At 38.3% G+C, this 111,589-nt stretch overlaps 5 protein-coding genes across 7 annotated transcripts; 2 read left to right on the top strand and 3 right to left on the bottom strand.

Moving 5' to 3' along the window:
- The first annotated feature begins 12,885 nt into the window (after window positions 1-12,885).
- Window positions 12,886-14,942, top strand: LOC120421014 (zinc finger protein 205-like). The gene is made up of 2 exons (XM_039584136.2): window positions 12,886-13,075; window positions 13,138-14,942. The coding sequence occupies exons 1-2, from the start codon at window positions 13,058-13,060 to the stop codon at window positions 14,911-14,913; spliced, it is 1,794 nt and encodes a 597-aa protein (XP_039440070.1). The 5' UTR covers window positions 12,886-13,057; the 3' UTR covers window positions 14,914-14,942.
- LOC120421013 (uncharacterized) lies at window positions 14,943-23,740 on the bottom strand. Its single transcript, XM_039584135.2, has 3 exons — window positions 23,591-23,740; window positions 22,290-23,523; window positions 14,943-16,205 (listed from the first exon to the last, which is right to left on the bottom strand). Exons 1-3 carry the CDS (start codon window positions 23,734-23,736, stop codon window positions 14,994-14,996), a joined length of 2,592 nt encoding a protein of 863 aa, XP_039440069.1. The 5' UTR covers window positions 23,737-23,740; the 3' UTR covers window positions 14,943-14,993.
- Window positions 23,741-25,115: 1,375 nt separating this feature from the next.
- LOC120421016 (uncharacterized) lies at window positions 25,116-34,786 on the bottom strand. 3 transcript variants are annotated; one of them, XM_039584139.2, is made up of 3 exons: window positions 32,891-34,786; window positions 25,930-26,039; window positions 25,116-25,870 (listed from the first exon to the last, which is right to left on the bottom strand). In XM_039584139.2, the coding sequence occupies exons 1-3, from the start codon at window positions 32,944-32,946 to the stop codon at window positions 25,779-25,781; spliced, it is 258 nt and encodes an 85-aa protein (XP_039440073.1). In that variant the 5' UTR covers window positions 32,947-34,786; the 3' UTR covers window positions 25,116-25,778. The 3 variants fall into 3 exon arrangements, with proteins under 3 accessions (XP_039440073.1, XP_039440074.1, XP_039440072.1); XM_039584140.2 differs by having other exon boundaries at window positions 33,032-34,786; XM_039584138.2 differs by having other exon boundaries at window positions 34,516-34,786.
- Window positions 28,827-64,604, top strand: LOC120421015 (equilibrative nucleoside transporter 1). Its single transcript, XM_039584137.2, has 8 exons — window positions 28,827-28,988; window positions 34,794-35,268; window positions 58,999-59,106; window positions 61,435-61,565; window positions 61,628-61,767; window positions 61,852-61,997; window positions 63,081-63,313; window positions 63,379-64,604. Exons 2-8 carry the CDS (start codon window positions 35,205-35,207, stop codon window positions 64,021-64,023), a joined length of 1,467 nt encoding a protein of 488 aa, XP_039440071.1. The 5' UTR covers window positions 28,827-28,988; window positions 34,794-35,204; the 3' UTR covers window positions 64,024-64,604.
- Window positions 64,605-85,464: 20,860 nt separating this feature from the next.
- Window positions 85,465-97,782, bottom strand: LOC120421019 (E3 ubiquitin-protein transferase MAEA). The gene is made up of 3 exons (XM_039584141.2): window positions 97,475-97,782; window positions 90,221-91,194; window positions 85,465-86,156 (listed from the first exon to the last, which is right to left on the bottom strand). The coding sequence occupies exons 1-3, from the start codon at window positions 97,511-97,513 to the stop codon at window positions 85,985-85,987; spliced, it is 1,185 nt and encodes a 394-aa protein (XP_039440075.1). The 5' UTR covers window positions 97,514-97,782; the 3' UTR covers window positions 85,465-85,984.
- Window positions 97,783-111,589: the final 13,807 nt, after the last annotated feature.

Genomic DNA, 111,589 nt, shown 5'->3' with positions numbered 1-111,589 from the left:
GTCGCCTGACAAAAAAAAAATTTGCTAGAGAGAGATAGGAAACCTGAGGCAAACAAACGTCCAGCTGTAATGTAAACATAATTTGAATGTGTTGGTAAATTTCTGACTAGAAAGCCATATTTTTGCTCCTTCCATTTTTTTACATTTTGCAGGATTGGTTCACCAACAGTAGGGGCCAAGCTGTAAAATAGAAATATAAAGTCCAAAAACGTTACTTAATCCACCTTTAGGTGGTTGATGCCTTCCTCACATTTATAAAGTCAATACATTCAGTGAAAATAGCAGCGCAGACCTTCGATATTTCTGGCTCATCGGCAAGGTCTGATAAAAAATCTATCCAACGATAGTTCGCATGGATGATTCAGACAATATTTCTATCACAATATCTGAAAAAAAGTGTATAAATAACACTTAAGTGCTAATAACTTTTGATAGGGTTGTCAGATCCTTGATGTTTTAGGCTCATTTGAAAGGTATTTCAATGATATCACTAACGACGCGTCGCATTGGGGACCCGGACATCATTTTCATCAAAAAATCCGAGATCCGGCCTCCAAAAAGTGTATAAATAACACTTAAGTGCTAATAACTTTTGATAGGGTTGTCAGATCTTCGATGTTTTTTGGCTCATTGGAAAGGTCTTTTTAATAAAAAAAACGAAGTTGACTTTATAGCTGTCGGCCACCATTGCTAGTACCAACCACTAGTGTCTTCCTTTTTATCTACAAGGACTTCGCCGCCCTGGGCGTATGAAAGTATGGCACGGAGCGACGGCGCCGAATACCCATATTTACACAAAGAATTTTAGAGCGCCCGCCGCGGGATTCGAACCGGCGACCTCACAATCCAGAGTCCAGTGCGTGGTCCGATTGATCCACACGAGCGGGACCAAGGTCTTTTTAATACCTTTCTGAAAATGTATAACATGATACATGATTTCTTTTTTTGCAAAAACCACCCTTTTTACAATCTTCCGGACATACGCCAAAATCGTTTTTATAGCATAACTTTTGAAGTACTTCGACGGTAACATTTCAAAAGGCATCATGTACATTTTGACACTTTCTGGGTTATTGCATATTCTGAAAGTACTCCTAATAAGCTACCTCTCCACCAAAAATGAGCAAAAGTTACTTCAGTAAAGTCTGTTTAATAATGGTTTTAAATAAAGTAACATAAACAAAATCTCTGCCATCAGCAGTGCCTGTTTATATAGCCATGTCAACCTGTCAAATAAAAGACTACATGAACCTCGTGACGAAAAAAAAGCATCATGAAAAAAGCGCCATGTACATTCGGCGAAGAAAAACGAATCATAACAAAGCGTCCTCCTCAATGACAGCAGGGTGATATAGACGTTGGTGATTTCAAAAGAAGTTATGTTTGTTTTTCTCAATTAAAATTACGGAAATAATGTTTTATTGAATTTGGATGCTCAAGTATCAATAAAAGCAACGTTTTTCATCGTTTGTTATCATTAGAACCTTTTATTTTGCTTTTATATTAAAATGGGAATTGAAAATGGATGCTCAACATTCAAATGCGTTTTTCTCAAAAAGGATGGTTTGTACATGATGCTTTTTGAAATGTTGGCATCGACTTAACTAAACTTGCTGATTTTAAATAGAGACCTATGGCAACCCAAGACGGATCGAATGAGACTAATACGGTCAAAATCCGTTCATCCAGTCCGGAGATAATCGAGTGACATTTTTTTTGTCCACCCACCTACACACATCCACACAGACATTTGCTCAAAACATGATTCTGAGTCGATATTTATGTTTACGTGAAGGTGGGTCTACGAGGTCAAATTAATAAGTTCATTTTTCGAGTGATTTTATAGCCTTTCCTCAGTAAGGTGAGGAAGGCAAAACAGCTGCAAATCGGCTGTAAAAGTGCTTTTGATGTGATTTTGAAAACTGTTATGTGAGGTATATGCACTTCGGAAGAAACCGGTCAATACAAAATTCAAATGGGCAGCAGCGGTAGCGAAAGCAAGCCAGAGAGGGTGAAGAAAAGCCCCTAGAAAAGGTTCCCTCTCTTTTGTTCTGCCGTTCGTAAAGCTGTATCTGATCCTCTTTCTTTTGAAGAGCAAACATACCGGCCTTTATGAGTTGCACAAGTGCAGAATAATTTCCTGTTTTAGTGCTGTTTGGTTACTTGGGTATTCTTTATGAATTATTAATAAACTAACGTCAAAAACAAAAACAATTACTTTTATATCCCGCCGTTTGCCATGTGGGTTGGTATCATCCCGCCAAACAAATCAAAGTAAACTTGGGGTTGCGATGGAAAAACATCTTGTCAAAAGTTTTCAGTTATTAGGTCTATTCCCGTACTTGCAGAATTGCAGAATTTCTGCAGGATCTGCAGAATTCTGCAGCCAGCATAAGTCACTTTTTTGCAGCACGTTCCCGTACTTTTCAGCTCGCTCTCTTCATCTTTCTCTTTTGCAGAAGTTCTGCAAGGAAAGAGGCGGCAAAACTTTTGCCTGGGTAGCGCGTTCCAGTACTTTTTCTGCAATATTGTACACAGTTGAGTGGAATTACTCAAATTGGGTATTAAAGTTTTTTAATTATTTCAAAATATTAAAAAAAAAATGTTGCCAAAAAAGTAATTGAACCAACACGCCTCTAAGAAAGGGAAATTATTTTTTTATGCAGCACAACATTTTATTTAAAAAATCAAGGATGTATTAGAAATGAATTATGCTTAGGTAGAAATTATTTATTAGAAACCACTCAAAACTGTTACAATAGGTAAACAATTTTACAAATGAGAGTGGCAGGTACGTTTAATAAATATGATTTAGAAAAAGACAAACAAAGGTTTAATATAGAAATACATGTTTTAATAGCAGAATGTTTGAAAGATTATTCAGGATAACATAAATAAATTATGACTGGATGTCACATGAGAGAACGACGGTGTCGCAGCGAAATTGGCAAATTAAAAAAAATGAATCACAAACTCAAAAATTTTAGAACACATAAATTAAAAAATCTGGAAATAAAGAAATCCATAATTAAAAATATAAAAAAAAACTAATATATTCAAATTGAGAAACTTTTAAAAAACACAAATCAGATATTTGAGAATTTTAAAAATGTAAATAATTATATCAGAAAAATAAAAAAATAACAAACCACAAACTCAAAATTTAAAAATTCAAATAATTAAAAACTAAATATTTCAAAATGCTTAAAATTTCAAAAAAATCTCAATTTTAAAATTTCAAAACAAATATAATAAAGGTCGAAATAAAAAACAAAAGTTTGAATATTTATGAGTGCAGAACACCAAAAAATCAAAAGCTATAGAGGATTTGCAGCAAAGCTAAAAGACAAAAGACCTATGAACAAATAGCGTAAACCTATGATTTTTTGAAAAAATGTGTTTTTTTCCTTCATAATCAACATTTTTACAAATCTTATGCCGGATTCGGATGAGAAAAAATATTTCCGACAATTTGGTGTACAACTTTCCAATATTTGTTTGATTTTTCTATGAGAAAACTGTAAATTTAGAAAAAGATAGTAATTTGGACTATTTGGCAAGAAAGTCTGTCAAAAATCAATAAAAATTGTTGAATATACGTTAACACATCTGTTATCAACTATATAACTGTTTATTTCATTGATATAAACGGGGAAACACATTTTTTCGTGTTCCAAAACATGGTTTTTAAAGAAAAAGGTCACAAATCTTTGCGCGCCCAAAAAATGATGTTCATTACTTTAAAGCAAAAAAAATCTCTTCTTTTGCAACCAGTTTCATTAAGATTGATGCAGGGAATCATGAGAAATAAGCGATTTTGTTCCTCAATCCAGCAGAAAGGAATACGATTTTTGGCAAGTAACCTCATTTTGGCGCCACCTACATTTGAAACACAGGCGCAAAAGTTAAAAATAATAAGATAGAAAATTAAAGAAATTATAACTTCAAAAATAAGTAAAATTAAAAAATTCTGTCAATCAAAAATTTTAAAACAAAAATATAAATAAAATAGAAACAGTCAAAATTTCCAATCTCTAAATCGTCTAAATTGATGTTTCTAACCTAAAATATGACTCCAAAAAATGTGTATTTTTTATGATTCAAGATGGCGAAGAAATTAAGAATTTAATAATTTAGGAATTTAAGATTTTAAAAATTGAAGAATTTCAGAATTTTAATTTCGACAAAATTACATAATTTTTTGGTTCATATATACAATTTGGTAGCGCCGTTAAAGGTACAATTTATGATTTGCCAATTAAATTTACCTATAGTTTTAACACACATATTGAGTATCTTCAAAATCAATTTATGATCCAAAATAATTCTTAAACAAATATTTATTTGAAATTATTAAACTCAAAAGAGGTGTCTTTTAAAAGTTTTTTAAAAACTATTTGTTTTTAAAGTACATTTTTTGTTGGGGTACTAGCCGTGCTGTAACACTATGGCTTAAGTTTTATCAGGTAAAAATATTAACACTAAAAAAATCGCTTTATCATTTACATGAATGAACTAAGCCTGAAATCGTTAACATAAAAAAATCGTTCTCAATAAAACCAGACAAAAAAAAACAACCCCAAAATCATTTATTATTACAAATAATAATAAAATGCTTGATTTCACCCAACTTGCAAATTTTACGTAAGCGTGTACTCAACATCCATCACACCAAATTGCAGTAACTTTTCAACAAGAAAGAGAAGAGAGAGCTTGCAGAAAAGTACGGGAACGGTTTTGCTGCAACTTCTACCTCTCTCATTGCAGAAGTTCTGCCTGAGAGAAAAGTTACTTTTGTTGCAGAAAAGTACGGGAACGCTCTGCTGCCGTTTTTGTGCAGAATTGCAGAATTCTGCAGTACGGGAATAGACCTATTGTTTTGACCACACGTGTACTTGTACGGTTCTCGACCCGGCGAACAAAATTCGGATTGTCCCTGCTTTTTTTGCATCGGCAAGGCCGCTGTTAAGATGTCCGGCTCATCCCGGGTTGAGGAAGTTCTCCACGGTGGATTTGAGCAGCATAACAAATCTGGTCGGCCTAACCTAGCGGTGCCTCGAAGCAAAAGATAACCACCGACAGAACCGGAAGACAGAACTACAAGATTCCCATCGGGACGTGGGGGGAAAAAATGCAAGCTCTGTAATCTGATATGGCCACCCACTGAGAATTTTGGCTCGAGTCTCGACTCGATTCAGGCAAAACCAACAGATCGACTCGAGGCTCGAGCCAAAATTCTCAGTGGGTACGGATGCTATCAATTTAGGGTTACAATTTTATACATAATCGATTGTTGTATAACTTGTAATCCAACGAATTCCTATGAAACCCAATAAAATAAATTGTTCTTTGAACTAATAAAATATTTTGTGTTTATGGTAATTTGAACTTGATCTTGAGAGACTTCTCATGGTTGCCCCGTTGCTCAACAGAACCGTAATATCAACAGTACTGATTATGCACTTCAAAGAACTAGTGGCGTTTCGTTTATCAAGCGATAGTCCACCTGAGGGGATTGGGGGGAAGGGTCTAGGGGTGTCGGAAATGTCTGGAAAATGTGTCCACGTGGTTTGTGGATGGTCCCTAAAGACATTTATATCTGCTCGATTATGTTTAAATCAGAAAGTGGAGGATGTTTTTTATTTTCGTGATTTCACTGCCAGGGTCTTATTCATGGTGCGGGTTCTAAGGGGAAATTCTAAGATGGGACCAATTTCACAATCTCTGTGACCAGACCAGGGCCGTGTACAAGGGGGGGGTTTTAGGGGTTTAACCCCCCCCTGGCAAATTAAGTTAGTTATACCCCATGCGCCCCTCGGCCCGAAGGGCCGTTTTTTTTTTAGCTATGTTGCTAAAATGCCAAAGAGATTTTTTTTTATCAAATCGATATGAAAAATTTGACTGGAGGCGCCCCTACGTCTTAAAAAAATCATGCAAATTCTCGATATGAAAAATTGAATGGAGGCGCCCCTACGACTTAAAAAAAATCATATTAAATTTATTATAAAAATGGACTGGAGGCGCCCTTATTACTTGAAAAAACATGAAAATTCTCGATATGAAAAATTTGACTGGAGGCGCTCCTACGACTTTAAAAAAATCATATTAGATTTATTATAAAAATGGACTGGTGGCGCCCCTACGACTAAAAAAAACATACAAATTTTATAATGAAAATTTGACTGGAGTAGCTCTTATGCCTTAAAAAAATCATGCAAATTCTAGATATGAAAAATTGAATGGAGGCGCCCCTACGACTTAAAAAAAATCATGCAAATTCTCGATATGAAAAATTGAATGGAGGCGCCCCTACGACTTAAAAAAAATCATATTAGATTTATTATAAAAATGGACTGGTGGCGCCCTTATTACTTGAAAAAACATGAAAATTCTCAATATGAAAAATTTGACTGGAGGCGCCCTACGACTTAAAAAAAATCATATTAAATTTATTATAAAAATTGACTGGAGGCGCCCCTACGACTAAAAAAAACATACACATTTTATAATGAAAATTTGACTGGAGTAGCTCTTATGCCTTAAAAAAATCATGCAAATTCTAGATATGAAAAATTGAATGGAGGCGCCCCTACGACTTAAATAAAATCATATTAAATTTATTATAAAAATGGACTGGAGGCGCCCTTATTACTTGAAAAAACATGAAAATTCTCGATATGAAAAATTTTACTGGAGGCGCCCCTACGACTTTAAAAAAATCATATTAAATTTATTATAAAAATGGACTGTTGGCGCCCATATTACTTGAAAAAACATGAAAATTCTCAATATGAAAAATTTGACTGGAGGCGCCCTACGACTTAAAAAAAAATCATATTAAATTTATTATAAAAATTGACTGGAGGCGCCCCTACGACTTAAAAAAACATACAAATTTTATAATGAAAATTTGACTGGAGTAGCTCTTATGCCTTAAAAAAATCATGCAAATTCTCGATATGAAAAATTGAATGGAGGCGCCCCTACGACTTAAAAAAATCATATTAAATTTATTATAAAAATTGATTGGAGGCGCCCTTATTACTTGAAAAAACATGAAAATTCTCGATAAGAAAAATTTGACTGGAGGCGCCCCTATGACTTGAACATTTTTATGAAAATTATGAAAATTTAACTGGAGGCGCCCCTATGACTTGAACATTTTTAAGAAAATTATGAAAATTTAACTGGAGGCGCCCCTACGACTTAAAAAAATCATATTAAATTTATTATAAAAATTGACTGGAGGCGCCCTTATTACTTGAAAAAAACATGAAAATTCTCGATATGAAAAATTTGACTGGAGGCGCCCCTATGACTTGAACATTTTTATGAAAATTATGAAAATTTAACTGGAGGCGCCCCTATAACTTAAAAAACATACAAATTTTATAATGAAAATTTGACTGGAGGCGCTCTTATGCCTTAAAAAAATCATACAAATTCTTATTATGAAAATTTGACCTATGACTATAAAAAAACACATTTTTATGAAAATTCTCAATATGAAAATTTAACTGGAGGCGCCCCTACGATCTTTTTTTTTTAAACATATTCTCACATTAAAAATATGACTGGAGGCGCCCCTATGACCACCACATTTTTATGAAGACTTATTTTTTTTTCAATACGAATATGCAATATAAAAATTTGACTGGAGGCGCCCCTACGACTTAAAAAAATCATGCAAATTCTCGATATGAAAAATTGAATGGAGGCGCCCCTACGACTTTAAAAAAAATCATACAAATTTTGTTATGAAAATTTGACTGGAGGCGCCCTTATGACTTAAAAAACATCATGCAAATTCTCGATATGAAAAATTTGACTGGAGGCGCCCTAATGACTATAACATTTTTATGAAAATTATGAAAAATTACCTGGAGGCGCCTCTAAGACTTAATTTTTTTCAATACGAATATGCAATTTAAAAATTTGACTGGAGGCGGCCCTACGACTTAAAAAAAATCGATATGAAAAATTTGACTTGAGGCGCCCTAATGACTAAAACATTATTATGAAAATAATGAAAATTTAACTGGACGCGCCCCTAAGACTTAATTTTTTTCAATACGAATATGCAATATAAAAGTTTGACTGGAGGTGCCCCTACGTCTTAAACAAATCATGCAAATTCTCCATTTGAAAAATTGAATGGAGGCGCCCCTACGACTTTAAAAAAATCATATTAATTTTATTTTATAAGTCATAAGGGCGCCCTTATTACTTAAAAATCATGCAAATTCTCGATATCAAAAATTTGAATGGAGGCGCCCCTATGACTAAAACATTTTTATGAAAATTATGAAAATTTAACTGGAGGCGCCCCTAAGACTTATTTTTTTTTAAATCGAATATGCAATATAAAAATTTGACTGGAGGCGCCCCTACGACATTGAAAAAAAAAAATATTAATTATATTATAAAAATTGACTGGAGGCGCCCTTATGACTTGAAAAAAAAAAACATGAAAATTCTCGATATTAAAATTTTATTGTAGGCGCCCCTATGACTAAAACTTTTTTATGAAAATTCTTGATATGAAAATTTAATTGGAGGCGCCCCTACGACTTAAAAAAAATCATGAAAATTCTCGATATGAAAAATTTGACTGGAGGCGCCCCTATGACTAATTTTGTTTATGAAATTTATGAAAATTTAACTGGAGGTGCCCCTACGATTTTTTTTTTTCCAATACAAATTCTCAATGTAATATTTTTACTGGAGACCCCCTAACGACTTAAAAAAATCAGGCCAATTTTCAATATGAAAAACGAATGCAGGCGCTCTTATGACTTAAAAAAAATCATACAAATTCTTATTATGAAAATTTGACCTATTACTATAAATGAAACATTTTTATGAAAATTCTCAATATGAAAATTTAACTGGAGGTGCCACTTCGACCTAATTTTTTTAAAACATATTCTTAACATTAAAAATTTGACTGGAGGCGCCCCTAAGACTTAAAAAAAATCATGCAAATTCTGGATATAAAAAATTTACTGGAAGTGCCCCTATGAATTATTTTTGTAAATACATATTCTCAATGTAAAAATATGTCTGAAGACGCCCCTACGACATTAAAGGCATATTCTCGATATGGCAACTTGGATTGAGGCGCCCTTATGACTTAAAAAAATCATACAAATTCTTATTATGAAAATTTAACTGGTGGTGCCCCTAAGACTTAAATTTTTTTAAACAAATTTTCTATATTAAAAAATTGACAGGAGGCGCCCCTACGACTTAAAAAATTATGAAAATTTTCGCTATGAAAAATTTGATGGATGCGTCCCTACGACTTAAAAAAAACATACAATTTTTTATTATGAATTGACTGGAGGCGCCCCTATGACTTAAACATTTGTATGAAAATTCTCAATATGAAAATTTAATTGGAGGCGCCATTACGACTTTAAAAAATCATACAAATTTTGTTATGAAAATTTGACTGGAGGCGACTAAAAAAAATCATGCAAATTCTCGATATGAAAAATTTGACTTGAGGCGCTTAAAAAAATCATGCAAATTCTCGATATGGAAAATGGAATGGGGCGCCCCTATGACGTAAACATTTTTATGTAAATGCTCAATTTGTAAGTTTTACTGGAGGCGCCCTTATGAGTGGGGAAAAAATTGGTTAAAATATTAAAAAAAGTTGAATAATCGGTGCCCAAAGCAGCTTAAAAATGATAAAAATATTTTAAAAATAAGATTATACTGGAACCGCTATTATGACAAAATTAAAACATTCAACAAAAAAAGTTTGAATAACGACGCCCCTCTAGTAACATAAAGACTGTTTAATAAGAGCCAAACAAGTTTTGCGCCGGTTGGCAAACTTTGTTTGACTAATTTTGAACAGTCTTTATAGCTTGAGGAGCGCTGATAGTCAAATAATTTTATTTTGTTTTTATTTTAAGAAAACGCCGCTGGTAAAATCCTATTTTCAAAATATCTTTGATCTTTTTTTATGTTGTTCTACTTTTTTCATTTTTATTTGTCATGAGGGCACCTCTAGTGAAATTTTATTTTCAAAAAGGTAGTCGAATTGTTTCATTTTTCATCATAAAGCGCAAATTTTTATAATTTTTATGCTGCCTAAGCTAACTTTTTTTGATTATTTTTTTTACGTGTTGTGAAACTTTCTTTGAAATCTTATTTTCAAAATATTTTCATCATTTCTATGGTGCTTCAGGCGTTGATAGTATTTTTTTAATATGTTAATTATTTTATCATTTTTTAAATTTTGTTTATGAGAGAGGTGCCTTTTCGGAACATTTTCTGGGGTAAATCGACATATATCTTTGTTTCCTGTAGCAACTTTGTTACTTTTTATCGATTTTCTAGGACGTTTCTTCGGAAAAGTTAAGGAATCGATAGAAATATATTCAAAATTATCTTTTTTCATTTTTTATACTCAAAAAGTCTGTTACAAATGTTTGACCCAAAAATGAAGTTTCTTATCTAATTTTTCAGATTTTCAGAAAATTCCGTCCAAAGATACAAAATTTCATACATACCCATTCCAGCCCTCAAAATTGTATGGAGACAATTTTTCAATCAATTTTCGACCTTTAAAAAGCATTGGAAAGAAGAACTCTTAAAATTCGAATTTTTTTTAGGGTTGAACGTGTGACTTGTTTTATGTGACTTTACCAATGTTTTAAAAAATGTTTGTTTTTTTTGGCTGTGTTTTTCACTAATTTTTTCTGTATTTTTTTTCTATTGTCTCAGACTATACCTCTAAGCATTTTTTAACAATTTAAATGATAATGGCTTGTTCTAGTGTAAAAAAAAATGAAAAACATACACAAAAATAAAGAAAAAATGGCTGTAAAAAACATGACAAATTAGGTGCTAGAATAGGCTAAATACTACCAAAAACAAATATCAACTAAACAAGATAAATGCAAATATAAAAACTAAAAATGAAACAAAAACAACATAAAACAAGAGAAGTAAAGATTTTCGTAGAACAAAAGTTGCTCAAAATGACAAGGGATAAATTTAAAAAATCGAAAAAATTGGGCAGCAAAGGGTTAACACTTAGAAAAATCAAGTTCATCGATTTGATTTCTTTGAGATTGTGTATCTCAGAAACAAATTGCTCGATTTGAAAGTTTCAGAGAGAAAATTGTACAAAATTTTCTTGGCTCTTCAAAAATATTTGTAGGGGTACTTTAAATTCCAGAAGTATTATTTTAAAATGAAAAGAAACCAAAATAAATTGAAAATGCAGTCCTAAAATTAGCTTTAACCTGAAAACGGTACATTTTGTTAACAAAATTGCTTCAACCATTTTGTCCACTTTTTCGTTTTTTTCTTCTTCAAAAAAATCATATCTCCTAAACCACATTTTGGGCCATCACTAAAGCTCCGAAGATGTCTTTTTTAGTCCCCTAAAACATAAAAAATCGTATTTTTTGCTTTGCCCAAGACACCAAATCGATCAGAAAATCCCTTGTCAAGATATAGAAATTCATTCATTTGCATATAAATTTAATATGACCAGCCCCCAGAATTGTATGGACATTTGTATAGAAAAAATAATGATGCAAAATTGCTTCTTTTGATATAGAGAATGCATGGTGCATGGCAAAGTTTCATCCAAATCAAAAAAATGAAAAGTTAAAAATCTGTGAAAAAAATTGCGGAATCGTAGAAAACTACTTTTAATATTAAAAAAAGAAAACTTATGAAAACTTGTTTTGAACAATTACTACTACACTTCTTCACTAAAACCCCGTTTTACGCTCCACAAGTGAACGGCCCATCCCTCTTCCGATTTACGCCAAAACTCTTATTTGCGCAAAAATCTCAAATTCGCTCAAACTCCGAATTAACGCCCCCCTTTCATGGCGCTATTCAACACGATTTGCAGTGCCAATTCAAAAAGTGTAGTCTCCTGTTGCACCAATTGAGTTTAAAGATTGACTGTTAGCGCCCTTTCGCAATCTAAACAAGCACCCCGTGCGCCCCTTTCGAGAAAACCCTCCCCTTTCAAAAATCCTGTGCACGGCCCTGGACCAGACTCATCACAAACGGCCACCACCGCATGCCTTGAACGTTCTGCATCCTTAGTGAGTTACGCTTATCTTTGTCTCGATCGTTCCGGATAGTGGGTGATCAGCCTTATGGTACGTTCATTTGAAGAGCCGGTGCGGCACTGAGTGCCGCACTCGTCGGTGTCAGTTTTGGTTCAATCGAACGTCATTTGTCAGTGCGCGTGAAACTCGCATGAAACTGAAAAAATATCGAGTGCGGCACTAGAGTTTCAGTTCCAAGATGGCGGTGAAACTCGTGCGGAACTAGCGCGAGTTTCTTCAAAGAAACACTTTGACAGCTCTGAGTGCGGCACTCAGTGTGGCACTAGCCATCAAACGAACGTACCATTAGTGTCTCGTGGAGCTGCCACATGCCGGGATGAGCTGGACATAACGAACAGCGGCCCTGACGATGGAAAAATGCTAAGAGGAATGCTCTTAAGAAAAATGCAGTGCGATTCAAACAATAACAGAAAATATTTGACATTTTTTTCCCCATCGCAACCCCAAGTTTACTTTGATTTGTTTGGCGGGATGATACCAACCCACATGCCAAACGGCGGGATATAAAAGTCATTGTTTTTGTTTTTGACATTAGTTTACATAAAGAATAGAGGAGAAAAGCAACTCGCGACAAAATTTTGAGGCTAGGAATTTTGACAGGTATGATTTTCATAAAGTATTCGCCTCCTTTTCTCTCCCACAAAAAAACTGGGGACAATGTAGCTGTCAAACTAGGCCAAAATGTTAAAGTCACTTTCAAAATGAACTTTGAGTGATTTGATTTCATTTCTGACGTCACGATTTTCTCCTCTATTCCAAAAGTGTTAAAACGAAATGATGGTTTTGAGTTATTACAGGTGAGTGTATAATGCAACATTCTCAAGAGAAGTTTGAGCAGATTTTTCAAAACGTGTATTAGATTTGTCAAAATTTGGTAAATAGATAAATAAAAATAATCAGCTGTTGAGATATTTGAAAACAAAAACGCAACTTTAAAATAAAAAATGGACAGTCTTCATCAGGTAAAATTGCAATTAAAGTATACATTTTGTCCCCCAAATTACGCAAAACTCTTCTGCTACAGCCGCTGAACATAACCGAATACAACAACCTCATCACCAACATCATCGAATCGGCCGTCGATGAGCTGATCCTGAAGCGTGAAAGCGCGGGATGTTCCCTGACGGCCGCGGAACCATTTCTGTTTCACATCTGCCGACTGTGCGCCCGCGAGCAACCCCAGCTGCTGGACCTGTCCGAGCTGCACCTGGTACTGCTCGGAGAGCTGGCCATCGCGGGGATCGACGTGAGCGCCGGATGTACGAAGATCTGCGCAGCTTGTGCGGAGTTCTTGGGCCGCATCCGGGAGTTCCGGTGCCGGTGCGAGGAGGCCCAAAAACGGATCGGTGCGTTGCTGGCCGAGCGGAGCGTGCTTTCGGAGTTTTTGAACTTGGACTTTGGCAAGCCGGATGATGGTGGTGGGTATGGTGCGGGGGGATTTAGTCCTCCGCCGGATGTGGCGGTTGAGATAGGGGGTGATGTCGTGCCGGAGTTGCCACTGGTGGAGGATTTTGGGGTGAGTGCTGATTCTTCGTCTTCGAGTGGGGAGGAGGAACGGGTTGAGCCGCAGCCTGTTGTTGCTCGAGCGGAACCGGTGAAGAAGGTTTCTGTGGAGCAGAAAGTGCCTGCAGAACGAAAAAAGTCGCGGATGGTGAGCGATTCTCGTCGACAGGTAGTCAACGGGAAGCTGCAGTGGGTGTGTTTGGACTGCGAGCGAACGTTCGAGAGTTGTACGAAGCTGAAGAAGCACCGCCAGACGTGCGAGCTGGTTGGAACTGAAAACTCCAAACGGATGGGACCATTCACGTGCGAAATCTGCGGACAAACGTTGCCGACGTTGATGGGGCTGCGAGTTCACGTGCACAAGCATAGTAAAGCTGGCGAGAAGGAGGGGAAGAAGGATCTGGAGAAGGCAGGTGCTGCGGGTCCTAAGTCTACGGTTTGTCACATTTGTGGAAAGTCGTTTAGTGGGACGGGATCGTTGCGCGATTTGCGTTCGCATTTGGTGTTCCACGGACAGGAGAAACGGATTGAGTGTCAGATTTGTAACAAAAAGTTTCACAAGCTGTTTCGTTTGAAAGACCACATGAACTGCCACAGTAACGAGCGGAGATATAGCTGCCAAGTGTGTGGGAAGGCCTTCTTCACCAAAGCGATCCTGTACAAGCACACCCGCACCCATGACCAGAGCTTCCGAAAGCATCATTGTACAATGTGCTCGATGCGTTTTGAGCATCCTTATCAACTCCGAGCCCACGTTATGATCCACACTTCGGAATATCCGTACGGTTGCAAACTCTGCCAGAGTAAGTTCCGTTTTTCGTGGGACCTGAAGAAACATTACGCCAAAGTGCATCCTCCAGCAGCTCCAGAAGAACAACCACCTTCACCGCTACTCCCCACGCCCATTCCACCGATCCCAGAGGACACCCATCTTACACTTCCACCTCTGGTCGAAGAAGTCTTCTCCCAACCAATGCTCCACCATCCACTGGATCCGGTAGCGGTCGGACTGCTGGACGAAGACCACCATCAACACCACCACAGCCACCTGCACGACCACGATCATGATCTGTCGGTGATGCTGGCGGACATTCCACCGCACACCCAGCCCGAACTGATCGGACCGTCGGTGGCGGCCATCCAGCCCGTCGTGACCGAGCATCCGTTCGACACGGAAACTCTACTGCTGGAGGAGGCCTCGCGGGAGTTTACCGCCGATTGCTTCCCGAATCCGGACGCGCTGGACGGCAGCCACACGGCGCCGGACGATGATTTTTATACGTTTATGGAGTGTTGAATAAATTTTAAGGTTTTCTACAAAACTCATTATTTGTTTTTAATTAACTTTATTCGTGCCCTGAACAAACAGCTCTTAACCTAAAACCAATCGGCACTTTCCCGACTGTCGGAATCGCTGTAACTGCGCTTCTCCTCCTTCACCACCGATGCCGTCCCCCCGTCACCATCCACATCGACAAACCGCCTTGGGCCGTCGTGTCTGTGCTCGAACCGGTCGGCATCAAAGACCCTTCCGTCGGCCCGGTTCTGGTAAAGCGTGGCCCGACAACGCGCCGACTGGAAGCAGCGCCAAACGCGCCACCCGTACTTGTGGTTGTAAAAGTGACAATACCGAGAATCTTTATACTTGAGCACTTCGCTGCCGTCGCCGTTCAGGTCCATCTTAAAGTCGGTCGTTCCATCGTCTTCCAGCATCACTTGGTGACGTTCTTTTTCCGGCTTCACTGGACCATGGTTGTGTTGCTCTGGGTTCACCCGCACGGAAGTAAAGTCCCCATTCGCCGTGAACGTACCCATGCAGCCGTTTGAGTTCTCAACGCAGCGATAGTAAAGCGTCTGGTTGTCCCGCCGGCACTGTCGTTTGTACTCGTAGTTTTGGTACCACTTGAAGATGGACGCGTGCCGCTCGACAATCTTCGTCTGAATCACGTAATCAAAGTCTTCCAGAGGTCTCGCCTTGTCCGGCAGCGGGTGAGTGTGCTCGTTGACGCTCGTAAACTTGACCAGCATCCCACCGGGTGTCAAATAGACATAAGCTCCACACTGCTCCTCCAAACACCGACAGGCCTTTGTTCCGTCCACTTTGGTGTTCATCACCGTGTACCGCAACCCCTCAAACAGTATAAAGTCCGTCCCCAGCGCATTCCTTCCAATGTCGTACTCAAACGACTCCACCGGCAACGTGCCCTTTCTTCCCTCGACGATCGTCAGCCCCTCCTCCAACTTGTACTCCCCAACTCCATGGCTGTGGGCAAACTTAACCTGCTGCCGGTTTGCCACCACCAAATCACCGTCCGCCACATAAATCAACGTGGGACAGTTATGCTGCTTGCGCAAATAGCAATGCCACAGCAAACACTTGCCGTCAATCTTCCTCCCACTGTACACGTAATAGTGGCCCTCGTAGTGAATCACCTGCTGCGTTTTGCGGTACGAAATGTCGAACGATTCCTCCGGCGAAATGGTGCTGCCGCTGTACAGCCGGATCTTTTGGCCCGTTTCCGGCGGTGGGTAGAAGACGATCGCGCGGCACGTCGTCACGATGCAGCCAAACACGCGCGTTCCGTCGGCCTAAAATAATAAAATTTCTAATCAGGCTTTTCCGGTCGATAAAATGCCGAAAATATCTCTTGTGTACACTAAATCCCCCATGTGCGCTCTTTTTGTGGGGGCGCACACCGGGGGAGAGCGCAATTCGGGGGAGCGTTATTTCGGGGTTTGAGCGCAAATCGGGGGAGCGTTATTGCGGGGTTTTGGCGTAAAATGGGGTTTTCTTTTTTAATGTACTTTATTTACATATAAATGAAATATTTATATAAGGGGTCATCCACAAAACACGGGTAAGGGACCATCCACAAATCTGGGTATCCAAGAACTCCCGGAAGTCATGCCCTAGATATCTACTTGATCAACGGGGGTCTATATGGGTGTATTAACCATCGGTATAGCTTCCGGTAGCTTCAGTGAACCACGATGGATACCCTTCGCCTCCAGGAACTCCCGGAAGTTATGCAGGTCATGACTTCCAGGAGTTCCTGGACGACCTATAACAATCCAACGTACCTCAGAGTATCCATCGTGGTTCACTGAAGCTACCTGAAGATATACCGATGGTTAATATACCAATATAGACCCCCGTTGATCAGGTAGATCATCAGGTCATAACTCCCGGGAGTTCCTGGAGTGGTTTACTGAAGCTACCTGAAGCTATACCGATGGTTAGTACACCCATATAGACCCCCGTCGATCAGGTAGATCACCAGGTCATAACTCCCGGGAGTTCCTGGAGGACCCATAACAATCCAACATGGTGAATGGTATCCATTGTGGTTCACTGAAGCTACCTGAAGCTATACCGATGGTTAATAAACCAATATAGACCCCCGTTGATCAGGTAGATCATCAGGTCATAACTCCCTGGAGTTCCTGGAGGACCCATAACAATCCAACGTACCCCAGAGTATCCATTGTGGTTTACTTGAAGCTACCTAAAACATAAAACATACCTGAAGCTATACCGATGGTTAATACACCCATATAGGATGGCCCCTTATCCGTGTTTTGTGGATGACCCCTTATACAAATGTTTCATTTATATGTTAATGAAGTACATTTAAAAAGAAAACTCCATTTTACGCCAAAACCCCGCAATAACGCTCCCCCGATTCGGGGGGCGCAAAACGGGGGAGGAGCAATCGGGGGGAGCGTATTTAGGGGATTTAGTGTATCATCAAAATCAATAGTCATGCAAAAATGTATTTTTTTATAATTCAAAGCTTCTTCTTTTCTAAATCCAAAAAAAATATATTTTATTTTAATTTTCTTGAATAAAAAAAGAACATATTTTTTTAACCTTTAATTTACTTGTTTTGAATTTCTTAAATTTTTCATTGATTTTTTTTAAGTTTGCAAACATGACAAAAAACTTCCAAATTTTTCTTCAAGGTTTTTTTTTAACTTTGATCTTTTTTTATTTTCATCTTTTGATTATTTTATTTTCTTTTTTGAGACTTTTAAATGTTTGTTTTGATTGCTTCTTTTTATTTTTAATATTTTTTTAAGATTGCTAAAATTCTGAATGCTTTGGACTTTAGGAATGTATCGTTTTTTCAATTTGTTAAATATTATGAATTTTGAAATTTTTGTTTGTATTTTTTTTAATTTACATTTTTTTTAATTTAAATTCCCAAATTCTTAAATTCTAAAGTTCTAAAATTCTAAAATTCCTAAATTCCCAGATTCCTAAAATCTTAAATTCTAAAATACTAAAATACTAAAATTGTAAAATTCTTAAATTTTTAAAATCTTAAATTCTTAAATATTTAAATTCTAAAATTCTTAATTTTTTAAATTCTTAAATCCTTAAATTCTTTTTTTTCAATTCAATTCGGTTTTATTGGTGAATTATCAATATACAATAAGTTCTTTTGGAATACATAACAGAGTTTTGGAGTTCCTTTCAGCTGTGTGTTACATCATAATCCATTTTGGAACAATTGTTGCTTGTAGTTAAGGGGTTGCCGAAAGTAAGAAAAAGATAAGAAAAAAAACTTACTAAAATTGCAAGGGAAAAGGGATAGAAATAGAGAAAGCTTAAAACTAGATCACAATTTTTTATCCTTTATAGATGTCCTTAATCATCAGCTCCCCGAGGGCCAGAAATTGCTCCGCCTTGTTACGGCAGGTCCGAAACCGCGTCATCATCTCCCCCGCGAGAGCAAAGAACTCCGGCAGGGTAAAGAGATCTTCCCCGGTGACTCCTTGCTGGGTCGCATCGCCGCTACCGGCAGCGACCACGCTTGCAAACGACCGCCCCCATCCATGAGGGAACGCTGGGTTGTCCGCTGGAACCGTGCGCTGGCCAGCTGCAGGAACGGCTGCGCTCGTACTTCGCTGAGGAGGATGGGACGCTGCTGCTTTCTTCTTCCTCTTTTCCTGCTCCTCGAGGTAGGACTTGCGCGCGACGCATCCGCGGTAATTACCGGTATGGTTACCGCCGCAGTTCGCGCACTTTACGCGCGGCTTGGTTTGTTCTGCGTTTTCCCCCAAGTTCGCCTTTCGTGGCAGTGCGCACACCTCCGAGAGGTGTGACTCACCGCACTTCACGCAGCGGGGCCGGAGGTTGCAGTTCCGCGAGCCGTGGCCGAATTTCTGGCATCGGTGACATTTCGCTGCGTCCGTTGGATTTTTTGAGTAAAACCGCCAGTTTACCCAAAAACCGTCCAACGCCTTAGTCCGCCGCAGGTCTTGAAGTTTGACGGTGCCGCGATCGAAGTACAACAGGTACAGTGTGTGTGTACCTGTGACGGTTGTCTTCCGCGAGAGGACTTTTATGTCTCGCGGCGTTATTTCGACACCCGAGAGGTGCTCCTTGAGGACGGAGGTCGGGCGGTCTTGGTACCCCTGCAAGACGATCTTAACAGCGGTCTTCTGCACGGGGTCGAATGTGTAGAAATTGAAGTTTTTACGCTTCAATTTCTCCACAACCAGGTCGAAGTTCTTTTGGTCAAATGTGAACACTTGCACTGACGATTTACCTATTTTGAGGCAGTACACGAGGCCTTCCAGCTGCTCGTCAACATCGTCCGCCAACGTGTCCAAAACAAAAATTGGTGGTGGTCGTCGTTCCTTTGGAGTAATTCCTTTTTTGGCGAAATCACTTTCTTCCGTGCACGACCATCGTCGTCGTCGTCGTCGGTAGTGCTACCGTCGGTGTTGTTGTTGTTGCTTTCCTCGTCACTCAGTCTCGCGAACGGTGGGAATGTTGGCGGATGTTGAAGCGCCATCGGTCGACGGATTGCCGGAAGTAGCTGAACGGAGCCTTATAGGGCTGCGATCCTGGACGCGGTAATTAGCGTGTAATAATTTCGGGTCGAATCCTTTGGCGCACACACTCCCCGGCGCGATGGCGGACGACGCGGCGTTGGTTTGTTTACCTTTTTGCACACGGCCGGTTGACGAACTTCGCGGGTTTTTCGAGGCCGCACTCGAACTGCCACGGCCACGGCCGGCCCTTGGCATGCTGGTGGAGCAAACTCGCGGCTAATCACGGTAAATTACGGCGAAAAATTTCGAAAAAACGATGGAGCACTGAGCACTTGACTGCTGCTTGCACTCGTGCGTACACGGAGGTCCTTAAATTCTTAAATTCTTATATTCTTATATTCTTAAATTCTTATATTCTTAAATTCTTAAATTCTTAAATTCTTAAATTCTTAAATTCTTAAATTCTTAAATTCTTAAATTCTTAAATTCTTAAATTCTTAAATTCTTAAATTCTTAAATTCTTAAATTCTTAAATTCTTAAATTCTTAAATTCTTAAATTCTTAAATTCTTAAATTCTTAAATTCTTAAATTCTTAAATTCTTAAATTCTTAAATTCTTAAATTCTTAAATTCTTAAATTCTTAAATTCTTAAATTCTTAACTTCGTAAATTCTTAAATTCTTAAATTCTTAAATTCCTAAATTCTTAAATTCTTAAATTCTTAAATTCTTAAATTCTTAAATTCTTAAATTCTTAAATTCTTAAATTCTTAAATTCTTAAATTCTTAAATTCTTAAATTCTTAAATTCTTAAATTCTTAAATTCTTAAATTCTTAAATTCTTAAATTCTTAAATTCTTAAATTCTTAAATTCTTAAATTCTTAAATTCTTAAATTCTTAAATTCTTAAATTCTTAAATTCTTAAATTCTTAAATTCTTAAATTCTTAAATTCTTAAATTCTTAAATTCTTAAATTCTTAAATTCTTAAATTCTTAAATTCTTAAATTCTTAAATTCTTAAATTCTTAAATTCTTAAATTCTTAAATTCTTAAATTCTTAAATTCTTAAATTCTTAAATTCTTAAATTCTTAAATTCTTAAATTCTTAAATTCTTAAATTCTTAAATTCTTAAATTCTTAAATTCTTAAATTCTTAAATTCTTAAATTCTTAAATTCTTAAATTCTTAAATTCTTAAACTCTTAAATTTTTAAATCTTAAATTCTTAAATTCCTAAGTTCTTAAATTGTTAAATTGTTAAATTTTTTAATTCTTAAATTCTAAAACTCTTAAATTTTTAAATTCTTAAATTTTAAATTCTTAAATTTTAAATTCTTAAATTTTTAAATTCTTAGATTATTAAATTCTTAAATTCCCTAATTCCTAAATTCTTAAATTCTTGAAATCTTAAATACTTATGTTCTTAAATTTTTAATTTTTTTATATTGTTAAATAATTAAATAATTAAATTCTTAAATAGGGTCTTTAAGCCCTATTTACATTTTAATGTACATCGGCAAAAACACGATTAAAAACCATTTCTGATCACTTTTTTTTTTTTCATTTCAATACAAAAAAATATATTGACAAGACAACATGTTTTCGATGGATCAACTATAGTCCCCTTGGAACGAGTTGTCAAGGAGGACCTTTTCTGTCAAGAAGGGCCGCTATGTTAATTTTTAAACAATGATTTAAACATCTATTTTAAATCCTTTGCGGTCGTACAAAGGGCTATTATACACAGAAAAGAAGCTTTATCGTTATGAACAATAATATCACAAGTTTAAACTTTATTTTAGGGCCCAATTCTTAAATTCTTAAATTTTGAAAATTCCAAAATTCCAAAATTCTGAGATTCTTATAAATATCATAGATTCTCAAATTTTTAAATTTTTAAATTCTCAATTTTTTAAGATTCTTAAATTCATAGATTCCAAAATTCTTGAATTTATAGATTCTTAAATTCTTAGATTAATAGATTCTTAAATCGATAGATTCTTAAATTCTTAAATTATGTATTATTTAATTAATAGGTTCTTAAATTATTTAATTTTTATCCGCAGCCATTTTTACCACCATAAGATATTTTTGGAGCTTTTTGGACTCTCCTTCTATGTAAGCATCCCGAACTTTAAGAAAAATAGAAGTTTTATGATTTGTTTATCCGGAGTGAAAGTTTGGCAAGGACTTCGGATAATCGAGTACGAACTGTATTTATTTTTTTCAAAACCCTAGATTTTCGAAATTTAGAGTTTAAAGTTGTTTTTTGAATTTTTAAATTTGTTAGTTTATGTAATTCTAAGTTCCCAAATTTTAAAATTTTAGGTTTTCTGTATTTTTTTCTATTGAATTTTCAAGAAAATTTTGAATTTGCTTTATTTTTATTTTTTAAATACTTTAATTTCTTATTTTTTTTAAATAAAAATGCTGCGTTCTTGAATTTTACATTTCAAAATTCTAATATTTTTATATTTATATTTATATTTATAGATATTTGTAGTCCAGACTCGATTATTCGAAGGCCTTGGCAAAATTTCACTTCGAAGAATCAGAACTTCGGATAATCGAATCACGATTTTTTTTTTGTTTCGTTGTCTTATTTTTTATTGCGGAGGTTTAGTATGATCCTTAAACTACTCTATAAAAAGTAATTTAGAATTTTTAAATCCTAGTTGGCAGATATGAAATATTAAAAAAATGTTTTTTTTTATTTTAGGGCAAGAAAAAAAGTAACAAAATAAAAATAAAAACGAAAAAAAAATTGTGAGGTGGCTTGAAAGCCTCAACAGAAATGGACATATTTTTTATTCTGCTGTTTGTAAAGCCAACTTCTTGAGTCGTGCGGATTGGCCCTAACCACAAAGCTACGAAAAATTAGAGAGCTCACCTTCTCCACCAACTGATGGTGCTTGTGATCCCCGTACAGCAGGATCTCCTCCCCGGAAGGCAGCTTCTCCAAGCTGTAGCAGTGTCGGCGACGACCCGCTTGCAGCACTTCCCGCTCGGGAAGATCCTCACTGTACAGGCGTTGCTCTTCCTCTGCAATACTTTCAATCTTCACCGCCACCAGCTTCTCGTAGTTTTCCTCCGGGTGGTTGTGTTTCATGAACCTGTTCTTCCAGAAGATGCTTCCCTTGATCACACTCCGAGTGTAAATCTGAGCGCTGCAATCGTGTTCGATGCATTGCCACCCATAATGAACTTCATCCGCGCTGCGGCTGCGATAGTGGCGAAATTTGAAGTACCGGAAACCGCGGAACGATATGTTGACGGTACCGTGACCGGCGTTGTACACCTGGAAGTCTGTGGCACTGTGGACGGTCAACGAACCGCGGTGGTCTAACGAGTCATCCTGACCTTTCTTTATCTTACGTCGCTTCCCGGAAGTGGTAGATTTGTTCTGCGCAGTCCCTGCAGGGTTGCTTCGTCTACGGTTCGGAGGAGACGGCTTAAAGCTTGCATCGGAATCGACGGCATCTTCTTCGAACTCGGGCTCCGACTCCGAGGGGACCACATTAGTCGCCTTACGACCCTTGTTAATCTTCACTGTTAGTGGCGTTGCCACAATCATGGTTTCCTCTTCCTCCGATTCATCTTTTTCTTGTTTCACCGCTTTGCGACCTTTGGTGCGCTTTTTCGGCGGCGATGCCCCCGAGGAAAATCTAGCCGGACGGACCGACCTTCGCTGTGGTCGCTTGCCGCTTTCCTGCTCACTCCCGGAATCACTGTCGATCGCAGCCAAAAACGGATCAACATCATCCTCACTTTCTTGCTTCTCCAGCTTAGGTTGGCTCAACTCTACCAGCAGCTCAATGTCCTCCTTTTCAGGAGCCTTCGTTTTTCCGCCGCGGGCCTCAACCAGCAGCAGGTTGTACTCGACGGTTTGCAGCTGCCACTTGCTAAACTCATCCAGCAGTGCGACGCAGCGCGAACAAACGCAGCAGTCCGGTTCCTCTGCGGGGTTCAACTTCACCAGGGCCAAGCTGGTGATCTGTCGGAACAGCTCACTGTTCGGGTCGTCCCCGTAAGGAAACACGCTGCGCAGCTTGAACGCCTTCACGAAGCAAAGGCGGCAGAAGTTGTCCTCCTGATTGCCGGCGGCGTACTTGGCAATGTTTTCTCTTGAATGGCGGGAGGAACGGCGTTAGTTTTAGTACGAGACATTTGGTTTTAATTTTCGGTACTTACTTCGCCGAATTCATTGCGTTTACGTGTAGAATTTGTGATTTTACATCAACTTGCTGCCAGATAAACAACGCAAACAAAAATTTGATTTGCTGCATGGGTTTGTTTTGACAGTTCGACGGCAACATTTCAAAAGGCATCATGTACATTTTGACACTTTCTGGGTTTTTGCATATTCTGAAAGTATTCCTAATAAGCTGGGTGATGAATAGAGAGAATGCGTAACGTTATTTTCGAATGATCCCACTTTGTTTACATCTACAAAGTAGGAGGCTGTTCATGACATTTTTCTTACTGGTAAATGAGCTATTTTATTATCAGTTGTATGTGTTTTATTTTGTCTAGTTTTTGTCATTTTTGGCTGAAAATTTGTGTGTTTTCAAGTTTTTAGAGGTTTTTTTCTTTTTTATGGGTGACGAAGAACTGCGGCAGATAAATCTCTGGATAATTTTGGATTCCTGCAGCTCTTCCTGGTCTAAGGCTAGTATGGAGATCGGAAGGAAAGGGGTCAAGAAACAGCTTTACGAACAGCAGAACAAAGGAGAGGGAGCGTTTTCTTGGGGCTTTTCTTCACCCTATCTGGCTTGCTTTCGCTGCCGCTGCTGCCCATTTGAAATTTTTCTTGACCGGTTCCTTCCGATGTGCATACACCACTCTAGCGATAAAACATCGCTCATTTTACACTGAAATAAAAAAAGTACCGAATTCCTAAATTCGAGGAATTTTGACTCTTTTCTTTATTTAGTAATCGGGTTTTTTGGATTACTTAGTAAGGAAAGGAGGCAAAATTCCTAGAATTTAGGAATTTGGTACTTTTTTTTTTCAGTGTAGCGAAGCTGATCCAACAAACAGAGAAGATTATCACTAAACCAGTAGGTTTTCAAACGGAATCAAACAATGAAGGCAGCTTTTGGATAGATACAACCGCATCAACTTACTTTCATAATTATAAAAATTGACGACCGCTACTTTAACTTTCTTAAGATTTCTTGACTTCAACTCTAGGTTCCAAAAGCCACACATTTTTTATTCTTGCAGAAAAAAAATATCGATAACAATACTCTCTATACTCTCTACTTTTGGCGGACAGTAAATTGGTTCCACTTTGACAGTTCAAAATTGAGGCCGTTTTGCGAACCACTATTCAGCACCCAGCTAATAAGCTACCACAGAGTAACACAGAGCGAGCAGTCCGAAAAAATGTCATTTTATTTTTTGGTTCGCGATGCAATCGAGAAATTAAAAGTGAGAGTGTGTGCGTGCAACATGGAGTTAAACTTTTCAAAGTGCCATGGTAACCTTCACAGCAACTACACAGAAAGTTTAACTCCATGTTGCACACACTCTCACTATTAATTTCTCGATACACTGAATACACTACGCACGTTGGTATGGAACCCCACTGAGAATTTTGGCTCGATCCTCGAGTCGATCTGGCTCGAGATCGAGCCTGAATCGAGTCGAGGCTCGAGCCAAAATTCTCAGTGGGAACAAGTCAGAGATGTAAACTATTTCAAAGAACCTTATTGTCTTTTGCAAGCAGAACATAACCAAACTTTTTGGCACCCTCAGCAAACGTCAAATCAATACAAATTGGTGCAGGATCTTTTTTCCGGATCTCTCCCGGAAAAGATCCGGCAGCAATTTTGTATGGTTTGACGTTTGCGGAGTGTACAAACAAATGTAAACAAATCACTTCGTGCATCGGCCAATGCACACAAACTTGACAAGCTTGACAGAAGCAGACGGGTTTCTGTTACGCGGCAATTCCCAGTCACGGCGTTCTCGCAGGTTTCTTACAGAAATCTTACAGAGCGAAAATATTCTTACTAGAACGCTGCCATAATCCTGCTAGCTTTTCTCAAGAATTCTTTGAGAATTCCAGCTCAAATGCAATAACCGGTTCTAGCAGGAGCCGGCGAAATCAATCGGTTCTGTAAGAATCCTGCTAGAATGCTGCTAGAACGAACTGATAGCCCATTCTGATAGAATTGTGTAAGAATCCTGCTAGAAAAAAACTGGCAGGAAGTTTCTGCTAGAATTTAGCTAGAAGCAGTTAGTAAAATATTTTTATTTACTATTTTTTTTAAATAAAACGAATTTCAAAATCGAATTTATTCTCACAAATATTTTTGTAATCACAATAAATGGAAGCTGGAACACAAGCACTAACTTTCTTAATTCTACACTTTCACATTGTGGCACTTCTTAGACGGTCACTCCAATCGTTGACGAGCGGATGGCCCTGGGACAGGGCGATGCGTGGACAAATCTCGGGACAACCTGCAAATAAAAAAAAAACATGTAAACTTGATGTTTTTAGATTTGGCTCCAGTGCTTACCTTTCTGTAATGTTTCCGCGTAGCATTCGGCCGCTGGTCGTTTAACTCTGGTGCTGCACCACCAAGCTAGCATCGTGTTTTTTTTCTCGGTCTCGGTCTCAATCCGGTGCCTGTTAAAATAGTCAATATGCATACAATTAACTTGTTTGAATAACCAAAAAGTCAACCAAATAGCCGACAACATAAGGTGATGTGGCATCTTTTAAAAAAATAAAAATGAAAAATGTGAACTTGTCTAAACAAGTCCGATGACAGAACTATTTTGGCGGAAGTCAAGTTCGCTACAAAGCGGTTTAGCGGAATGAAGCAATTTTTGACAGATTTCTCTCTGTCAGATTTTTCTAGCAAAATTCTCACAGAATTCTAACAGATTTCGTTTTGCTAGAATATTCTGGCAAAATTCTCAGAGAATTCTAACAGGTCTGTTAGAATCATTTTAGCAAGATTCTAGCAGAACTAACTCTGCCAGAATTCCTCGTGACCGGGAAAGTGCTTACGGATGGAGGTGGAAGAATCCTCCGATGGAGACGAGTTTCGTACCGTAAACGGAATGCGGAAGCGGAAGAAGACCAGCGACGGAGCCGTTGTCGGAAATGTCCAAGAGGGGCATATTCTCAACAACAACAAGTTCAGCCCGCTGGTGGAGAACAACCACAACAACAATGGTAACCAAGCCGGGAAAGGAAGCGTCCCACTGGTACCAGGCCAAGAAACCACCACCTCTGGTGGTAAAGAATACGAGCTACGCCAATCTTCGGAGTGTAATGTCGTCGTGCACAACCATGCCAACTTACAAGCTGACTCCGTTTGGGATCAAACTTCTGTGTATCTCCGAGGAGCGTTTTGAAACCGCGTGAGCCCACTTGATTGCGAACAAAGTGGAGTTCTAAACCCACGAGAAACGAAGCGAGCAGCAACTCCGCTTCGTCGTTAGAGGACTTCCACCGGCTTCACCTGAATTCGTCAAGAAGAACCTCAAGGAATCGCACAACCTGGATGCTGTGGAGGTCCACGCCATCAAGAGAACATTGTTACGTTCCCCAAGGGGTACACCAACCTAGAAGCTGAGTGAAATCAAGCGTTTGAGAAGATTGCACATCCGGTGGGATGCCTGCCGGAACAAGCGACCGCACGTGACCCAGTGCAGGAACTGCTTGCTGATGGGTCATGGAACCAGGAACTGTCACTTGAAGGGGATGTGCAACATCTGTGGGGGTCCCTACAAGACGGACCAGTGCGAAGTCCAGGAAGCCGAGCCGAAGCGGTGTGCCAACTACTCTGGAGCCCACGAAGCCACAGACCGCAGCAGTTCCGGTATTCTCGATGGCGGAGTTCCGGACGGAAAATCGAAGGATCGCCCTCGACCCGCAGAAAGCAGCAAAGGAAGCAGTGGCTCTCGAGACGTTAGAACCACGGAGGAGGAAGTCGGGGAGGTGCTCTACAGGTCAGCTGAGCTGTGGGGCATTTTCTCTGAGTACATCGGCAGGTTCAAGACCTGCAAGACCCGCTTGGAGCAAGTAACCCTCGTCAGTTACATGATCTCCAAGTATGGAGTGTAAGGAGTTGTTTTTGATGTGTATATATTATACGTTGATCGATCCTCGGTTCTAACTTGGTCTTAGCACCTAAAGAGAACCTAATAAAAATAAGTTAAGAATAAAAAAAACTTCTTGGTATGTTTTAGGGGACTAAATATCGAAAATTTGGACAAACAAATTATGAGGAATAATTTGTTGAAGCAAAATCAATTTTGCAATCAAAAAGAACCTTACATTTTTTTGATGAAATTTAAGGTTTTCAAGCTATAGCTACTTTTATATTTCTTGAAAGAAAAGCACAGCTGAAAAAATATATTTAATCGTCAACAATACACGTGTGAAAGTATACTGGCAACATTGTACCAGCATTTTTCTGAATCGCTTCGTGACAAATGATGCATGCAACATTTGTCGCGCAACAGGAAAAAGAAGTGAACCCTCATCGCGGTTTCAACGGACTTTCAACCATATTTTGTTTTGTTATGCAAATCAACGTGCGGATTAAGAGACTACTTCGGAGTCGTTTCTAAAATCGAATTCTGTTTTTAAGATTAATTACTACAAAAAAAAAACCCAATAATAGAAACAACATGATAACAAGTTCAAGTGATTTGATTGTGGCTAGTCAATTGATAAACGCAATCTCAAAGTAACCCACGTATAGTTCCGCGTCAGAACGTAACGATATTTGCGACAAAAATCGCCGCTTACAAAAAGAGCGCGAACAATGTTGCACCACGCCATCAGGAACGTAAAAGCCATTAAGGTTCGGAAACAAGGCAATAAAGCGATCCCGTACGCGAACAACCATCATTTCTCTTTGCTCTGGTGTCATTCATTCGTTCTGTATGCACTTTTCAATGGGAGAAGTATTGTGATCGCGTGTGGGAATGTGGAGAAGGTTGAAAACATAAAGAAAGAAGAAAGAGAGGGAGAAAAGAGAAGGCAAAGTTCATATGCTACAGAGCGATTTTCAAATGACGTCCAATAGCTGATAAGGAATTCAAGTCAATTCTCAATTTTCGGATTCGTTTTGTCTGGTCAACTGATTTATTATGCGTTTTGTAACAGCGGCATACAATTTTAACCTTTTTTTATATTGACAGTAATTTTTGCTCAGTTTTTAGCAAGTACCGTAGGTTGATTTCGAAACTTATCACTTTTTTTTGGCCCCGGAAGATTTTTGATTGTTCCTCGTTCAAAATCGAACAAGTCTTGCCTCCTAATCTACAGTCCGCTCTACACAGAGCCACTGTGAGCAAGTCGTATTCTTTATGAACTCCGACCAGAAGCGAACACAACAAGAGAGCCAAAATTGGCTCTCTGCGCGGCTTGTTCGGAAAATTTCTCTGCCTGCCTGCTGCAGTTGTCGGTCGGTTGTCTTCGATCAAACACAAGAACCTTGTGCTCCGCTACAGTGCCGGGTTCTGCTGAACAAAAAGTCGGTTCGGTAGAAGGAGGAAAAAAAATCATCCTAAAAAACCGCGGTGCGTGTCGGCGACGGAAACCATCGCCAGGCTTGTGAGTTTTTTTTTGGTTCAGCTTCGTTTTCATACCTACGCCGAAATCACGTGTTTCCTTCTGGGGCCGAAACGTCAGCCCCGTCTCATCTCAGTAGACATTTGCGGAAACCGCGTGCCATTGTTCTCTCGCGGGGGCGGGTCGGGTTATGTGCATCGCTAACGAAGCGAACGAAAGTGACATTTCGCCAATAAAAATCAATGCCTACTTGCCGCTGGCGTTAAGGCGCCACCACATTATCTATATTTGTGTTATAAATGGGCTAGTGGTTGTGCAAGAATATGGAAGCAAGCCGAGTGTTTTGGATACAGAGCCATAGCGAAAAATAAATATATAGGAAGGAAGCTACTTCCGCCATGGGGTTGCACAAGACTTTATGTCATGTCACAAGTCGAGCGTAAAACAGGACCGATGTGATCGATCTAAAATTAAACGCTTGCTCTAGAAATTCTCGTAAACCGAAAAAAATCAACCCTCAGCGTAAAACTCATTTTCTCTAGAATGGATTTAGACAAAATCAATGATGCATTCGTGAAAGGAAAAACCGCAGACGGTCGCCTCTATTTACGGTGACAAAAACGGCGGCAGGCAGTTGTTGCTCTCTCTCTCTCTCGGGCCCCCCCCCCTCCTAGGTTTTGTATTGCCATTCGCGTATTTTAAGAGTGCTTCGCTCTGTTCTTAACATCGCCATACAAAACAGCAGCGCTCCATTTTCGTCCAGATTGTACCGCTAGTGTAGTGTGTGGTGGGGTATCCGTCGTGTAGCAATGAAAAGAAGAGAAAAAATAAATAAACCCGCATGTACGCACACTCGTACGGTAGTACCGCACCGCATCGCGGGAAGTGTGCGTACCGTAGGGTGACCCGGAAAACTGGATTTTCCCCACTTTGTCATTTTTATACAAAAACAAGTCACAACATTTTTATTTGAATTCATTCAGATTTTCTCTTCCATGTACATTAGGGTGAAAATAGAAAAAAACTTCATTAGGGATACCCACTGGCTAGATTCTTTAGGTAAAAATAAGTAACAGTGCCAATTTTGAGCCAGTTCGGTTAAGGTTTAAGCTCGGGTTTAAGGGTCGCTATAGACCGTTTAAGCTGGTGAAAAAAATCTTTTCATACAAAAACGTCTTTTAGAAATCGCTAATAACTCGTCAGGGTTAATTCGAATCGTTTTGCGATCTTCGGCATAGTTTTTTTTTCTCTAAATCTATATATATCTATATATATAAAAAATTTCGACGGTTTTGTTCGAACGCGAATCAGTTCAATACGGCGCGTCGGATCGAGGTGCTTTTTGTTACGATGGGTTCGTATAAGCCCAAGGAAGGTTCTTACGCTAACTAATTGACACTTTGGCCACTCTGGAACCGATTCCGGAGCATCGGCAAATTGTATGGAGAAAGTTACGTAAAATCATATTTTGATCACAGGAGGCTGAATAGGCAAAAAAGCAAAAAACGTCAACAAACGAAAAAAAGGCAGAACGAAGTTTGTCGGGTAAGGCTTGTTTTACATAAAAATCTCACACTCAACAATGATCCGACAAATTTAACGCTACCTTATGGTGGATTTAGATTTTTTTGCTTTTCCCCATATTTTTTAGCAACCCTTAAACCTTTGCCGATTTTGCTGAAAATTGGTACAGTTACTTTTGTTTACCTAAAGAATTAAAACAGGGTATCTCTTAAGATTTTCCAAAATTTTCAATTTTTCTTGTCACCCTAATGTACATTCATTCAGTTTAAAAATATTATTGAAAGTACTTGAAAAAGTACTTCTAGGACAATTGTGACATATGGGCTATCTACAATCACTTTACTTACAAAATTGCACTTAGCTTAGAAAAAATCAGATCAATTGGAAACGTATTCCAATTAGAAACTTGACTATGGTTTGGAAAATTTCAAAATCTACGGTAAGTTGACGTTTCCATATCAAAGGTAAACAAACAACTGCATTGCAACGTATATCAGCCCAGCAAGTTTTCTAAGTTGATTGTAGATGACGGCCGTAAGTTGCGTACTTTTCTAAGTAACTTATCTGTTTTACTTTACTAAATTATTCTAAGCTAAGTGATTGCAGATAGCCCATTAATGGGAATTGATATACAGTCGACTCTCTGGCTGTCGATCTTCTCGATATCAATATTGCTCCATGTACCGATGAATTCTTCAGTCCCTTCAAACTGCATACTTCGATTCTTTTCATTCCTCGATGTTTTCTCTTGCTTGAAGGATCTTTTCCTCGACGGTCCCTTGGATTCTTTTTGCTTTAAAAATCTCTTCCGGTTGTCAATTATTTTACTTTCTCATGGCTTGCATAGGCATTTTTCTTCGAGAAACGAAGCATTGAAGGGTGTTTGACATTTGTTTGTTTGTTTGTTTTTTTTTTTGCTGGACGTTGCCTTGAGTTTTTCCCATAGCTAGATATCAAGAAAAAACTTGATTCAATCGAGTCTTCATTTTGCATCGTTCTGTAAACTGATGCTTCTCTTCCTCGACGGTCCCTTGGATATTGACAACCAGAAAGTCGACTGTAAAAGTAATGAAATAAAAGAAATAACTTAATCCACAATAACAAATTTTTTACTACAATTTGTTGCAAATTTATTGAATTAAATTATTCAACTTAAAAAAGGCACAAGTTTAGAAATCTTAACATCTCTGAACGGTTCTTTCCAAAGGCAGGATTTTTAAAATGAACCACGGCTCTTTTTTTTGTGAACCATTTTTCATTTGCTCTTATTAATGAACCGGCTTTCGAGATGATCGCTCTTTTTTGCCCACCTCCAAAATGCATACATTTGATACATGCATTTTATTTCCAACACTTTCATTTTGCAGGATGGCTTTAAAATGGCCGCAAGCACTTTCATTCGTTGTAAACGTAGCCGTTTTTTTATCCGGTTTGCAAAAAATAAATAAAAATAAAATAGGATTTTACACTTCATCTTTTTCCAAACTTTTTATTTTAGGTAGTTATGTAAACAAATACTGGAAAGCTGAAAAATGGACAAAAAACATGTTCGTATGAATTCAAGAAAATTATTTCTTCTAGAAATTTGCAATGTATTAGATCTTTTTCGTCCTTTTTGACTTGCTGAAATGTTTTGAGTACTTTCTCTTTGATTAATTTATTTCAATTTCAATTAGTGTTTTTACTAGAATTAGCAGTTCTGTTCCAGGATATAACCACAGAGTAACACAGAGCGAGCAGTCCGAAGAAATGTCATTTTATTTTTTGGCTTCATAAGGTTTGCTGGTAGCAGGCGTGCGATGTACCTGCGATGTACCACAAAGTGGAACCAAAAATCAAATGGCAGTAGTGACTCTGTCTTACTCTGTGATATAACACTCCATCACAGAGTAAGACAGAGTTCCCACTGCCTCTTGATTTTTGGTTCAACTTGGAGGTACATCGCACGCCTGCTACCAGCAAACCTTGTGGAGCCAAAAAATGAAATGACATTTCTTCTGACTGGTCACTCTGGGTTACTCTGTGACTCCATGCTCAAACTCAACCCATTTCATCGAATCAACTCTCTGCGATACAACTTTACGCAGTAGGCCTGGCCGCTTTTACGCTTGTTATTTTTCAATGTATTATAATGCATTGATGCATTGCATTAATAAATGACAAGAAGGGCTCCAGGGTCCTTCAAAACATTGGCTGCGCTAGGGTTTGATTGGATTAGATTAGAAATGTAAAAAATAAGAATAATAACATACCAGACAGCCAAAAACTTTGGCTAGGGATACACCAATTTGACAAAAATCAAATAGTAAAAAACAACTTTTCAAAGAGATTCAAAACGCAGGTCACCCTAGCTTGTGGTGTCGCCTGTCACACCACTACTGTTCACCACTATGCCGCTCGACCAAAACCTATCTACCTACCTGAACCTGAGTCCGCTGCTTGCTGGCACAGCAACTTTCCTTGCCGGGAAGTGCATTCCTACGCGAGTGAGTATGTGTGTGTGTGTGTGTGCGTTTGTGCGCCCATCAAGTATGCAAAGTAGGCTATTAAGAAAGACTCACTGGTTGTTTGGCAACACTGTCGCTTCCACGACGCCTACCGCGCCGGTTGACATTTTGGATCTCTTGGATGATATCTCCTATTATGGAGCTACTACTAAATAAATTTTGACGCCTCTTCTGATCAATATTACGGGACTGATAAAAAAATGCTAATCAGAGCACTTGATGGTCTCTTGACAACCGATTTGAGCGTGTCTAACGTTTGTTCAACATAGCGTGCTGCGATGATGGACACCTCCTTACGTGCGTCATCGAACTGTTGCACGTGGTCGGATAGCGGCATGAATGGGAGTTTTACTTGAATCAGCACATGTTTGAATTTATTCTATCTTTGGCAGAGCGTTTCAGTAGAAATATGGTGGCTGTGGGTGGTTTTGACATTTGTATTAGTTGTCATTTACCAAAATGATTCATAGTACGATAATTTATCTAGACGAGCGAGCATCACAGTTACTCATTATAGCACTTGTTTAAGGGGATAAGGGAGATTTTCCATGGTAAAATTTAAATAAAAAAAATTAACCGGCAATATCGGGTTTGCTTAAAGTATTGTATTAAATTAAGTTCAGAAAATATTGTTAAAATTATTAAAAAAAAATGCATGGCTTGCCCAAAACTTGTAAAAGCGTACAATAGTAATGCATTCTGCTAAAACGCTCAACGAAACCAAAATTATAAAAGCACACGGTAATCGTGAAATCGTGAATCGCCCGTTACTACCATGCTCATAACTCGACCAACGGATCTGAAAATTCCCATCCATCTACCTCGGCGCGAAGACAACCATCGGGCCCCAACAATACACTCGAAACTGACGGACTGATTTATTATCAATTTGAACTTTACAGCCCGTCCTCGCGCCGCCCATGTCGCAAGACAAGACACGGGGAAAAATAAACATTTTTTTTTGTATTCTTAATTCTTCTCAGCAAGTACACACAATGGCATAATGATAATCAGTCAAGGTCTTGAACGACTACCGCGCGATGCGATTTTCGACCGTGGATCCGTCAAAAGTGTTGCGATAAGACCCGCCCCGGTGGTGGCTTGAGATTGCAATTTGAACAATCGAAATAATCAATAAATTGAGCAAATAAAGCCCCCTCCTTGAATGGTTGTTGGGTTGAGTTTCTGTGTTGCTACTAGCGGGTCTTATCAGCTGGTGGTTGCACAATCGCGCAACGTATGTAAAATTAAGTTATTTGCTTTTATGGGAAGCTTCATGAAACGGAAATTTAAAATGAGTAAATGCGACAAAGGTTTTTTTTTGTACCAAAATAATCATAACTTACATCTTTGTCAAGAGGCAAAAAAAAAGTTAAACGAAAGAAACAAGATGTTTGCTCAACGTCAATCCACTTAAACGAACCATCCTTGCGGTTAACTTTACGCAGTAGGCCTGGCCGTTTCAACGTTTGGCATTCTCGAGAATGTTTATTTATTTCTAAGAAGATCTGTGTATTTCTATGTCTGAATTGTTTTACCGTGCAATAAACGCTAGCTGTAACTTTAGTTGAATCGCTTTTCTTAGAAGTTTGCCTCGTCTTTTAGTCTGTGGCCATCCAAACACGTGGTGCATCGTATTTTCAAACATGCTCTCACACATATTGGCCGAAACCCGGTTTATTTTGGACCCAGTCCACTTCCTTTTCCTTAGATCCATCAAACACGCCTCACTTTTATTGCGCGTGTTTTGTTAGTTTGCTCAAAACGTTCAATCACGAGTGACTTAATTTTTTCCCTCACTTTCTTCTATTTTTAGCACCCCGACTGGAGTTGGACCGGCGGCAATGAGCAAACCTCAACAACTGGTACAGAAAAGTGCCGGCCGGCGAAGCATTTCAAGCTGTATGTGACTGTTTTGCGTTTATAGTTGTACACTATTGGCGGTTGTTCCGAAAAAAAAAAAAAAAAACGTGGCTGTGAAAATTTGTTTACCTTACACTAATGGAAAGTAAGTCAGTGTGATCTTCGTGTTGAAAGTGCACTCCTCTCTGGGAAAAGCAAACACTAGTTCCCTCGTGGCACAGGTTTAATGGATCAATAACCAGCTACGACAACAACAAGTTGCAACCCAGTTGGTTGTTATTGTACGTGGTGAAGTGTAAGCGGTAAAAACGGCCCACGTTTGATTAGTTTTGAGCGAGAGTGCAACACACACGCGGCGGCGGAAATGGCTGACGGGCAGAATCTGCTAGATCGGAAGCATGGTGCGATTAGCATCGTTGGCGGGAGAGGTGAGTTGGGGACTGTTGTGTCATCGAAATTAGTTTTAGTTTGTTGCAACTGGCGCACAAGTTTTTGCTGAAAATGTAATCCGAAGAGTCAAACACGACTTATATAGCAGAATTTAAACTAAGAATGCGTTTTCAAACAATTTTCATTTAAAAACACCCCTTTTAAAAGCAATCATTAAACATTTAAATTCAATTTAAATCGACACTCTATATAGAAGCAAAGAGCCGTTAATTAAAGGAAGCGACAAGCTGCTGATAATTTCCTGTTTAAAACTAGGTATTAGTGAGCTCCTCTATAGTCGTTGACATGATAGAGTGTGGACTAAACGGAATATGGATGCGATGAAAGCAAGAAAAACGTTCCAGTTCGGGCTAAATCGATAAATGATGATGATGGAATGAGACGGTTCTAGGCAAAATAGAGCGAGTGACGTTGGTTTAAAAATAGAATAAACAAAACGATATTTCATCTTTAAACTGTTTGTTGATGATTTTTTTTAAGTCAAACAGAATGAAACATGCTATCGTAACCAATAAAACAACAAATTACAAATTACATATTAACACGATAAAATAAATTAAAAGCATAACACTAAAGCTGTGATAAAAATTGTAAATATTTATAATAGAAAACATTTTAAGCAGATCTACGGTCCTAAAATCCTATGTTATTTTTTATGTACAAGATTAGCACCATGCCCATGCAAAGTTCTGATTACCCCATACAAATATGCTATCTAACATCTCCTATTTGTTAAGTTTTATATTGTTTTTAAATACTGAACTGACCAAAAATTTATGAAATTTAAATGGCTGACCTTGACAGATAGAATTCTACATAAATCACAACTTGATTCTCTCCAGGAGAAAAAACTTTGATTCTCTCCAGGAGTACATATTTTTTACAAAATAATGACTTCACACACTGGAACCAATGAAACTCAAGCTTAATAATGTTTTATAAATGGTCTGATAACTTTTTTTTTGTGAAAGTATCTGTTAAATTCAGGTGTTCCACAATTGTGGGAGGCACAATAACATCCCATAATTATGGAACAGGCAATTTGGAGGCAGTGTTTTGCAGATCTGAACAAAACAGTCTTGAAATGCAGTTTTTTATTCAAAAAGAACTCCTTTTGCTAGCGAAATAGCAGGAGAATGTCCAAATAAAGGTCCTAAAAATAGAAGGGTCGCCAGAAAAGATGCATTTGGCATGCTATTGACAAATTATCACAAAAGTGTTCCGAATTTGTGGGTGTTCCGAATATGTGGGATGACTGTAGGTTAAAAACTGCCCCGTCGTCGAGATATTCCATTTTGAAGTATTGCAATCGACCTTTCGAAATTGTTTCTTTTTTTCTGGCAAGGATGAGGATCTCATAGTCGGAGTCAACAAAGCTAAAAAAAGTCGGGTTTAGAGTCGCGTTGGCATCAAATCAAAAACAACAAAAAAATGGAAATTGAATCCAATTTTTTTTCTTCCAATTAAGAGCACCAATATTTTAAAATGCTGCCTTGATTATGCCCCAAACAGTGATGAATGTGAAAAATAATCGTTTTACAGGTTAAATCTAGAGACCCTAAATAGGGGAAAATTGTCATCTTGCCAACAGTGCCAAGTTTTGCTGGGCGTAAAGGCAAATCAAGCAAAACAATGTAAATGGGCCAAAGTCGAAGTGTAAACAAACAGTCTATCCTGCTTACGTCAGTGGATGTTTAAATTAGGAACGAGCAAGACAGACTCTTTGTTTACACTTCGGCCTTGGCTCATTTACATTGTTTTGCTTGAAATGCTCATTTGGGTACGTCAATCTCGTGTCTGTTTGGGTACGTCAAATTCACTTCGACCAGTATCCCTATTTAGGGTCCCGAGTAGGGTCCCTAGTTAAATCTCATTATAAATTCAAGTTTCTTGGGCTGCTCTGAAAGGCATCATTCCCGGTCGGCCATGTTTGATTTAGAAAAGCATTAAACTCTTGATTCAGATTGTACCAATCATTATTTGTGTTGTTTGTTGAAGCATTTAACATATCGAGTGAATGACACCATCTACGTCCTTAACTCATCCCTGCAATGGACGGCTGTCCCTGCAAAAGTTGTTTTAAAATATTTGAAAATCCTTTGTGCAACTTTTTCACTTTTCTGATAAAAAATAGTAATGTGAAAAAAGTACTTCAAAATAAAGACTAACATTTTAAAAGAGCAATAATGATTTGGCCTTTTTGAAAGGTTAGTCGTGATTTGTAGATTCTGAATATTTTTTTCAATGGGATGAGAAAACTTTACACATGTTTATTTTGTTCACATTGAACATTGGATCAATAGTTTCAAAAACATCGTCGACTAAAAAATGCTGGCTTATTGATAAGCTCTTAGAAATGGTTAATTCTCCGCCAACTCAAACAAAATCGGTTAAAGTTGCCCCGACCACTCTACGATTTCGTCGAAACTTCGCTCTAAAGAGTAATTTTGGTCCCTGATCATGAATCTGAGGTCCATTTTACGATATCTCGTGAAGGTGGTGCCGTAAGACCCCTTTCATCTCATTAAGACACGTTTTCCAGTGATTTGTAGCTCGAAACCGCAAAGATTTTTTTTGTGCTTTTTTTTTAATTGAAAATAAGTTTATTTAATTTTGAGAACGCCATCAAATCGAGCGTCCAATTTTACACAAAAGTTTCTTTGACACAAAATGTCTATCTCTTTACGGGTTCGAGCTACAATTAACTGATAAACGTGTCTCAGTTAAAAATGCAGAAAAAATTAAAGGGGTCGTACCGCCTAACCGTCACGAGATATCAAAAAATGGACCTCGGAAACGTGATCAGGACCCAAAAAACCCTTGTCACGGAAATCGAAGAGGGGTGAGAGCCACTGCTGTGTAAGTTGGCGGAGTGAAAAATATGTATTATTTTCTAATTTTTCAATTTTTAAAGGAAATATCTTAGCAACCAAAATTCGTATCAACTATGTTTACAAAGAGAAAAATTGTAGAAATTTTCTCAGCTATTTTAAAATATATTTTTTGGAAATGAAAATAGACAATACTTTAAAATTAGAAAAATAAATAAATAAAAAAACAGTCATGACATGTTATATGTAACGCACGTAAGATATTTAATTAAACACTCAAACCCCGATGGTATGACACAAACTGTTGTCCAACGAACGGGGTCACTTTTTAATTTGACACCCCTTTTACACGGAGTTCACACACGCTGCCTAACGTTTTTCTTTGATAGTGTACGTGAGCGCCGTGTAAAAAGTGACAGCTCGTCACTTTTAAGTTTGACTTTGACCAACCAACGGGGTACAAACTAAAACGTTACTTAATCCACCCTTAGGTGGTTGGTGCCTTCCTCACATTTAAAAGGTAATGCTGTCCAAAATAGTGCTTACATAACACTTAAGTGCTTATAACTTTTGATAGAGTTGTCAGATTTTCAATGTTTTGGACGCGTTGGAAAGGTCTTTCGATTACCTGTTCAACGACAGGTCGCATGATAGATCCGGACAACGTTTTCATCATGATATCTGAGATCCGGCTTCCAAAAAGTACATAAATAACACTTAAGTGCTAATAACTTTTGATAGGGTTGTCAGATCTTTAATGTCTTGGACGCGTTGGAAAGGTCTTTTAAATACCTTTCTAAAAATGTATAACATGCTGGGTTTTCTTACAAAAACCACCCTTTTTACAATCTTCCGGACTTTTGTTAAAATCGTTTTTTTAGCATAACTTTTGAAGTACTTAACTAAACTGCATAATTTTTAATAGCGACTTATGGGACCCCAAGACGGATCGAATGACGCCAAAACGGACAAAATCGGTTAAGCCAATGTTGAGATAATCGAGTGACAATTTTTTGATCAACATCCCACCACACACACAGACATTTGCTCAGAATTTGATTCTGAGTCGATAGATATACATAAAGATGGGTCTAGGAGGTCTAACTGAGAAGTTCAGTTTTCGAGTGATTTTATAGCCTTTCCTCAGTAAGGTGAGGAAGGCAAAAAGTGTCAAACGAAAAAGTGACCAACCACCGGGGGTTGAGTGTAAAACGTTGAACTTTATCAAAACTTCACAAACTTTTTGACTGCAAAATGAAAATACAGTCCAAACTCGATTATCCGAAGGCCTTGGCAAAATTTCACTTCGGATATTCGAAACTTCGGATAATCGAATCACGAAAATTTTGTTTTCTTTGTCTTATTTTTGATTAAGCTTAAGTATGACCCCTAAACTACTCTAAAGCGACTTAAAAATTTTAATTCCAAGATGGTGGCCAAAATGGCGGTGATGAAATATTGAAAAAAAAATGCCTTTTTTAATTTTATAGGCAATCAACCATTCAAATTTGACTAAAATAGGGTCGTAGAACCCGAATTTGATGTTAATAGTAAGAAAATAAAAAAACATGACAAAAAAATATTTAGTTCGTGAAACAAACCTTCGGATAATCGAACTTCGGATAATCGAAACTTCGGATAATCGAGTCTGGACTGTTTGTTGATGTTTTAGGCATTTATGAAAGAGCATACGATTTTGAACCAAACGGCATCAATAACTCAAGTGTGATAACAATGCATATGGGACTTTTATGCGATCAGGGCCATTATTGCCCTTTTGTTTGACACCACCCAAATTTGTAAGGATACTTTTACAGCCATTCCACGTCAAACAGGAAGTCTCCAAATCAAAAGTGCTCCGATTTGGCTCAAATTTGGAGTGGGGGTTCTTTGGCCCAAATAATTAGACCCGTATTTTTTTGTTTGGCGATTAGGGTGTTCCTATCCGAAATAGGGTGGTCCATAAAATTGCGTTTTTCGTCAATTTTCGCAAAAACCACATTTTGCAAAAAATCATATCTCCTGAACGGCAGAACCAATTTTGGAGCGCCACAATTCAAAAGGTTATTAGTTAGGCTTTTTAGGAAAAATATGTTGAGGTCCAAAAAAACTAGCTGAATATTTGAAAAGGTCCTATGAAAATTTCATTTGCCGATTTCAAGGTCTCGGGACCAAAGAGCCCATGTCTGAAAATATTTTTCCCTGATTCCTTGTAATATTTTACATAACATATCAAAAAATTGCGAATATCCATTAACACGTTTCGGAGATATGATTTTTTTAATTTAAAAAATGGGTTTTTCGACGCGCCGCGCGCAAAAACGGGAAAATGACGAAAACGGGTAAAAACCAACTTTTTTCACTAAAACTACGATAACTTGAAAATTTCAGCGATGACCTATACATGTTTGGGTACCAAAATTTTTGTAATAGAAAGACGCAACTTTTGGTACCCAGACATATATAGGTCATCGCTGAAATTTTTAAATTATCGCAGTTTTAGTGAAAAAAGTTATTTTTTACCCGTTTCCGTCATTTTCCCGTTTTTGCTCGGGGTGCGTCGAAAAACCCAGTTTTATATTTAAAAAATCATATCTCCGAAACGTGTTAATGGATATTCGCAATTTTTTGATATGTTATGTAAAATATTACAAGGAATCAGGGAAAAATATTTTCAGACATGGGCTCTTTGGTCCCGAGACTTTGAAATCGGCAAATGAAATTTTCATAAGACCTTTTCAAATATTCAGCTAGTTTTTTTGGACCTCAACATATTTTTATATTTTTTCAATATTTTTTTTTGAAAAATGTTGTTTTTGGGACCACCCTATTTCGGATAGGACCACCCTAATCGCCAAACAAAAAAAAAACGTGTGCCAAATCGGAGCACTTTTGATTTGGAGACTTCCTGTTTGACGTGGAATGGCTGTTTATGGAAAATACAATGACGCAACATGGCTTATTTGGGTATCAGGAATCGATGTAGAGAATTGCTCTATTTTGTCTATTTTTCCAAAGGCATGATTTTTCTTCAATAATGGATCAATCGACTGCATTTCCTTTCATTCTTTCAAGTGTCCCTATCCATCTCAGTAGCACTTTCACCTTCACCAAGTATAGGCTCATGGGCAAAGTGCTATCGAACCACGAGAGCCCTTGAGTATCTGGTCCCGTGCGCGCATATACAGTGCAGATTAGATTAATTAAAATTTACTCAATTTACAATTTACTTAAATTTACTCAAAAAATATTTGCTGGTTTGTATGAATTTTCGAACTGCAGATTCTGCACTATACTTTGGGAAGTTTCTTTGTACATTTCTTGTACAATAATAATAATCGCAAATTCTGTCTGCCTAACCAGCAATCTCAATTCACAAATCATAGAACATACCCTGTAAACTCCTTTTAGTACCTCTATCAACCAACATAGCAGGCCTTGAACCCTCTCAGAATACCCTGTCTACCATCGAAGAGGCTTGCTCAGATGAAACATCGAACTCGTCGCGCAACCAACTTGATGAACCTGCTTCTTCGCGAGTTAGAAAATGGAACGGAGGGAATTCAATTAAAAATAGGCTCCGCATGGGCTTCCCCAAATGCGTTGACGTTTCATGACCTTTTCCGCTTGATAGAGAGACAGTACACGCGACGTGACCTCGGTGATTGCGAGGGGCAGAACCTATAGAACGACGCATCGCGCCGACTTGATGAAGACAGACAGGTTGATTGGCCTTTCGGAATTTGTTCGACTTTGGCTCACTCGTGGTAAGGGTGCTGGTCGAGTACGGCTTAAGCTGATAATGTATATATTTATTCACTTGCACAATGAGTTGAGCATCCGAAATTGGATTAAGGCTGCGCTTCATCAAGCGACGATTGAGGTTGATAGTCCAGTTGAATCGGTTGGTCGACACCTCTGATGTAACGCCGGCGGTAATAGCGTGGTCGACGGTAATACCGACCTGATCTCGAATAGTAATAGTCGTCTTCGTAGAGGACTACCGGAACCGCACTGGTTTCTTGCGTTCTGAAGGTAACCAGCATCAAAGAAGCCAACATTAGCTGGACCAGGAGTGTGGCGAACTTCATGGTTACGTTTTACGTGAAATTTACTGAAAGATTTCGATGGATTTTAATGACAGGAATTCATTGTGGTAATTATAGATTTTATTTAAACACTTTACAATGTTAAGTTCGTATTTTTACAACTAAATCTGAAGCGACTTCAATTATCATTCCAACGCCCAAGGCTCCAAAAAAGTTGGAACGGTAACTTCAACTCAATGGTTCTCGGGCATAACTCAACCAATCAAGATGATTCTTCTTTCCAGTGATTTGTTAGGATGTCTAGATGATTCTAGAACTTTGCAGATCTTAATTTGATCAAATCTGTAATTTTTGCGATCAAAAACATCGTTCCAACTTTTTTTTTCACGTGTAAAAAAAAATCGCCAGAAATTCCGCGTAGGCAGTCGTTTTAAAAAAAGTTGGAACGATGTTTTTGAAAGCAAAAATTACAGATTTGTTCAAATCAAGTTCTGCAAAATTTTAGGATCATCTAGACATCCAAACAAACCACTGGAAAGAAGAATCGTCCCGATTGGTTGAGTAATGCCCGAGAACCAGCGAGTTGAAGTTACCGTTCCACCTTTTTTGGGAGGCTTGGGCGTCCGTGTAAGTTGGACATGCGTTGGGCGTTCCAGTGTTATAAACCATTATGAAAAAACACTTTTTTATTGAATTCGTTTTCGAATGGAAAACTATTTTAACTGATTTGTTTTTATACCTACATTTCTTGGGAAATCGAAAACTGAGACTAAACAATCAACTGGAATGCAAAGTTACTATCACCGCAAGTCTTTGTTTTGGTTTTTTTCTTCGAGAAGTAAACTGATTGTTCAAGGGTTGCCCTTTGACTGCACCGGTTCCGGTGAGTGCACCGGTAATAATATACTTTTTTCTAAGTGAAAACACATGCACTGTGGGAAACGAGAAGATTCGCACACGTGCTGGACTATTGCGATTCGCTCGCAATCAACTTGGCTAGACAAATTTTCCTACGTACTGTAATAGACTGGGCAAATTGGAAGTTCACTTTGCACAGCACAAAACAAAACATGTTTTGTTTCAGATTAATTTTTTTCTCAAATAATATAAATAATGAGAGAAAGAGAAAAGGAAAAATACAGTGAGCATGAGAGCAACTCTCTTTTTTCCACGATGCTTCCCCTTGCTTTGTTTGCTCCAGCTTTCTTTCGCTCAAACATAGCAAACGAAAGCAAAGCAGAATAAGAAAGAGAGTGAGAGGAATCGAGAGAAAAAAAAGTTGTTCTTTTGCTCACTATCTTGCCCCACGTAGGAAATCAGACACATATTGACATGAACTATTTTTGCCTTTTTGATATTTCGATTTTGCAGAGGAAGTAAAAAAAATACTTTCAATTTTCTATTTTTTTTTTAAATATTAAAATGATTTTAAATGTATTCCAAAAAGCCAGACTATATTAATATATCTTTCCACATGTCCGATTGTTCGCTTATAGATGAATGTATGTCTGGAATAGTCTGGAAAGGGTTAGGACAATGCCCCGACCTAATGAGGGGAGGTATAAATGGGAACATATTTAAGTGTTTTTCCTATATCAGACTCTGACAACAGATCAATTTGAAGTTGCGTTTTATTTTTAAACTCTTGTTGCTGATTTTCAGATAGCGGAGTTTTTGGATTTTTTGTTATTTCTTTTATTTTCGAAGTTAGATAATTTTCCATCAGGGGGCTTGTTCTGTTCTATTGAGATGCGCAATTATATTGGTGCAATTAATTTTCCAGAAACATTATGATACCACCCAGTGAGAATTTGAGAATATACTATCTTTGGTAAAACGCGCAAGCGTAAATGTGCTGGCGTTTATGCTTCGACTTGACGACTTGTCGATCTTTCAAAGGAAACGAGCCGGGACTTCGAATTTGATGTTCATTATATGATTCTGTATAAAATCAAAAAATTTAAGGGTAAAAATAGGGTGAACATAAGACGTAAAACACTTATATGGCTATATCTCTGGAAATAAATTTTGGAAAAGCTTCAAATTTTGGCCCCAAGCAGTTTATGGCACATGTTTTCGAATGGCTTTTTGTTTGAAACTGAATTCTTTTAATTTGATAGTGTTATCTGTAAAATAGTCCAAAAAATACCTCTAAAAATGGCTTTGACCACATTTACTGCCGTTCTACGCATAACTGTCCCATGTTCAAAAAAGAGCAACTGAGAAAAACGCGATTGAAATTTTTCGATCGATTTCTGTGTGTTCTACGCATAATTGTCCCGTAGTCCCTCTTCGCCCTATATGTCCCTAATTGCCCAAGCTAGCAGTTTATCACTCTTACTTGTTATCCTCTTGCTATAAAATAGATAACACGACATAATGCTTCGTAAAACTATTGAATCCGGGGAAGAAAATACTTGGTGGGACAATTATGCGTAGAATTACAACGATGGGACAAACAGACTTGGTGTTGTTTTCAATGAGTTCACGAACAAAGTACTACATTTTATGGGTTTTTCGAAAAGCATACGCCAAACTTAACTTAAAAATGTTAAAAATTCAGAATCGTACAAAAATGACATGGGACAATTATGCGTAGAACGGCAGTTTACTGGTCCAAAATTGTGAATCGAAAAATAGAATGTTCGTCTCCGACCCCACGGCTACAAATCTGAAATATAAAAATTGTGGGTTTTACGAGCGGTTTTACAATGATGGCAGACGCAAATTTTTAAGAGCGGATACAGACATCGCACAAGTATTTCAGAAAAAGAGCTCGCAAAAATCAGGCTTTGAGTTCCGGGTTTCGAGCCAAAACCCAATCGAAAAAGCGCATCAAAACCTACAAATTAGCAATAGGATTTTTTTTCTGGGACGATTCCCCGCCGTGCACGATTTTTTTTAAAGATTTCTGATAAAAGCGTTTTTCCAAAAGCAAACCTTAAACCTTTCTTATGTAAGAAACGCAAAAACTATAAAAAAAATATAGTTCTTTTTTAAGATCTAATAAATTGCCCCTGAATCAATCTCTTCAAAATAATACCCAAATAATTGCTACCGACAGCGAGACCAACAAAAACACACTGAAATATACAGTTCGGTCGCGCCCACGCCCCATAAATCATCCCCCGATGATGGCCGGAATCCTTCGCCTGGCATGGCGCAAATCCGTGCCAAAACGGATTCTCATGCCACGTTCGATGAATTGCGCCGATGCAGTCCATTTCAGTTTTAATTAATCCCCGCTCATCAAAGTGCCATTAATAAAAAATATATCTATCTATCCCGGTTACCGGCTTGACTAACGATGGTACAATTTCATTTCCTGATCTTTTTTTGGCAGATTTCGCTTGATACGAGTGTAAATAATGCATTATTTGACTAATTGTACTCCACGGAATGTGTTGCATATTTCATTTAGGTAATGGTCCAAACGGAAGAATCATAGACAAGCAGACATGAACTAAACAATATGGTTCTGTCAAAATACTTTGTACACTGGCGCCATCTGTTGTCATGTAACGAAAACAGCGATTTTTTACTCAATTGAACGAAGTCAGTGTGTTTGACACAAAGACAATGGTAAATTCAAAGTATAATTAAAAATTATTGCACGCATCTCTGTCTATGGTAGATCGTTGATTCTGCATGATTGATGCAGTTCAGTTTTGTTCTGACGAGTAAATTATAAATTTCTGGAATATCCTCTGGATGTCATAGTTTGCGCAAATGCCAGTTGAGTTTGTTGCAATCATTTGTAACCTTCGAAACGAGGCAAAAGTGGCTAATTACAGCCGATTTATCGCTTCATCTAGCTAGGCAATTAAAATGCCCATATGATAAACAGTACTGCAGCTGCCAGCTTAATTGAGGCAAACTATCCAGAATGGAAATTTCTGCTGTGAACCGAGATGAAATCAGTCAGATTAGTTTCCTAGGTTATTTGCAATTTGAAACAGAACTATCCAGTGATCTTTGGTAGCAATTGAACCATTTGGTTTTATTTTTCAACGAAAAGTCAAAGTAGTTATGTCACAGACATAACCGGAATGGCGTAGACTACGTAAATTTTTGATATGTGGACACAGAGTTTTCCATTTCTTAATTTTGATGAATTTGCTAGATACTTGATCTAATCTAATCTAATCTAATCAGACCCTAGCGCAGCCAATCTTTCGAAGGGATCCTGGAGAGTGCCTTAGGTTAGATGACGCCTAGCACTCTTCTTGTCATTTATTAACGTATGTAGTGCACCATTGCATTAGAATGCATTGAAACATCACAAGCGTTAAAGCGGCCAGGCCTACTGCGTAAAGCCGTATCGCAGAGATGACTCGTAATTGGGTTGAGTTTGAGCACAGAGTGTTCAAACAACAACACAATTCTGAATCGACAGGGGAGGAAGAAGCGTGGGGACACACCACCATACGCTCCGAGATTTTTTGGTTGTATTCGTTGGGAGCACCATGCTAAGAAGGTTTGGTCACAGACAAACAGACGGGACACTCGAGTGCCGAACCATCGTCCTCCAAAAACGGTTATTTCAGATGCAATTTTGTTTCGGCATCCACTCACCCGGCTCTGATGGCGCTGCTGTCGTGACAGCTCGCCCGTCTATTCTCAGTGTGTGTGAAGCGTGTTTTTGTTTTTAAGTTGAGCGTGAGCACGTGCGAAGCAGCAAATGAGAGCACAAATATTTATGGAATTTTTGAATTCTAACCGTAAATCACAATCCAGGCTTTCCTGGACAAAATTGGGGCAGTCTTGGCCATAGCCTCTTGCCCCACTATTATCCCGGTAGGCCTGCTCAACTGCCTGCCGATGTCGAGGTTGCTGCTGAGGCGCCTGCTACTGCGGAGGAAGCCGGATCCTGTGGTGGAGTCATCTCCTTCGGAGCAACCTGCTTACCCTTCGTGGACTGCTGCTCAGATTGCTGCTGGTGGTCGTCCTTTTGGCCTTTTGGCGATGTTGCGCCACTCAATCATTTTCCAATTCAGTTTCTGTGGTTCTGCTTCGATGGAAATTTTGCGGAAGCGTTTTTTTGGAATCTTTGCCACTTTTGCCGCATGATTTGGATCATGAGGTTCTGCTATTGGAAACTAAACCGACCCACCGTCATCTTCGGCCTTCGGTGTTGATTTTTATTCTTTGCATCGAGTAGCAACAACAAAATTATTTCGATCAGCTGTTGATGTTTACAATCGTTTAGGCTTGATTGTCTCACGCATACACTGACATGGCACATGACAGTAATGGGTTTGTATTGGTATGTTTGGGCTGCGCTTCGGCATCAGCTCACCAGGCAGCGCTGGCGTCGCCGTGATTTGGTGATTTGATGAAGGACGATGGATTTCAAAAATAATTTGTATGGAGAGTCACGTCTGTTTGTCTGTGGTTTGGTACTCCGGGACCCTCTGGGATGGGACATTGTATTTCCACGAATGCCCTGGACACTATTTGCCGTGGTTATAGCGCCACAACTCGCTCTCTGTAACAGTATTCCTAATTCCAGTCCATGCTCACCAAGTCGTCATGGCCTAGTGGTTAGCATTTTTGCTTACCAATCCAAAGGACGGGGGATCGAACCCCGCCTCGAGCGACTTTGATTTTTCGTTCATATTCATCATTTCAAATTTATGTGTTCTTAACTTTCTCGTTGGGAGCAGATGGGAATCGAACCCAGAACCATTCGCTTACAAAGCGAACACCGTAACCAGTCAGCCACGGCCGCTCCTCAGAATTTGCTAGATACTTGAAATACATTAACGGAATAAGATCGTGAATGCGAGATGGACCCCCCGACACCTAGTAAATTCAATCGGACCGTGTACGTACCGGTTGTTGAAACGGAATTTATATACGATTCGAATTGAATTCCGATAGAGTTGACTTTTACTAGAAAGAGATGGCAAATCTAATGCGAACAAAACCGCAGCTACCATGTAAACATACTTTGAATGTGTTGATAAATCTGACTAGACAACATGGAAGGAAAGAGAAGAACGAAATACGATTTTTTCGCGAACCGAATGAATGTTTGGTAGCAGAATGAGGGGGTTGGAGAGAGCAGCCTCAGAAAGCTGTGCAATCCGTCACCCCCGAAGTTAATCGTGTCAATTCAATTAGAGGGAAGGAAGATATAAGTGTTTGACGCAGTATTCCAGGGCCTTCGGCCCGGGTTTTTTAGGAGTTGGGGGCGAGGCAGCCTCAGAAAGCTGTGCAGTCCGTCGCCCCCGAAAACCAAAATTTGTTCCTGAAATTTAAACTGTAATTATTCATTGCGCTGCCTCGCCCCGGGTGGGACGAGGGACGGGGAGTGAGGCAACTCCGAAGAGTTGGGAAGTTTAACAACTAGAATTGGGAAGTTTCACAACCACGGCTTGACCCACGGCAACTTTTCGGCGAGAAGGCAGCTGGCGCGCGCCTCATCTTGTTGCTGCCTCGTCCCGGGTGGGACGATCCAAACGGTCCGGCCATCGAGAGGCAACTGGCTGACGGTGACGACGAGAAGGCGATGCGCACTTCTTTTGCAGTTCTGGTCCCTCTCTCTCCTGCTGCTGCTGCTCTGGTCTCTCTCCTGCTGCTGCTGCTCTGGGCTGAGCTTTCCTGCTGCTGCTGCTGCTGCCGGTCCGACGTCTGAGACGTGAATGATAGAATGGGCTGTGCGCGCGTTCTTATAAATGATTTCGGTCTGCTACTTCCCCTCCTTTTTCGCGACCGACACACGGTCGCGTTGCTCGGGTGATTTTCCCCTCAAAATAGGTACTTGACATTCCCGTCCGTGAGTGGGAAGCGCTCATTTTGCTTGCAAAATCTCTGCATTTTGAAAACATTTTAAAACATTCAATTGTTTCAATAGTAAAACTATTTTGCCAACAATGAAAGTTTTAAAGCAAATTGCTGAATAATTTTCGAATCGAATGGAACCAAAATCGTGCCGATTCGATTTGAGGGAAGGAAGATATAAGCGATTGACGGATGACGCATTATTCCAGGGCCTTCGGCCCGGGTTTTTTGGAATGACACCCCAGTACCTTCGACAAAGACGTAAGTCTACGTCAAAAGTAAAATCGGATTTAAATTAACTTTCTAAATGTAAAAAATTATCAACGGGATGGACCAATTGTTTACATAAAATGGTATGTCTCTTTTTATTATACTGCCTCGTTTTAATTAAATGTTTATTATAAATTGTTTTTAATTTTTTGGTTGGTTGAAAAAAAATGTGAAGGTGAGCCTGCGATTTTAGCTCTTGTTACTTTTCAGGATATAGTTTGATCGCCAGGACAAAGCCATAGAGTATTAAATTTGTGTTGGGGGGGGGGAGCGGGGGGGGGGGGGGGTGATTTCCAAAAAAGTGTGGTTTGTGGATGGTCCCAAATTCAGCTTCTTTAAATTATTTCAAGAACTCTTTTTGAAGTTAACTAATCTTGATAACCGATTGGATAGAGTCAACATTAGGTCACACCGTTATTTAAATAAAGTACGATCACAACCCCGACAAACTTCGTCTTGTCTTTGTTGACGTTTTTAGCTTGTTTGCTTATCCAGTCTCATGTGATCAAAATTAAATTTTACGTAAGTTTTCTTATACAATCTGTAGATTTTCCGGGATCGGTTCAAGAGAGGCCAAAGTTATCACTTTTTGGCGTAAGGGAGCGTTCTTTTATTACGTAACACTTTTGGGGGGGGGGGGGAGGGGGGGGTCGGAGGCCGTGTTACGCTTCATACATTTTTTTTAAAATTTGTATAGAAATTTTGTTACCAGGGGGGGGAGAGGGGGTCTAAAAATCCGATTTTTTGCGTTACGTAATAAAAGAACGCTCCCTAAGAACCTTCCTTGGACTTATACGAACCCAACGCAACAAAGAGCACCTCGATCCGACGCTCTGTATTGATCTGATTCGCGTTCGAACAAAACTGTCGAAATGTTTTATGTATATAGATAGATTAATTTTCTCACATCAATTAAATCTTTAAAAAATCAAAGCATTACCGCCTGCAGACGTGTGTCCTTTGAGCGCGTTTTTGACGGTGTTTTTTCTTAACTTTCGCCGACGGCCATGGCGGCGGCCGCGACGGCGGAGAGTGAGTGGACGGAGCATAGAACCGAGGATGGAAGGCCGTTCTACTGGAACGCGGCCATGAAGAAAAGTGTGTGGGAGAAACCAGACGGGTTCCAACCCAAAACGCAGGCGGCGACGGGCATGGAGGTGGAAGTCTCCGAAGGAGGAGGAGAGGACGGGGGCGAATTTCGTCCCGTAATCAAGGTTCGGCGCAGGAAGGCTAACGAGGAGATCAACGTCGGCGATGGCCAGGAAGTGGAGAAACTGCTCAGCAACAACAAGTTCAGCCCGCTAGCGGAGAAGAGCAACAACAATAACAATGCGAATCCAGCAGCAGAAAAAACCACCCCTGTGGTACCAGCACCCGGCAATTCGGCCGGGGAGAAGAAGCAGCCGCCGCTGGTGGTGAAAGAAACGAGCTTCGCCCGCCTTGCGAAGGTGATGTCGACATGTAATGTCCATCCGGAACACAAACTGACGCGGTACGGCATCAAAATTACGTGCTTCTCGAGCGACGACTTCGACACGGTGCAAGCCCACCTGAAGAAGAACAAGGTGCAGTTCTACACGCACGGAAAGCGCAGTGCGAGACCGCACCGGGTAGTAATGCGAGGTCTCCCGAACGCGGAACCGGATTACGTCAAGGAGCTGCTCAAGACGGAACATCAGCTGGACGTCTTGGCAGTACACGCCATCAGGCGGAAGCAGCAGCTTCCCGCCATCGATGAGACGCCTTTCATCGTGCTCTTCCCCAAGGGTCACACCAGTCTGAAGGAGTTGAGTAGCAAGGTAAAGAAAGTGGGACCAGTCGTCGTCCGGTGGGTGGCCTACCGGAACAAAGAACCGCACGTGACCCAGTGCAAGAACTGCTTGCAGTTCGGTCACGGAACCAGTAACTGCCATCTCAAGCCCAGGTGCAGCAGCTGTGGGGGAGCCCACAGCACGGAAAAGTGCAAAGCAGAAGAAACGGAAGCCAAGAAGTGTGTCAACTGCTCTGGATCCCACGAGGGTCTGGACCGCAGCTGTCCCAAACGTGCGCAGTTCATCCAGTCGAGGCAGCAGGCGTCCACGCCGAAGCCGCCAGCATGGAAGAAGGACAAGCAGACTCCGGCAGGAGCCACGTTCACCGCGGCGGATTTTCCTCCGCTACCTGGAGCGGTGCCGTCAGTTGGGACGGAAGAAAAGCATCCTCGTCCCGCAGGAAGAAGTCCAGATAATACTGGCGCCGGCGCCGGTGCAACCCCGAAGGAGGATCAAGGCGAACCGAAGCTGTACAGCGAGTCGGAGCTGTGGTCCATTTACCGAGAGTACAGAGTTCGCTTGAGGCAGTGCAAGACACCCGAGGAACAGATCGATGTGATCGCACACTTGCTGACACATGGCACGAAAAAATGATCATCTGAATCAGTTACAGTTTTTTTTTATTTTTCTTTTATTATTTTTGTACCTTTTGATCCTCGGTCCTAACCTGGTCACAGCACCTAAAAGGACCTAATAAAAATAAGCTATGAAAAAAAAAAAAAAAAAAAAAAAAAAAGCATTACCGCCTGCTATGATTGTGACCCATAAATTGGTCTACAAAAGAACTCCCCATTAAGAGCTGGTACTTTACCGTACGCTATCCAGATGTCGGACACTTTAATCTTTTATGAACTTGTTCGTAACAACGATCCGACCGGCATGAATGAATGAATGTGTGCAACTGCGGATCTCCCGCCACTTTACCCGCGCCGCGGGTAGACTAAATCTTCCTCAAGTTACACTCCATTCCAAGCATCACTGAAGCCTGAAGTAGAGTTTCGAGTCAAGTCGAGCTCACTTGACACACGGGCCAACATTCCAAGAGTGCCCACCCTGCTCGCCGCGCCGTCAAGCAAATTATAACAAGGGTCAAGTTCAATGATTGAATTAGATTCCGCCATAAATTGGTTATGATTTGATTGTGTAACAAAAATGCCGCGACGAGAACTGGATCCAAGTTGGCGGCGGACCAGTTGGCTCGCGGGAGTCGGGTGGAATATTATCAATGGAACTTTTTTTTTTTATTTATTTATGAAGGGAACTTTGAAGGAGAGACGAGTGTACGACATCACTTTTATTACCATAAAAAAGTGTGTTCAATAGGTTTGCAACGACGCGCTTCTGCAGTGCTGCAAATTGCACTGACTGGGGTAATTGAATGCGCACTTGTTTGCAAAGCGAATTAGTTTCCATTAGCAGTCAGTTTGTAGAGCTATGTTGTGCTTCCCAGTTTATATTGATAGGTGATATCTCCGGAAAAATGATTTGTAGATTGTTTGACAAGTATATAACCATTACTTTTTTTCAATTCAATTAGTTTTTATTAGTAAATAATCAATTCACAATTTCGTAATTCTTATAACCTAATAGAGTTTTGGGGTACCTTTCAACTATGATTTGTTCTATAGTTCATTTTGATGTAATCGGATATTCTAACAATGGATTTGCCAACAGAAGGAAAAAATATTTTAAAAAAAAACCTTCGAAATTTGCTAAGGAAAAGGATAGAAATAGAAAAGCTTAAAACTAGATCACAGTTTGTTTTGTCTTTTGACGTCGAAAAACTTCGCTGCACAAGGCAGCTTATCCGTTGTAGATATACTTCATCATCAGCTCACTAAGAGCTTGGAATTGTTCTGCCTTGTTCCGGCAGGCACGAAAGCGCGTGAGCATCTCTCCAGCAAGAGCGAAAAACTCGGGAAGCGTGAAGAGGTCATCTCCGGTAACGTCTGCTTGTCCCGGTGAAGTACCGCTCCCAGAAGCGGCTACTCTAGCGTACGAACCTCCCCAACCGGGAGGGAACGCTGGGTTGGTCGATGAAACCGCTCCGCCGCCAGCTGCTGCAGCGTTCGTGCTCGAAGTCTTTGGAGGTTGGCGGGACGCTGGCGCTTTCTTCTTCTTGTCCTGCTCCTCGAGGTACTTTTTCCGCGAGGCACAGCCATGGAAATTCGCCGTGTGGTTTCCACCACAGTTCGCGCACTTGACGCGCGCTTTGTGCTGCTGGGCGTTTTCCCCCAGCTGGTCTTTCCGCGGAAGATTGCACCTTTCGGTGAAGTGGGTCTCACCGCACTTTACGCACCGGGGCGGAAGATTGCAGTTTCTTGAACCGTGTCCGAACTTTTGACAGCGGTGGCATTGAGCTGCGTCGGCGGGATTCTTCATGTAGAATCGCCACGTCACAAAGAATCCGTCCAGTGCTTTGATCCGCCGTAGGTCCTGGATTTTGACCGACCCACGATCGAAGTACAGGAGGTACACCGTTGTCGATTTCGAGAGCACCTTAACCTCTCGAGGCTTAACCTTGACGCCCGACAGGTGTTCTTCCAGGTCGGAGATCGGGCGGTCCGGATATCCCTGAAGGACGATCTTCACTACGACCTTCTCTGCTGGGTCAAATGTGAAGAATTTGAAGTTTCGTAACTTCAACTTCTTCACCACCAAGTCGAAATTCTGTTTTTTATGCGTAATCACTTGCACTGAAGTTTTACTAATTTTAAGACAATATTGGAGTCCCTCAAGCAACTCGTCAACATCGTCTGCCAACGTATCCAAAACAAAAATTTGAGGTGGTCGTCGTTCCTTCGGAGAGTTACACTTTTTCTGCTTTCCTTGCTTGCGCGCAAGTTCATCATCGTCATCGTCGTCGCCAGCACTGCTGCTGTCACTGGCGGTGTTGTTTTCTTCTCCACTCAGCATCTCAAATTCGTTGCTGGTGGGAACGTTGGAAGTGGTTATTGTCGTAGTGCTGGTGGACTGCTGCTGCTGCTGCTGGTCGGAAGTGCTTCCGGATGCCCGGGTCGATTGTCTCGTCCGTACTGGGGACTCACGTGGACGGTATGACACGTGTAAAAACGATGGATCGGTGACGTCACTGGGCACGCTCCCGTGCGCGATGGCGGTCGATGCGGCGTTGGTGTGTTTACCTTTCTGCACTCTGCCGGTAGATGAGCTTCGCGGGTTTTTCGAGGCCGCACTCGAACTGCCACGGCCACGGTCGGCCCTTGGCATGCTGGAGCAGCAAACTCGCGGGTAAGCACTGTTAATTACGGCGAAAAAATCGAAAAGTTTGAGGAGCTCCGAACAGTTGACTGTTGCTGGCTGGTGTTGCCAGTCCCGATCTGGGAGGGAGAAGCGAAGAGGACTTCTTATTCTTATTCATTTTCTTGTTGTTGTTTTTGTTTTTTGTGCAAGATAATTTCTCTTCCCATATAAATTTCCAGTCAGTCGTCATCTGCCTTTCTTGACAATTCAAATTTCTTGCAGCACATTTCAAAACAGTGCTCAAGATCGTGCATGACTCATGTGATGCAACTTTCTCTACCAATTTTTTTTTTATTCATAACTTATTTTTTTAAGGTCCTCTTCCGTGCGGAGATCAGGTTAGGACCGGGAATCATGAAAGTTACATAAAAAATAATGATAAAAAAAATTTCAAACAAATGACAGCAACATGAAACCGATCACTTTTAATTGATCTGAGTAGGTCTTGCTGAGTTTCAACTGGATGCTGAACTCGTTGAAGATCCTCCTCAGCTCAGCCGAACTGCAGAGTACCGCCTTGCCTTGTTCCTTCGTGACTCCACAGGCGTGGGGCGGGGTTAGTATTTTCTTTGCTGCTTCCTGCTTGTCGAGAGCGATCCTTCTGTTTTTAATCCGGAACCGCGCCCGACAGCGGAGGAACTACGTCGGTGTGAACGCCGGTACTGCCGAACTTTGTTTTCCATCTTTTCAATTCTGGTTGCAATAAAATGCAAAACCCGAGCTGTGGAGGAAGTTAAGTGAATTCGCTGTGACGTGATCATTCTTCCGAGATGCCGGTGATTTTTTTTGAAAAACGGTGGCATACGAAAACGGTTCCGCTTCCTATCTATCCGTGTTAACCTCCAGCTCGCCGTTTTCCCCCTCTTTGTTCGCATTTTCGCCCAGAGAATTTGCGTCACTTCCCTCAAAGCTCGGGTTCTACTGAAGGAACGATTTATATATTGTAACACATTGTCTACTACTACTACTACTACCAACTTAATAAGTCTTAGTTTAAGCACATGTATGTATGACATAACATTGTTTGATTTATGGTCATAAGGAAATATATCTCATGAAAACATATTTTAAACTGAATTTTAATAAAAATTAGCAAAAAAAAACAAATAAACGTTTATTACATAGTTTTGGCCTCTTTTGCAATTAATGAACGGTCTACGTCCAAAAATACATTTACAAATTAAAATACTTTTTTAAATTTATTTTCCTTCATTTCCTTTCCTTCCTCTCGATTTCCTGCTCCAACCAAATAAGAACAGTAACAAAAAATGAAGGCGGCTCTCACTGACAGTTCGCAAGTGGCTGACACTGACAACTAGGTGTATTCTTCTCCGCCCGACTCAGGTCCAGATCATATAACCATTACTTTGCATAACCGTCCCATGTTAGTTTAAACATTTTGGTATTGTTTCTAAATTCTGAGAAACTGTAAAAAATGCACCGATTATGATCTTATTGTTAAGGTTTTACCGAGTTTTACCCTTAAATCTCCCTTATTAAAAAAATATGATGAAGGCTTTTTGTTATGATAACATTTTGAGCGAGTCCACGAACAGGGCATACCCCTTTGTATGGGACGTCGTTTGGACCTCACCAATCTGCCTGAAATTTTCAGGGGTTGTTTGTACATATGAAACTAGCATCTGGCCAAAATATGAGCATTATAGGTCAACGGGAAGTGGGCAAATCGGGACACAATGTTTAATGGTTCAAAAACCTCAAAGATCTTTAAAAGGCTATAACATAGGCAAAATTCAATTAAATTTCAAAATTAAAAATGCATCTGAAAGGGCTTCAAAAATGCAACAAAATGCAGGGAGAAGCATCCCAATTGGTTAAATCTAAAGGGAGTTATTGACATTTTAATAAAAAATAGCATAATTTTCAAACTCAAATAAAAAAGTGTTCCATCCAGATATCAACTCGGTTCGACCTGCAGCTTGTAGGGGACATCTGGGACTACCATCTGAGACTGAGAACGCTTTCGGTAATGCAGTTTAACATATTAAATAGACACTTTTACTTTTAGTGAATTTTTTGGTTGTAAATTTTTGCTCGGGGGACCCCTTAGATCCCTTTTTCTGGTGATAATTTTATCATATTCGTGTTCCTGAGACAATTTCACAACCCATTTCAACCCTTTAAAAAATGAAAGTAACTCTCTTAAGATTTGACCTATTGGGATGCTTCTCCCTGCATTTTGCTGCATTTTTGAAGCCCTTTTAGATGCATTTTGAATTTTGAAATTTAATTGAATTTTGCCTAAGTTATAGCTTTTTTAAGATTTTTGAGGTTTTTGAACCATTAAACTTTGTGTCCCGATTTGCCCCATTTCCCGTTGACCTAAAATGCTCATATTTTGGCCAGATGCTAGTTTTATATGTACAAACAACCCCTGAAAATTTCAGGCAGATGGCTGAGGTCGATGCGAGATGGGTATGCTTTGCCTGTAGACTCGCTTCTAAAAGTTTGTTTAAACGTTCATTACTGTTGGAGTAATAAATGTTGGAACAATTCAATGAATTAGAATGTAACTAAGCATTCAATGGGTCCAGGTATTGGTAAAGCTCAACCAACTACTATTATCAATCGTTTACTTTCGAAAAGAATGTTCTTAAACTTCAATCAAGCGAAAAACATTTAAATTAATCAAAGACGAAGGGGAGACATTTGGGTCTGGGGTGAGATTGGGTCATAAAAAAATGCTGAAATTTGTTAAGAAAGAAATTTGAAGAAACATTAGTTTTGGTGTTTAGGCCAACCTACAAGCGAAAATGTAATTTTTAACCGTACACCCCAGAATTGATTTTTTTCAATAACTTGGTCCATAACCAAAGCCACTCTTATGTCGGAAAGGTATCCAGAGAACATGAACCGAATTGATTGAAACTACGATTTGTGAAAGCCATTTCATGATTTTTCCCCATATCTCTACCCTAAAGGAGGTATTAGACTATGACAAACAAAAAAACAAACTCGCACTTTTCAACAGTTTGGTTGTTTGCCAGCTTGGTTCTTTTTGTCTGCTTTTGTTTGCAGTCAGCCTGCATACATTTTGTTTTGTTTGCGAGTTTGGCAAACTTTCAGATACGAAAAATCCAGAGTTTGTTTGTCATAGTCTAATACCTCCTTAAGTAATGATTTTCAAAATCTGGAAATATTTTTGTCAGTATTGTGGAAAATTTCACACGATTTTTATAAATACATAAAAAAATCGGATCAAGACCTTTCAAGATATCATGAATTGAAAATTGAGAGCCGAATGGGTAGCATTTAGAAAAGCTGATTTTCGTTATTTTAATTCTATACAAGGTCTTATCTTACACAGGAAAAAAATGGTAATATTACATCTAGGAAGGGGTACATCTTTATATCAGAAAAATGTATAATTTTACCACTTTTCTAGTGTAATGTCACTTTTTAGTCTAGATTGAGGTAAAATTACATCATTAAAGGGAGCGTTCTTTTATTACTTAATGCAATGGGGGGAGGGGGGGGGAAGGGGGGGGATTAGGCCGTTGCAAATATTTTTCAAAGTTTATGTTGGTGTTAGAGAGAATTATTCTCTCGCAATGAAAATGAACACTATTCTTCCAGTAAAAATTGGTAGAGTTATTCTGTCGGTCATCTGTTTTGGGTGTATAAATCAGGGGGGCGACATCTATATCTCACTCCAGGCAGCTCGCCCGTAGCCAAAACAAGCTGTCAACTTCGGCACCAGAACAAAAGGGAAATGTCAACTTCGGCTCCAGCACAAAAGAACAGCTGTTCGTTACGGAACCAAAACAAAGTAACTGCGCACTGTAAAAAAAAGTACAAAAACTGCAGGCATAAAATGGAAATAAAGTAATTATTGTTTTTGTGTAAAATTTTACCGCAAGGTACGTTTAAAAGTTAGTGTATGTTTGTGAGGTGATTTTTATCAATTTATTTGCAAAATAAATTACTAAAGTAGGGATTATTAAGCACACATCGGGGCGATGACCTCATTCAAAGTTGTACTTTTATCACATGAAACGTTTAACTTAACTACTGTGTAATTTGACTTATACTACAGTAATTCTTATAACAAAAATTGAATTATTAATAAAAGAAATATTTTTGTTTTCACTGTGCGCAGGTTGCGCGCGTTATCAATCTCAATCACCCAAGATGGCGGCCGGCGGTTTTCGTATTTTTTTTCATTTTCTTGTTTTTAACATAAAATTTGAGTTCTACGACCCCATTTTAGTCAATGCTGAGTTGTTGATTGCCTATTAAAAAATAAAATGCATTTTTTCAATATTGTATCACCGCCATTTTTGCCGCCATATTGGATTTAAAAATTCTAAATCATTTTAGCGTAGTTTAAGGGTCAGGTATGACCCCTCGACAATCAAAAATTAGACAACGAAAAAAAAAACATTTTTTTCGAGATTCGATTATCCGAAGTGTATTTTTTCCGAGGCCTTCGGATAATCAAGTCTGGACTGTATTACACATTTTTTTCGACACAAAATCTGTCACAGTTTCCTGATGAATATCACCATCATTTTTTATTTCTGTGTATTTTATTTTTAAAAAAACAACACTTTAAGAAATTCAAAGGTCATATTGAAAATTTAAAATCACTGCTTTATGATCTAATAAAAAGAGTGAAAGCAATACAAGAAACTCAATAAACTTATCCAATTATTCCTTTCTATCTTTCGATTCAACAGGTGCCAACCATGAAGCCGAAAAATCGCCGTTCCTCCCAACGGAACCGGTGCGGCTCACACCGGCCTGGGAGGAGAACAACCTTCCGAATGATGAGCTCAACTTTAAAGGTAAGAATTTCGTTCTTGAACATTCACTACTCCACCATACTTCCTGTTCTATACTGGAAGCACCTTTTTTTTGCGTATCACTTTCCGAGGTGACCTTATTTGGATAGCAAAAAAAAAAAGTTAAAAACAAAAAACATTCCACAAAGCCCCAAAGTGTCTGGCCTGGCGCGATGTTCGCAACAAAGAAAATTATGGCCAAGCATGCAGTTTTATCCGAAAACTTAACCGTTGTCGACTGCGACGGGGTGCCCTCGTAATAACTCATCATTTCTGTGTGCGGAGGTCGCCGTCGGTTGTACAGCAGAAGGAGCTCAGCAGGATTTTGGAATTTTATTTTCGATTTCACAATTGTCGAATTTCCGAGAATTTCCGTCCGGAGGCGGGTGGGCAAGAGTGCAAAGGTTTGTGGCGGTGCGCGCGGATCAAAATTGTATACATAAAAAAGGGACGATCGGTTATGTGAAGGAGAAGTCGGTGGAGCGTTGTTTCAAATTTTGGATTGTTAGAAAAATGCTTCATTGATCACTTTGCTCAACCACAAAAAAAAATTCAGAGTTGAATTTTTAATGTCAAGACTAATTATCATTTTTGGCATTGCTAATCCATCGTAAAAAAAAATAATATTTCAATAAATTCATGAAAATGTCGATTTTGCGTCAATTTTTGATGGGGATTTTAATAAATTAAAAGCTTAAAAATTATCCGAAGGCCTTGCCAAAATTTGACTTCGGATAATCGAATTTGATTGTCGATCTTAAGTTTAACCCCTAAACTACGCTGAAGTTATTTAGATTTTTTAAATCCAAGATGGCGGCCAAAACGGAGGCGATCAAATATTGAAAAAAAATGCATTTTGTAATTTAATAGGTCATCATCTATTCAAATGTGACTTAAATAGGGTCGCAGAACTCGATTTTGATATTAAACATAAGAAAATCAAAAATACGAGAATTTTTTTTTTTGTTCGTGATTCGATTATCCGAAGTCCCATCGAGTCTAGACTGTATTTGTTTAAAATACAAATATAACATTTTTCAATGAATCCTTAATAATTAACAACCGTCTACAGATTTTTTTTATGAATTTAAAGAATAAACAATGTTTGTTTCCACCCCGAGGAAATTTGAAGGGAAAATTCATGTTTTTTTCTGAAGTTTTACGTCTTTTTCGATCTGTTTTGTCGCTTGATTAAAAAAAATAAACATTATACAATCTGTTACAAATAGTTAACAATCAATTGTACATGTTTTTTCCTTGAAAGATATATTTTTCAGCAATATTATACTTATATTTTCATAATAATAATAATAATAATAATAATAATAATAAATCCTTCCTTAACCTGATACAAAAAGTTATACTAACAGACTATTGTTTCCAATAAATTACAAATTACAATAAAATTAACCTTTTTGGTTATTTTTCCAAATAACGATCATGATTTTTCACATCATTTCTTGACTTTTTTTTGATAAGGTCCAATAAACAAATGTAAACATTGAGTGTATCCCGCTTACTCCGATGGACTTTGACATAAGGTGTGAAAGGGATACACTTAATGTTTACATTTGTTTATAGGACCTTATCAAAAAAAAGTCAAGATTTCCTCTATTTTGCGGATGCTTCGAATACACGTGTCACTGTATTGCCCTGGCGATCAGTGCAGAAGCGATAAATTGAGCTTCTTCTTTCTACCTTGTCATCCCCCTGGCATTGTGTGTACTCTGCCTTGTGATAAAACATGATCATGTTTTCGTTTAGATTGCATTCCCCGTTGCACTGTTAACTGAAATTGCGCATTTTTTTAAATAGTTTTTTGTTTACAGATATATTTAAGTTTTGTTATTATCTTAATGCAATGACGATAAATATTTGAAATAAATATCGTTTTGATGAATTTGGGACACAGTTTAAAATTGATTTTTCAAATTCAGCTTTTTCCGTGTACCGCTATCGTTTGTCTTTTCCGAAGAAAAACACGCCTTGTAGTATATAATCGTCCCAGCGTCTTGACTCCTTCCACCTTCTCAAACCACCTCACCCGGGAACCAGCCAGGATCTGCCTCCCTTTGGGGCTACCTTCCCTGCGCCGCTATGTATGAATATTATATACACAGTCATCCAGTTTTACTGTGCATCTTCTCTTGCGTGTCCCAAATGACCGCCAGGCCAGGCCACAAAGACACAAGACCTCTCATTCCGGACACGACCGCCATCGTGGCAGGATCGCCCATCCGAAATAGTTTCCTCTAGAATAAAGAAATCAAAAATCGCTCAAAATGTTCTTCACGCTGTACTATCTGCTGGTCCGCTTTGGTTTTCTTCCAGGGATGACCATGGAGCGGGCCCGGATGGAGCTCCATCCGCCAAACGACAAGCTGATGCTGGTCTTCCTGACCCTGATGATCCACGGCGTCGGCACGCTAATGCCCTGGAACATGTTCATCACTGCCAAATCGGTAAGTTCGGCCAGTCTCTATGGAGAATCAACAAAATCTTTAATCCTTTCACCTCTTTCCAGTACTTTGTAGACTATAAGCTCAGTCAGAATTACACCAGCGTAGAGTCCGAGTACGGGACGTACTTCCTGTCGTACGTTGGGTTCGCGTCGCAGATTCCGAACCTGCTGTTCAACTGGTTGAACATCTTCATGAACCTTGGGTAAGGCTTGGCCGCCATTTTGAAACGCACATGCGCCATTAATCAATAATTTGAACATTTTCTCCCTTTGCTAAAACTTTTCAGTGGCAACCTAACCAAGCGCATCGTGTACAGCATCCTGATCGAGGTGATCGTGTTTGTCGTGACCGTTGTCCTTGCCATGATCGATTCGTCCGATTGGCCCGGGGCGTTCTTCTGGATTACGATGATCACCGTTGTGATCCTGAACAGTGAGTATCGATCGGGGCAAACGTCGCAGAAGTGAAAATTTTCCGGTGTTTACATGATATATTATGGGTCGATGCCGACTTTAAAAAATTAAGATTAATTGTTTTACAAAAAATGCATTGCATATTCATTTACTGCATTTCAGCATGCCAAACAGAACCACAAAATATCATTATTTTCTAAATATATTTTTGAAGCGTTCTAAAAATCTCCATATAAAATCCAAGTTTCGTGCTTACTATTTTTTGACAGCTTGAAAACCCGCCATACCTTATCTAACCTACATACCTTGAGTTTGAAATAAGAGGTCCGAAAAACATTGAAATTGCGAAAAAAAATTTAAGCATCATAAATCCAATTCTTTTTGTTGCGTTTGAAGGCCTTTTGAAGCACTTAAAACTGTGTCAAGAAGATACTGGAATGATTTCACCTTTCTTCATAGCTTTTCAAATTACTGTAAACACTTGTTTTGCAGCTTATTTTCAAAAGTTTTAAAAGTAAGTTTAGTTTAATAAAATGAATTTAAATGAATAGAATTATTTCAATACTATCAATGGAAATTAGTTCGAATCGGAAAACGGATTGCAGTATCGCATAGAAGTCTTTAATGGTCGACGTCCAGTTTCATCATAAATGAATGTTTTCAACGAAACTTTTTCTAAAAGCACTTAAATAAAACGTTCATGGACATTGGTCGGCACTTCATTACATGTTTTAAAAGTATAAATCTTGAGACAAGTTCAATTAATTCCATTCGAATAATGTTTGAAAAATAAATTAAAAACCTATCAATTTCATCCCGGTTTACGGTACCAACATTTGGAAATGGCACAGTTATACATATTGACCCATTTCCAAATGTTGAAAACAACGAAATACAACCTACCAATGTTTGTTTTTAAACTTTTGACCACAACAGAATAGCATTAGTCAAATAAAATTTAGTTTTTTGTTGTACGCGAAGGTTCGCTGTGCGCTTACCTTGACAGTTTGCACATTTCACTTGCTGCTCAGGGCTCAATCTTACAATTTATTTAAAAAAATCAAATTGCAATTTCTCATGCCGTTTCTTCCCACATTCACAGTGGCCGGTGGCATCTACCAGAACACCGTGTACGGCATGGTGGCCAAGCTGCCGTTCAAGTACACCGGCGCCGTCGTGCTGGGGTCCAACATCAGCGGCACGTTCGCGTCCATCATCTCGATCCTTAGCTCCCAATTCGCATCGTCGGTGCGGACGGCCGCCATCTACTACTTCATCACGGCCATGTTCGTGCTGCTGCTGTGCTTCGACACGTACTTTGCGCTGCCGCTGAATGTGAGTGTTGCAGGTTCTTAAAAGAGAATATCTCAGTAATGTATTGACTCTTTTTTTTTTTGTAGAAATTCTACCGCTACCACGAGATGCTCAAGGAGAAGGAAGCGGAAACGCACAAAAAGGCCGGCATCGACGTGGACGGGCGACCCCCCTTCTGGAGGATCTTCAAGCAGGCCTTCCCGCAGCTGTTCAACGTGTTCTTCACCTTCTTCATCACGCTGGCCGTGTTCCCGGCCGTTCACTCGGACATCAAGCGCTCCTCGCCGGATTTCGTCATTGGGGACGAGCTATACGTGAGCATCACCTGCTTCCTCACGTTTAACCTGTTTGCGATGCTGGGCAGTTTGACCACCTCGTGGGTGACCTGGCCCAAACCGAAGCACCTGGTGTGGCCAGTGGTCCTCCGAGCGGTGTTTCTCCCGCTGTTCCTGTTCTGCAATTACCGACCACTCGGTATCGAACGGTTGCTCCCGATCTACATCAACGATGACTGGGTGTACTGGGGCATCGCCGTCCTCATGGCGTACAGTTCCGGCTATCTGAGCTCGCTCGGAATGATGTACGCCCCGCAGTCCGTGGAGTCGCACCACGCCGTTACGGCCGGCATGTTTGCCGCGGCCATGCTCATTACGGGCATCTTCAGCGGCATTCTCTTCTCGATGGTCTTCCCCCTGATTGTGCGTACCAACTTCCTCGAGTGGCTGCACTAGGGCTGGCACTGGGCTCGACGAGAAGTTCTGGCCGCTCTGGACAGCTAGATCCGGGACGGATCGACCGAGCAGCCCAGGGGCCAGCCGGTTAGTGCAGGTCCGCTCGTGTGCCGCGGGTGGACAGACGTGAAACTCCTCACACTATTGGCGGAAACAACACAAAAGCGCAGATTTTCCTAGTTTTACGATTTGAATTTTACACTTTTTGCTCAAAATCCTAAGTTCCCCGGGCCAGTTAACTAAAAATCACACCAAATTTTTGCGTATTAATTTTAAAAACGATTAATTTAAGTTTGGTTTTGCCCTGTCTTCACTTGTAGGTTATACATCGTTTACGGTTAGACTGATAGTTTTGTTTTGTTAAGTTCTCTTATCATGTTTTTCAAACTTTTAAAGCGTTTAATTATTTTAAACATATTTTTTTTCTTAAAATTCATTTTCTCAAGCCGGTACAATGTTAGCATGTCAGCTAACCTTTTCTCGTTGCCTTTTTTTAAATGCCGGAAATTAGTGTAAGAGTTAGTAGTACGTTAACGTTTAAGTTTAGTGTTTACAGTAGAAAGTATATTTTTATATGAAAATCTCGTTTGTTTTTTATTTAATCCCTCGAAAAAACCCCTTGTTTGTTTGTTAACAAAAACTACGAATCAAAATTAAAAGTTTCACATTTTTCTATCTCGGTTATAAGAAAAAAAAAAAAAAAAAAACGGGTGGATTGCACAGTCCTCCTTCTGAAATTTGATTGAATCGAAATTCGGATAGTTTAATTTATTCAATTGAATTCCAGAAGCGTTTCCCCGCTCATTGTGTTTTACACGATCTAACCTAACCATTAGCAAAAGTCAATTTCATTTCTTTTTTTTTTTTTTTTTTTCTCTCTTTTACAAAAAGTTTGCCAAGTGCTGAGCAGACGAGACAAATGGAGAGGTGTCTTTTTTACGCTGCAAATCGTGTTCTCCAACACTCTGCATGAAAAATCACTAAACACTTAGTTTTTTTTACCGAATTCGGTAGTTGAAAAATCGGTAAAGTCTAGATCGGTAAACCATCTGTCAAAATGAACAAAATTTTACCGAATTTCGGTTGTACGATGAACAATAATGCGCTTCATTCCCGAACTTCGGTTACATTTTACCGAATTTAGTAATTTTCAGTTTACCTTACTGTTCACTGCCCCTGTTCGCATAAATGTCCCATATGCATTTTCATCACATTTGAGTTAATGATGCAGGTTGGTTCAAAATCATTTGCTCTTTCAGAAAAGCTTGAGACAAACAAATTTAAGTGTGTTTTAGTCAATGAATGACTTAGAATTTTCTTGGGATGTGCGGGATGGTCGAAGGACATAAGGTCGAATGGGCAAAAGATCGAATGCCAAAAGGTTGAAAGGACAGAAGGTCGAAAGTGAACAAAAGGTCGAACGGGAAAAAGTTGAAAAAAGACAAAAAATCATAATGTGAAATTGTCTGACTTCAACAAGCATGTTTAGGAAAATTATCTATTCTTAGAAACATCAACATTTTTGTCACATTTCGGTGTGTTTTTTTTTTTTCATTCTTTCAAGCATAAGCAGTTATTTTATATTTATTTAAATTCAAATAGGTGGGCTTTGCGTCGCGCTTTCTGTTGTATTTTGTTCGACCCTTTAGGAATAAAAACACAGATCTGGAATTTTAAGCGATTCGAAATTAAAAAATAACATGGTCAGATGAAAAATCTTTTTCAGTCAAAGTTTAAGCCTAAAAGCAGCGATATGCAAGAGTATTTTCAAGAAAGATGGCGACATTAAGTGAGTATGAAATTCTAGCCACTAATAAAGGAGAACGAAGCTTACACACCACTTTTTTTTCGCTGAAATTCAGTAAAGTTTAACTGAGTTTTCATCTTCGGAAATTTCAGTAAACGATTCAGTAATTTAGATTTTACTGAATTCTCAGTTAACTGACATTTGTCACTTTGACAGATAGTTTACTGAAATTTTAGTAAACTGTTTGTCAAAACAACTGAAATTTCAGCAAAAGAAACGTCAAATTATTTTGCTGAAAATTCAGTAATTATCTTGTGTCAGTTTGACAGATCATTTGCTGATTCAGCATTTGTTGCTGGTATTTCCGTTATCTAAATTAGATTTTGCTTGCCATTTAAAATGTTTCCATTTAATTACTGTTATTTATATATTTATTTCTATGAATACAAAGCTAAAACGCTCAACCAAACCACAATATTTATTTCATCAATCCTCCAAACCTGAATAAACAGGTGGTTAGCATCGAGGCATTTGCGGTTCAAATTTTTTCTTAGTTTTGTTTCTAGAGATCACAATATGTACAAAATTAAAAAAAACACAACACATTTGAAAAAGAATTTTCTCTCGGCCGCATCATACCAATAAGTCATAAGTGACATTTCAGTTTGACAGATATGCAGTTACTGATTTTTCAGCAATGTTTTTTAGTTGTTTGTTCGACCATAAGTCCACTTGCGACCTTTTCTCCATTTGACCTTGAGTTTTCTTTCGACCTTTTGTACATTCGACCTTTTGTCGTACATTCCTCGTCTCAAGCCGCATGTTAAGGTGAGGTTATTTACCTGTGGAGGGTGCAATATTCGTTCAATCTTTATCAATTCTGAGATGTAGGACCTTCATTAAATTTAGAACAACTTTCCCGAAGACACCATATTTTTTGCTGAAATGTTATTAGCTTCTGAAAATGACAATTTTTGTGCATACGGTTCTAAGGGGCTACCTAGAAACAATTATTTTTAAATGAACGTGCGTGCTCGCTTGCCTGCCTGCCTACCTGGCAGTGCGCCTGTTATGTTGCCCCTTTGAGCCGGCCGCGCAAGAATGGTCATTTTCAGAAACTAATCCTAAAAATATGGTGTCTTCGGGAAAGATGTTCTTAGTTTAATGAAGGTCCTACATCTGAGAATTGATAAAGATTGGACGACTGTCGCGGCCTCCACAGGTAAAAAACTGAAACAGTTGCTTCCTTCCATACATTTTGACGATTTTTCCCATACAACCTTCAAGCGATTAGAGGGAGGGGTTTCCCGTGGTCAGAATGAGCTCAAATTTAGAATTTAGCCTAGTGATGGGTCAATCTTTGATGTCAGGGTGTAGCCCCGAGAAAGTCCGGATTTGGACCACCCTATTCTACACCCAATGATTTGATTTGAAGTTTTAATATTTACTCAACTTGACACCAACTAACTAGAAGTTCTGACAGTGTTGCCAGCAAATCACGTGCTTTTTTGATTTCCTGCACAAAGTTTGCAATCTGACGCCTGTAGCCATTTGAAATGTTATTCCAGTACCTCCAAGAAAGCCGTTATCCATTTTTTTTATACAAAAACAAACGATTGGTGGAGGTGTGAGTGCCGTAGAAGGGACGTAAACTAAAAAAAATGATTTTTGTTACGTATTCAAATTCGCTAATTTCAACGTTAATTGGGTACTAAAGCCCTATGTCAATTTTTATGTACAACGGTAAAAAACACGATTAAAAACCATTCCTGATCACTTTTTTTCATTATTATGCAAAATTTTTTTTTGACAAGACAACATTTTTTCGATGGATCAACTATGGTCCCCTTGGAACGAGCTGTCAAGTAGGAGCTTTTCTGTCAAGAAGGACCGCGAGGTTAATTTTTCAAAATTGATTTAAAAATCCATTTTAAACTCTTTGTGGTTGTACAAAGGGTCATTGTACTCAGAAAAAAAAAAGCTTTATCGCTGTAAACAATAATATCAGCAATCTAAGCTTCATTTTAGGACCCAATTTCGAAGCTAGGTAATAATTTCAATTTTGTTTATATTTTCAGCAAGTTATTTATCATCTAACTGTTTCTAACCGGAGATAAGAGATAAAATCCAAACTAGTTCAAATACGATTAACACAAGAAACATACTTTCACATTCTAAGCAACGTATCAATGATTGACCCAATTAGATAGATAAAACATATCCTTTGATTACTACGAAAAATTAGAAGACTAGCGAGGGGTTAAAGATTTCCTATAAAAACATAACAACACACACCCACACAAACACTTATTCACAATATTGCATAAAACTAACCGAATCTTACTTTTTGCTACTAAAGTTAAGGCTCGAGAGAGTACCAACCAACGTTTTCTAACTCAGCGATTATTAACACTTTGATAAACACTCCTTCATCTCGTATTGTCGACTTCTTAAAACGAAATCTTTTGCAACAAAACCCAGAAACCAATCAAGTTTAACAGTTTATAGCAAGCCTCTACAACAAAATAAACTATCTTTGAAAAAGAAAGACAGAAACCCGAAAACGCATGGAACCATAAACAAGACAATAAACAATTTTTGAACACAGTCTGAGGAGAGCAAACAAAAAAAAACGTGAACCCCTTTTTAGATGTATCTCACTAGTTTTTTGATACGCATTTTATAGAAGAAACCAATAAAAAAGGTGAATAGAGTACCAAGATACCGTGTTTTCCTTCCGGCAATAACAAAAAAAGAAACAAAAACTGCAAATAAAGTTACGCTTAATTCGAAATAAACATTAGTAAGGTTTAATCATTACTGATAAATAGTAACAGTTGTAAAAGCCGGATAAAATCTCACACAAAGACGATTGTTGTAATCTACAAAATGCAAAACAATAATTATAATAAAGTTGAAAAATAATAAAGAAACTTGTACGTTAAGATTTGTGTTGTTTGCTTGAAATGTTTCCTTTTTTCCCTACCATTTCACACCTCACATTTATTAGCAAAAAGATTGATTTTTGAGTGAAGCGAACTTGGAGCCATCCACAAACCACGCGGAGACTTTTTTTTTAATTTTAACCCTTCCCCCTTTTTGTATGGATCAAGACAACGGGTCTAGCTCATTTTCCCGAATGACATTTCCCCGAATGCCATTTCCCCGAAAATCATTTCCCCTAATTGGTCACATCCGCGAATATCACTTCCCCTAATCAGCCACATCCCCGAATGCCATTTCCCCGAATATCATTTCCCCTAATCGGCTATATCCCCGAATGCCATTTCCCCTAATCGACCATTTCCCCGAATGCCACTTCCCCGAAGTGACACTCACGCCAATTGCCGTTTATTTAAATTTAAAATTACCCGAATTTGCTTATCCCCTAATCATCATTTTCGCTAAAGCCTTTTTCCATGACTAACAGTTATTTTCTTTCTGAATTTTACCGAACAAACAGCTTTTTCGGGTATGCTGTTGATTAAATGTTTTAAATTGGGTAGTAAAGCCCTTTGTCAATTTTTATGAACAACGGTAAGAATCACGATTAAAAACCATTTCTGATAACTTTTTTTTTTCATTTTTATGCAAAAAAAAAGTTATTGACAAGACAACATTGGATCAACTATGGCCCCCCTGGATCGAGCTGTCAAGTAGGAGCTTTTCTGCCAAGAAGGGCTGTGAAGTGATTTTTAAGAAATTGAATTAAAAATCCAATTTAAATCCTTTGCGGTCGTTCAAATTGTACTTAGTAAAGCTTGTACTTAGTAAAGCTTATTTTTCTTGTGAACAATAATATCACAAATTTGAGCTTAATTTTAGGACCCAATTACTAGATTTTTTGTTGTTCTATTAACATTTGTATTCAACCCTCGATTCAACCGCATGATTAAATGTTGTTTTTGAGAAATTTGCAAGGATTTTTTTTTCGAATTTTGTTCAAGAACGCGAAAATTGAACAAATAGGTACATAAGGCTGGTACAAATTTTAATTGAAGTTTTTGTTGATTATACTTTTCGCCAAATCCCAAACCAGCAATGTGAATAAAATGATCAGTGTGAACGGGGTTCTACTGATACGGGGTACATACTACGAAAGTCGCACGGTATGTTTTTGAATCATAAAAAATAACAAAACTTCTATTGCATTATTATTATCATGTCTATAAGAAAAAGGTATTTGTTTTGAGAATATATAAAAAAAAGTCTGTAACAATATTCATTGTATTTGAATGAATAGTACCAAACCTTCCAACACCCCTTACCCCCTAAAATGGTACGTCTGTTCTGAGTGCCATCATTTTTTTTCTTATACAGTCGACTCTCTGGCTGTCGATCTTCTCGATATCAATAATTCTCCATCTATCGATGAATTCTTCAGTCCCTTCAATCTGCATACTTCAATTATCTTCATTCCTCGATATTTTCCCTTGCTTGACGGATCTCTTCCTCGACTGTCCCTTGGATTCTGTTTGCTTTAAAAATCTCTTCCGGTTGTCAATAATTTCAGTTTTCATGGCTTGCATAGACATTTTTCTTGGCGAAACGAAGCTTTAAAGGGTGTTTGACATTAGTTTGTTTTTGTTTGATGGACGTTGCCATGATTCTCTCCCATAGCTGGGTATGAAGAAAAAAATATTTTCAATCGAGTCTTCATTTTGCATCGTTCTGTAATCTGATGATTCTCTTCCTCGACGGTCCCTTGGATATTGACAAGCAGAGAATCGACTGTAAAATGCTATTTCCGCGAACGCGGTCAAGCCGAAATGCCCGGTGCCCAGGAGCGTTCGGGGAAATGGCGTTCAGGGAAATGACTATTCAGGGATATGACTAATCGGGTAAGTCCCATTCGGGAAAATGGCATTCGGGGATGTGGACGATTAGGGGAAATGGGAAATTCGGGTAAATGGAATTCGGGGAAATGACTATTAGGGGAAGTGTCTTTTCGGGGAAGTGGCATTCGGGGAAATGTCCCTTCGGTAATATGGGTTTCAGGGAAATGTCATAGATTCCAAGACGAATCTATGACATTTCCCCGAAACCCACATTCCCGAAAAGACATTTCCCCGAATACCACATCTCCGAAAAGACACTTTCCCGAAATGTCATTTACCCGAAAACCATTTCCCCGAACAATCCATTTCCCCGAATGGCCACATCCCCGAATGGCGACTTCCCCTAAAAACCATTTTCCAGAATGGCGACTTCCCCTAATTTTCCACATCCCTGAAAATCATTTTCCCGAATGACCATATCCCCGAACGGCCATTTCCCCGAACGCCACTTCCCCGAACCCGGTCAGGCGGGCATACCCGCCTGACCGGGTACGGGGAAGTAGCGATCAATGAGATATCATGCACAATTAAACGTTCTAAAAATTCCGAGTTTTTTTCGAGCATTTTAATCCAGCTTCACTTAAATTTTGAACATTTTCCAAGTTTTCGGAGTTAAAGAATTCGAACTCCGGATGTTGAGATTTAGTTACTCCAACTTCCTTTAAAAAAAACTGACTCCAGCGAATCCAACAAAAACTCCGACTATGACAAATGATGTAGAGAATGAGTACATCTTGAGCAGAGTACATATTTATAATGAACAAATCTAAATGGCAGCGTGCCGCTTAATACAGTTGCCTATTTTTCACATTTCGTCGCTGTCGTGCTCGCTTGTCATACGACGATTGTGAGCCAAATTGAGTTAAGAACGCCATTTTGTGCAGCTCACAATGCCTCACTTTTTGACCTTTACAGATCCCCAAAATTCTATTTTATTCCTGAGATATTCAATCAAAACCGAAAAATGTTGTCTCGTGCTAACTTGACAAACCCGGAAAATTGATGTAAGTGCGACAATTGGTCAAAGGGATTCCAGGTCAGAATGCGTTTGACATGTGACATGTGTATGACATGTAAGTAAGATCTCGACTACCGTAAACATTTGTAAGGGGCAATCCACAAACCACGTGGACACTTTTTTGGAAATCCCCCCCCCCCCTCTTCGTGGACAATTGTCCATACAAAAAAAAAAACGTTTGTAAGGGACAATCGCCATACGCCCCCCTCCCCCCCTTCCCAAAGTTTCACCGTGGTTTTTGGATGATCCCTAATTATAACTCGGGACCTCGGCAACCAAATTCAACCAAAGTTCAGGACAAAGCACAGAATGGTCAACCAAACAAACAAAACAGTCCAGAATCCTTACCACGTGGATACCGTTTTGAAAAAAATTCCTTTGCTGATAATTGCCCATACAAAAAAAATCTCTTTGATGGAACGTGGATGATCTCAATACCCCACACTTTTTAAAAGTCCGCGTGGTTTATGAATGGCCTTGTACGGTTATTTTTTTTCATATTTGAAAACACTCGTAGGAGAATTTAATATTAAGGTCATACTTTTGAAAAAAAATATTCATAAAAAAAAACAATTTAGTTTATATTCGGGAAAATTTAATTTGCGGGTAACCATTCGGGTATAAGTAATTTTCGGGAAAATGATTTTCGGGGAAGTGGAATTTTCGGGAAAATGATTTTAGGGGACGTGGAATTTTCGGGAAAATGATTTTCGGGCAAGTGGCACTTTCGGGGAAATGATTTTCGGGGATGTGGAATTTTCGGGGAAATGATTTTCGGGGATATGGAATTCGGGAAAGTGGGATTCGGGGATAAGGGATAAAACCGTTATGTTACACATGACCAGTATGACAAAGAACTTTGCACAAAGCTCTCGATTTTTTTTTAAATGAAATTTAAAACAGGTGCAACTGTCAAACCGCTTAACGTCATGCTTGGAATTCCCGGACGCTTCGAAACCCGGAAACCTCATCTTGTTTTATCAAATGTTTGGATATAAGTTCGCATAATAATTGTCAAAACTGTGTTATTTTATGATTCCAAACATCAACTTTCATTTTCAATTTGTTTGGACACTGCAGTCAATGCCAAAACAATTAAATAAAATAGAAATATCAGTTTACCAAAACTATAAAATATTTCATTGAAATATTTCACAGGCGTCCGAAGCACCGGGCAGGCAAAGCAGAAGTTTATGGTTCTGATTTCCTTAAAATTCCAGCATTTTGTTATAGAAAATGGGTTATTCCATCTGAAGCGGAACAGCATTTGAAAATTACCTTCCTAGAGCTGCGGTATTTTTTACTACCTAAGCTCAGAGTCAGGCCTGCAAAAAGTTTCCAACCCAGCGTACACATGAAGCAAACCAAAATGTCTGTTCACTGCTAGCATGTGACTGCAAGCCTACTGTGTCTATTCAACCACTGTCGCCTGACTTGTGCCGGTCGGCTGCTGGAGAATGAGAGACGTGAAAAAATGAGCTACACTCACTCAATTCGTGTCATATGACTGACTCGTAAAATCCTCTTTAATCACTATTTTGACTATTTTCAAACAGTTGAATGGTTGTAGACTGTGCAAAACACCTGAAAAAAACCATAACTTATATTCGAAATTACGTTTCCATGCATAAATACGAACTTTTTGTGTAAAAACTTGTTTCTTTATGTGTGTGCGTGCAACGTCGAATGAGCGTTGGTCGACTACTGCCTCGCATTGCAGCTGCTCAATGAGCTAGGGCACTCACGACTGCGCCGGGTTTGTTTATGTCACGGTTTTGCGGTTCAGTGAATGGATCTCAAAAATTCGTGTCAGCGTCGCCGATTTTCGAGTCATGACCCCTGACATTTTCAGCTCTGCTCAGAGTTATTTCAAACAAAATTCACAGTCTTTTTAAAGACTACCTGAGTTATTTTCCAAAATTCTAAACAGTCTTTTCAAGACTAACCCCACCTGAAATTTTGTTGTATTTTACAAACGAAGCCATCTTCTTAAGAGAACTTTGCTTGCAAAATGCGTCAAAACAAAGGTAAACGCAAATCTTCTGAAGATTTGGTCGTTACGTCGGTGAAGCGTTTGAACGCTAAGCCGGCTAACGGAAACAGAAAAAGAAAACAGCCTCATCCGAGGTCTGATTCTGATTCTGAAAGTGAGGTCAATCCTCCAATTCCATTGGCAAACAGTTTCGGTGTTTTATCCGAAACTGTTGACAAGGATCCTTCTCCTCGTACTGAGCCTTCTGCCGTCGAGAAACGAGTAAAGGCTCCGCCAATTGTAGTGACTTCCGTCTCCGATTTGGCCAGCTTTCGAACGCAACTGAAGAATTGCAAGGAAACTTGCAATTTGAAGGTTTCGTTCCAGCTTGGTCGAAGAGGAGAATGTCGCTTGTTGACGGAATCTTTACAAGATCACCAAACTTTTGTTGGTTATTTGAAAAACCACAAACACAATTTCTACACGTATGAGACCAAGAATGCTCGTCCATTCAAGGCGGTCCTGAAAGGTCTCTCCAACGACTTGTCGGTGGATGAGATCAAAAACGAACTTAAGGTGTTGCTTGGCTTTGCCCCATCCCAAGTAATACCAATGAAGAAAAAATCAAACGGGAATATTTCTCGCTTTGGTTTGACTTCACAATTTTATCTGATTCATTTCAACAGAAATGAAATCAACAATTTGAAACTTTTGGACAAAGTTCAGTTTTTGTTCCATGTACGGGTAAAGTGGGAGCATTTTAAGAAACATGGCGGTAATGGCCAGAATCTGACCCAGTGCCGGCGTTGCCAGGCATTCGGTCACGGTACTGATCATTGCGCCATGGTTCCAAAATGCATGGTTTGCGGGGATTCTTCTCACGACAAGGACAATTGTCCCGTGAAAGAAGTCACCCAATTTAAATGTGCAAATTGTGGTGGAAATCACAAATCAAATTTCTGGGATTGCCCCATCAGAAAAAAAAGGTTTTGGATTCTCGTGCTAAGCATCAGCCGAAATCCAAACCGAAATTTTCTCAAAGTCAGGTTGTACCAGCATCTTTAAATCAAACGTTCGTGCTGTCTCACTCGAACAATGCTAGAAATACCCCTACCGTGGAAAAGTTAGGTAACAGCAATGGTATTTCTTATGCCAACGTCGTTTCGGGTTCGGGTTCATCCACGAATTTTAAATCCTCTACCAATTTTCAAATTGGGCAGGTACCTCAAATTTCATTTGAAAATTTTTCTGCTGGCAACGCTTTGGGATCTTCTGATCTCGGCGATGTTACTTTTGAAAAAATGACTTTTTTGCAAAACTCACTGTTTGGTTTGATTCAAACAATGAGCAATGCTACATCCATGATGGAAGCTATCCAGATTGGATTAAAATTTGCGAATGATGTTGTTCTTACCCTGAAGTTTAATCATGGATCTAAGTAATTCCATCAATATTATGAATTTTAATGCTCGCTCTTTAAAAGCGAAAGAAAATGAATTTTTCAACTTTTTACGAGTTCATAACGTGCATGTTGCTGTTATAACCGAAACATTTTAAAAAACTGGCACTTATTTGAAAAGTGATCCAGATTATAAAGTTATAACCAATAACAGAAAGAATCGAAATGGCGGTGGAGTTGCAATAGTTATCCACCGTAGTATGACTTATAGCACTTTACGTGACTTTAAGTTAAAAGTTATTGAAAGTTTGGGCATTGAACTTGATACTTCATTTGGGAAAATTATGATTGCAGCTGCATATTTGCCTTTCCAATGCACTGGGGAAAATAAAAATTATTTCAAAGGGGATTTGAATAAACTTACTCGGCATAGATCTCGATTTTTGATCATCGGTGATTTTAATGCCAAACACCAATCTTGGAATAATTCAAAAGTAAATTCCAATGGTAAAATTCTATTCAGAGATTGCACTTCTGGTCTTTATTCGGTTTTATACCCGAATGGGCCAACTTGCTTTTCTTCTGTTAGAAATCCATCAACAATTGATTTGGTTTTGACAAATCAAAGTCAGTATTGTGGTCCTTTAGTGACTCATGCTGATTTTGATTCTGATCACCTTCCAGTAACTTTTTCACTTTCTCATGAAGCAGTTACCAGGCCCAATAGTTCTGTGTTTAATTATCACAAAGCTAATTGGGACAGGTATCAGCATCATATTGAGAATAATTTAAATCATGATTTTGTTTTAGAAACCAAAGCTGATATTGATTCAGCCTTGGAATCTTTAACTAATGCAATTTTGGATGCTAGGAATATTGCTATTCCTAAAGTCCAAGTCAAATTTGATTCTCCCATTATTGATGACGATCTTCAGCTTCTGATTCGTCTGAAAAATGTTCGCCGAAGACAGTATCAACGTTCTCGTGATCCTGCACTGAAGCGAATTCAAAAAGATTTGCAAAAGGTTATTGACCACAGATTTACTCTCCTGCGAAATGAAAAGTTCGCAAGAGATGTCGAACAAATTAAACCTTATTCCAAACCTTTTTGGAAACTTTCAAAGGTTCTTAAGAAACCTCAAAAACCAATCCCTTCTTTAAAAGATGGTGATAATATTCTATTAACTAATGGGGAGAAAGCTCAAAAACTTGCTCAGCAGTTTGAGAGTGCTCATAATTTCAACTTAAATGTTTTGAGTCCTATTGAAGATCAAATTTCAATAGAATTTCAGAATATTGTTGAACAAGAGTTTTCATCAGATGATGTTTTTAATACGGATCTGAATGAAATAAAATCTATTATCAAAAAATTTAAAAATATGAAAGCCCCTGGTGAGGATGGCATTTTTTACATTTTAATTAAAAAATTACCTGAAGCAACTTTAAGTAGCTTGGTCAAAATTTGCAACAAATGTTTTGATTTGGCATATTTTCCCAGTAGTTGGAAAAATGCCAAAGTAGTTCCGATTTTGAAACCGGACAAAAATCCTGCTGAAGCCTCAAGCTATCGGCCCATTAGTTTGCTTTCATCTATTAGTAAATTATTCGAAAGAATAATTCTTAATAGAATGATGACACACATTAATGAAAATTCAATTTTCGCTGATGAGCAGTTTGGATTTCGCTTTGGGCATTCAACTACTCATCAGTTGTTGAGAGTTTCAAATTTAATTCGAAGCAACAAATCTGAGGGCTATTCTACTGGCGCTGCTCTTCTAGACATAGAAAAGGCATTTGACAGTGTTTGGCATAAAGGTTTGATTGCGAAATTAAAAAGGTTTAATTTTCCGATTTATATCGTGAAAATTATTCAAAATTATTTGACGGATCGTACTCTGCAGGTATGTTATCAGAACAGCAAATCTGATCAACTACCTGTACGTGCCGGCGTCCCTCAAGGAAGCATTTTGGGTCCAATTTTATACAATATTTTTACTTCTGACTTGCCTGATTTGCCCCCAGGATGTCAGAAATCACTTTTTACTGATGATACAAGCATCTCCGCCAAAGGTAGAAGCCTTCGTGTCATCACAAGAAGATTACAAAAAAGCTTGGATATTTTCAATTCTTATTTGAAAGAATGGAAAATTACTCCAAATGCTGCAAAAACTCAACTTATTATTTTCCCTCACAAACCAAGGGCTGATTTTCTGAAACCAAAAAGTCATCACATTATAAAGATGAATGAGGTAAATTTAAAGTGGGAGGATCAAGTGAAATATCTTGGACTTGCTTTTGACAAAAACCTTACTTACAAGGATCACATTGAAAGTATACAGGTTAAATGTAACAAATATATTAAATGTTTGTATCCACACGCAGCCCAAATCCGTTGAACATCGAAGTCTCACTCGCCTTTGACCATCCGATGCTCACAATTATGAACATCGGATGTTCACATCGCCGTAAACATTACACACACCAATGCATCTCTTGACGGTCATCGTGTATTTTATGTGTCGAGCGCTATGACTTCCTCTTCTTATTTTAAATAGCGAAAGGTTCTTCCCGATCTTCTTAGAAAATCTGCAGGAAACGTCAAACTGAAAAAAAACGATCCAAGCAAGCCGAGTGTGGTTTGGTGCCGCGTCGCGTTGTTTATTTATTTTTTGCAATTCCGCCGTGAAACTACATACTTTTCCTGTCATTCTTGAACGACGCAATAGCCTACTTTTTTGTACCAAAAATAACAGAATTGAATAGCAACACTTTTCAAAATAAATGCTGAAAAGTTCTACTTTTCAGCACTGAAATGGGTGCTGAAAAGTTGAACTTTTCAACACTTGTTTTGAAAGGTAACACTTTTCAACATTTTTTTGATTTAAACGATTTACTGACAAAATGCATGAAAATTTGACTCAAAATTTCACTCAATGGGTGTTTTCCGGAATTGCAAAAAATGTTGTATGGAACTCGTTGCAATACTTGATTTTTTCAGCACTCTTCGTATTTATCCAACTCGGTGAACCTCGTTGGATAAATGTACGACTCGTGCTGAAAAAATCCACTTTTTGCAACTTGTTGCATAAACTACTATTAAAGTGTCTAAACAGATGCGTTCGCCGAAAAAAGTGTGAGTGCAACAAGTCCGAGCTGGACTTTGTCAAAGCCGTCCTCCCGTTCTGGCCCCGCCTTTATGGGAATCTGTCCACCGACGTGGAACAGGCGGCGGTCGTCACGAAGGCAGGTAAGAATATTGCCGTAGCAGCTAGTGCCGGTCTGCATTTCGGCCCAATACGACACTCACGCTCAGGCGGCCAGATTTTCGAGCTATGGTCAATCCAAACTGTTCCGATCCGGCGTCGTCAAATTCGGTCCGTCAATTTTTGCCTGATGGATATGGACGGGATTCCCACGCTTCCGTTTCATTGAAGCAACAAATGTCAAAAGAAATTTTATTTTGCCGGATCATTGTGCCGGACGGCAAAACATGACAGATTGGAACGGAACCGAACAAGTATGTACGTGCATATAAGAAAATGCCGAAAGAAAACGCATTCGGTACCGGATCGAAAAATCGCGCCGGATCGGAACAGTTTGGATTGACCTCTAGTCGTTCGGCAGTACGTTCCTGCCAGCGAGTTAAAAGAAGTGTTTTGCGGGGCGGAAACACGCTGAGCAATCCGAAACATGTTGGGAGTGAAGCTAGTGAAGGACAAAAATTAAAATAAAATTATAACTTTCTCAATTTCTTTCCCCGTTAAGATCTAACGCCCCGAAAACAAGTACCAGCGCGTGCTGATCGCCCTTTCCCTGAGCAAGGTCCACGAGAAACAGCTGCACAAATCGGTCGACAAACACGGGGCCCTGCTTTACAAAATCCCGCCATTCTGTCGGCGTGGTTCGAGGTCGTGTCGGCGTCCCTTCAGCACGCGCCGTTTTGTGGAGAAGCACCGGGCGCAGATCGTAAGCAGTGCGTTCAAGTTTATGAACGAGACGAATCCGACGGTGGAGACGCACGTTTGGAATTCGATCGTGCTGGTGCAGAAGCAGATTACGGACTGGAGTGGGCACCTGAACTCGAAATTGTAATTGCAAAGCATCGCCGTTGCCTCAGACGTCTAACAACTTGCACAGCGCGTTCCTCTTCGAAGATGAACTCCACACGTTGGTCTACAAAATCTGCCGTCTATACTTCGATCGCATCACCCTTACCCGTGACCAGGCGTACGTGCTCAACCTGGAGAACCTCATCCGACAGTTCCAGTGCGTCGAAAAGTTCCAATTCCTGGCCGGACCAGGCCAACCCATCGGCGCTCTCTTCGACAGCTTTTCCGGCACATAGCTCGGTGACTCACGCCTCCAATCGGAGTACATTCTCGAGGCCCTTTGCGACAACATCAACTCTCGAATCGGGCTGGAATCGATTCAATTTTGCAGGGGCTTATCTTCAGAGTGATTTGAGGACCACATGGAGGAATTGGGTTTCCCGTTAGAGCCGAAACGGAGGTATATGTCTACATTTTAGTCTTACTCGGTCCATGTCCAACAATCTGTTAATTTTTTCAGCTCGAAGAAGCATGTTTGTCGTCTCGTTAATCCGGATAGCTTTCCGAGCCGAAACTTCCCCAAAACTTCGGCCCTGAAACTCGCAGAACGCAGAAAAAGAACGGACCGAAACGGTACGAAAAACTTCAACAACCCTGAGAATATAAATCTCACTCACAATTTTCACTCTTTCCACAGCGCGCATTTTTCGTTAGTAAAGGTAAGAACAAGATTGTCCGTCAGGCCTGGACGCAAACGCAAAATTTTGCGCCTGTCATCATAGCCTGCCAGTCATCGACCATTGAACAAAGCAACCCCTGTAGATTGTTCGACTGACAGTTGATGGAAAAATCGAACTGGCACAGCGTTCTGCGTTCACCACTGCGTCGAACGGACAATCTTGTTCAAAGCTTAAATCCCGCCCCGACAAAAACCAAACTGCAGAACCTACTGAAGACGATCTTTGACCAGATCTCAGTGAAGCATCGACCTCGCCGACTCCGCCATCAGCAAGAGCATTCTCGCTCTCGCGTGGTAGCAGATATTTCATTCTGGCGTCGAAAAAACGAGGATGTTTTGTGGTTGCGCGGTTCTTCCGACTGATCGAGGTCGATCTGGTGCTGGTCGAGTATTACCAAGCGGAAGCCCGGATGGAAACCGCCGGTATCGCACGGTCGACGGTTCCTTCAGGAAATTTTACGGATGACTGGAGTAACGAAGATTTATTGTAAAACGTTCGTTGTTAAAACTGTATTAAAGATAATTTAACGCTTTACCGATTATTTCCTTTTGTAGGGAATTTTAATCAAAACAGATGGTTTTATTGCTTTAACTTGAAAATTAAATTAAATGAATCTAATTTTTTCACTGTAAACAGTTCGATTTAGTTTAATTTTGAAGTAAAAGCAATAAAAACATCTGTTTTGATTAAAATTCTCTCAAATTATTTAATTTGAACCCAACATAATAACTGACAGAGCCATCTAGTGACAAAAACATTGAACAGAGCCATCTAGTGGCGAAAAGCGGTACTGCTCAGCAGCAGCAATGTACGGTGGCGCCGCCAGTGTTGAATAGAGGAAACAGCAAAAAAGCTGCGCGAGGTGACACGCACACAATCAAACGAACTGTCAAACCCCATTCGAAGCAAGATGAACATCGGATGGTCAAATCGCTTTGAGCATCGAATGTGCATGATCGTTTATGACCATTCGATGCTCATAATTTCGATACCGATGTTCAAAGAATTCGCATTGGTTGTTTTGCGTGCACTTATAAACAGGAATTCTAGACTTTTTCTCAAGAATAAACTGTTAATTTATAAACAAATTTTCAGACCTGCCATGCTTTATGCTGTGCCGATCTGGACAAGCTGTTGCCTAACCAGGAAGAAAAAACTTCAGAGGATTCAGAACAAAATTCTGAAAATGATTCTGAAACTTCCTCCCTGGTTCAGCACCAGTGAACTTCATCAATTAGCCGAAGTTGACACTTTGGATGTTATGTCCAATAAGATAATTGATGCATTTCGACAAAAATCATTGCAGTCTTCAGCTGCATTGATCCGCTCTTTATATAGTTTATAAGTTAGTTTTAAGGTATCCCTTTTCCCTTTTGTACATGTAGGACCTCCTACATTTGAAATCACTGAATAGCGAAAGCTAAATATTTCATGAATAAATGAAAGTTGCTGGTATTTAAAATTGAGGTGAAAAGTCATCGATTGTGATTGGACACTCAATAATATTTTAACTGAATGAATGTACATGGAAAAGAAAAACTGAATAAATATAAATTAAAAAAAAAAACCCTTTATCTGTCAACACAAGGTAAACAAACCCTTTTTGAGGGTTATTTCCAGGGCTGTGGAGTCGGAGTCGGAGTCGGAGCCGGAGTCGGTGGAGTCGGGTCTTTTTGGGGACCTGGAGTCGGAGTCGGAGTCGGAGTCGTCAAAACTCGAATAGCTGGAGTCGGAGTCGGAGTCGGAGTCGGCTAAATTTTATGAGCTGGAGTCGGAGTCGGAGCCGGAGTCGTAGATTTCTGATTGACCCGGAGTCGGAGCTGGAGTCGGAGTTATCAAAATATTTTTTATAATTTATGAACTTATTTATTGTTCAATATTTGTTATAATTCAGGTTAATTCTCATTTTTTTAAATTAATTTATTGAATCGCGTGCACTGCGTTGACATTTTTATAATCAATTTATTTTTTGGATCAAGATCAGATGTCATTATGTTTTCGAAGCATTTCTATTGTGATTGGAAAGCTCTTATTGTGTTATTTCACTAAGATCGGAGAATGATAATCTGTTAATCCTCTCTTGTCAATGCTTGCATACACTATACTATAGTGTCATAACTCATAAAATAGTTAATAATTGTGGCTGTGTAGTCAAAAAATTAAAACATATTAAAATGGTTCTTTATTGTCTCTTTTTGCTTGTATTTACAGTATGTAAAAAAAAGTATTTACACCCCTTGGGCCCTATGCACATTTTGTGATAAAACATGTAAACAATTTAAAGTTTGACAGAAACCTAGTACTACTTTTTGTACAGAAACTCATGCCGAACATTTTGCTACATGCTCATGAAAAGATGATTTCTATAAAAAGTTCTATAACAAATACTATTGCAAAAATCAAAAAAGGTACAAAAAAGGTTTGTGCACCTTTCGAAAAATTAACATAAATAAAGTTATTTGTTGACAAATCACCATAAATCCAGCCTCCCAACTCCAAATAGGCATCTTTGACCGATTAAAAAAATAATTTGGATTGAGTATAAAGTTTACTAACTTCTTAGTATAAAAGTTTATATAACTCTGGAAATTCTATGTAAAACTTATCCAAACTTAATTTTGCAAACTTTTAATTCAACTAATTGTCAATATATTACCATAGAATTGCTAAGGTTTTAAGTAGATCCTTTTTGTTATTAGGAAAATAAAGGTTCACTATCAGTACTTAACGAAAAAAAAATGTAACATTTGTAAAATTGACATTATAACTATACTAATAAATTATCAACTATTATATCAATCTACTACTTGGACCGCAACATGCTCATTTTGTATGTAAATAAAAATAAATCAAAGTGCCGTGCTGAAAACATTTAAAACAAATAAAAAATATCGAAAATAAGTTGCAACTAATTTTGAAATAATCATTGAATTGATTAGATATATCGATTACCTCAATGTTTACAATTTCTCTTAAAGTGTTGATCCTTAAGGATCCACTACACGCGAACATTTTTTGCTTCGACTTTTTTACGGAAATTGTCATAACTCTGAAAGGAAAACAGTTAGAGTCCCACTTTTTGTATTAGGTCCTGTAGAAATGTTATGCAAAGTTAACACAATTTTCGCAAGTTTTTTTTTGCTTTTTGAAGAAACTATTGAAACAATCAGATCAGTTTAGGTCTTGTAAACTTTGCATAACTTTTCTACAGGACTTAATACAAAAAGTGGGACTCTAACTGTTTGCTATTCAGAGTTATGACAATTTCCGTAAAAAACTCGAAGCAAAAAATGTTTGCGTGTAGTGGATCCTTAAATAATATTGTAGAACAAGTTTTTTTTTTAAATACCTTAAATCGGGGTGATATAATTGATATAATTTAATTTTTTTTTTCAAATATTAGAATTTTCTCATGATTTATATGTTTAAAGTGTGTACTGGGCTGGATCACACAATTTCCATAAACGTCGTCTGAAATAAATTCAAAAGAGCTTTAAAAAATAGTGGCTTTAAAAATTGTCTATTTCAAAACCAGCGTATCTTTGATAGTTACTGTGTTTCTTTAAAATTTCAGCCTAAAATTATCCAAATGGATTTTATATGTCAATTCGATCATGAAGGTTAACTTTCTTTTAATATTTCATTAAAAAAAACAGTTAAAAATTAGTGTAGCTAGCATATAAACTTTAAAAAAATTTAAAGAAGTTAAATAAAATGTTCCAATTTTTCAAACAACAAAATTTAAATTTATTTAGAAAATTGTTGTGCAGAAAATGCGTTTAAATCTGAAGATATTTATGATTTTTGTTTCAATAACGCTGAAAACATGTAACATAGAACAACGAACACTTATCTACCAAGCTTAGTATGGTTCCATATCATTCTGTTTGTATAAATAATTCGTATGTATAATTTTGTTAAACACCCCGAACATAAATGTCACCCCGGTATTATTCGCGCTAGTGTGAACTGAAATGTGAGTGATGTTATTAATTGAAATTTGTAAATTATTTTAAATACAGATTAGGTGTCGGAGTCGGAGTCGGAGCCGGAGTCAACAATTTGTGGAAAGCTGGAGTCGGAGTCGGAGTCGGAGTCGGCTAGAGTTGGAAGGCCGGAGTCGGAGTCGGAGCCGGAGTCATCAATTTGTGGAAAGCCGGAGCCGGAGTCGGAGTCGGAGTCGGCTTAACTCAGAAAGCCGGAGTCGGAGTCGGAGTCGGAGTCGCTTAAAATATGACCCGACTCCGCAGCCCTGGTTATTTCCACCCTTTTTTAAAGGTTACCGGTGGTAAACCTTTACAAAAGGTAACGACGGGTAAACTTGATAAAAAAGGATGGAAGTAACCCTCAAAAAGGGTTTGTTTACCTTGTGTTGACAGATAAAGGGTTGATAGAACCCTTTTTGAGGGGTACTTCTGATTTTGAGTGTAGCTCAGGAACCACAAATCTTAGAAGGTCAGTCAAAAGCTAAATTTTGAAGAAAATTGGACGTAGAAAGCATTTCCGTGATCAAAATTGCGATTAAGATATTTTTTCTACCTGTATTGCGCAATTGAAAACTTTAAATGGCTGTATCTCAAAACAGCCCTATTTATTTATTTTATTTGACCTCACAATCGTATAGATGAATATGTTTTGTTCCAGTGATATCGAATTTTAATGTTTTTAGTATTTGAGATTACCTACATCTGCACAAGGGCGCGCTGATCAATATTCACTACCTGGTATTCTGGGAGATGAATTATTTATTTTATAATTTTACGCAATTTTGAAATAACTAATACCTTGAACAATCTATTTTTTCTTTAAGGAATATTCATTAGCCCATTTGAAATGCACTCTTTTTCCTGAATTGATTTTATTGTAATTGAACCGTATTAGAGCTGGCTGTATCAGTTGAAATAATGTTCATGGAAACTGAACTATCAATGACTGGTATGGCAGAATGGATTTGTGGATGGAATGGAAAGGAATTGTTACCGCTGCTTTGTATCTTTCGTTGACCGCATTCCTACACTCTGTTTTTGAGACAAATACTACATGACAACGTTGTTGTGCCCAATTGTACAAATCTGTTGGGGTTTGAATTCTAGTTCCTTGTCAATTTTCACGTGATGGTAACCGTTTCAGAGTACCCCGAGCCATCACTAGGGCCTTTGCCATGGGCAGTAGAGAAATGGTTCCATTCATCAAAAACGACAAAATCTGCTTAATTTTTTAAAAGAGTGATCATATAAAATCGATTTTTATACTGCAGCTCTATCTGATTAAGGGCATCTCTAGCGCTGGGGTGCAAAAAAAAGAGTTCAGATCATAGAAATGATGATTAAAGTCTGTCATCAATGAAGTGAAACAACAATTTTGTGTTCTAAATATAAGATAAAAATCTATATTATCATTATTCCATATCTTTACTTCAACTTACTGCTAGACGAACGGTTGGAACATTCAACAAAAAGAAAACTGCAATATCTCGATAAAAAAAATCTTGTACGAGTTCATTGAATTTTGTTTCGTATGTTTTTTCTTCCTTTTTGCCCAATGTTCTTCCGATATTGCACCACAAATGTCGTGTGGTCTTAGCAAACTACCAAACAAATATAAAAATGAAAGAGTTATTTTTTACTTGAAAATCTCGCCAAAAAGCTATCATGAAAAGTAAAATATTTTGTTTTTGATTTAAGAAAATAAGTAAGGTAATATCGACATTGAGAAATTACGTCCAACGAAATGGCATGTTTTTGGTATCAAAAAACATTCGCACTACGACCGCGTCCGCGATTCACCCGGTGTGAGTACTTCTTACTTCTGTCACTCTTCTTACACGATAAACATTTTTAAATGTTATCCTATTTATTTTGTTTTTTTTTTTTTTGTGTATCATTTCATATATTGGATGTGCTATTACTAGTTTTAGAGTGTTGTTAAAGTTCAGAAACGTAAATCCAGGTTTGCTTTATTTTTTGTTCATTTTCGTCCGATTCGTTTCGTGTTAATTCATGAAATAGAAGATCAATCCCTCTATCGGGACTTAAAAGAAAGTAAAAGAGAGTGTGTGAGTGTGTGTAAATTAAAAGCCAGCTAAAACAAAACATTCCCCCGCTCGAGGAATAAAAACAGCATCAAAATAATTCGTTTTGTGATAATACGACGTCCGTTTCCCGGGGTGGTGGTGGCGTTGGTGGTTGGGCCACTCTACTACATGACAAACACCTTCTCGATTTTGGGCGAGCGGAAGGTGTCGTTGGTTTTCGGACACACGACGATGTCGTTCTCGCGGCGCATCTGGTCGATCGCCTGCTGGCCAAAGATCTGCCCGTTCGGGAGCATCATCGGGAGGTTGTGCTCGTTGAGCGGTTTGCCGGTGATTCTGAAGGTGATGGTTTGTGTGGAGGGAAAAACGAAACATGTTTTAATGTTTGAATTTGTTGAGCTAATTGTCCCTTTTCCCTCATTTAGGTTTTGAGTAGCAAGTAAGTAACTAATTTTCTATAGCATTGTTGCTTGCTTGGTAGGCACGTCGACGGGTAGAAAAAAACATTCGTTGTAACGCGTTTTGTCTTGTATACGTGAAAAATAGATTTTCGCTCATACCTTCCGATAGGCAGCTCAGAAGGCACCTCGACGGACTTTTTTTTAATTTGACATGGTTGCTTGAAGGCATACAGAGCTTTTTTTAATCTTTTCGAGCAAACAGTTTTAATTTTTAAGATTTAGTTTAATGAAATTTTGTCCATGCATTTCCTATGTCAAAAGAAGCCATTTTGCACTATTAATTTTTTTACATGTAAGGCGGGCTTGTCATACAAAATGGGTATTTGAATGTACGGGATTTTTTGATCGATTTGATGTTTTTAGTAAAGTTGTAGGTTACACACCTTGATTTTTTATTAATTTTACCGAATTTTCAACGGCTAAACTGCCCATGTTCGTAAAATGTCACATATGCAAAAACAGCAAGCTGAGAAAAACGTATTTTAAGTTTGTCCCACACATAAGGCTACGTGTTAAGTTTTCGCGAAAAAAACGGATTTCCTCCTGATTTCTAGAACAAAGTACTGGATGTTGCAGGCTTTTCTAAAAGTGCACACGATTTCGAACCAAACTGCATCAATAACTCAAAAGTGATGAAAATGCATATGGGACAATTACGCGATCAGGGGCAGTAAACAGTTTTCAAACTGCCAAACTATCAAAAAGCGCGAGTTTGTTTGCTTGTTTGTCATAGTCTAATACAGGGGTGCCCAACCTTTTGGCCCTGCGGGCCAGATCTGATTTTCCTGAAGCAGTGGCGGGCCGGAATTAATATTTGATAAAAATTGAAAAATTAAACACATTTTTTCAATTTTCTTATGATTGGATTCTTTTAAAGCAAATTCATAAAAGAACTAGTGTTGCAAATATGATTCATATACCTTGATTTTAAAAATGAAAAACAAAGATAACATTCAAAAATGTGTTTATTTGACTTATTTTAATTTTTGCTTTTTAAAATTGTATAGATATTGTTTTTAATGATTGCAATTAAATACCTTGATGTATATTTTTTTTTAATAAAAAAAACATTCAAATTTCAATGATCGTTGCATTTTTTGAAGTTAGTTTTTGTTACATTTTTCAATATTTTAAAAATATTTCCGGCGATCTATTTTCAGTATGAATAATTTGATTTTTAAGCTTTTTTTAAAACTTTATCACTGAAAAGTTGTTCTGGAAAAATACATTAGTTTTGCTTGCTTATTTATTTAAAAAAAAAAAGAAAATGGTAAAAAAACTTTAAATTGAAGTTAACACAGTTAAAACTGAAAGAAATAACATTTAGTCTCTTTTTGTAAATTTTAAGACAACAATCCAAGTTTTTTTTCATAAATTTCACAATTTTACGAAATGGATAATTTTGTTCTCCTGCACATTTTTTTTCAGTTAAAAAATATCAATATAAAAACTATAAGAATTAAATTCAAACATGAAGAATGTTCTTATAAAATGTTAAAATTTGATCTCAAGCTTATTTTTTTAATTCAGACAATAATTTTATTTATTTAATACTTCATGAACAGCCTTAAGGGCCGGTCATAGAAATATTTTAAAAAGCCGTCGCGGGCCGGATGAAATGGCTTCACGGGCCAGACGTTGGGCAGGCCTGTCTTATGGGATGTGACAAGCGTGACAAAATTGATAGTGGCCACACGTTAAGATTTAGAGCTTTGGTGTCTTCGGGACAAATGATCAGGGTCAATAGGCATCTTTTGGTCTGGTGGACATTAGGGTGGTCCAAATTTTAGGGTGGTTCAGAATTTTTATTTTAGCGGGATGACGAGATAGCGCTTCGGTGTCTTCAGAAAAGTTGTAGGGAACACTATTCTGAGCAACTTTGCTGAAGAGCACAAAGCTCTATCTTTAAACGGGAAGTTTCTAGAGCCATTTTTGTAAATTAGGTTGAGGTGTTTATGAAAAAAATAGTTTTTTGAATTTATTAACTCAGGCTTATGTCGTAGCAAGATGGTGTCTTCTAGACATTTGTAGAGCTTATCAAAACACACATTTATCTTCAAAGAGAGCGAAAATTTGACCTTTTAAACGAAAGTTATAGCCAAAATACGACGAAAAAGACGCCATTTTGAAATGTGAATAGCATGAAAAAGTGGTGAAGTTTGACCTCGCTCTTAGAAGCATCTGAAAGTACACATTCTAGAGTACATTTGCTGAAAATATCTCGGAGGTCTTTTTTGTTTAACTCATTTAATCTCAATTTGAAAATGAGCACTTTTATATCGTTTTTTGCCCATAACTTTTGATAGAATTGACCAAAATTCGTTTTTCAAGCATGAAAATGTTCATTTTGACAAGCTCTACAATTGTCTAGAAGGGCCCAAAAATGTACAAAATGATCTAGTGGTTGTAAAAGAAGAAACGAGTTTTAGCTGAAATATTTCAGGAATAAATTTAATTATTTTGTTGATTCCTGAAATATTTCAGCTAAAACTCGTTTGTTCTTTTACAACCACTAGATCATTTTGTACATTTTTGGACCCCTCTAGACAATTGTAGAGCTTGTCAAAATGAATATTTACCTGCTTGAAAAACGAATTTTGGTCAATTCTATCAAAAGTTATGGGCAAAAAACGGTATAAAAATGCTCATTTTCAAATTAAGATTAAATGAGTTAAACAAAAAAGACCTCCGAGATATTTTCAGCAAATGTACTCTAGAATGTGTACTTTCAGATGCTTCTAAGAGCGAGGTCAAACTTCACCACCTTTTCAAGCTATTCACATTTCAAAATGGCGTCGTTTTCGTCGTATTTTGGCTATAACTTTCGTTTAAAAGGTCCAATTTTCGCTCTCTTTGAAGATAAATGTGTGTTTTGATAAGCTCTACAAATGTCTAGAAGACATAATCTCGCTACGACATAAGCCTGAGTTAATAAATTCAAAAAACTATTTTTTTCATAAACACCTCAACCTAATTTACAAAAATGGCTCTAGAAACTCCCCGTTTGAAGATAGAGCTTTGTGCTCTTCAGCAAAGTTGCTCAGAATAGTGTTCCCTACAACTTTTCTGAAGACACCGAAGCGCTATCTCGTCATCCCGCTAAAATAAAAATTCTGAACCACCCTAAAATTTGGACCACCCTAATGTCCACCATACCAAAAGATGCCCCTATTGACCCTGATCATTTGTCCCGAAGACACCAAAGCTCTAAATCTTAACGTGTGGCCGCTATCAATTTTGTCACGCTAGATTTCGGTTTCGGACCACTGTGCAATGGGATATCCTTTAACAACACAATTCTACAATTTAAAGGCCAATGTCGAGCGCTGACAATTTATCAGACAGAATTAATTTTTGGTCGATTCCGGGCAATAGTTAATTGCGCTGGCCTTTATTTGCCAAGCGAAAATTACTTGGGGATAGCGTGAAAAATTTCCCTTATCCCCTTAAAAATGTCTACCATCAACACTTCCCATCTTCCAAATTTCTTATCCTTGTCCCCGGAGTTGCGGTGAAAATGGGAACGGACGACAATAGACGGCTGTCATGGTGTTGAGAATCTGTTTCAGTTGGAACTGATTGTGTTCCCAAATATGAAATCCTAGGGCTTAGAAAATGATGACATAAACATGACGAAATCCAGTCTACAATTCGTTTAAATCACCGTCTCTAAGCGATTTAAAGCCAACAGTCAATTGTTTAAATTTCGAGAAGAAAAAGCTAGTTCTAATGAAACTTTGTTTAAGCTATGTTCTTTTAGTAACGAGATGGCCTAGATAATCTAAGGTCTCCTTGAAGATACCTGTAGGTCTACCGCAGTAAGAAGCCAGAGGTCGTCGGATTTGACCCCGGATCATACCCGCAAAGCTTCAGTGAGTATGGTAGACTATTTTGTTAGCAATTCTGGAACCCCAAAAAATAAATCTCAAGAACACTCACCTGCAAATCAGCCGGCTCTGGGCGCAGTGCGAGAACGGCAGGTGGTCGGCAATCTCGTTGATGTTCTTCTGGCACACGGGACAGTTCATGTTCTTGGAGTTGCTCGAGTAGCACTGGGGCGTTTTCAGCGCCGAAATGCCCGCCTGCACGGCCACGCTCAGCACGGACTGAGCTGGCAGCTGGAACAGGCGGTAGTTTTCCAGCCGGAAGTGCAGCACCAGGTCGTTCCAGCGCTGCGGATCGAACAGCGACTTGTACGGTTCGATTTCGGTGTTGACGGGGAAGGCCAGCAGCGCCATGCACTGGCGGATTTCCTTCAGCTGTTCGTGCTCGAACGAGGGGAAAAATTTCTGCGCGTGCTTCACCGCCATCAGGCGTTTGTCCTCGCGGATCAACTCGACGAACTCCTGCACCCGCAGCTGGAACTCGATGTTGGAGTTGATCTTTTTCAGCTTGGACTTGTTGTCGTTGCACCAGACGATGCACTTGGCCGTGCTGCGGTTGGCCAGGTCACGCTCGACCTCGCGGGTCACTTGAAAGATGTCCAAATTGGTGAGATCGCGGATTCCGCTGCGGACGGCCAACCGTTCGGCCGTGTCGTAGTAGCCCAGCCGGAGAAAGTGCTCCACAATCATCCGATCGAGGCGGATCTTCTTCCACTGGTTGGTGGCGGCGGCCTGCAGCTCCATCGTGGCCGCATCCGTCGGCGTGTTGGCATTCTGCTTCAGATGCTCGAGGCGTCGTTTGCACACCAGCCCCGCGGACAGTTCCTCCGAGATGCTTTCCTCGGCTTTGCGTTTGAGCACCTGGAGACGTTCGACGACACCGCCGAGGAGGCGCGAAATCTCCGACCCGGCCGAACCCTCCGAGAGGCCCTTTTCCAGTTCCGAGGCGGCACTCTGGATCTGGCTGAGCTCGCGGTCCAGCGTCTTCTGGGCGATGCGGAACTTTTTGTTCAGGATCTCGTACGGCACCTGAAACGTAACAAATGAGTCTCAATTTTAATTTTGTCAATTTCAAACACCTGCCTAGATTAGCTTCATAAAACAGCCTGCCATGTCGTATGCGACCTCAGCGCTGAATTTGTGCACGACATCATCATCATCGGGCGCACCACATAAACACCGACGAATACGAATGAGCTCAATGTTAGCAGGTTTTCTTGTTCTTGTTTGTCTTCTTTGTCGTCACTATCTTTGCACGCCGTTCAAACCAATTATGTTGGCGTTGCAAGCTATGTCTCAGCATGTTCTCTTATGCAGTCACATTCTTCATTCAAGCTTGCTTTTAAGCTGACTCATGTGATAAAAATATAGTTTTTGGTAAAAATAATATCTAAAAGTGCCATTAAAAAAAAAGGTTAAAAATCAAACTAGAAGCCTTGAAACGATTGTCAATTTGACTTTGGGCGACATCATAACAACCTTTCATGAATGAGCAAAAAAGAACAAACACAAATCGAAAACCGAGGAGCCAACAATCAGCTGAGAGAGCGAAGAGGCACAGATGGAATGCACTTCTAACTAAAACGTGCGAACACCGCACACTCCGATAGGAGAAGGCCGTTTGATAAAATTAAAGTCGAAAATGATGTCATTGTTTGGCGATATCTGTGCTCAGCATGTGGTTTGTTTGGCATTGAGAAAAAAAAATGCGATTGCTTTTGGTACACGTTTCCAGATTTTTTTTTTATTACAGCCTAGACTCGATTATCCGAAGGCCTTACAAAAAATTCACTGATTGAATCTTCGGATAATCGAAAAGCTCGTTGTCTTATTTTTGATGTTTTTAGCTTAAGTATCTGTATGACCCCTATTATTATTATTATTATTATTTTTTTTTTTTTTTGGGAGGGTGATCCAGCCGCACATCGTTGATGTCGAAACCTCTAAACTGGGCCCTCGTCCTGTCACGTCCGTCAGTAGTCTTGTCGTACATTACAACTAGAATCAGATCTGCCAATGAATTAGTACACTTCGACCAAATAAACACTGACGCTGTATGGATCTGACTCTAGAATAAATGCACAGTTGTGTGTTATTCATAAGTCCAAAATGTTCAATTATTCATATAAGTCCAAATATTCATTTGCGGATAACTACCTAACCTGAATTGAATACAAGATTTATTTTATATCTCAAATCCCCGACATTTTAATCAATAGCCTAAAAATCGTTTCTTGTAAAACCTGTCTGGCTTCTTAAAAAAAAAAAAAAAATTAATAACAGTTCATATTTTACAAGTCGTGAATTGAAATAGAGACGACCATTTGATTGTCAGAATTCCAGTAGATCCTCGATTCGCAACAATGGTCGATACAATCATAATCCGACAACCGTTAGTTCAACAGATCAACGAACTTAGTCCGATATCATTTCACTATTGATTGATCGAGACTCTATGGAAATTTTGACAAATCATAATGGTTTTTAAGCTACTTGAATGAAAATCACCGATTCTGATAGAATTACTAAATTTACTGTTACTAATTTTGTCCCTAAATAACTAAAGGCAAAGTATTAAAAGTTGATATTTATAGTTAAAATCCTAAATTCTACAAAATCTAAATTTTTTAAAACCCGCATCCTAACCTGACACCCACATTGAGATAGGGAAAAATCACATATGTTCATTGTACAAATGTGATATTTCCACTATCGAAGAACCTCCTTGTCTCGATGACAGCTTACCGGCCATCGATTAAGCCCTGAGACTGCGCCAAAGTGGGTTCTCGCAGCATGAAGTGGTGTCCATGTGTAAAAATGGAAGCTTCAGCAATATACTGAACACTTCGATTTTAATTCCACATCGAATCAAATCATACTCTTTGCCAAACAAGCATCAAACCTATGACACTCATTATGACAAAGCCCAGGGAAGTATCTGTATGACCCTTATTTACTCTAAATTGATCTAGATTTTTTTCGATTTCGACAATTTTTATTTTTTGTATTTTTTTATTTGGCTTCTGATAGATTTACAGAGCCTTGGGAAAAGTTGTAGGAGGGCTATTTAAGAAAAAAAAAACGTCGTCGATTTAAAAATTAACTTTTTTTTCACAAAAAAATCCCATAATATTTTTTTTTTATTTTTGAAATTTTTTGATATTTTTTAGGGCACAAGTATGAAGTATGGCGAAAAAATGTGCCGCTGAGTTATGATTTAAAAAAATTATTGAAATGTAAAATTTAAATTGCAATCGTAAAGTACTTTACACGATTTTTGATAAAGTGCACCGTTTACAAGATATAACCACTGAAAGTTTAATTCTAACTGAAAAAAACCCGTTTTTGGATTTTTTAAAATAGTGTCCATGATTGTCCATTCCGAAAAATATTTTTTTTAAGAAAAGTTGAGAAAATTTCCATAAAAATTGCCTAAGAGACATTGAATATTAGACCTCCAGTTTCTGAAATACTGCAAATAAATGAAAAAAAAAAAATAAAAAATATGTGTTTTAAGTCTCATCCAAACATTCCCACATCTTCTAATACCAATATTTAAGCATGTCATGGTCTAATTTTCAAAAATAAAAAAACGGATTTTGGGGAAAAAAAATTGTGAAAAAAAACTTAATTAAAAAAACATTTCCCGTGTGCCTATTTTTCCTGAATAGTCCTCATCAATACCTACAACTTTGCCAGAGACACCAAGTCAATCAGAAAATTCCTTCAAAAAATACAGAATTTCGAAAATTTACGTTCCATTTTTGTATGGACAACTGCCAAAATTGTATAGATCCTTGTATGGGTGAACCAATGACATAAAATGGCTTTTTTGGTCATAGGGAAGGACCCCACAAAGTTTGATCCGTTTTCTGGGGCGAATCGGGACTACAGTCTGAATAGGGACAGCAGTGTTTAGAGCACTTATGGGTTTAAAATTTGGAAGTGGGTGTACACATTTTGTTGGTCTTAGTCTGTTCTATCCGAAACCAACCAGAAAAATAAACATATTGTGCTCTGACATGGTTAAAACTGCTGTCCCAATTCGCCCCATGTGTCCCAAATCGCCCCAATTGACGGAACCAAACAAAATATATATAATTTAAATCCATTTCCGGTTTTGGTGAACAATTGCTCATTTGGCTAAAATGGGGTCAGAGAATTTTCTGATTTGATGTAAAAAGAAAGAAAATGAAAAAAAAATTAAATTTTTGTTGCTGGTTATGATTCGATTATCCGATGCCCCATACAAACTTTTGGATAATCACGGCATCTGATAATCGAGTCTGGACTGTATAACAAAATTCTTGAAACATGACAAACTTGTTAGGTGGCAACCGCGAGCAGCTTGGTGGCAACCGCTAACAAATGCATAGCAACCATCGTAGGACACCGGCAAGGTGTCACCTGAAATAATTTTCATTCCTACCTCAAACCTGTTTCAATAAAGACCGTTTTATTAAAGCTCCGCCTTTTAGGTTATGGGCCCAGGTCACGTTTTGCACTGAAGAAGTTTTCTCAAGAAATTGAAGATGGCTGAAGAGAAAATCTGGCTGCTAAACGGGACGAACTACGGAAATTGGAAATTCCGGATGGAGGTCCTGCTTGAGGACAAGGGCCTGCTGCACTGTGTCAAAGCGCCCTTGGACCTGGCGGGACTGGCGGAGTTGGAATCGGACTCGGCGAACGATAAGCAGAGGAAGCGAGCGTTGCGGGCGGAACGGGTGGCCAAGGATCGGAGCTGCCGGAATCTGCTGGTCAACCGGATCGCCGAGGACCAGCTCGACCACGTGAAGGACGCGAGGTCGGCCAAGGAGACCTGGGACGCGCTGCGCGACGTGTTCGAGCGCGTCGGAATCGCTGGAAAGCTCTTTTTGAAGAAGCAGTTCCAGGAGTTACGGCTGGTGGAGGGCGGCGATGTTCCGGCTTTCCTGCTCCAGTTTGAGAAGCTGCTACGCGAGTTGAAGGCGGCCGGGGTCAAGCTGGAGAAGGAGGATATTGTGTGCCAGTTGCTGTTGGCACTGCCGAGATCGTTCGACGCGCTGATTACGGCGGTCGAGACGATCGAGCCAAAGGACTTGACGCTCGAGTACGTCAAGAAAAGGGTCCTGGACGAGCAGGTCAAGCGGAACGCGCAAGCTGCCCCACAGGATCCAGGAGATGGAGAATTGGGTGAGTCTGTGTTTGTCGGCAAGAGACGAGAAATCAGGTGTTTCGGCTGCGGCCGGCCCGGTCACAAACGAGCAGACTGCCCCGATGGACGATCGGACAAAAGGGAGCCAGAATTCAAGTCCGGCAGGTTTACGCGAAACCCGAGAAGTGGAGCCAATGTGACGACCGAAAACGAGATCGCGTTTGGTGTTGCTACGGACAACGCTGGTGTTTTTTCGGCGTCGCCTGCTGCGATGAACGGACGAATCGAGTGGTACCTGGATTCCGGAGCAACGGCTCACATGGTGCGAGACAAGTCGCTCTTTGCGGAGCTGCGACCATTGGATCGGAACGTGCGGATTGCTGTGGCCAAATCTGGCCAATCGCTGGTTGCAGAGTCGGCCGGTACCGTGCGGGTGAAGATACTGCGGAACGGGAAGTGGCTAAATGCAGTAGTCAACGACGTGCTGTACGTGCCGGAGTTGCAGTGCAATCTGTTCTCGGTGCGGCGGCTCGAGGACATCGGCATGGAGGTGAAGATCGCCGGTGGCGTCGTTTCCATCGAAAAAGGTGGACGCGTGGTGTGCCACGGTCGGCGATCTGGCCAATTGTACGCGCTGGATGTTTATCGGAACGACGGACCTGGTGGCACACGTGCTACTGCGATGGCATCCAAGAACGACGATTACGAGTTGTTGCATCGTCGGTTTGGCCACCTTGAGGAGGCGAACATGAGAAACCTCTGGAGGGACGAGATGGTGGAGAGCTTTCCCAAGATCAAGAACTGGCCAAGGCAATGCACGTGCGGGGTGAGTCTAGCAGTGAAGCAGACGAGAACCGTGATAAGGAAGTCGGATGGGAAACGCGACATGGTATTTGACGAGCGCCGACAAGATCAACCGGAAACAGCGGGGACACCTAACCGGCCTGTGGTGGCGATGTTCCGAGACGAGAAACCTGCTGTGATTGAACCGGTTGAGGAGGAGCCTGTTCCAGATGGCGAGAGTGTCGTGGAGCGCTTCGCTGGTCCGTCTGAGCTACAACACGTCGTAGCAGAGCTGACGGAAGACCAGGACGAGGCCGTGGAGGATTCGTCTGGACGACAGCCGGTCGTTGCTGAGCTGACGGATGACGAGGGCGAGGAGGAACATTCCGGCGCGCTCCCTTCGCAACCAGAACGTGACCACTGCCCAGCAGAAGGGTCCACGAGGCGCAGCGAACGGGAGCGCAGTATCCCGGGTAAGTTCCCTGACCATTGTAAACAGTTTGGCAGAAGTACTGTTGGTGGACGCATTACAGATTCCACCGAGGATGTCTTGATTGTCTGCGCAAGGAACACTGAGGCAGTCGTGAAGAACCTGGCGTCGACGATTGAAGTTTTGAAGCGGAGTAAGAAGAATCAAGCGGGGCGAGGTCTACAACGTGGACCGGCAGCCCATCAAGAATGCGGCCATGTGCCGACGAGCACGTGGACAGTTCGAAGCGATCCAGACCAAGCTCGGACTCCGCGATTGAGCGGGGGTGTTAGGTGGCAACCGCGAGCAGCTTGGTGGCAACCGCTAACAAATGCATAGCAACCATCGTAGGACACCGGCAAGGTGTCACCTGAAATAATTTTCATTCCTACCTCAAACCTGTTTCAATAAAGACCGTTTTATTAAAGCTCCGCCTTTTAAAACTATCGAAAGTATTTGTAATAGCCTAATTACGTATATAAATTTTAACTCATTTTTGAAAAAAAAGTGCTGGTTTTTATTTTGCAGTCAATGTTACATGTAAAGAACAAGACTTGTCCTTAAAAAAACAACTATTTTTTGTAGATTATTCAATGCTACAAAAAAAAAAAACATCACATCGTACAAGAAAACATTTAAATAAACAAAATTTGAAGTTTTATCCAGAACATCCAGCGTAACTCAATCGGATGCGATTCCTCCCATCCCCCATTCAAATGTTTACGACGCAAATACGATAAATAGGTTCCATTTTGCTGCCTTCAGAGTTAAGCCAGAGAGCAACATTTCGTTTGCTTTTGTGTTCCGAGGTCTAAAAATTCCAACCAAAAAAAAGTGGGCCTTGGCCTTGATGGCGAGTGCACAACAATGACGGTCGACATTTCTTATTTCCGAGGACTTCTACAATCGAACGGGGGACTCACCTTCAAAGTCGGGTGCTCCATGGCCTTTATTTCAGCCATTTCCAAGCGCAAGGAGCAATCTGTGACCGTGGGTCGTCGTCGCAGCAGCAGCAATCCTTGCCCAGCTGTTTTTCACTCGAACCGTTCCCCGCTAATCTGGTCCACCGTTGGACCAATCCGTCACCAAACGACTGTCGAACCTGTTACGCTTACGGTGAGACCACTTTCACTGGCAAATCGTTAAAATACTGCCAAGTATTCACCAAAATCCTGCAACTCCCGACAGTTCGTCTCGAAAATCGAATCAATTTGATTTTTTTTTCGTTCCTTCAGCTTGCGACGGACGAACTTGATTGCCACAACAACAAAAGCGTCGCTCTCGCTCTGGCGCTAGACTCGAGCCGGGAGACGGAGCGAGATGGCGCCATGAGCTTTGGTTCAGGGAGGGACATGCAAGTGGGGGAGCTTTGAGAGAGTTGTCAGCTGGCAGCAAGGCAGTGCTGGCAAACTTGAGGTATTTTTTTTTCTCGAGATCTTACGGATTTTACGGAAATTGGGTCCTAAAGCCCTATGTGATTTTTTATGAATAAAAATACACGATTAAAAACCATTTCTGATCACTTATTGGCGATTGGTCTGTCAAGTAGGTAGACATGCACTGGCACTCAGTTTTGCAATTTTGAGCGCTCATTCACTCATGCACGCGAGCATTTTTCGCTCATTCGCGAGGAGGAGCGATACGCGAGCTGGCTTACGTTTGCTCGTGCTCATGCTCATGTTCGTGCTCATAGCTCGCGCTCGTGTTTTGCTCATTGAGCAAAATGAGCGGTATTTTTTTACCTGTAATGGTTTACGATAATTACTTTCTTAAGCGAAGGTTGTTTTTTTTTTTCAAATGGAGGCTGTAATAGGCTAATCTCAATAACCCAAGTAACCATCCAGCACTAAAAGTAATCATTAATAGGCTGTAAACCAGCAGTCAACAGCTAATCTGCTGTAAAACAGCTAATGTGAGAGCAAATCCAGAGTTTTTTTTGAAAAGGACCAATAAACTATTGTCTTTCATATGTTTATAGGACCTAATCAAAAAAAAACTCTAGAAATCAGCATTAAATCAACTGGCTCTAGCATTAGCTGAAATGCAGCTGATTTCATGCAGCTACTAGTAACACTGCTTCATTTTTTCCTAGTTTACTGGCAACACAGTTGAGAAAAGAAAGTGAAAGAATGATGAAAACAAAAAAAAAATATTTCTAGCTCGCTCATCCCTCTCCCAAACCAATCACCCACTCTAACTTTTGGGGGGGGAGCGGGCGATTAACGGGCATCGCCAGTGCCAGTTAAGATTCTTAAGCCAAGACACACACCCTAAAAATTTCGATTTTTTGTGTTGCACACTCACACAATATCACTCGCGCCCGCCGGCACGCACACTGCCTCAACTATCGTAACGCGCAAGCTGTCAAACATTTTTGTTTGCTTTTTCAAACGTGTTTATAAAAGTTAGTTGATTAGTGCGCTTTTTGACGATTTAATCAAATTGAAAGGTAAGTTTTCATATTGATAAATCACAACACATAATCACATGACGCGCTTCTTTTCCCGGCAACAGATATGATGAGCCTGTGGAACACCGGGATGAGTTGGCAGCTTCCTCCTCCGCCACCTCTTCCAAGCGGCGCACAGCATCTCCGACGACCAAAACGGCCATCGTGGCCTGACCCAACTCCCGGCAACATTGGCGACAATCCGAATCATGCTGAACGCGCTGCTACGCAGGTCGTCGAACCGGTCGCTGCCAATCCGGCAGGCAGTTTTTCCAGGCTGCAAGAGCGGAATGATTCTCCGCGCCGTCGCCTCGGCCAACTCAATGTTCCCCGACGGATCAACCGCGGACGAGCTGGTCAACTCGCTGCAGCGCAAGATGCTGTACGAGCAGGCAGTCGAACCGGCCGCCGCCAATCCGGCCGTCCAACAGTTTGTCCAGTCCGTCTGCCCCAACATCCTGTGCAGTATGTCGGTGCTGATTGAAACGGTCGCCGGAGCGAAACAATTCTCTGCGCCGCCACCGCAGCAGTCTGTGGCCAACTCATTGTTCCCCGGCGGATCAACTACGACCGAGCAGTCCAACTCGCTGCAGCAGATTCAACCTCTCACAACTTCAGGGACGTCACGCAGCCGGGGCCGGTTTTTTTGCACTTGAGGAGACGCGACCACCCCGGAGGTCAGCACGACGAAGGTTACCACGGAATTGCTGAAGGAATCCCTGCGGAAACCTCGCCGTCGGAAGACCGACCCGACTCGAAGCAACAAGATCTTCCAGCGGAAGTTGATTCAGTGGTCACCGCAGCAGTCTGTGGCCAACTCATTGTTCCCCGACGGATCAACCGCGACCAAGCAGTCCAACTCGATTCTTCACTGTGTTCCGTTCTCTCGCTATTTTTTTACGACTTAAAGTTACAAAATTTCCTAAATGCAATTTTACCTAAATTTTACTATATTCAACTAAATGTTGCGTAATTTATCAAAAACAGATTTCACAAATTTAAAACTATATTTATAGGAATTGAATTAAATTGTACTAAAAAAAATTGAATCTAATTTACTTAGTTTATCAAAATATAATGTAATTTAACTCAACTGAACTCTATTTGAGTAAATTTAACTTTACTTAATAGATTTTTTAAATTTATTTTACCTAATTTATCTTCATTGAACCTAATTTACCTTAATTTAACTTCGTCTATTTTAATTTAATTTTGAACAACCAAATTCAACTAAATTCAATCAAACCTAACTAAGTTCATCTAAATTTAACTTATTTTAACGTAATTCAACTAAATTTAACTTAATTTATATTTATTAAAAGTTATTTAACTAAGTTTTTTCAATTTAACAAAATTTAACTAAATTTATCTATTCCGAACTTAATTTTGCTGAATTTATCTTTATTTAAATTAATTTACCGTATTTTTTTTTAATTTATTTCAATTTATAATTATTAAACTTTTTTTTTCTTTAGTTAACCTAATTTACCTTAATTCAACTCATTTTTTCTTTATTTAACTTAATCTAAATTATTTAACCTAATTTAACTTAATTTAAATGAATTAAACTTAATTTGAATTAATTTGACTTTAGTTGACTTAACTCAATTTAATTAATTTAACTTAATTAAACTTTATTTAACTTAATTTAACATAACTTAATTGAACTTAATTCAACTAAATTCAACTAAATTTGACATCATTTAACTTAATTTAACTTTATTTAACTCAATTGAACTCTATTTAACAAAATTTAACTTTACTTAATTTATTTTTTGGAAATTTATTTTACCTAATTTATTTTTATTTAAACAAATTTAACTATATTTAATTTAGTTTATTTGAATTTATCTTTATTTATCCTAATAAAAAAAAATTTAACTTAACTAACGTAATTCAATTTAATTTTACTGACTAACTAAATTTACTTCTATTTAAAAAAAAAACTAAATTTAAAAAAAACAATCAAACTTAACTAAGTTTAACTAAATTTAACTTAATTTATATTGATTGAACATAATTTTAGTAATTTAGTTTAGTATTATTATGTTATATTATGTTAAATTTTGTTATATTTAGTTAAATTGAGTTATGTTTATTTAAGTTTGATTGAGTTTAGTTGAATGTAGTTATTTTTTAAAATAGAATTATATTTATTTAAATTAAGTAAAATAAAGTTAAATTAGGTTTAATTATGTTGAATTATGTTAACTAAACTAAGTTAAGTCCAATTTATAGAAATAAGTTAAATAATGTTAAATTCATTAAATTAAGTCAAATTAAGTTAAATTAAGTTTAATAAAGACAAATTGCGTTGAATTAAGATAAATTAAGTTAACTAAAGATAAATTGTGTAAAATTAAGTTAAATAATGATAAATTAAGATAAATTTACATACACTAAGCTAAGTTAAGTTGAATTACGTTTAATTAAGTTAAATACAGATAAATTAAGTTAAATAAATGTAAATGCAGTTAAATTTTGTTGAATAATGTTAATTAAGTTAAATAATTACAATTCAGATGAATTAAGTTAAAGAAAAATAAAAACTTAGTTAAATTAAGTCAAATTTAGAGAAATAAGTTAAATAAAGTTAAATTCAGTTAAATTCAGTTAAATTCAGTTAAATTAAGTTAAATTAAAATAAATTAAAATAAATTAAGTAAAAGTAAGATGAATTAGGTCAAATTAAGTGAAATTAAGTTAAATTAAGTCAAATTCAGTTAAGGTGAAATCGGGCCAAATCTATTTTGGGCTTCTTATTCTTATTCTTCTTTTTCTCATCCATCATTGAAATCATTGATCATTTGCAATATATTTGTGTTGGTAAAACCAGCACACACCACTACTAACAGAGGCAAGGCAACTCGCCACCGAGTCACCGTCAGATCCCAACAACAAGAAACTTCGAGCTGGACAGGCTAAAACGCGGGACTCCCGACGAGGGTTACCCCTCTTAGTTCTCCTGCTTCCACAACGACCCTCCGACGCACTAAATCTACTTGCGGACCGAACTAAAAAGTCGCAACTATCTCTACAATGCGCCGCAGCGCTTTTAATTTTCATTTTATCGTCTAGGTGTATGTTTATATAAGAGTGTAATTGAATTTTTATATCTAATTTTAAGTTAAAAGTAGCTTCTCACTCTTGACCGTTCGCCGACGGTTTGCGCAGCTTCCATCACGAACACGCGAGGTGCACGGCTGTGCAACGGGACTGACAAAGTCGATCGCTCGACTCACCTGAGCTCGAATGTGGGACCAATCAGGTCGACCAGCGTTTAAGGAATCGCGCTCAGGGGTTGTCGAGGGCATTCAGGCTAACCGGAAATCGCAGGGCAAGTTCGCAAGAGCGGCCGATTGCCGAGGTAGCCATCCCCAGTCCGCGCTCACGTACGCGGGACCAACCAGGTCGACCTGCGTCTCAAGGCCAGCGCTCGAAGGGGACGTCGTCGTCGGATGTCACCGAGCTGGGTAGGGTGGCAGGGCGGATCCGAGAGGTGCTGGACACACGCAGCTAAAAGAATTCACGCCCAACCAAGGGAGGGGGGGTGTGTAGAACCGGAACACGGCCGCGGCTAACTAGCCTCCGAGCGGTTGATCGGGCGGTTTTCGTCAGCGAGGCCCGTCAGGGTCAATCAGCTGGCAGAGACGTGCGTTCGTGGCAGTTGTGGGTGGCGGTTCCTTGGCTCGGAGGGTTGATGGACCTCCTACAAACCGGCCATAGGTCGAGATGTCTCGATCATAGCCACAACCGGGTCCAGTGGCTCAGGAACCCGGGTTCAGGGTTCCTTACGGACCAGATGAACGGTCGTGAGCTACGCTGGAAGCCGGACCAGGATCGGGGCAGTGCCTCGTCGACCAGAGCGCTCGTGGCTTAGATTCGCGCACTTTTCTTTCTCACTCTACTAACGCTTGTTGTTGTTCTCGTTGCTGCTGTGGGTTGGCTGGTGTTGTGGGTGATGTGCGGGAGTTCGTGGTCGTTGCGACCCGCAGTCGCCGGCGTCGTGTTTACACCCGTCTGACTTGGTCACCTGGGGTAGATCGCGGGCCAGGCCAGGTGGTGTAGGTTGGAACTCCTTATAGATTCACTTACTCTGACCGTCGGCAAAGATCCTCTCCCGGACCTCTTCTTCCCTCCACTATCATCTCGCTCCGAATCCTGATCCGTCCGTTCCGTCCAACGCATTCTTGGTCACATACTACAAATCTGCAGGCGACGTCACGGATGACCCGGAAACGGTTCCGGCAGGCTGCACTGATAGAATTGCAATTTGCTGAAAAAAATATAATGAAAATCGAATCGAAATCGAAATCGCACCATACTCACTCTTGGTGCGATGCAATTCTGCTTCCCCGAGGCTACCACCGACTTCGGCCAAAACTCCACCACCGATTGGCCAGATCCGGTATTTTGCCGAATTTGTGTTCCGAAAAAGAACCCAGAAAAATTCGCTCCGCCAGAACCACTTCAACAAAATCAACAAACAAAGCAACAACAACAACTTGTCAGAAAGATCACGACTCCTGATTGGCTGAAATAAGCAGTGATGCCAGGTCAAGGGCGAACAAAATTATATAAAATTAGATTGTTCTGAATTTGGTTGAAATTTTTGCTTCAAGTGACTTTTTTACTCAATGTATTCTGTGTTTTATTGAATAAATAAATTCTGCTGCTTTTCAGTGGATTTTAACAGAACAAATTTAATAATTTTCGTATTATTGTACATTTAAAAGCTGAATGCTGCTGGCAACCCTTTATGCCGTGATCAAAGAACTTTTGGAAATGGCTTGTACAAAGGAAATTAAAGCAGTTGACTAGGTTTTAGGTACGACTTTTCAAAATATTTGTAAAGAAATGATGATTTTCAGCTTGCTGTGCAAGAACAGAGAAGAAGAAAACAAAAATTTGCTCGGTTCGGAGGCTCGGGTTTCGGAAGTTTCGGCAAATTACGAGGAAAATAAAGTTTTTTAAGTATCCAAAAGTACTGTTCCTACAAGTTTTCGCCAAAATAGGACTTGCTTAGTGGTATGAAGTGCATTAAGTGAGAGGTTATCGGAGTTTTCAGTGAAATAATGAAGAGCCCAATTTTTGTGAAGAAGACGGCAATTTTTTTTGGGAAGAGGAAGCCAGCGATTGAAAATTTGTACTGGCTCAATATTTCAGGACTTTCCAACGTTTTTAAGTGAGTAATCTTAACAAAATATCCTGCATTCGATCATTGGTGAACATATGGTCCTGGAGTTTTCATTTGGTAAAGGTAGGTGGAAAATAGTGCTTAAAAAACCATTATTCTGGCCAAGGTTGTTCTCAGGCAGTCGAGGCTAAGGTTATGTTTGTTATCATTGATTGAAATTAAGGTCAAAAGACGGCAGCCTTTTCGGCCATTTTTCTGATCCTTTAAAATTTCACCTTAATTTAAGTAAAAATAAGTTAGATTATGTTAAATAAATTAAATTAAATTAACTAAAGATAAAATAAGTAAATTAAGATAAATTAAGTTTAATTAAGTTAAATAAGTTAAATTAAGTTATATTAAGTTAAATTAAGTTAAATTAAGTTAACTTAGGTTAAATTTTAGATAAATTAAGTTAAATACAGATAAAGTAAGTCAAATTTAGATAAACAAGTTAAAAAGGTTAAATTTAGTTAAATTCAGTTAAATTAAGTTAAATTAAGTATAATTAAGTTAAAGTAAGTCAAATTAAGTGAAATAAAGTTAAATTAAGTCTTATTTAGTTAAATTAAGTAAATTTAAGTAAAAATAAGTTAGATTAAGTTAAATTAAATTAACTAAAGATAAATTAAGTTAAATTAAGATAAATTAAGTTTAATTAAGTTAATTAAGTTATATTTAGTTAAATTAAGTTAATTTAGGTAACATTTATTAAAATTAAGTTAAATTAAGATAAATTAAGTTTAATTAAGTTAAATAAGTTAAATTAAGTTAAATTAAGTTAATTTAGGTTAAATTTATTAAAATTAAGTTAAATTAGGATAAATAAGTTAAATAAAGACAAATTGAGTTGAATTAAGATAAATTAAGTAAACTAAAGATAAATTTACCTAAACTAAGGTAAGTTAAGTTGAACTACTTTGAATTAATTTAAATACAGGTGAATTTAGTTAAATAATTCAACTTTATCAAACTTAATTTGATTTAGACTATCAAAAATTTAACTTAATTCAACTGAATTTATTTTTATTTAACTTGATTAATTTTTATGTAACTAAATTTACCTTATTTTAACTAATTTTATCATAATTTAAATTATTTGAACCTAATTAATGCAATTCAACTCAATTTAACTTAATTTAACTAAATGCAACTTAACTTTACAAAATTTTACTTAATTAACTAAATTCAACTACATTAAATTTTAAAAGTTAAATTAGGATTAATAAAGATAAATTAAGTTAAATTAAGTTCAATTATATTAAATTCAGATATATTAATTTACATGAAGATAAATAAGGTTTAATTAAGATAAATAAATTAATTTGAGTTTAATTATGTTGAATAAAGTTAAATTAAGCTTATATAAAATGAATTAAGTTTGATAAAATTTAAATAATTTAAATAAGTTAACTTACGATAAATAAATTTAAATTTAGATAAAATACGTTAAATTAAGTTGAATTATGTTAAAATGAGTTGAATTACATAAAATTTAGCTAAAAAAGAAACTAAGATAAACTAATTTCATTGAACATAGTTTAACTTCCAATAACTCAATTTAACTTAGGTTATTTAAATTCAGCTTTACTTTACTTAATTTAGCTTTATTAAACTGAAATAACCCTTATTTAGCTAAATTTAGCTCAATTAATCTTTATTTAAATTAATTTAACTCAATTTTAATCAATTTAACAGAATTAAACTTAATTAATCTATTCAGAACTTAATTTTGCTTAATTTATCTTTATTTAACTTAATTCACATTAATTCACAATTTATCTGTAGTTAACTTAATTTATCTCAATTTAAATTTTACTTAATTTAAATCTATTTAACAAAAAAATAATAATTTAATTTAACGTATTTTATCTCAATTTAACCTTATTTATCGTGAGTTAACTTAATTTTAATTATTTAAACTTTATCAAACTTTATTTATATTACTTTAGCTTAATTTAACTTAATTCAACTTAATTAAACTCAATTTAAATTACTTTATCTTAATTAATCCTTCTGTATCTTTATGTAAATTAATATATCTGAATTTAACATAATTGAACTTAATTTAACTTTTAACATTGAATGTAGTTGAATTTAGTAAAAATTTTAAAGTTAAGTTACATTTAGTTAAAATAAGTTAAATTGAGTTGAATTGCGTTAATTAGGTTCAAATAATTTAAATTAAGATAAAATAAGTTAAACGAAGGTAAATTTAGTTTAATAAAAATAAATCAAGTTAAATAAAGATAAATTCAGTTCAATTTAGTTAAATTTTTGACAGTCAAAATCAAATTAAGTTTTAATAAAGTTGAATTATTTAACTTAATTTATCTTAATTCAACTCAATTTGTCTTTATTTCACTTAATTTATCCTAATTTAACTTAATTTAACTTAATTTATCTAAATTTAACTAAATTTAACTTAATTTAACTTAATTTACCTTAATTTACCATTATTTGACTTAATTTGACTTAATTTAACTTAATTTAATTAAATTTAACTGAATTTTACTTAATTTTACTTAATTTAATTTAATTTAACTTAATTTTACTTAATTTAATTCAATTTTACTGAATTTTACTGAAATTTAATGAATTAAACTTAATTTTACTTAATTTAACAAAAATTAACTTACTGAATTTTACTGAATTTATCTTTAATTTACTTATTTTTCTTAGTTGGACTTAATTTAACTTAGTTTATTTATTTTTTTCAACTTAATTCATCTGAATTGTAATGATTTTCACTTAATTACCGTAATTCAATTTAATTTTACTGAATTTACCATTATTTAAATTATTTTTACTTAATGTATCTGTTTTTAACTTAATTTACCTGTATTTGACTTAATTCAATGTAATTCAACTTAATTTACCATAGTTTATGTAAATTTAACTTAATTTACCTTTATTTCACTTAATTTAACTAAATTAAACTTAATTTAACTTAATTTAACCTAATTTAACTCAATTAATCTTAATTTAACCTAATTTAACTTAATTTAACTTAATTTAACTTAATTTAACTTAATTTAACTTCATTTTACTTCATTTAACTTCATTTAACTTCATTTAAATTCATTTAACTTAATTTAACTTTATTTAACTGTTTAACTACAATAATTTTACTAAATTTAGCTTTATTTAACTTATTTCTCTTAATTGGACTTAATTTAACTTCGTTTATTTTTTTTCAACATAATTCATCTGAATTGTAATGATTCTAACTCAATTAACGTAATTCAACTTAATTTAACTGAATTTACCATTATTTAACTTATTTTTACTAAATGTATCTGTTTTTAACTTAATTTATCTGTATTTAACTTAATTCAACGTAATTCAACTTAACTTACTATAGTTCATGTAAATTTATCTTAATTTAACTTATTTTTACTTAATTTAACTTAATTTAATTTTACTTAGATTAAGTCAATTTACCATAATTTGACTTAATTTTACTTTTTTTAACTTAATTTTACTTTTTTTAACTTAATTTAACTTACTTTGACTTAATTTAACTTAATTTATCTGAATTTAACTTTATTTAACTTATTTCTCTAAATTTGACTTAATTTATCTGTATTTAACTTAATTCAACGTAATTGAACTTAACTTACCTTAGTTTATGTAAATTTATCTTCATTTACTTTTATTTAACTTAATTTTACTTATTTTATCTTTAGTTAACTTAATTAATCTCAATTCAGCTCAATTTGTCTTTATTTAACTTAATTTAACCTAATTTGACTTATTTTAATGAATCGAACTTTATTTAACTTATTTCTATAAATTGGACTTTACTTAACTTAGTTTATCTTTTTTCAACTTAATTCATCTTAATTGAAATGATTTAAACTTAATTAACGTAATTCAACTAAATTTAACTGAATTTACCTTTATTTAATTGTATTTTACTTAATGTATCTGTATTTAACTTCATTCAACGTAATTCAACTTAATTTAACTAATTTCAACTTAATTTTACTAAGTTCTTCAAAATTTAACTAAATTTAACTTTATTAAACTAATTTTAACTAAATTTATCTAAATTTATTTGAATTTAACTAAGTTCAACTAAATATACCTTTACCTCACTAATTTCAACAAATTTAGCCATCAGAACCAATAAGACCACTTGAAAGTCATGTAATCATACTAACCAAACTTATATTTATCTTAGCATGTAAAATTAGATTAAGTTTTTGTTGATTTCATAAGACTTCTTTTCAATAAAATGAAAATCTGGTGTGTTTTTATGTCAACCAATTTTTATTTATCACCGTAACCTGTAATCCGAAATGAAAAAAAGAAGAAGAAGCACCCCCCAAAATGCGGCCCGTTCCGCTCCCGTTTTTTAGCCCGTTATCGTGGACAAAATGTGCCCAAAAGCGTGCCACAGACGGGCGTAACACATCGGCCAAAATACGTAACGCCCGCCTAAATGTTGCATTCTGGCCCGCAATGGGCCACAACGAGGGGAAAAAGCGTGCTGAAAATCGGGCCCGCTTTCAGGCAAAACGTCCCCGCTTTTTGGCCGTTTTCCGCCCATTTTTCTATGTGGGCAGCAGAGAAAAAAATAAACGGCTTTCGGTCGCAGTCATGATTTCTAGAGTAAATTTTCAACAGGTCCTATGCGACAAATGTAGGCAAACTGAGTTATTTACGTTATTTATTGCATTACTTTCTGTAAGCCGGAAACTACACTATCCGCTGACCCAATTTCTTAAAAGCCATTGAATTTTTAAGTTCTTGATAAAGGCTAGTATGGAGATCGGAAAAGGAAAGGGGTCAAGAAACAGCTTTACGAACAGCAGAACAAAGGAGAGGGAGCGTTTTCTTGGGGCTTTTCTTCACCCTCTCTGGCTTGCTTTCGCTGCTGCTGCTGCCCATTTGAAATTTTTCTTGACCGGTTCCTTCCGATGTGCATACACCGCTTAAAATACAAAACAACCTTAAATCATTCTCAATAAATTATACACCAAATAAATATAGCTCGTTTTACCACATGGGAGTCCTATGTGCATTTGAGTGAAACGTGCACATAGAACCATAGCAAATCAACCTATGTGCCACTAATATAATTTTAAAATCTGAATGCATATACGTTCATATCAAAATGGCCTATGTACATTAGACTGGTTGCAACGCGAAGTTTAATAATTGTTTCAAATTGCGAGCAGTTTTAAATTTTTAGAACTGGCGGAAATGAAACTAGAACACGGTGCTCGCAACGCGCTGATCTAAATGTTGTTTCAAAAAAAAATGCTTTTAATTGTGTGCGTATGATTATCAACACAGCATCATACACACACTACGAATACGTGGATATCTCTATATATCTGATTTTTTTTGAAACTGAGTTCTATTCCAGTTCCAAATCGTCTCACGTTTGAAACAAACTCGTCGAGCAGTTTTATTCCGGTTTCAAAATACTGCTCGAAAAATAAAACTGCAACTCCGCGTTGCGGGTGGTCTGTTTCAGTTCTATTTGAAAAATGAAACAGCTAGAACAAAGTAGAGCCGCGTTGCAACCAGTCTTAGGGTGGAATCGAAAATTGGTTTCTTCAGCAACACATTTTTTGGATCCCTTTTAGGGTCCCAAAAAACCTCCCAAAATTTGGGAGCGATTGGTTAAGCCCACGATTGGCGCAAAGCGAAAGAAATTTGTATGGAAATTACTATGGGGAAACTTGCATTTTCACATTTTTGAAATTAAAAAATTCATGTTTTATTATTTTATGAAACTAACACCGTAGAAGTATAGCCCTCGATGTCCTTAACAACTCTCTCGAAGACAGTATGGTGCTAACTTGCTTCTAACAAAAGTTACAGAGCGTTCAAGAGAGTCATTTCGGAATACTCGGTAAAAATCATACTTTTTGCCAACACTGCCAAGTCAAGTGGAAACTTTCTTAAACTATAATATATTTGAGGAATTTGGGTGCAATTTAACTAAATAATGTCTTCTGAACATTTCTTCATAACGTTTTTACGTAAGGCTCTTCAAATCTAAGATCAATCGTGTTTATTTAGTATTTCATGGTTCCTTCGGCAATGTTGGCAGAAAATGCGAGTTTCACTGATTATTTCAACACACTACTTTTGAAAACTCTGTATCTTTTTTGTGACGCACTTTAGCACCATACTGTCTTCGGAAGAGTTGTTCAGGACATTCAGGGCTATACTTCTACGGTGTTAGTTTCATAAAATAATAAAACATGAATTTTGTAATTTCAAAAATGTGAAAATGCAAGTTTCTTTATAGTAATTTCCATACAAATTTCATTCGCTTTGCGCCAATCGTGGGCTTAACCAATCGCTCCCAAATTTTGGGAGGTTGTTTGGGACCCTAAAAGGGACCCAAAAAATGTGTTGCTGATTGGATTTTTATCATTTTAAATTTTTCCATATAACTAGATTCCACCCTAATGTACATGTTTATTTTTATTTAACCTAAAATAATAATATTTTGCAATTTCATGTTTGTCCAATCCTCGCGCAACGTTCAGGCAACAGCTGATAGAGTTATCTACGTGTGCATGTATTGCGTGTACGTACACGAAAAAGATTGAGGTTAAATTTTGTATCGTCCAGAAAAACAAATGGCGTGCTAGTGTGCGTGAGCACGGGCTTAGATAACTCTATTGAGAGCATGAAATGTTTCAGTGCTTCCAGCGGGAGAGAGAGAAACCGTTAGGAGAGAAAAACATCCAATCAGCTGTCTCGTCAGCATCTGTCAGAAAGTGTGCTTACAAAACATCCTATCCGACAATGTAAACATTTTTTGCAAAACTTTGACATCAATTTACTCAGATTGAGGTTTTTGCACATAGGACCTTTTGAAAATTTACTCTAGATTTGATATTTTCACTGATAAAAATTATGTTCATGCTGTTACTGTTAAATTGCGGTGTAGCTGAAAAACAATTACTTCTGCTGGACAGATTTCTCGAAGGATGGAGGTTGGAATTCTTCGAGCCAGTTTGGTATCCTATAGGATACGTAAACGGCAATTTCCCATGTTTATTTATGGATTCCCCCGTGGGAATACGGTTCTTCATTGAGAAATGAGCATGCTGTTCTGGGTTGCAAACACATTTAAATAGGTCTAGACCGGAGCGGCTGGAAACCGTAGATAAATCTGTCCGAGACCGTCGTTTGACTTTTTATTTATGATTTATTAGCTCGAGCAATAAAAGAAGATGCATATTCCAGTAAATCAGTACATACAAAATGCAACTTATAAATACTGAAACTGCGCCCGGATGCCACCACTTATATATGCGTGACGGCAAAGGTGCATGATTCAAGTAAAGAAAAACTTCAACAACCCGTTCCTGGCATCAAGTCTCCAACATCAAGCATTTCGTCAAATAAATTCGTGTATTTATCGTTGTACATAAAAAT

This window comes from Culex pipiens, chromosome 1 (assembly GCF_016801865.2).
Source record: "Culex pipiens pallens isolate TS chromosome 1, TS_CPP_V2, whole genome shotgun sequence".
Classification (NCBI taxonomy): domain Eukaryota; kingdom Metazoa; phylum Arthropoda; class Insecta; order Diptera; family Culicidae; genus Culex; species Culex pipiens.
Note: the sequence above shows the minus strand (reverse complement) of the source record. Positions and strands in the feature narration are given on the sequence as shown.

Coding starts and splice junctions, on each gene's coding strand:
- LOC120421013 (XM_039584135.2), bottom strand. CDS start 23,736: ATGTACATGATGCCTTTTGAAATGTTGCCGTCGAACTGTCAAAACAAA. Junction 23,524..23,590: donor AACGCAATGAATTCGGCGAA/GTAAGTACCGAA, acceptor CCGCCATTCAAG/AGAAAACATTGCCAAGTACG. Junction 16,206..22,289: donor ACCATCAGTTGGTGGAGAAG/GTGAGCTCTCTA, acceptor TTATTATTTTAG/GCCGACGGAACGCGCGTGTT.
- LOC120421016 (XM_039584138.2), bottom strand. CDS start 34,694: ATGGATCTAAGGAAAAGGAAGTGGACTGGGTCCAAAATAAACCGGGTT. Junction 26,040..34,515: donor CAGCTAGCGTTTATTGCACG/GTAAAACAATTC, acceptor CTATTTTAACAG/GCACCGGATTGAGACCGAGA. Junction 25,871..25,929: donor CGCGGAAACATTACAGAAAG/GTAAGCACTGGA, acceptor TTTTATTTGCAG/GTTGTCCCGAGATTTGTCCA.
- LOC120421015 (XM_039584137.2), top strand. CDS start 35,205: ATGGCTGACGGGCAGAATCTGCTAGATCGGAAGCATGGTGCGATTAGC. Junction 59,107..61,434: donor TGATGAGCTCAACTTTAAAG/GTAAGAATTTCG, acceptor GTTTTCTTCCAG/GGATGACCATGGAGCGGGCC. Junction 63,314..63,378: donor ACTTTGCGCTGCCGCTGAAT/GTGAGTGTTGCA, acceptor TTTTTTTTGTAG/AAATTCTACCGCTACCACGA.
- LOC120421019 (XM_039584141.2), bottom strand. CDS start 97,513: ATGGCTGAAATAAAGGCCATGGAGCACCCGACTTTGAAG. Junction 91,195..97,474: donor TGGAGCACCCGACTTTGAAG/GTGAGTCCCCCG, acceptor GTTACGTTTCAG/GTGCCGTACGAGATCCTGAA. Junction 86,157..90,220: donor CAGAGCCGGCTGATTTGCAG/GTGAGTGTTCTT, acceptor CATCACCTTCAG/AATCACCGGCAAACCGCTCA.